The sequence below is a fragment of the Lates calcarifer genome, linkage group LG8 (genome assembly GCF_001640805.2).
Source record: "Lates calcarifer isolate ASB-BC8 linkage group LG8, TLL_Latcal_v3, whole genome shotgun sequence".
Lineage (NCBI taxonomy): Eukaryota > Metazoa > Chordata > Actinopteri > Centropomidae > Lates > Lates calcarifer.
Window position 1 is genome coordinate 7,460,166 of NC_066840.1, and position 144,179 is coordinate 7,604,344.

General features: G+C 39.1%; 2 protein-coding genes across 2 annotated transcripts; one reads left to right on the forward strand and one right to left on the reverse strand.

Moving 5' to 3' along the window:
• Positions 1–41,472: 41,472 nt before the first annotated feature.
• ctnna1 (catenin (cadherin-associated protein), alpha 1) lies at positions 41,473–120,001 on the reverse strand. Its single transcript, XM_051072205.1, is given in 20 exon segments — positions 41,473–43,457; positions 44,630–44,764; positions 55,558–55,663; positions 61,015–61,196; positions 63,692–63,802; positions 67,477–67,628; positions 69,950–70,150; positions 70,921–71,077; positions 72,336–72,428; positions 79,692–79,844; positions 80,140–80,205; positions 80,207–80,221; positions 103,851–104,054; positions 108,963–109,232; positions 110,714–110,833; positions 111,563–111,729; positions 117,087–117,282; positions 117,569–117,686; positions 119,691–119,828; positions 119,908–120,001. Coding segments are annotated over 18 exon segments (2,724 nt in total). The 5' UTR covers positions 117,674–117,686; positions 119,691–119,828; positions 119,908–120,001; the 3' UTR covers positions 41,473–43,166.
• On the forward strand, positions 81,950–89,832 carry lrrtm2 (leucine rich repeat transmembrane neuronal 2). Its single transcript, XM_018675557.2, has 2 exons — positions 81,950–84,602; positions 85,260–89,832. The coding sequence occupies exons 1-2, from the start codon at positions 84,599–84,601 to the stop codon at positions 86,900–86,902; spliced, it is 1,647 nt and encodes a 548-aa protein (XP_018531073.1). The 5' UTR covers positions 81,950–84,598; the 3' UTR covers positions 86,903–89,832.
• Positions 120,002–144,179: the final 24,178 nt, after the last annotated feature.

The following is a 144,179-nucleotide window of genomic DNA, read 5'->3' on the forward strand; positions in this document are numbered from 1 at the left end:
TGTCTCACTTTTCCTGTGAGTAGGAGCATGTTAATAAATGAGACAAGAGGCATGTGGTTTTATCTTTCAAAGAATGCTTCCTGAGGTCAACTCACAGTATACGTTGCTAAAACATTACTGTGGGAAAAAAGCATCTATAAGGTCTGTACAAAGACCACGGTTGCCCAAAAGGATACATTACTCAGGAGAATTTAAAATCCACAATGCTTTAAATGCTGTTTGACAGACTCAATGTGGTTTGTCTTATGCCTTTTACTCAAAGCAGCCTGTAGCTACACTGTAAAGGCCTGACTGATGAAGTGCTGCTGAGATGATGGTTTGCCTGGCAGGATCTCCCATCTCTGCAGAGGACTTCTGAAGCTTTGTCAGAGTTATGTTTGGGTTCTTGGTCACCTCCCTGACCAAAGCCCTTGCCCAGTTACTCAGTTTGGCCTCCAGGAAGGTTCCAAACTTCTCCCATTTCATAGGCCACTGTGCTTCTGATAACACTCAAAGCTTTGGAAACTGTTTTTATACTTTTGCCCTGATCTATGCTTCACTACAATTTTATTGCAGAGGTCTATACAGAGACCCTTGGATGTCATGGCTTCCTTTTTGTCCATTCATGCAGTGTGCTGCAAAAAAGATTGTCTGGTCTGAGACAACAATTGAACTCTTTGGGCAGAACTCCAAACACTATGTCTGGCGAACACCAGGCACTGCTCATCACCTGGTTTTGGGGCAAGTCTCTGACTGCCCTTGAGGGGCCCAGCCAAAACCCAGACTTAAACCCCGTTGAACATCTGTGGAAAGACTTGATGACAGTGGTTCACAGATGCTTCCCAACGAATCTGACAGAGCTTGAGAGGATCTACTTGGAAGAATGGCAGATCCAGGTGTGCAGAGCTTGTAGAGACTTTTTTACTGTGCAGTTTCATTAATTTCAACAAAAATGCAATAAGTGAAGGGGTCTGAATATGGTTCAAAGCCTGAAGCTACCGTGTAATGTAATGATTAAAAGCCAGTCTGATATAATCCAATTCAGTATTCAATAGGATTTTACATTTTTACTAGTTCATAAATTTAGTCATTAGTTTTAAGTGACCAAATAAGATATTTCAGCAGTTTATACAACAAGTATTGAAACAGAAATACTACATAAAAATTTCCACACCAGCAATAGTAAACACAAGCAGCAGTATTGCACACTGGGTAACTTTTTAGCGAGGTAAGGAGGAAAGTTTTGAAATGCTGACTGAGTATTGTTTACTTTGGTTACAGGGTCAGTGCCATCCATCTAAATGTGGTATTTTCAACAATATTAAATGGGTGCATATTATAAATAAAAACGGCCCATGGCCTCAGTTATTGCCTTCGACTGGGGAGGGCGACTGGGGGGGGGGGGGGGCAGTCATGCTAACATTACTCACTTGGGTTGACTGCTCCTGCTGGTGACTTTGCCACACATGCACACATAGGTAGTATTCTTAAATCAGCAAAATGGCGTAAGATACCACCAACATTTTTTATGATACTACTGTGCATTTTCCAGACTGCGGAGCTGATGCAAGTAATGCAGGCATGAGTTTGGTGTTTTGCCTAAGCTAATTCAAGATCCTATTAGCACAAGTCTCATTCATCCAGTGTGGTTCTCCTGGTTAAATTCAAACAAATTCTACACAATGACTTTTGACGTCCAGCTAAAGTAATGGGAAATTAAAAATGCTTGTCTACTGTTGATTAAATGAACAAATAGATATCATGATTCCAGTTAACATCATTAGTATTCTTCTGTCTAATCCTAATGTAAAACAAGCTTTCAGCACACCCAAAATGTTTTGGCTGTGGACGAGGTTGCTATTTAATCGCAGCTTTAATGTAATTAAATCAACACACTTTCAGTTGCTTTCTTTTCAGAGTTGAAGCTTGGTGATACATCATTACTCCCACAGAGGCCCATAAAAATTCCTATGAACTATCGTGCTGGATAAATGTCCTGACGTGCACCTTTTTCAGCATTCCCAATTCTGGAAGCCGGCCCGTGTTTGTCACGAGAGATGAAATTAATGCTGTTGTGAAAATGGTTTACAGTTAATAAATAGCGCCCCGTTTCATACGTCTCTGTGATAACCTGTGCCTATGTGCAGTGACCTACCTGCATGCTATGTATGTGAAAGTAAATCCTCATAATGACTGCATATCATGGCATGCTCATAAACATGGCATGAAGCGAAGGAGAAAAATATGAGTGATGGATGTTGTTCAAGGACATATCCATGATCATCTAACCATAATGCCCCCAGTACTCCAAATAATCTTTTCTATTAGTGTGGTCATATGGCTGGAGCGTGTACAGTCATGGATGTTTAACTCAGCTATTGTAGGTTTATACCCCCCCCCCAAATACTATATGAGGCCATTGCCTTGAGCTTAGCATTCTCTGCTCTCTGTCTATTATGTCTCTTGGTATCAGCAGTCAACGCCAACAGCAAACAGAGGTTAAACAGGTCACCGATCCAACCAGCAGGGATGCAGACCCCAAGGTCCTTTGTGTTATGCAACGCTGTTTTTCAAGAAACCAAACAGATGTTTTATGTATAGGGAAAAGGGGAATTAATTGATCCAAGCCAACAGAAGTTTCCCAAACGCTGGCCTGATAATAGGGGACCCGTCATCATTAGGATTGATGGCACCAATTTATTATTAATGATTCGTAAAATGAGATCCAGTAGACCCCATTTTAAATACATTTTCCATTATGGAGGAGCTGACAAGCAACACTGCTGATTTCACCACCAAAGCCTTTCACTGTCTCCCTCTGAAATACAGTATCCCTACTTCACCCGGCACAATGTCTCACTTTGGTGATGCTTGGATTGCCCCAAATTGAAAGCATTTGTTTTAAAGCTGAGAGGTGAACTTCAAGCCCTGTCACAGTACCGTGATATTGAGGTGTTTTATTTTGTTTTAAGTCACTGAATACAGTATATCCTAACAAATATTCTCTTTCCCCAAAATGTCCCCCATTGGCATCAGACTCTGCAGCCATCTGTTATGATATGATTTTCTGTCAATCAAACTGCCATCATTATACCTGATCACATAGTGGGAATTCAAATGCTGCATGTTGAGTCATTTACATAACCTATGATATAGAGTATCCCAATTTCCCTTTGGTAATAAACAAAATATGACCAAACTACTGATGAAATCGATGTGTAACACAGTAGATGGTGCAGATTAGTGTCTGCATAGCTGCGTTACTGTAACATCTGTCTGAAATGGTTGACTGATAACACTGAAAAGAACTTGCTTGCCAGCTAAAAAGTAACTGCAGTCTGAATGGATACAAAATTAGGGTCAGACAAAACCATCTAAACTTGCTGAGACATTACAGTTGATTTAAATACAGACAGCATTTAAACTGCCTGTGGGCCCACAATAAATTATTTCACAGACTCCCAAACTAGACATCTACCTTCTTACAGTAGATAAAGCTTCCTCTCCAAAAATACCATTAGCAATGCCTAGAGTATGCTTAATAATTGATGACTAGAGCATCCATGATAATTAAGAGTTAAGTGAGCGCGTGTGTAGGTGTGTGTGCATGCACTTTAAGGGTCTGTGAATGTGTGTGGTGATATCTTTACTTCTGTATGCACAGTTGGAGTCCATGTTTGCGTGTGGTTGCACCCCCGTCAAATAGGTGGTGAATCCTGTTGAGCTGTGAAAACAGCACTGTAACATCCTGGTGGCTTGCCACTCATCCTCCTTTACACTCATGCTGATGTAAGGGGAGTTCTAGGAAGCCATTACTCCAAATGAGTCTCATTTTCTTGGCAATATTCGAGTGCAGCAAAGAGGCTGTCTTTCTAAGCTTTAAGCTGAGATGTATAACTTTTTGAATGCTGTCATTCTCTGCAGCTGCAAGAAGTTTACAGCTGAGATAGTGGAATTCTTTCTATATGCAAATTAAATCAGGGCAACCATGTAAGTAATGCAAACAAGCTGAAGACATCACCCAAACACACATCTATGTCGCTATAAGAAGACAGTGGCTGATTAGCGCTGGTCCACAGCCATACATTGCAAGTTTATATTTAAATCTGAACACCTCTGCATAACATGTCACCAAATGGTTAGTTTGTATATTTAATTGTGCATATGCGGTAAAAAAATAAAAAATAAATAAAATAATCACTTTGCTGTTACAAGACGCTTGGAACTTGACATGAGGCTTTGGCATCTACAAAGAAAATATTTCTCTGGTTTACTGAAGCGATCACCATTTCCTCAAGTCTAACCATCTAATTAATGAACTTGTCAATCATGCTTTGCAGGCCATTGTTAATGATTTCCTATGAGTTAATGGTGAGGCCACCAACACAACTAACACCTACATAAATGTCAAGTGAAAATAAATTTTAAATAATTGGTGACTAGAACATTTCCCCACAGCTACAGTTGCTGGCTGAGAGTGGATCATGGTGAAAATAACATTAGATAAATAATAAATAAATTACAATAGAAATATTTAGACAATAGGAGGTAATTTTAACATGTCACAGTCCTGCTATTGTGCCTGCTGGTTCACTGTCACACTGTCATGGCTTTCTGGGACACTTCCAATAAAAAAGATCCATAGTTAATGTTATTAGTAACACCTGTGCTTTTCTAAAGCACAGAATGTCTGATCTGCTCCTACTTTTTAAAATTTGCTTCTGGAGGCATTATTCAGTTGTGAATCAAGTATTAAAAGAATGGAAAAGCTGACTGATAAACATGTATAGGATTCTACCTTCCTGACGTCATGTCTCTGTCATGCCATCACCTCACAGTGTAGGAAGCTGGTTAACAGTGGCATGCGGAGGTAACACTGGTATGTGCTCTGTCTCACACTTTTTCCTCCCTAATTCCTGTGAATGCCTGTTTTGTCTCAGCTGAATCTCAGGGTCTTCGTCTGAGCACAGAGCAGCTATAACCCAACTCCCACTCTGGCAAGGCGGAGATAAAAAACAAATGCTCTGTGCAGCAAAAAGCACCCACCGGTGCTGATTCTGTGAACCAGACAGATCTGACATTCAGCTATTTAAAAACATAATGAACCAATAATAATTTGATGAATAATACACCACAAAAGTAGAAAGCTATCTGCTCTTGTGGGCAGCTTAAGATTTCCTTAGTTAGACCTTTTTGTAGTAGGCTTATCTTACTGCACAGAATTAGATTGTTAGTTTAAAATCTAGAAAACACATTTGATAGTGTTGCATCTTCAAAACATTTGAAAGCATCCCTTATTGAAAATGTGTTCTGTGCACATGATTACATGATTATATTACATATTCACAGTAAAATAAGTGAGGTAGTTTACATAAAGCTAACAAAAACTGCAAAGTGAGTTCTGACAAGTCTTCCCACCTGACTCTAGCTGCTGCTGCACTAGCCAACTAAATATCCTCATGCAAGTAAACACTCCTGGTAAGTTACTTTGTAACGAGTGGCGTAATTTTATGGTTTACCTTTCAATTGTTTTAACTGAGGGTAAAATTACTGTTGCTATAAGAACTTTTCAAAGTTGTTTTTGTGTTGTGACATCCAATAAGCCTTCAAGATCAATCTAATAGTTAAACCAGCTTTCCTGGTATGTATTTCATCATCTCACTGAAACCACAGCCCCATGCAGTCCCATGTGCTTTTCTAATCCAGGGCTGTTTTCAGTCTAAATGCACATTAAGTAATAACTGATTCATTGATTTTGAGCAGTACCCCCATCAAACTCACATCACTTGCAGGTATATTATGGTCATTCTGTGCAGTATGACAGTAAACATTTTATTCACTGCACCATTAACTGTAGCTATTTCAGCATGATAGAGATGTTGCCCCCACCACGCACGCACACATGCACACACACACACACACAAAAGATGCCTGAAATGTAACACTTACTGCTTATTTTAACCTGCTTAGCATGCCAAATGAACACAGATTACCATATCAAGGCAATTAAGATCATAGTTCACTGAAAGGTAGATCATTGAAAATCAAGTACCTCCTTCAATGCCCTATAGACAAGCAATGTCCATCAGGTTTGTGTTTGTGTTTAAAGGAGTGCTCAGAATTAATTTGCAAATGCTACTTGACCACAGTCTCACATACAAACAGAGGCTTTCCCTAGTGTATACACTACACAGATACAGGCTGACAAACAGGAAGAAGCTGAGGTGTATATGCATGCACATATGCTCAAATATTTACGTCCACATACAAATGTGTATTTTCCCCTCACTCTCTACGTAGAAAACGAGAGTACTGAGAACTGTTTTACATCTGTACAATAGCCACCTTCCATTATTCATTTTATGTGATTCATTCTGTGTTAGTCTGTCTGAAAAATGAAATGCATGAATTCAAAACACACTCAGTACTGTACCATGTAATTAGAGCGTATTATGCACTTAACTGCAATTTGAATAATACAATGCAAATCACTTTCCGCTGAGACTTTTAAGGGAGGATACTTTACTTTTTATTTACACCCACCAAGACAGGAGGATGAAATCAAAAAAAAAAAAAAAAAAAAAGTCATCCTCTGAAAATTCCATTAGGAGGGTCTGGCCCTCTACTTTTGACTCAGCTGTTAGCCTGGTAGCACTTTGTACACACCACATGATGTGTCAAGCTAATCGCTACAGAACAGCTGCAACTGTTCTGCAATTGCGTGGCAGATGAAAATATGTACCCCATGATGCTGACCTCAATTGGCTTTTGAGTCTTTAAAGTAAACCATCATCTCCCCAAAATGCTCATCTCCCCTAATAGATCTCTTAACCACAGTTTATTTATAAAAGTGACTTATATTAACTGTCTGTTTTGATAAAAACGCTTCTCTCAGTTTCAGTTCTCATACAGTCATGGCAGAAGGCAGACAGTAATCGTCTTTCATAATTCAAGCCTCATAAGTCCTAAATTGAATCTCTGAGATGCATTTCTCTTAATGTAATCCAGATTTATTGAATTACATATCTGCTTTAGATTTATTATTTGCACCGAGCATATAAATCTATCAAGACTTTTTTTATTTTTTACTTTAAATAGTATTTCAAAGTGTGGAGGGCTCTTGGTGGACTGGCCATTAAATTACAATGGCAAACTAACATGGGCTACATAAAATACTGTACTATTAAGTACTCAACAAGTAACAAGTGAAAGTAAATTATGTGCCAGGGCTTGCGTAGAACAGTTTCTTAATAAGAAGGCTGTTCAAACTTCAGAGAGATGGAATATTGGCTGCACATAACTAAGACTGTGCAGCAGTCTTTTTACTGAGCCATGGAAAAACTGATTGCAATATAAACACATTTTAATGAGTCTGATGATCACTGGAATTCAAAGCTAATTTGATTGAGTATCACAACAAAACGTAGCTTTGGGAAATATGGAGCAGACAAGCCAATGCCAAGTATTCCACGTTAATCGGTGTATGAAATTAAATTATGCACTGGATTTTCTTTCTGACTCCGACCATACAGCAAACATGATAGGTCTGCCTACACCACATGTCATGCATGCACTTGATTAGTTGTCACATAATCGCATCACAAAGCAGTTAATCTACTTTCTGCTCCTCCTGAACTACCAAGAATCTACCACAAATGTAAGTAACAAAAGGCCTCGTATTCACATTCTGCCAAGTCATCTGTATGATCCACTTGGAAATGTTTGCACAATCAAGGTCTAGGCCAAAGCATGATCAATTTGTCTCTCAGCTATTTCCACACTACATCTATCAAATTGCGGATTTTAGGGAATGGGTTGTGCCTGCCTAGAATTTATGATGACTATTAGAGACACTGGCATGCGTACAAAACCAAGACAGTGGGAGAGAGAAATATTTTTGTAGGGACTTTACTTCAATAAAAAGATTAAATTCAGCTTGAGCCAAAAATATTTCATTCTTATGAACCACAGAGTGCTGTATTTATGCCAACCTATAATCAGAGACCTAAAGACTGAAGTCCCAGAGGGGAATTGGATGCTATAGTAATGGTGACATATTGAAAAGCATAGCACTTTCCTTCTTACAAGACAAACTGAACTGATATAGCATGATGGATCTTCTACTTCATGTAGAGGACTATTCCTCGAACACCACTATGCCCACACCCACACTCAGCTGTAGGATGCATGTGTTTACAAACCCTTATTGACACATATACACAAAGACACTAAATTACTCTTTTGAAACTGGCTTTATTACTGTTGTCACCATTAAAAATTTCCTTTTATTTTAGAAAATGTGCTTGAAGTGCTTTGTAAATAACCCATCTGTATTCATCTTGATATAAAGGTACATGGATCAATTTTTTATAGCATCTTTCAACTCATTGTTTCATGACTTATTTTACTTTTCTGTTTCAGTCTCACTGCTCTTTTTTTCCAGATGCAGCTGTATTCAAGGAAAATATATATTACCATTGTCTGCTACCTGCCCAGTACCAAATGACAGATGAAATTAGCAACTAGCTGATGAACATACTAAAGTGGAGAATTTAGCTGCTTAACAGCGAGATATTTCCCTCAGGAGCTGGTGGAGTCCAAAGGCTAAAAGGAGAGTCAGAATTTAACTTCCATGTATTGGAAGCTAATGTTGCGCCATGTCTGTTGCATGTGTAAACAGGCAATTGTTTGCTTGTACATTTATCGCAATGTTGTGTGTACAGCTTGTTCTGCTGCCCCCAAGTGGCCAAACAATATCATTTAGGGCGGCTTTAAAATTACATAACGTGCATTAGATAATATAAAATAGCAGTGCGATAAAAAATAAATAAATAAAAAGTATGTGAAAAGAGTTAAAACATGAAGAGCATGAATGTAACTGCAAGATTAAAAAGTAGCCAGTTAATTTATTTCTAGAAATGAAGTGGCAGAATATTCTACATCCAATAAGCCTTCAAGCTCAATCTAATAGTCAAACCAGCTTTCCTGGTATGTATTTCATCATCTCACTGACTGTGGAAGACTGTGCACAGTTTGTAATCAGATTTTCCTGATTTAGGTGAATATGTGGTTGGTTTAAAACAATTTTCACAGAGTTTACTGAGGAAGATTAGAAATAGGTCTTTAAGTGCTACTATTTCGCAGGCAGAGGTTTTACCACAGCAGTTTTGAAAGCTTTGGGGAAGAGGTCTGAACTGAGAGAACACTTTATTATAGTGGCTGTTTCCTGGGAGAGGCACTGGAAGCTGGCTTTAAACAGCTCAGCTGGAATAGGGTCAAGTAGATGACTTCATCCTGCTAATTGCAACACTGATTGCATCTTCTGTCATCATATTATAGGATGACATTCTGGGTGGAGGTTCATGGACAGGGAGATCTCAGGGAGCTGTTACATCCACATTAGCATTACTGCCTCTTATGGTGATAACTTTTTCATTTAAGAAATTCAAACACTCCTTAACATTTAACATTAAATGTTTCATCACCTAGCTTGAAAGCAAGGGATGGGTTTAGAGGACTGTCTATTGAAGAACAAAGGCTTAAGAAGTATTTTTGTTTTGAGGAAGATAAGAGCATTGTTGTCATCTGACAAAACTATTAAATGTTAAAATTGAACATTCCCTCCTTTGACTCTTGGCTTTGCAGAAATTTGAAAGAACTGGCAAATAGCATTTTCTGAGGTATTCTTCAGTTTAACTGCTTTTTTTTTTTTTTTTGGTAATTGTGTGGACCAACTGTATGCGGTGCTGGGAACTGTAGTTTATTATCAAAATCTACAAGGTCATCAGTTGAATCAGAGTTTCGTGGAGGAGTATTCACCACACGTGAAAATGTAGTTTTAACTTAATAGTTACTTTCAACTGATGTAGAAAGACATAGTGTTAAAACACACACACACACCACAAAAGAAATACTGTCACACTGAGCACAAGCTGTTCTAATGACAACAATTTCAAAGGGTAAAAAGTCACAAAAAGAACATTTGAAGCAGGCCAAATTATAAGAGAAAACAGTAGCAAGTCTGCCTCTTTTTTATCTGGTCTACTGGAGAATAAAAGGCTAGAGTTTGAGGAAGACTCTGACAATATGACTGAGGCAGTGAAAGAAAGCCAATACTGAGTTTGAAATATAAATAAAGGCCATGTAGGGAGATAGAATCATTAATGAAAATCTCTTACCAAAGAGTAATCTAATATTCAAGACTGCTAACTTTATGAGTTCAGGTTCTGGCCTTGGCTGTGTAGAGACTGATTGAGTCAAGTAAGGATACTAGATTATATAACACTGTAACAGGGGGCATTCTGTCACCTAAGGAGTCTTTCACTTTTGACATACATAGAACATTCTGCTGCTTTTGTACCTCTGTGTGAGTAAAATTATAAATACAGGGCTTAAACTAGAGCTCCATCGCAAAATATAGATTAGTGCCCAAACCACAGTTTTTAGGAGGACTGTCAATCTGGTTGTACCCTGAACAATTTAGGGAGCTGCATGTCTGTCTTGTGTCCCTCAAAGACCCAACTGTTGTCAGTTTGATGATAGTTTGATTGAACATAATCCATGTGAAATTGATAGAAATAGGATTTGAAATGTAATTTGAGCTTTGAATTTTAAAAAGAAAACAAGCAAAATGTTACTGTTAATTTTGTTTTCTTTATCAGGACTGGCAGTTGTGCAATCTTTAAAAAGATGGATCTTTGGAGATTTGTTTTTTTTCACAGCAAACATTTGACTTGTCAATATAAAACGAGCACAGGTATTATTAACAACATAAATAATGTCTTATTCAAGTGTCTCAATAAGTCATGACAGCATGACAACAAGCACAATACATGGACACAGACAGTGAAACAGCTGAATGCAATTCAGTCATCATTCATAAATAAATCCATTATATTATTTATACCTGTGCTTTTGCTACTACATGACAAAAAGCCTTTTGTAGAGAGCTGTGCACAGGGAACCGATATCTACTATAGTTTGTATTTTTGAATGAATTTAAATATAATGTGTTCAAGTCTTGCTACATTATCAGGAGGTCAGGTCATAAATGTTTTTAGGCCCTTAGTTTAGAGAAAACATCATTCGTGTCAAGTTATATTTAAAAGCTAAAAATTGCAATGATTAATTTATGCTTCATCTGGCAGTCCTGGTTTATGTGAAAGAAGTGGAAACAAGTGACCTGGTTTCATGTCCCACCTTTACATTATGCCCCTGTATGTTATTCTTTATGCATGAGCTGATGAGGCAAATCGCATTTAGATTTCTATGACACACACTTGAATAAATTAAAGGTAAATGAAAAATGCGGAGATGTATATTCTAAATGTAATAAGGGGGGCCATTAAAAACATGGCTTTGCTGCTAAGCAGTTCCCTGTTGGGCCACTAGTTAGTTGATTACTTTCTCAGACGTGAGACCACTGTTTGATTTCTGGTTGTGACCTATAAGAACACTCAACCACGAGGACATGTCTGAAAACAGCTGAGTTATTTAATCATATCCCTCAACCCTCTGCAACTTGTGACCCATCTAAATTACTTTTCTATGCAAAGTATGTGTCATTAGATATGTAATTTAAAGCCACATTACAGTTTACAGGACCCCAGTGTGCTTTAAAACCGACTCACCAACATCCTACTGCGCATAAAGTAATAATACATAATTAAACTCTTTGATGTCCCATTTTGGTAATTATTTCAAGGCAGTAACCGAGTCCCTGCACCTGTAGCATTTGAATTAGGGTGCGCAATAAGAGCAAAATAGTTTGCATTAAATCTGCGACTGTAAACTGAGAAGGAATATTTAGGATGAAATGAACAGTCTAGTTAACAGGTTTTTTTTTTTTTTGTGTGTGTGCAAGTGTATTAGCTCTTATGATTCTGTATCATTTTATATTCTATGGGAAGGACCTCAGTTGATAATATGCAAACTGTACAATTAAAATTGGGCCATGGGTAATGTAAAATGTAGGTCAGACAAAGAGGGAAATGACGACAAGAAAGCAGCTGACACTCTCTTTTCTGCTTAAAGGGTTGATAGATAATACAATCTCCAATACTCCAAAGAAAGGTTTGAATCTAAAGCCTCCATCACTGGCTCCTTAAGCAAGTACTGCTACTTGGACCCTGTTTGACCAAAGTGGTTTAAACAGTTCCAGTTAAATTACCAGCCAATATTCACATCATTAGAGTCCCACAATTTCACCACCAGGGTTTAAAAAGTCATTATGCAAAAAACAAAGCATGCATATGAGACCACAATGATGTGATGAGTCTCCCCACAGTGGAGGGACAATATCCAACCCCACAGATATAAATTTAAGTGCAAACTGGCAGCAGCCAAGATGAAAATTCACTGGCCAGTCCCAGGAGCTGAGGCTCAGGTGGAGATGGGACTTTGAAGGAAGAATTCCACCCAGACTTCCAGGCTCTGCTCAAGAAGCTTACACACCTACAGTCCTGTAGATCATCATACATCAAGGAGGTAAAGCACTTCTGGGACAAACCCTGCAGGCACCAGGTGTCCATCAAAGTGCTGGAGTCTATTATCTTTCATATCCTTCCCAATTTTGTTTAAATATAGTGTGATTCAAATTAAGGAATACTTTGGTGTATAAAGTCAGTTTCTACCCAACGCAGTGAATAATCTTTTAAAATGTAAAATTATCATTTACTATGTACCTCTATGTACAACCCCTAATGTTAATGTTTTAAAATTAGTCAAAATTAGACATATTGTTTAAAGAGTTAGTAATTCTTCTGTTTTTTTTCTGATTTTATTCAATTGTTATTGGTTTTTCAAATATATTATTAATCAAAAATGGACATTAAATCAAGGTTAACTTAACAATATATCTGAATATGTATCTCATATTACACTTTCAAATCCAGGATAAGCTTATTTTTCAAAAGCAATGCCACTGAAAAAGTAGAGGGAAGATACATTAGCCTATTTCTGAAAGAGGCACAATGTCTCTCATTCTCCTGATTGTGCCACATTGTCCTAATCCTGAAGGTCTGAAAGAATTCCTGCTAATGCTCTTCATAATAGGCACAAAGGGAAAGCTCTTGTGTAGGTGATAGCTGATGGAGATGCTGGGAAGACTGCATGTACTGAATTTGTCCTGCACACCTCTCACTACTCACTGCATCTAAAAATGTGTGGTCGGGCGCAATACGGAGATTTCCTGTGGTCAGACAACAACACTGGGTCAAACAGGTACACTCACAGAATGTGCTCTGAGAGTGGATAATGATTACAGGGTCGAAGGACAGCATGTTACGATGCAAGCCAATCGAACAGATGGACGTCGGTGATTGAAGATGTTGCTTCAGCGGCAGGCAGACTTACTGTCTGACAGGGAGCTTGAAGACTTCTTGATCCGATCGTGTATTTGTCTAATAGAGCTAGTTTCAGATGCAGTGGCCTCCAAATGAAACCAAGATTAAAGCTATGATAGAATCATTTTTTACAGCTGGATAGCACAGACCTCTTACCCACTCCTGTGACATGACTGCAGATGCTTCTGAAGGTAAAGAGGGTGCAGGGGTCATTTTATGTGTAGACCTCTCATGTTTTCCTGACATGACAGGCAAGATGAGAGGCTCAAAGCGGGAGTGAGCATGGGAGGTTTTGCGGGTATGTTACTGGTGGCACTATCTGAATTTCTCCTAGGAGTTTTATTCAGCTGAGGGGTAAAGCACTGTCAGGTTAAAAGATAAAGAAAACTTAATTTCCGCTACAAAATTGTCATATCTAAATTAAAAGGTAACACTTTTAGAATCAAATGAAAAAGAAAAGTCTAAAGTGAAAATTAAACATCCAAGTTTCCAAATTACATGTCTGGTGATACAATGGGCAGTTAATGACATGTTCACAATTACTAGACTGCATTCCGATTCATAATAGACTCCAATTTTTTGTTAGTCTGAGAACAGGCCCGCTCCTGACCTGAGATGTTCAAAGAGATATTTAGAGATAGTGGAGTAACGGTGCATGAGAGAACATAATAATTACCAGCTCAAATGTCACCGTCACCAAGGAGCAACCAATTTAGCATGCAGACATCATGTCTCCGCCTCATCCTATTGAGGACAGAGGCAGAAAAAGACAGATGAGATATCCAAGTATCATCCCTCAGCAAAGTGGAAAGTACTAAAATAGAAAAAATCATGGGCAAAAACAATGTATGTAGGGGATGTGACCACCTGTACATCCCTCCCCTAGGAGTTTCCCAGCTTCTCTGCCTCCCACAGGGCTCCAGTTTGTAGGCATGGCCAGACTCTGCCTGTCCTCCGGGGATATAAGACCCCTCCTGCTGCTGTACGAAAACACATCCACTGTAGAATCTCTGCTCTGTGAGGCAGCAATCAGCCTGCAGCTCATTTACAGTCAGAGCCACAAGAGCAGTGATTCTATTACAAAAAGTTTGACAATACGATGCTATCTGTGTGTGTCTGCAGCAGTGTGCTGAGTTCTCCGTTTGACGTATGTCATCGGTTTGAAGTGAGGACTTAATGTCGGCATGTGTGGCATGTGGCCTGTGTGTAGACAAGTGTTGTGGAGAGCTATCTAGGAGTACGGCTAGACAGAATAAACTGCACTCAGGTTTCCACACAGAGCTCTCATGATTAGATTCTCTAAGGGCTTCAGTAAAGATAACACTTGTGAGGATAAGCCTTTGCATGGCAGGGTATGTACAGTGTGGGTATGTGCGTGTGGTTTTGTGGGACGACGAGGAGGTAGGGGTGGGGGTGGGGGGTCATACACCTCGCCTGGTGAGCATGTAATGCTGTTGTCAAGGCTACAGACACCTCCACAGAGCACACAGAATATGAAGGCTGACGCGTCTCTACCACCATTTCTAAGCAGATTATTTCACCTCTGTATTGAACTCTTCCTGAGAACGTGTTGAACCCCCACCAATACACAAACACAGGACAGAAAGTAATGTTAATCTGGAAAATTCATCACAAAGGTTACAATGTCACAGTCAATATTAAATGGAAACCTATTCAGAGTCTGCCGCTGAATCCTGCAGAGACACTTTGTGACATCGAGTCTGGGGCTCAGGCAGACCCGAGCATTACTGGAGCCACAGGTTTAAATGACTGCCGTAACCATCTTTATCACATTAATCGGCTGTGGCCATGAAGAGCAGCACCTGCTATTCATGTCATATATTACGTAGCAGCAACAGGAGATGAATGAAGATAACAGAGAAGGAGACGCTGTCTGACTTTTTTTTTTTTTTTTTTTTTAAATCATAAGGACAAGATATTTTAGTTTACCACTACTTTTTATTCTGAAATAAGGCAAACTTACTTAAAGTAAAATCTATCACTGAGTGACTGAAACACTTTTGAGTTACATTTACAGTCACTTTGTTTCACTATCTATTGATCCTGGTCCCGTTCTCTGGTGTTCATTACAACAGAAGTTATTTTCCTTTTCCTTCCAGATATAATCCAGTAATTCTGGCTGCTTGATGCCAGACACACCCATGGCACACTATGAAGCATTGTCATGTTCACCCCTCCACCCCTCAACATAAATAATCAGCAGTGTGGACAGCATTGAGTATGTCACAGATCAAATCCTTTTTTTTAGTTTGTAAAGCTGTACAGTATCTTCCTGCCAGAAACCATTTTACAGTACTTTGTACAATTATACAAATAATAGCCTTTGCACACTGGGTTATCGTACTTCAGCCAGGGATCTTTTTGCTGGTTTACAGGGCAAACAGAGAACAAAACAATTCTAAAGGGCATAGATTTTTCAGTAAGAGGCCCCAGTGCAAAAACATCCTGATGTTGTCAATTTAACTTAACAAGGTGAAAGTAAAATGCTCCTACAAAATACAATCCATTTGCTCTGTGAATAACATTTTGGGGGAATGGTATCCATCAACTGCACAATCAAAAAGAAAAGCAAATTTATAACAAACACTGACATCTTAAAGTATACTGCATTTTGTCAATTTTAGTGTGAAGACACTGCATACTCTATCAAAGTCTGCTGAAATAAAAATGCTAGAAATAGAGGAAATGTCTGCATCAAAAGAGAAAAAGTTTTCTCTTTGTCAAAACAAATTTTGATTGTCCTGCAGTTTCAGCTGAGATCATAAACACAAAAGCCAATTTGTGTTTTTAACATACGTCTAGAGTAGGCTGATGATCATAATTCTGTACTGTATGGATACAATCTGTGGCTTCTCTGGTTACAATTTGTATTTTACCTAGCAACAGATTCAGTATCACCAACACTGTAGTACAATATATACAAAGTAAAGGTCCAAGTGTGCCTTGAGACTCAACTGATTCAGCAAAGAGCAGCCTGGCAGCTGCTAAACACAGTGTTCTCACCATTGTCACACTCTGTCAGCTACATGTCCCTGAGTGACCACAGTTGGAAAATGTTCGGCTACAGTGGCATCATTCATCACTGTGGCAAAAAGAGGACCCTCTCTGGTTGGAGATTCAAGTAGTTTAAGTTTTATATACACTTCACTTTGAGAAACACAATATTTCCAGGCACACACACACACACACACACACACACACAATTATTAATTAAGAGCCTGCTCAGCTAAGAAACGCACTGAATCGTCTTTTATTTCCACGCCTGACCTTGTGAACTAACTGTATAGTGTAAGAGATGTGAAGTGGACCCTTGCATGCTCCAGCGGTTGAAGCAACCAGGGCTGGTACATCTACACACCACGTCTCCATGCTGAGGCCCCAAGGCAGCAGTGTTAGCACTAAATTGACAAAGCAACTAGATGTGACAGGAGGAGTCATAAAATTGCATTTTGTAGGATCAGTGTTTTTCCCTCCTCTCTTGTCCCTCAGCACTTCAAAAATTAGATCATTGCTCAATTTAAACCGATATGATTTATCTTTGGCTGGATCCACGTTACACACTCGTTGAGTTAAGATGGAAGAGGATGATCTCTGGAGCCTCTGGGGACAGAACATGTAGATTTGATGTGGTCGTAGTCACTGCACAACACTGCAATTTCTGTGTCGTCTTTGATGAATACACATCATCTTTATGACTCTGTGACTGTAAGGTGTTTCATCAGCGCTGATATTTTTATCAGTGTCATTTCAGGCAATTTTGTTGCTTTCAGGTACAATAGTTTCCTTTTTCCTCAGATATTACAAAGGCAAGGTGATGACTGCAGCAGAACCATACTAACAGCAGAGCGTACATCCATTTTTAAAGAGATGTAATGTTTGCCATCAACATCAGATGTGTTCATAATCTGGAAGATGGTCATTTGGTACGCCACACCGCAGTTGTGCTTGCATTCATTACAATGGAATAATTATTACTTCCCAGGGAATAACCTATAAAACCCAAAAGAGTTTGCAAGGATTCATAGCATCGCAGAGCACTCTGGCTGCTGGGCCCCTGCTCTTTGATTGCACGACAGAGAGACAGGCCTCTGAGCAAAGATGAAATGTATCAATGCTACTGTAGCTCCCTCCCATCCCTAATTTCACGGGTGCTACAGTGAACTAGATTGCAGAGAGGCTCGGTGAAGCATGAAGCCCTGTCTGAATACTAGGTCATCTAACAATCTCAGACCACACAGATACAGTGGCCTGAGTTTCATATTGGCCCTCACCTATTGTCCAACAGACTGAGAGGAGATATAATTGAAAACACTGGACTGAAGCTTTCTGTGACTCAAAACTGCTCCTGAAAACTGACCCCAGACTTGTCTTCTCATTGGCTTAAATATGTGTTAAGGTCAGATTTCCTTTTGCAATTATCTTTAACAGGAAGCTCCACTGCCACTTAAAAAGCTTTTGTCATGCATGTCTTTGCATTGCTTAAACAGCTCATGATGTAAAAGGCCCAGAACCTCCTGCCTTCAATGATGAATTGTGGTATAGTCTGATCATGTAAATTATCTGCTCTTTATGCAAATCCACCTCCAGTTAATAGCTGCTGATTGCTGTGCTATTACTGATTCTTGGTGTTTAACATGATCACAGTAAAATACAGCAGCACACCATTTATTGTCTACCATAACCTACCACCTCTGTACAATCACACATCAGGGCAAGTGCATTTTGAAACATAAATATCACAGGCCCTAATAAAAAAGAATAATGTGATGAATACGATGTCCACACATTCGCCAGGCTCTGAGACAAAGGACAAAGCCATTTCCATTTGCAGTAGGATTCTCCGTAGCTGCAAGCATGCATGAGACGGATGAAGTAACATTTGGCTGCTCAATTAATTTTAAAGGTTTTTACACTATTAAGCACAATTTATCCAGCGGCTATTACATCCCTCCTTCTCTCTTTCTTGTTTCTCTTTGATATTTTTGTTGCACTAGCAAAATTCCTGTATTTTAATTTTGTGTATTAATACCGTGGGTGAGAGTGTCAGACTGTTTGTCATCCCGGTCCGTTTGCAGCGGGAGAACAAAACTACATTTTCTTGTAATTTCTATATTGTGGCTGGAAGCACAGCCACCGCTGCTGCTAACACTACAGCTCCTCATCATCATGATAATCATCATAATGAGAGTGATCATAAACATATTTCAGTGATGAGACTGAACAACTTTCCCGGGTGTTTGTGGATATAAACATTTTGATATCCTTAAAAACGATAAAATGTTTGTTTTATAGGCTTTATCTTCCTTTCTATTATGAAGTGTGACATTTTAAAGGCATTTTTACAGAATGGTGGCCAAAGGGATGAACATCGATTTTGAACACAGCCACTCAAGAGGATCGTTTTCTTACATTATCAAATATTTAGAATATGCTGTGGAGATTTTCAAATGTCTCAAATTCTATACATTTTTCACAGCTTTTGGCAACACCAATGACATTTCAAATCCAGTGTAGTGGGGCGGCCACACAATCCCGACATTTTATTCAACAAAAACTCATGTAGTGTTAAAAAAGAAACTTATTTCTTCCAATCATCAACTTTTCTCACCGATAGAATTTAGAGCTGATATAAGCGATCTTGTATCTGAATCCCCTCATACTTCTACTACTACTTCTACTTACCTCACATAATATATGACTAAATATAAAAATCACCAAATGCCACAGTAATATTTGCTAAAGATATTATTTATCCCGGTCAGATTAACCATATCAACCATATCTTTTTTTAGTAAATCAACTTTTTCATTTATTTGCTGGTTTACATCCTTTTGTCAAAAGGACAAACAAACTATAAAACTAACTATAACCAACTATAAAAATTATTGGCAAAAAAAATCTCTTTTAGTCCACACAAAGACATATGCAGTAAGGTTATCATTGTGACTTTTTAAGCTGACCTGGGGATGTAGTTTAGATTTTCTACATATCAAACAAAGAAATTTAGTTTTATTTCAAAAGCCATAATAAATTGTGAATAGCCATAGCACAAGACTTGCTCAATTTCCTTTGTGCACACTTAAATGAAATTACCCTTAGTGGTGTTGAACAAAACGTTGGCCAGTAACAGACTGTCCACTGCCGTTAACCAAAATATATCTGAAATCTTTTCATATAATTATCATATTGTGTATTTTTAGATTGTTTTTGTGTATGTAAATGAATTGTTTTGGCTTGTAAACCTGCTTGCCTCAAACTGCAGCTCAAGGGACGAAAAAGTATTTTGAATTGAACTGAACTTTCAGAGGAAAATATATAATATATAATATAAAAAAGAAAAAAGAAAAAAAAATCACAAAACTTCAGCTCATAAAACTAACTACCTGCAAGGCCAGATACCACCAGGGGTGAAGTGATCCTTTGATTAAACCATTTAAGAGGCAAAATGCTGCAAATGAGCCAATTTCAAGGTTTAGGTGGTGTGTGTCAACAGCCATTAGTGTTGCCTATGAGTTTTAATGCTACAAACCTCACAGCAGAGGGAAATGTGTAACAGGCTTAAAAGTCTTAAAAGAAAATGTGATCTGTCACCAGCGCACATAGGCATGTCAAAATAGGACATATATTATTTATCACATCTCATGCTTTCAGTCCGTGTGTCTCATGCATCTCAGTGAAGAAAATAAAAACCAACATAAGGCCACTTGTAAGTCCAAAATGTTTTAACAGCAGACATCACATTTCATCCACAGATTTGGTTGTTGTTCCAGCATTTACAGTTGTTTCTTCTTGCTAGTTTTCCTATTCAGCTCTGTGGGGAAGCAAATGCTACATTGATTCGTACCTGTCCTCAAGAACTGTGACAGCAGCAGGATGATTGCGAGGGTGATTTGGTTCCACAGAGTCTTGTTTATTGGCAGCCATTTAGCCAAGCGTGTCTTCAAAACCTTGACAGAATAATTTATCAGTTGGTAGTAAGCAGCAATATTCTCACAAAGATATGCTCTTGAGCAAAGAAACTGTGGTACTGGCAGAAGAAATGTCAGGAGATTAGAGATATCTACTCTGGTCATACTGCTGTAACACTGGGAATTCAGAGACATCCAGTTTTTGTGGGAAAATATTAAAATTTCTTTCCTGGCAATAACGTGTAAGCTGGCAGTGAGTTAAATAGCAACTGAATCAGTCCATGCTGGCTGATGCAAACACGTAACTTCAACCTATTCTTTTTATTGCTTCATTCATTATTTCTCTTTTTTCTTTCTTACTTAAGATATCACAGTTCATTAGAAAGGACCTTGCCCCTAATCCTAACAACAAAGCCATATAATGGGAAATGGTCCATGTCAAGTGGTACTGCAATGAAGGGAAAGATTAAAAGATAAAGACTGCTTTTTGATGTGATATTCACACAGTTCTTTGGCTTGTGAATAGTCTAGGAACCTGATTTAACTGGAATACAAACGTTGGCCCACTGACGGAATAAAACGAACTTTGGTATTTCATATCGGGAGGTGCTTTGGAAAGCCTCACCACAGGTTATATGACAGAAAAGCTGCAACATCTCTGAGCAGCCATGTGAGCTCTGCAACTCTTGCATTATTTGCATACTTTAATGTAAAGTGCTGCCAGTGTAAAAAGAAAAAAAAATAATAAAAAAAAAATTCAATCGCACATCACCATTATATAACATCTCATTTCTCAAGAAACCTTCACAACACATTGCATGTGAACACATATCATCAGTGACAGGCTTTCTATTTACAATGTGTCTTAAGATGGCAAATCAAACACCCATCCTGCCCCATGGCACACAAACAACCGTATGGATTTTATCTAGTTGAAAAAAAATAAGTGAAGAAATCTGAATTTCCATCTTGGACTTAATCTGTTCACACTGCCTGGGGCTTGGTGTCCAACCTCAGGGGAGCCCCGGCAATCCCCCGGCTTTCTCTGGAGACCAGCAGAGAGAAATGTGCAACAGAATGGAAATCTCAACACTCTCAGCCCTCCCAGATTGCTATTGAAAGCATTTACAGTACACTGGGTAAGACGCGCAACCAAGCATTGATAATGAGGGAGAGAGTGAGGGAGAGAGAAAAGTGTTACTTGGGCAATATTTGCGGGCAAATACGCAGCAAGAGAGTCAACTCTCGTTTTTATCTACCCCTCTAGAGCTGGCTATCAGTAACTGCCTTTGTGCTTCAGCACTTTGATGCAGTGTTAGTGATCTTATGAATGACCATCATGGGGTAGAGGTGTGAGGGGATTTCAGATGCAGGAAAACTGGAAGAAAAAACCCTGAACAGTAGGTCTACCTGAATCATGCAATCATCTGCCACAGAGAGAGACTCCGCGTCAAACGCTGAGAGAGTAAAGAGAAAGAGAGAGTGGCATCCATAAAACAATTATCATAGACAGGAGTGACATGCCTTATAGGGCTGATTGCCTCCCCTGTGCTGGTAGCAGGGGGGTTTCCAGAGGGAGTACACTCTGCAGATGACTACATTATTTATAGATGAAAGAGGATCCAAAACAGAGCGATCAATGCGCAGATGAGACCAGCTACCAAACAACTCCAACCTGGGCGTTTGAGTGCACAGCAGAGTGAGATGTGAGTACTGCAGAACGGGCAGGTGCAGAGCTATTTTCATGGCTCCCTGCCCCCTCTTTCTCCTAAAACAACCAGCCATTAAACGGCCACTTCTATCATTCTGACTGTGGGGGAAAAAAACTCTAGTCTTGTCCTCATTTGGGAGAACCAGTAAATGAGCCAGCATGACCACTGAGAGTTACAGCTATTTGGGCAGATCCATCAGAGCAGTTTGAGGCCATGTTTCTGCATTTGAACACATTCCTGCACACAAGCACCCTCACAAATCTTTTGTTATCACCAAAGTGGCCACTGTGAAACCACTACACCATGTGTGATATGGACAGCTCGTGGTAGCCAGGGAGGTGCAAAGGCATAGGAAGTAGGACCTCAGAGAGTACATTAACCTGCACCGATCTGCCAAATACAGCAGCAATTTCACACCTCAGTGGATAAAAACATGACCATTCATTTTTGCCCGTGACAGGGAAAACCTCACGGCTTAAATTCAACCATCATGTACGAGACATATGTTCCCCATCATTCAAGAGAGCGTTTGCAGCAGCTGGAGAAGACATTACATTTATTTCATTATAATTATCTATTCACTTATTTTCTCAAATTACTTGTCTTCTTACAAACCTCCTCTGTGGTTTGATGTCATTTCACAGTTCAGTGTAATCATATGACATCGTTTTTAGGATGACTATCTCTAATTGGCCATGTCTGATATGTGGGATGGTGGAAAACAAAACAACAGCTTTCAGAGAAATCATTCATTCATGATTGATCCTGAATTCAACAGCAATTGTAAACAAAATATACACTATGTATTAAGTGTGGTGCTCTCTTCTCTTTTCCATGTTGATGGAATGAATTAAAATAAGAAAATAGTTATATAAATGTGGAATAGTGCTTTTCAGGGACCGTGGCAATGCTTACACACATGAACACAGCCCGCTGCACCATGCAACATTTGCCTTAAGTGGTACAGGAAAATCTTGTTTCTTCAAGATTAAAGGGCATGTGTCAAGTCACATTGGAATAATAATAAGTGATCCACTGTTTTGTTACACACTCTTTGTTTACACAGAGGCTCTGAACCACTCTGAACATGTCCAAGCTCTATTTTAAACTTGTCATTTCTTAATTTATAAAAATGTGTATACTAATGACATGAAACTATTTGTTTTTATGCAACCATTTCCCATAGCAATTGCACACAAGTTTGTCATCCTGATTAACCATGCTCTAATTCTATCCAGGATATCTGTTCATTGCCTCTCCTGCTCTTCCTCAGGTTTCCTATGTTTTTCTCTCCCCATTAAAGGGGTCTCTTGGGTATATTTTCCTTATCCAATTCAAGGGTCTAAGGACAGAGGGTGGTGTATGCTGCACGGATTGTAAAGCCCCTTGAGGCGAATTTCTGATTTGTGATGTTGGACTATAGCAATAAAACTTGACTTGACTTACAGTTATTTGATTTTTTTTAACAATAAGACAGTAAGTGTGTTTAATGTCACAAGATTGTAGAGATGATCTCAAAGGAGCGATTGAATGAATGCTGTGTACACCAGATGTGTGCTGCAGAAATAATGCTGGCCAGCTTCTATGTATTGTTTCTTCTTTTCCCCTTCCTCAAAATTTTTGATGTGCGGCTCCTATCAGGACCTCAGTGGTATGAACTTTAAGTTGACACTGCAGGAGAGGAGTTTTTAGATCGTTTGATGTGTGATTTCTAGTGAACAAGGGCGAATGTGATGTACACGCGAGAAAAGACACCAATTAAGGAAGGCGCCACACTCCCAGCGAAGTCACACCATTATTTCTTTGAGACCCACTCAAACTCTGACAAAGGGCATGAATCAAACCAAACCCTTAGGCGAGGGCAGGAAAGGAAAAGTGTGTGTGTGTGTGTGTGTGTGTATGTGCATGCTGTTATGTGGCTGTCTCTGAGTCTGGGTCTACATGTGTGTTTGTGTTTGTGTGTGTGCGTGCATAGAATGTATCTGGTGCAGTCGAGCTTTGAGACTGGGCAGTAACAAACAAGATAAGACAGTCAGTGAAGGAAAAGAGAAAAAGAGGAAATTTTCAGGGGATCTTCAACAAGAGGAAGCTCTTGAGACAAACAAGGTGATGCTGTGAGCCATAAGGCATAGGGCATGTTCACACCAAGCATTTTTGTGGGTGAATTTATTCCTTTTAATTGTTTGGTTTTGGTTGTTTAAGCAGGTGACAACAATGTCATTATCTGGTATGCACTTGGTTTGCCTGAAAATCTGTCTTCTGTGTAGCCAGTCAGAATGTAGTCGGAGTCAAACTGCCTCCTCAAAAACAACTACAAACTATTGACATCTTGGCACCCAGTTTTTAAACCTGGGAAAGCTGAATGCAACAAAATCAACAAAGTCTAGACTGATGTTCACTCAATTTCAGCAGTTTCTTAATGTTTTTAATTTTAGTTTTCAACTGATGTGATAGAGGTAAACAAGGTAAACTGCAGCTCAACAAGCAGTCCATCAGTTTTAGCTGCAATGATTACAACAGCCTTGTAACCTCTACTGTGAATGTTTAGTTTACTCTCCACCACAAATATCCCTAATGTTGTGGTGTAACAGTGCACCGAAAGTCAGTCTGATGGAAGAAGCAAAAGTAAGTTGCACTGACTTCCCTCTGATTTATGTTTGCCCTGTTCTGCTTGTATGGCATGCACAGAAGCGCGCAAGGAGTGATAAAAAAAAAGTTCTGAGACTGTCCCTGTAGCAAATACACAGTAAAGCACAAGCTACAGGTGCAAGCAATAACTTTAGTGAGTCACTATTCCATGTTACATGTAACGTTCTTGCAATTGCCATTTCACCATGGAGCAGAAGCAGCACCATCTCAAAGTCTGCAGGGTTCTCCATCAATAGATCCAAAACAAACTAACCTTCATGTCGAGGATCATCACGGGTGATGACAGTTGGGTCTACAGCTTATGACTCACAGACCCAGGAGCAGTGGAAGAGCTCACAGCCAAAGGAGGCCGAAAGCAAAGACCAAGATCATTTTCTTCGACATTCGTGGGGTTGTGCTCTATTAATTCACCCCCAAGGGGAGTTAAGTTGCAGATGGTGCCTGATGTGCTTACAGAACAGGACTTTCAGAGAGTGCTCCAAGCATGGCAGCACTGCGAGCGGTATTGTTGCACAAGGTGACTACTTTGAGGGGGATAGCAGCCAACTTTAAATCCAGTATTGTTTTTGCTTGTTATGGGCCCAGTCTCTGACCTCTGTGATAGCAGCTTGAACATCCACTCTCCACGCTGCACTCTGTACACTGTTCTTTCACCCTTCCACTATGATTTGTTCTAAACAAATCGTTGTGATTAATGTTAACAGGTCAGCACAGGTTATCTGATCTACAGAAGGTCTACAAACGTACATACACCTAACTACCATTTTAATCAAGATCACAGGATAGTTCTTGAAAAAACCTTGGCACTATGAGAGTCAACAAAAAAAAAGGCTTTTTCAAAGAGCTGTGTCCAGGTTAGCAATGATTGGCTTGTGCAGTGGAAGAGACAGCCCATCAATAACCTCAGCTATGGCAGCTGGGCTGCTGTTATCTCTGTGAGCCCAATACTTCAGCACTACTGAGTGGGTGTTTTCCTTGTGCTTATTCTGCTTTAGTAACTGCAATAAAACAGGAAATAGAACCACATCTGTATGGTGTCTGGTTGGGTTGCAGATATATACCAATTGTGTAAACATTAATAATATTAAAACCAATTCCTATCTCTAGTCTAGATATATATCTGTGGCAACCTCTGTCTGCCTCAGCCAGAGATTTCATTCTACTCAGCTGTGAAGCTACTTAAGCATACTGCTACTGACATTCAAATATGACAGCCCAACACAACACTGTAACAACCATGTGGTATGGCAATAAAATATATGAACAGTTACAAAAAAGGATTTTGTATGAATGGCAACTCTTTTGTATTTACCTCTTCCCATAATTTTGGTATGAATGGTCATACTAAATGAGTGTCTAATACCCTGTGCGATTCACAGTTTTGTGTGTCAAAGTGGTATAAGACACCTCAGCTGAGAGAGAGTGTCACTAGTTGTCAGAGAGCCCAGAATTCATAGTGGCTCTCCTCCAGACAGTGCCGCATGGCTATGCAGAAAGGACATCAGATATAAGTCACTTACAAGATTTTAATAGCCTACACCTTAATGAAACAATGTACTCTCTGTTTTTTACATGAAGTTGCAAGTCATTTACAAGTAAGTCAAGTCAATTTTAATGACTTAACTTCATCTCTAACAGCTTTCAACAGAATATCACAAAAGGGATTTGGTGGGTTATGGTTTATGAAGAGATGGCTAGATAGAAAATCATTAACAATGTAACCACTGCTGGTTTTGCTTCATACTTTCCTGAGTTTGAAAGGATAAATACAAAAAAATAATGACATTTTTCTAAACCTCTCAAATGGAAGAGGTTTAGCAATTGCTAAGTTACGGTTGCTATGGTACAGAATAATTAGAGTGTGTGCACATGAGGGTGTGACTCAGCACTATCAGTGTACGAATGGGAGCCAGTGAATAAACATTAAGAGGATGTGAAATAAAGCATTGTTTATGCAGCTGCTGCCTCCGTCGAGTAAGTAGCCTATGCCAGCATCTGAATTCTATTCCTGTTCTTCAAGACTGTCCAAGGAAGAGGGAAGCAAAAAGACCAGAAACCAGCTTTTATGGTTGCTTATATAAATGCAGATGAGGAGTCCAGAGTCCTTAAATCTGTGAAAAAGTGAGTACACCCTCCAGATAAGATGGAGGGTGTACTTTGTGCTTTGAGCTGTGAGAATGCAGTGATCTGTTCACAGCGTTGGTATATTTAGCAGAGATTAAAGAACCATGTGATGCAACAGCAACACAAATGGTTGAAAGATGCACTTTCTGTTTTGTGATTTTGTAAGGTTCAGTGTGTAATTCATTTCAAAAGAGGACAAGTCGATTCTACACAGTGGCAGGTAACATTAAAAGATGACTCATTCAGCACTTCTCTACGACAAGGTCCTCTCTTACCTTTTCCCTCTCCCTTTCTATTCTACAGTTCAGGATGAGTGTTACAGTCTCATAATACATGTCATGTATATGAAGCCAGACCTTAATTTCCTAAGCTACATCCTCTGCAATTTTCCCCTTTTCGTTTTCGGATGAATATCCTCTCTAATATTACATTTCACTTAATGGTATGTGAGAATTTATGTCCCTAAGGACTTTTCACGCTAGAGCTATGTAATAACCACACAGTGAAAAAGCAGCTCCAAACATCCATCATTCCCCTGCTCTGCTATGATCCAGTTTAAACACTACTGGGCTTTGGCAGCAAAGCTGCAAGAAAAGCAACCTGACATTGTACATTGTCACATGATTCCCTGCCTACAATAGTCTCACTGTGAGATATCAGCACAAGAGGGATAAATCTGAATAAGCATGGTAAATAAATAAAAATGTTTCTATGAAAGAATCTGCAGGAGGTGATATTTAAAAATCTTGTTGCATCTTCCTCTTTGTTCCTATCATGTAAAGTATATAAGCTCTGTTAGCTCTGAAGTCTGAGGTTGTTTTGTTCATATCTGTAAATCCTCAGGGTCATCCACAAGAAAAGCACCATGTACTTTAGTAGAAGCAAATGGAGATCTATTGGTGCATGACCAGATCAATAAGTGAGACACAGACTCTAGGGTTGGGGTGTTACTGATTTCTTTGCATTTATCTATCTAATTCTGCCAGCAGCAACAAATGCGTCACTGTCAGCCTGCAACTGGAAGCCTACAAAAGAGTAAGACTCAGCCAGTTTCAGGTCACATGGGGTGATACGCTGGACTTCACAAAACTCTCTGAGCAGGACGAGAGAGAAATGCCATAGGCAGTGTTGTGCAAAGCCTCAGATTACACCCTGGTGGAGAAGCTAATTGGCCAGTAGTGTGTTTTAAGTCGAGTCTGTTCATGATTTAACTCTCTCATTAATTGGCGCTTGCTTGTGTGCATCCTCTGCAGATGCAAGAAACTAAAATTAAAGTGTCTATGGAAATGATGCACTTACCAACAATGATACCCAGTGAGGAGATTGTTGTTGCACTGTGTTGTGTGCTGCAGCAGGACACAAACTGAAACTGCTGTTGTCCGTGCAAACACTTCATGTTTGTGTTGGTACAAACACACAAGCTCAGATTAAACTCTGTGTGACCAGTGGGAAATATGAATGATCAGATTCCTCAGATGTACAGGTTTAGTTGCAGAGATGGAACAATCATGCGGCTCAGGTGCTATTATTGACCGAACAGATGTGTTATTATTTCAGGGTCCGGTTGTCATGTCAACCAACAGAACTCAAAGGAACTCATCCATTTCCCTTTTCCACTTATTGAGGGACAAACTAATAAGCTATTGGGATGTACTGCATTACTGTTCTCCAGTAGAGGCCCATTTTAAGGCATTTTTGCCTTAATAGAAGAAGTGTGAACAAAAGAAAAAGAAGATCAAGACAATGCATGTGTGTCTATTTATAAAAGGATACAATGGCAGTCCTTCAGAGCATATTTGGACTTGTCTGTCCACGCAGGGAGGCAAAGATGGGCCGCTGACCAGAGTTACTGCAGGTCAATTAAACAGTGATTTTTGCAGTCATGGGCACCAAGTTCAGCACAACATCAGTTATGATGTGCAGTGACGGCTGCCAGTGCAGCTGTCACACTGAACACCAGCGTAGTTCAGGTGGCCACTGGCTGGCCATGACTGACTGCTACAAAACATTACATTTCACAAACAACACTATCACACCTCACTAAGAGGTAATTCAAAATAGATAAAACCAGATGGCATAAAAGTAAATGCATTCAAAGATGGAACCAGCCGTTTGCTGTTATCCACATCCTGTCACAAGGGTGTAACTTTATGTCTAAAATAAAGTACACATTTATGCAAATGGTTGCTTCGTGTAACGTTTAATTCGAATTGGTGACTGTATCCTTATCACATATTCATAGGACCACTCAGCATGCTATGAAGTATTTACATTAAGACCCTTTGTAAAGGATTCTACATACTGGAGCACTTAAAACTTAGTTGCACTGCCTGAGGCAAGAGCAGAAGCAGGAGGCCTTTGCAGATGCCACCGACTCACTGATTACCAAAGTCCAAAAATCACTGCTGCCACTAGAAACAGTGTGTGCTCTTCATTTTGTTGCACACCTATTACTTTGCACTCTGTCTGTCTGGGCAGAATCTATAGGGCAACAAAAATTACCCGCACGCAGATGTTTGAGTGTTTCTCCGAAGCGTTTAAGGCTTGATGTATGCCATTATAAAAGCAGTGTGACGGCGACTGCATTGTCAGCACTTTGCTGTTCTACTGGCTGATGGGGGCTGGGGGCTGTTTGAGAACGGGCTGACTGAGGATATGACAAGATAAAGAATATTAAATTACACACTTCCAACAATAATTACATTTTAAATTAAGCATGTACGTATTAAGGGATACTGGTTAATTTTTAATGATTCTATTGAACCAACTTATAATTCTGTTTTCTTATTTTTTTATTTGACATGGTAATTAGAACATAACACAATAACAGAATTAATTTTCAAAATTATTTTTTCCAGCTGATGGCTAAAATAAAAACAATCCATATTTCCAACAGGAGCAAGTTGCTATGAGGGAAGCCCTGCACATATTTACTCATTCTCTTGCATGACAGACAGGCATGATATCATGTCTGTCATATTATGCTTTAAAAAACCCTATTGGTTGCTTTTAAATTGAAGATATGTCTGCGTCATCATCCTCCACGAACCTGTGTGAAGTAGTTCTAATGAGGGTGAATCATGTTGTAATATATGACTTCATCCTAAATCTATTTCTGTGCGACAGAATCAATCTGCAGGAAAAACAGGATAGGACTGTTGGTGTGTTGGTGTGTGTGTGTGTGTGTGTGTGATGCCATGACAAATTCACTCAATCCTTAGACAAATTTAATAGTACTCCCTCCCTCTACTTTCATATTGAACGGTCGTCCACATTACAGAGCCTTCGAGGAACACAGAGCATTCAAGGCAGGAAAGTAGACACTCCTGAGGCATTGTTCCAAAGCAGAGACTCATTTTTGTGTTGTTCTGCATCCCACTTCATCAGACACAAAGATGCACAATCACCCTGATTCACTCACCCTGCAAAGGGTTACTGTTAACGGAAGGGGTGGGGGTACAAATCCAAATTTAATGTTAGGGGTGGGTTTCTTAGGTGAGATAAACACTCCCTCTCTGATAAACAGAGCTTCTCAAGTGTGCATGATGACTGAAATCAGGCGTGGAGAAGAGTACCAGGTTGTACTGTGAGGCTGAGCCGGGTTCATCGCACGATCACCACAGAGAAATTATTTAACATCACTTTTAATTAAGTCAACCTACACAGCAGCTCATTACAATGGAAGGTTGATTTACTCATGTATTTCGAGCTCAGTTCAGTTCAGTGGCGTTTAAGCCTGTGTCTGTGTCCATTCAGGCTCACTCCCATGCTCACTGGTGTTACTGCAGGCCTATAAACATTACAACTTACTTGACAGCAGTAATATGGGAACTGACAGCAGAATAAGAATAGCATTGGTCTTTGCGATGCATTAGTCTGAATGACCTCCAAAGAGATACCAAGTAAAGGCAGCATAGGCATATCCTGGTGCATGCATTTTTTTTCTGAAGGTTAAACCTACCCTTCATGGAATTAATTCATTCTTAATGCACCATCCCATACCTCTGAAATGTTGCTGAATAAGGACGATGTGTGCTCCATGCACAACAAGTGAGAAACTTTTCTCAGCAGAGAAGTGCAAAACAAGGGTGGTGTGGTTGGAGATATGATTGACTGTATGCCTTCATCTTCAGCTTCGACACTTAGCCTCAACTTTCTTTATTTACTTATTTAACTGCGACTTAAATCCAACCTTTATCTTAGTCAAACTGTTGATAATGGATCATTCTGAATATTGTTAACCTAGGCCTAATTTTGCCAATATCCTTAATGTAATAAAGTCTGTCTGGTGATATTTTATAAAAAACAAAAACAGTAATGAACTGATCATATTAACAAGTACTGCCTTGTAGCCAAAGCCTAAGGAGACCACCCTCCTCTGTGCCATAGAGCTCCAACACACCAATGAGCCATAATGTCGCACTGTTCCTGACATGTTCCTTCCTTGTGATGAAAAAGCACCCACAAATGAAGTGTTTACTTCTGTTTGTTTAGCCAGAAACTACATGTTTGTGACATGTTTTTAAAGATTTACATCTTCAGTAGGAACAAATGGGCTTGGGACTAGGATCCACAGATAGTCATAAAGCAGTGAGTCAGACTAGGACATTGTTGATTTTGGGATTATAAAGAGATTTGTTAATGATGAGACAAATAATAGCTATTCTTACCCTCTAAATAAAATGGAAAAAAAGAAAGTGAGTTAAAAATAAAGTTAATTATTCTTTGATCAAAGTTTAGTGGCACAAACCAAATAGTCACCATAACCACATTTGTTCTGGTTGCCTGTACTTGACCACTAAGCTAACGCTTCCACATGTCGCACAGATGGAAATAGCTTGTCCAATCTGTGTTGTTGCCACAATCCAATTTGTGGTGGAGGAACATTATCTTGACAGAATTCCTGTTCACGAGAACCAATTTGCATCGCAGAGTTTGTGTTCATTTCAAAGAATTTTATGAGACTCTTTTGGAAGCATTGGCATTTAGCTCATTAAATATTGAAATACACATAATGTGTTAACTCCCCACCTGAGGGCTGTATTAGCCACATGCATTTGGATGCAGATAATTTAGGCCAACACAGCAAAATATCAGCTTCTATAGTTGGCAGAGAAAGCGCTCTTAGTGGAGAAAAATACAGAATAAACAATTCCACTGGTGTGGAGGGACAGGTTTCACAGCAGATAAAGTTGAGAAGTGGGGAAGGATTAATAAGTGGAAAATAAGCTAGGTGTTTTGCTGCTGGAGTTACTGTTGCTGGTCTCACTCATAATAATTAACATGTGACACCAGCAGTATGAAGCATCACAGGAAGAGCAACACGACCAGTTAATGATTTGTATCTTCACTATTCCACTCTATCACTTCTAATTCTCAATCTACCAAGAATAATTCTGGACTAATGAATTGGTTATCATGCATGTTCCTGACTGAATGTCACAACTTTCAGAGGTAACCATGGTGACAGAGGCAACTTGCCGATTGGTAAATCACCTCTTTCTGAGAGATGCCACAATGCTGCTCTACCCTCTGGTATAGTAATAACTACACTACATGCTGGTCTTTTCATCTGCACTCTGTTCTGTATCAGATAGCCTTCGCTCCCTGTCTACAAAGGAGATTTGGTCCCACTGTGCATTGTGGCCTTTGTTTCACCACCAACCAACTCACTGCCCCCGAGCAAACACACGTTTTTGTGGTCTAACTAACTCTCGCCCTAATTAGCCACAAATCACTGAGTGCATTTGAAAATCATCACTAACCTTACCTATAAAGAACACCAATAAAAATGAGCAGGTCTTCGATTAAAGCATTTAAAGCCCATATGTAGAGTGGGGCAGTAGAGTACATTAAGTGATTGTAGTGGATTTCTATTGACATTATGCTATGAAGAGAGAGGAATGCACACACACCCACACAATATTGCAACCATGACCTATGAGGTCCATGGTTTCTCTGCTAAATTACTCCATTATGTAGTGCTGGGCTCTACCTCTGAAAAACAACTCTCCATCAAAGTATTCTTTTGCCTTCCTTTTTTACTTTTCCAGAAGTCCAGAAACTCATTTCTACTTTAAGGACAAGATATTATTCATAACTCTGACTGCTTACAAAAATAATATTTTTACAATGTGTTTTTGAATAATGTCATGACATCATTTTTATGCTTTTCAGTATTATCCAAACACAGAAAAAAAATACCAAACCAAGATAAATGAGAGTAATATTGATGTAATCAATAGGTCACAAAAAGTTTCCCAGCACCATATATCTAAATAACCTTCACTGTGGCTCACATTCAGAGCTCACTGAAATCCTCTTGCCCCATCAGATCTGTGTACAGTATGTGTGAGACGCTTGCTAAAAAAAAATAACTGCTGCTTCACAGCCTGTTACTACAGAGGAAGACATGTAGGACACATTCCCTCAATCTCCAAATGCGGAGAATATGTCTGGCTATTTGATTAATGCTGCAGCTGGGAGCGAGATCTAATTGTAAAAGCAGGATAAACACTTACTCAGAGAAAGGAAACGGTGCAAATCAGACCACTCCCCAGAGTATTGAGGAAGGAAATTGGTTTAAGGATGAGACACATGCTTGCGTACCAATGCAGAGCCCTGTCACCCCTCTCTTACTCTCTCTATCTACCCCTCTCCACCCCTACTGCAGCACCTTTGATTCAAATTTTCACTTAAAAATGGGAATGTGACAGTTCTTTTTCTTTTTCCTCTCCTCTGTATTAGCTATGCTTGTCCAGTGAGCACAAAGTCGGATCCTTGGATCCGATTGTAACTGATGACTTGAGAAGATATAAATCACACTTGAATTGCAGCCCTGAGATGTCAGCCATTAAAATACAGTGCTGGCTAAAGTGGGTACCCGGAATACATATGAGATGATTGGTAGTCAGCAATGCTATATGACACTACTGGATTACCTTATGCAAAGGTGCTCAACTGAACGTTTAATATCTAGGACTGTTTAAATAGCTGTCAGGATGCATTTCAAGTAAAGTACCTGAGCGTATCACAGGGGAATCTGAACAACCAGGGTAAGGAATATATATATATTTAAGACAGTTCTTCCTTAGGGTTATAGAAATCACTTCCACACAAGAGAGAGCTGAAGAGCTGATCGAACAAGTCCGGCTCAAGAAACTGGATTTAGGTGTTTGCAAATAATCCACTGGCCTTGACTGAAGACAACACCGTGCCACGAGGGAAAACCTGATAGCCACAAATCACTCCAGCCAAAAGTCAATTAAAGAGCCAGCTAAAAAGCATTTTACATCTAATTACATCACACAAATCGTCCTAGACAGCACACACATGTTCACCGCAGCCATTTATTTGCAATACAATGACAGCAGCCCTCACTGCGCGGCTTACTGTATTAAGCTTTTTCTTCCAAGCTTGCGTTGTGAAAGGAGTTTTTAACATAATTACCTATGTCTGTGCCACTGCTGATTCTATTACTTTTTACTGCCTTTTTTGTGATTCCTTGGGAGCTGATTATAAAAGTGACTTTAAATGAAAAGATAGTGCTCTTTTTAATGCTGGCACCATTTCACTGGATTACATAGCATCCAACTCTACAATGTTCTCAGACTCACAACCACAGGGATAAGTATCCTGGGCCTGCACTCCCATTAGAAGAAGGTGATTTTAGGATATAGATTTTATGTAACTGGTCTCAGAAGCCATGCCATGAAAAGGTGAAGGTATGAAATTGTGCTCAGTGAAACAACTACATAAGTGAGGGGTGGGGGGGTATAAGTGGAAAGGTAATGGATTTTACAGCTAGATGAGGCATTTCCACCTGCATTTACTACCTGAAATTTACTGTTGAACTATGGTGTTCAACCTCGAGTCAATATTTCATTTTCATAATCATCACAAATATCAAAAGGCTCATTTTCATTTCATACTGCAGAGTTCAGTCAAAGGTTTGCCACCATAACCACTGCTGACAGGCTGAGTAACAGTGTTGCAAGTAATGCTGAAGTCCTTCTCATCTTTGGCTAACATGGCTCACCATTGGCAGACTCATGCCTATTAAAAGACTGGCCATAAGACTCAGCAGTCACAGTAAAAATCTCTGACCAGCCAACAGGGGAGGAATTTTAAACTTTATGAGATGAAGGCTAAGGAGATTGAAAGCCCCATACCACATCACTAATTACACTTCTACGAAGAAAAGCAAAATGAAATCCCCCAAAGGACAATACTTCCATTAAACATGATAAGTGGGTTACTGTGCTACTATAAACCTGACACAGGCAGGCCAATATACAATTCAGTGCCTTACAACAGTTACCATTTCTCCTGCTGGCCCTCAGGTAATTAATGTTCTCCCAAGGTCCCAGCCCTCAGCCTGTAGCTGTGGCTTTAGGGGACTTATGGAACCTTTTTCCTCCAGACAGCTCCTGGCAAAAAATTGTTATTAATGTGAAGATGTCATTATTAATGGCGATCAGGTCAGAGAAACTGACAGAAGACCTACAAACTGGAATAAATACATTACATTTACTCCTAAGTTTTCAACTTTGCTCAGTTAACTCTAGTGTTTGTTAAACACAGAAGAGACATTTCATTGTCTGTGCTGTGACTGTTAAGTAACTCATCTGAATAAACAGACTGTGATCCAATATCTTGTTTGTTTGATATTGTACATCTGAAACCTTCTCCAGTCAAATGAATCCATAACAAAGCAGCCGGCACGACAAAAGAGTCGTTCTGGAGTGTTTGTGGGCACTGGAGAGCATTAAAACTGCTGGACTCACTGGATTGTTGGATCCTGTGTGAAGCTATTGGCATTTTTGTAAGGACTACCTTATTTGGCAAGATTGCACCCTGGCATCTGTATGGTGTGGTTTACTGGCCCTTTCAACCAGTCATATTTAACATTTATACTCCAACGGAGCCAAGTCTATCTATCTGAGACGTCCACCTCAGCACTGACAGACTGTCAGTCCAGCAGCCTGTGTTTATTGCCAATTCTCTCCCACTTGGTTCAGGGCTAATACTTCAGAACCTTCTTTTTTCCAGCATTTATGTACAGCACAGCTTGACAGCTATAAGCACACCACACCCCTCCCCCAACGACCTGCTCCTCCCCCCTGCTCCCCCACCTCCCAAACCCAGATCCTCTAATTTTTAAATAATGAAAATCTCTGAGAAAACTTACTCGATTGATTAAACTGTCACACTTGGCCACTGTGATTGATAAAACTTCATTCAAAACATGTCATGCGATGACATCAGTTTGAGTGACACAGCAAAACACAAATAGGAGGAAACTAGCAGAGGGGGGTTTTGACATGAGGGGCTGTTCTGTGCTGTCACCTTTGCATCATGTCTGCATTCAAATGCCTCATACAACCACACTGTATTGTTTTACTCTGAAAGGCCTCGGTAGATTTCGGTCTCCTGTTTCACATCAGAGGGGAATCTGTCCTCTTATTATCTGTCAAGACTCCAGCAGTCTCGAGGGACCAGCCATATTTACAGAGATGTATCATCAGAGGATAACTGCAGTGGGTTCTATATTAAACATGAGGTGGGGTGACAGCAATGAAACACTAAACCTGGCCTCATAAATACAGTATGCAAATAGTTTTAATATGCCTCAGACAACTTTAACACTAATCCTGTTTTGTATGACTGTTTTGCTAACACCACATGAAATCTTAACTAATAGAGCATGAATTTAACAGAGTAGCTGTGATCAGAGAAACTAAACCTTTTGAGGAATGCCCTGAAAACGTGTCCTGTTGTTAAAAACTCCTTCAAATAACAGACAGCACCAGGTCTTGTCTTGGATATAACATCCCATTAAGTTTCGCATGTCTTGCTTCCTGTTTTATTTTGATATACTTACCTGTCCTGTCATCTCAGTTCCTGGCTGGTGTGTGTCACGCCCTTTGATCATACACACCCTATCCTATGTTACCTCTCAACTTACACTTACACTGTTTGGACATTACAATATATGGTTTTGCAGTTGCTTGATAGCATCAGTAAAGTTAGAGATGTTTTTTGTGTCTCTGTTCATAAACATTCATGACAGTTTACATAGTAACATCTGTTTCCTGCACCTGTATAAAGGTATTCAAGATGCTTCCATGTAAGTCCAACAGTATTTACCATGACATGGTAAATTGTATGGAAAATCTAATAAGAAACAGGATATCACAAGACTGTCTGTTCTTGGCTAATCCAATCAAATCTCAATCAATCAATCACATTATAAGAGATATTAAAGGCATAACTACTACACAGTATGGCAAAATGTCTGTTGGTCACCAAATGTACATTGTTTGACAGTATATACTGTCATATTGCCAAAACTTAAGTCCAGCTACAGTGAATGTAATTTATTTTCAGCCCAAACAGTAATCAGCACCACCACAGACAGGACAGCTCCACCTCAGGTTAAATAAGGTTCACTATCAGCTGTGATTACATATAAACAACAGCACAGAGTTCTACTAATCTGGGATTGAAGGCAGCATGTTTAAATCTGAAATTACCAACAGAATGTAATCAGATATGAGGCTATATTGTAAATATGGCAGTTATGATTGGACTGTGGGGATTTGTACTGATAAGGAATTGCACAATGATAGCAGCATCAGACAGCTCGAGAGAAAATGTTTTGCAGTAGAATGCAAAGTTTTATGAGTGAAAGCAAAAAAATAAATAAAAATATTAAGAGGGAGTGCAAAAGTTATTCTCACAATTTCCTGGGCCTTGAGGGACTCCATAAAACACATTCAACATTGGAAAGTGTTGAAGGTATATGTAAACAGTAATGCAAAGTCAAAAGATACTGCAAAAAAATGCAACATGATATTCTGAAAATCCCACTGTGGCATCTTGGGGACTCCAAGGGTTGAAAACTTAACTTTCTGGAGAGATTCACTGTGGGTAAGACAGACACTGATGGAGCAGACCCCAACAGCAAGGAGTGTTTTCAAGTGTGACAGAAATCGATCACATTTCTCGGTAAGTTTGCTTCACAACCATTTAGTCTGCGTTGTTGTCTGTACGCTGTGTACAATTTTCAGTCACCGCAATTTTCATTGTTCCATGAAGTTTGTTACCTAGGGTCTACCCCTGTATAGTCGAGTGAAAGTAAATTCAACTTTTGACAGACCAGGTTACTTGTTTTTCTGGGTTTTTTTTTTTTTTTCTTCTTCTTCCTTCTTCTTGCTCTACAGCCCTGTCAACCCATGCCAGTGGACTCCCTGAAATACATATTAGCATTAGCTGAAGTGTGAAGCCTTTACATTTTTCAACATCTACCCCTTCTCTCTACAGGTTGACTAATTCAAACTGTCCTGGATATACTAACATGGAAGGGAGCAGATATACTCTTAACATGGCCACTCGTGATAGTCAGTGAGGGCCCTCTTTACACAGACATGAAGAGGAAGATTTCTATTTTAAAATTCAGAACAATGAATACACGTAATATTGAATGGGTTATTATGGAACAATGAATTTTAGGGTCAAGTCTAAATGCTACTGAGAAATGTGCAGCTCATGACTAGGTCTGCCATGGCAGTTTCTCTCTCTCTCTCTCTCTCTCTCTCTCTCTCTCTCTCTCTCTTCCTTTTGTTTCTTTTTTCAGTCAACAGTGTGTGCATGGTACCACATACAGATTCACTTTATAAAGTAGAGTTCCCCTGAAGATGTCAGGGCCTGGTGTCAGTGATATTTCTGGAGTGAGTAGGATAGCTTCATCTTTGTGAGGTGGTGCAAGTACTTTTCAGATCCTTTACTTGAGTAAAAGTAGCAATACAACAATCTAAAAGTTGTGGATTACAAGTCTTGCATTCAAACTTTTACTTGAAGGTGCATTTCCACAATTCTTGACTACTAAGAAGCAGACAGATTCAGACACACAAACATGATCTTCATTGAGATGGATAAAAACTGCAACACGTGCACCAGACACAGAGCGACATGAGCATCCCACTGTTTGACGCAACAGCACAAGAAACAAGATTTATGGACAAGCAGCTTCAAGGTTACTGAACAACGAGACTCCAAGGTAATCAGATCCAGTGGTCCAAAATTCATTCTAACAATAACCCATACACACAGCCAGAGCCATAAAGAGCAATCTTCAGAAACAAGTACAAAATACAGTTTTTGAAAGCATCATCACTTTACTTTCAGTGCCTCAAACCTTCTCACAGTGCTGAATATTACCACATCAAGTACCAACAGACCAAACAAAGTGAGGCCTGCGTTTAGCCAAAGCATTGTTGACTTAAATCCATCAACAACAGGCAGAAACCTCGGTATTGATACAAAAGCAGAAGTAGCAGAAGTGGGCAACATTCAAAATAATCTACAACACAACAGAAGCGCAATAATACACAATAAAGTAAGGTTCACTTACCATTTAAACTGCAGCGTGTGTAGGTGTTGAGGCCATCTCCAGTTAACATCCAGTCATTAGTGCAGATAATGTTTCTTTCAAAGATCCATTCTCCGGTTAGGCAGCTAGCGTCACTGGTCCTTCAGTGCATGAAGCATGACTTGTAGAGGTTACGTCCATGTTTTTAAATGTTGAAACCGAAATGTCGCATCATTGTTACAATGTTCAGTCTGTTGTTGTTAAGTCTGCGTACATTTAAGGATTCCCGCTATGACACAGAGTTACCCCTGTCCAGTTTCTGGCCTTAGCCAACACACCTAAGAAAACGCCCTGGGTGTCACCACTCGTGGTGAACAGATCGCACCTGAGCAAGCTGGGCCGCGGAGGTGTTAGCTTCAGGTGTTAGCTTCAGGTGTTCACTGACACTGGAGCTCTGTTTCCCTTTGTGGTTGTTCTCGCCTTTACCCCGAATGTGTCCTCTGGTGTTACAGCAGCCCCCTTTTCTGCTTGTTTACACTTTTGGGTCAAGAAGGGACGAAAAAAAAAGTTTGTTTTTATGGTAACCAGCTGATTTAATTTTGAGGTGGCAGCCATTTTGACTTGATAAACGTGGAGACGCACAGGTGTGAAAATAAGTATCCTTAATGATGATGGCTGCATTCCATTTAGACGACCCAGCTCCAGGGCTCTGGTGTTGTGCATACTCACTCATTGACATTGCTTACTGGCACACTTAATGGAATGAAGCCATTGTTAATTCTAAATATTTTTATATTATTATATATATGCTAAATATTTATATATTTATATAAATATTTATATTTTTATTGTCGTGTATTTATATACAGGACACATTTGCCCAAACTGAAGTTCCAACTCTGCAAGAGTAAAAATATCATGGAAAAAATGGATAACTGATAAAATTCAAATTTATTACATTGCTGACAGTCTGCTCTATATGTCTTAGTCAAGTCAATGTAGTTACAAAAGGATATAAAGCTTCGCCTTTTTAAATTTGAATTTGAGTATTAAGTATCACACAGTAGCCAGATATTCAGTATCCTTCCATGATTTGTTCTTTGTCAGAAAGCAGAAAGCACCCTCTATCTCAAAATAGATGCTGTTTAATGGGACATTCTGCATCCTTCCAATTCACTGCTCACTTTTATGTTTTTCTGCAGCTATATACCCAGTTGTTATTGTTTTATGAAGTTAGACAGAATACGTAATTGTAGCAACAACATAACACTGGGTCACAAGGGATGTTATGACCGATGGATTTTGCAACATTCTCCCAGAAGACCTTTATTATTGTGTAATCGCAAGCCATGTGAAAAAAAGTTACATCAAAGTTCAAGTCAGCACTACATCTTATACAATCTGAGTGGAGCAACATGTATTCTAGTTATAGTTATGAACCTCTCAAGAATGATTCCAGTTTTCATTTTCAGTTGAGTCTATGATCAAAAATTGTTTCCATATATTTTCCAGCGATCTCAAATTGCACCTCAGTATACTGTGTGAGTCAATGTTTATTGTTACTGTCCACCTCTGGCTTTGTAATACTTAATAAATGTCAGTGTATTTACATCTGATCTGACAGAGCAATCTGTAAAACACATCCTGGAGTATGCAGCTTTCGAGACGAGCTCTCTCCTGTTCCACATAAATTTACTGTGGGAAATGTATGAAATAGGAATCTTAAGTCAGTGTAGATAAGCTGAGGGGGTCAATCTAATCAACACAGTAAATAAAAATCATCATCCAACATAGTAATAGATAGATACTGACTTGTGTTAGAATATGAAATGGTGGATTTGTCTGACTCAGATGGACTCTGATGTGCGACTACAACAGCACTTTGGGGAAAAATAAAACAATTAATTCCAAATACTTTGTTGCTTCAGATATATTTATTTTCCCATAGTGCACTTGGATCCACCACTGCATTTTCTTTGCAGGCTATTGTTTAAGAAACATAATCAAAGACTGAAGAATGTGTTAAAATCTGCACTTAAAAACAAGAAAGGAAATAACCTACAACAGAGCAGCCCAATTACAGGAATTACAAGGGCATAAAGGATATAGCCCTCCAGGCAGTAATGCAGACTATATGGGAGGTAAGTATACATGATATAATGCCTTAATTTTGCACAGCAGAATATGTGTGGGTGTTAAAAGTAATTTTACATTTTAGACAAGTCTTCAGGGCTTTCACTTTCAAAGCACTAGCCCTTGTTACTACAACACATATCTGATGTAATAAAAAAACATGGGTTCAAGTGAGGGGAGAAAACATTCTGCATCATCTGCTCTACAGATAAAGAAATGCCACACAGTGGTTTCATTACAATTGTTTATTAAGATATAAAGCAGGCACATGAATATAAGAAACGTGTGCACTAATAAGTCAGCTCTCAATAACAAAAATTCCACAGCAAAGTAGTTTGATATCACTCCAGATTCAAATCCAAACTCTAATACAGCAAAAGACGAACTGTGAGGAAAAACATACTGAAAAACACTCTCCAAATTCTCAGTTCTACAGTAAAAAATATCCACCTGTCAAATAACCACGCTTGCCCATCCTGCTTTAGTTCACTGATGTCAAACGAGCAAAACAAAGATTCAGCCCCGAGACCAAAGCAGCAGGATTTCAAAGCCTCGCTGTACACCAATGCACCACTATGCAGCAGAATGCTATGTACGACTGGTGAACAAGCTGCAGAGTGCGTCCATCCCGCTGTTGTTACCTGAAGTAAAAAGAAAAACACTTTCTCCTGTTTCATTTTAAAGCTCCAACACCTGTCAACTTGTTTCTAGTTTTTTTTAATAAAGATTGTGCATGACATAAATTCCTGACTAGTGTTTAAGCCTAAGGACAAGGAATAATAACAATGAGGAGAGTTTAAAGTCAGTGAAATCCCCTCCTTCCCTCACCTACCTCTAAGCTGTGGAGAAAAAACATATTGATCCCTCGATTTGGACACATTCTTAGATTGTGGAGGTGTTTGGTCTCATTGACGTTTAATGAAGCTTGTCGGCTTTGGAGAGGACCAACACATGGTCTACTCATTGTTTAGCCCACTGGGTTCTCCCACACTCGGAGGCGTCGAGGCCTCTTTACAAAGTTTGACTGGGTAGATCTGTGTGCCTTAAAGTGTAGGATCAAGCACGTGTACCAGTCATGTAGCAAAACAGAAGGCTGAGAAGAAGACTCTGTCACCTTTGGTTTGCTGCATCATGTGAACATGAAAAAAAAAAAAAAAACATCATGAAAAAATAATGCAAGATGTTTAAATTATAAAGAAATGACATTTACTACACCAAATGTTAAAGGGGACACAAATCATTAGTTACACAGCACCGAAAATAGTGTTTAATGTCAGTTTAAATGTATTTGACTGTTTATAGTGGCATTACAATGTATAAAGTTAGAAAAATGCAGGCACATGGAAATATAGTGACTTTGGTTCTTTAAGGCTGAACCAGACCATATTTAAATCTTACCAGTTAGCCCAGCACATCCAGATTAACTACAATTATTGCTTGAGTTAAAATAAGGCAGTTGAGATTTTGCATAGTTGATATTTGCAGTACAGAAGGTATTTTGCCATAATCAAACATGACTGTGTAAAACACCAGACCCCATGGTATTTCTAAAAAAACTGGTTAGAATACAAAATAATCAAAAGCCTCTTGGAATTAATTCTTGTATCTATAATCTCCTCTCCCTTTCCTCGCATAAACACGAAAAAATCGGAAATCTGGAAAAAAATGCCTTTGTCCAGTTGATTTCCCTCTAACTGTATTTTCCAGATAAGAGACAGTTATTGCTACAGACTAGAGCACATCTGAACTTATGGAATAGAAATGAGGCAGTGTAGGAATATAATGGGTCGAACAAACAAGCTGTCTATGCAAAGATAGAACAAATATGTTAAAACCTTTTCTTTCTGATAGAATGACAAGCTCAATCTATATATAAACTCATTGGTCAATATTCTGTGTTCTCTTAAATCAAAAATCTGCGAGTCTAGATGCTATCCATGGCTTTAAACTCGCTCAGCGCCTGCACAGGGTTGATGTGCTTCTTGTGAGAGGATCTCTTGACTCTGTTGGTTTGGCCATCATCCTGCTTCTCTCTCTTCACCAGAGGTTTCTTCTCAGGAGCTTTCATCCTCCAGGAGATAGCAGGCATGTTGAGGGACTCCATGCCTTTGCTCTTCTGGTACTTAGTAGATGCGACGTAGGAGGCCTTGACGGTGGACACCACTGTGTTCATCAGGTTCTTTGCAGCCTGGATGAGGGACATGGCGCTGTCCAACTGATTTCATGGAGGAGACAAAGGGAAAAGAGCAAAGAAACAATTAACCTCGTAGAATTGTGAAAGCAAAGCCCGTTTTTAATTTACATTCTTTTGAATTCATGTCAAGTGAAAGTAAACTTCCCCTGTCCTTGTAACGTCGTCCAGCTCTGCACTGCAAGTTTTCCAGGGGAAAACCAAAATTCAAGTGTTTGTACTGAAGAATTAACGACCTTTCCGAGTTTGTCTGGCATACAGACAGATGTGAGAAATTGGAGAATATGGAAAAAGGTCACACTAATTTAATCTCCACTGTTTAATAACCTCAGAGACACCAGTGACACTTGACTGGAAGTTCTGGAAGCACGCTCAGCTCTACAGAAAGGAGGGAGGAATTCATTACTTCCTGCACAGAGAGTCTATTTATTTTAATTAATCTGACTGGCGAGTAAGTGGTTAATTAATGCTTAAAAGGGTTTGTAAACATTGGCCGTGTACAGTGTTATCTTAAGTAATAAAAAGGTTAGGAAACATTTGGGAAACAATAGTCCTTTCCAGTAGAGAAACCCATAATTTCTGTTATCTGTTTATTCAATGTAAAATATAAGCTGCAAATTACAGTGCAGAGAATGATTAATTTATCACAACCAACAACCAATGCCAATAAGTCTTAGTATTTTTTATTATTCTTAATTTATTTGGGCAACACCAGATAATAAAACGTTAGAACGTGGCCAATGTACTTCTATTGATTTAATCATCTTTCTAGCAAGGAATTAAAACTACCCTGTAGCGATTACACTAAAAACAAATGCAGTTCTGTTTAGATTCATTGTTTATTACCAAAATGCAACATCCTTGAAGCTTCAGAAGACTGCACTGACTGCCTTGCTAACATTTCTACCTTTTTTGTGAACGTTTAGAAACCTACATTGTTTGCAGCAGTTTTCAGGGTTCTCTGCTCTTTTATTGACACATTGCTACCTCTGAATCGGTTATACTGCCACAAACTCCTACAGCCCTCTGCACTCATCAAAACAAGTTGTGAATAGTTAAGCTTATTTTAAGTTTGATTTAATACCCTCATTTTTACTGCTCAACTACTCTTTAGTTTCTGTGGGGCCTTAGCATACTGTAATGAAGACTGTGAATTTTAGACAATGTGTCCATGGTTAAAGTGAAGTTGAACTTACCCCAGAGACAACCAGCTCTCCTCCCAGATTCTGAACCTCAGCTTTGACTTTGCTGCAGATGTTGAGCTGGTGGCAATACAAGGCAATACGCTGCAGGTAGGCAAGCAGGTCCTGCTTACAGGCAGAGTCGGGGCACTGTGAGAGAGAGAGAGAGACAACATGTGTCAACTAATGTGTGATTCAATTAATAAACAAATTCCAACAGGTTTCTTTATTAAAATACTACCCGCTTGAAGGTGGTACAATGAATCAATTTTTGTCACTTATTCATTTTGCTGGCACTACTCAATCTGAATATTTATGTGATTCTTCAGATGCAATGATCTTGCACTCCATCAAGATGAGTTAGTACCGGTGTGACAGGTAAGGTAGACACCCACATTAGGGACGTGCTCAGAGCCAAAATGACAAACGCACGCCCACAACCTGCTAGATTGATAACTCATCTTCACAGGGTTAAGCACGATCAAGTCACACAGAATGCAAATTCTATTAGGAGGCAAACACTACTGTCAATCACACAATTACTTTAAGGTGGTGGTGGTAGTCTTGCATGGGGTCTTTCTGGAAACAAAACCACTTGTTTTAAAGGAGCAGTCCTGTTTATATGTAAGAAAGGTTTTCAGAATTAAACTAATGATTAAAATGATGACTTAAGGTGTGAGGGTGCAAATAAACTCCTCAGGGTTATAAAAGCACTCCAGCAGGCTTCAATAAGTATGATTAATTCTCTGAGGAAACATGCAATATATGTTGAGATGAAGCTTAAAATATTTAGCAAAACATTTTTTTAGGCCACAGGTTCAGTATCAAGTTGAGAAAGTCTTATTATTCTTGTTTCCAACAAGGCTTAACAATACTGTCAAAAGTCAGCTAGGAACACAAAACAAAATACATTGGAGCCATAAAAAATCCATCAACTTCAAGAAATCCAATAAATTATCATAAAGCCCACTTGAAAGTGGCAGCATGTGAAGAGCCCCACAAATGCATCTCATTTAGAATTGGCAATCTTTCTGAATTATTTCATCTCATTATAATTAGACTTGGGCTCTACCTTGGAACACCATTTCCAATCCCTTCCCTAGTTTGCTAAACAAGTCCCCTGCCAGCATAGTAATTAGGCCACAGTACTCTCCTTAGCTGCTCTTCAAGTGAGGGACATAAACACCCTGATGGGGCCCTGACACTTTACATCAGCTCATCGGAGTGACCGAGATACACACAAAAGATATGTCGGCAATGATCATGACAGGGCTAGACTGACTTTGTTACAGATAATCAGAGGCTGGCAGCTTTTCACATCTCTATACTTACTATACCAGTGAAAAACTCCAGGGTGACCATGTGAGCAAGCCAAAAGGAAATACTGGCGAAAACACCAGCATTTGCAGGTACTTGGCCGTCTGAAGGAGGAGTCCTTTGGTAGCTGTTAATTCTGAGTGCAGGGAGAAGGTGAAAGGGAGGTAATAGCAGCCAATATTTTAATTGATGGAACCTCTACAGGAAGTAGCTGGCGAGGTCAGTGCTGTAGAACTTAAGTATGCAGTGTGTTTGCATGTGTCTAGATGAAATGAAGAGGCATTTTGACTGGCTGTAAGTGAGCAAATGACAGAGAGAGTGGATGTCATAGTTTTTTCCATTTATCAATAATGGCCATTCTCACCATTAAAGCGCACTATTCCACAGGCGGTGAGGAAAGCCCTGTTTTCTTTTCTCTTTGCAAATGGAGGAGGAGGAGGATACATCTTTGGGATTGTAATTTTTGGACACTTCAAACAGACTAAGACTTATGATGTGTCTAATCCTGCTGAGCGCGTCGGTATCCCTGGTGGGAGTGAAGAGCGCTCCACTGAATATACTGCACTCACTCCCAGACACACAGCCATGCACGCATTTACACACCACCCCAACCAGCACAACTATGCTTAATCATACACAGTGTACATCAGAAGGATGGGAGAGGCACACAAAGACATTTACACATACACACAAAATAAAAGGTCACACAAACAAACAACTAAACCCATTACAACTATGTCTTTCCTTACTGAGAGCTCTATAGATGTACTGTGACAACATTAATAAAATGTTCGTGGCTATCACTACCATCACCTACTGATTAATGGTAATAAAGGGTGAGCTAAAGAGAGAGGTGGGAAATGTAAGAGATGGCATGCTATTAAAGAAAGGTATGTAAGAGGTGATGAGGGGAAAGAGAGCTGGAGGGGATGATGATCATACAGGAGAGGACTAATTCATGGCTGAGAGACTAGAGCAAATGGGAGAGGGAGGGGGTAAGAAAAAAAAAAGAAAAAAAGAGAGAACCAGAGAAAAATAAGTAGTTGGAGAAAAGACTAGGATGAAGAGTGAGCCAGAGGGGGAACAGTATGGAGGAGTAAATAAGGGGAAGAAATCCAACTGGGGAAAAGGGACGCAGACAGGAGGATTCAACTGTAGGTGGGAGGGGGGTATAAGTAAGTAAGTAACTCTGTATGTGTGTATGTGTGTGTATGTATGTGTGTGGACACACACATGCAATAGCAAAGGCCTGGGATGAGGCTGAATGCAGCAGCCATGCTAATGAGGGCTCGGGGAAGTATTCAGACGGCTGAGAGCAGGGCACTGTGAAAGCATCACTTGTGCTCATACTCAGCTCAGCTGCTGGCTTCACTCAGCACTCAGGAAACTCTGTAAGGCTGCTCTGACTGTGACATGTGAATACATAAGTTGCACAGAGAAGAGATAAGAACACCTTGGATTGTTTTGATAATGCAAACAGAAGCCCTGTGTGTGATTAACTCGAGGGGTATTAACAATGTGATGACTGTTTCACAGGCTAAAGTACCTCACTGACTACCTCCACTGTGCTATATTAATGCTTCAAGAAACTGCATGTATCAGTAGGTAACTCACATTTCACCAAGAAACCTTTTAGCTCCCTGCTTTTATACTTGATGAATAATTAATAGTGAAAATAACAATTAATAAACGGGGAATGTAATGTAGGTATTTGTTCAACTTATATGTTAATGTATGTGCAGGTTGTGCAAACACCATAACCCGGCAGTTACGCTGAAAATCACATCCAGCCTCACTAAACAATTCATTTCAATTCACAGGACAAAATTTGCTCGTGTGAAAAACAAAGGGACCATCAATCTCCCACTGAGTGATTCTCTCCTCTAATAGTGACTTCTACCATTAGAGTCCATCACTGTAATTTTTTTTCAGTCTTGTCTGAGTGCTGCTGTAAAATGTCCCTCAAGCCTGATGATAAAGCCTTTTTCCACATGCTGTGTGGCCAGTTATGGACTGGGACAGTTAACCTTGCTTGGTCAGCTACTATTTAGAGATGGCGAAGCAGGAACTGGAGCACTGGAGACTTCATCACACAACTCTGGATACCTTTTCAAGGCAAACTAATAGAAAAGGTGAGTCACCATCTTTCAAAAGGAGCCAGGAGTACAGGTAGAAATGTCAGTGGTTCTTGTGTAGTTGTTCTTGTCCCTCCGCTGCTGGCTGTAAGTGCTTTCACAGAAAAATAAAGGTGAAATATCAAAGTTGTGTCAAAGGGTAGCAGATGATTATTTTAATTCGAAAAATTCTCTTAATCTCTTAAGTAACAATGTCGTACACGACTTTTAGGATATTCCATATTCATGAGGGTTTCACTTCATAAGTGTGTGGGCAGCTCTTCCTTTATTTTGCATTCCCTAGCATTTAAGCTGTTGCTCTAGTGAGAGTTCAGAGCACAGAACAAACAAAAGCAAAAATCCACAAAATGAGAAAAGGAAATGAGGCTACAAGAATGACAGAGCAGGATGTTGAACAAAAGGATCTGACTGCACTACGTGTTGGGTAATGTCCATGATATAAATGATGATCAGGAAGGTCAGGTCCCATCATTGGAAATGCCATGCATTTTCACTGAATTCCATTATACAGACCAGAGACAGGCAGAGCCACTGTGCTGCGGCCGCCCAGCATTGACCTTTCAGGACGTATCACCCAGAGGAAATGCCAATTTCCAATATTTACTGACACGGCAGCATCCTAATGTGCCGCTGCCAGCAACCTGTTGGGGAGTGCCATAGGGTGCTGAACAGAGAGGGTGTTTTCTGTTATGTTTTTGATGAAGTTGATACTGATGCTGTTCTCAGATCTGAATGAGGAGATTTTGAGTGTTTTTGCTGAGTGTCTTCAACAGGTGTGTTTACATATGCAAGAGTACTGGATCTTTGGAGTATCCTGGTTATGTTTTTCATCCTAGTTTTAAGAGCCATATGATCATAAACTTTGATACTGTTATGATCATGTGTACAGGCATATGAATAACCAGTTTTCTCATGTTCCATGTAAAAGTCATATCTTCAATAAAATCAAAACCAGGATAAGACACTAATGCACATGCAAACACAGACAGTTGAACGACTTTATCCACTTGATCCTGATTATCAGAGTGCCAGAAAAAAAACTTACATTTTATAATTTTTCAGCTATTTCACCAGCTCCATTTGTTTTTAATTGAGCTGAGAAACTACATTGAAAAAGGAAAAGAGACGGTGTCATTTCTAAAGGTGTACTGATAACTATGGCTCAGCCCTATAAATCACCCTATATCATAACGTACCAACAGCCCAATTTGTTCTCCTGTCACAGTTAAAAGACAAACTCAAACAAACACAAAACCTTAATTCAGGCAAGCTAGAGTATGTGGTGTTGTGGCAGGATTTTCATAGCTCAAAGGGAAGAAAACAAATCCAAAACCTGAGACTAGCCACAATGTTTCACTATGCAGCTTTACTGTTCTGACACATAAAACATATACCGGGGGAGGGGGGGGAAATCTGACATCTGTGTGCCTTTGTGCATGGTAGAGGGCTGTAGATAATTAACTGTGACTAACCTGAGAAAGGACCTTCAGGACAACAATCCACAGGGCATCTTTATCTGCCATTACACCTCACAACTGCCACAGGGGTTGCAGGGAAGCAGATATATATATATATATATAAATATATATATGTATGTATGTGTGTGTGTGTGTGTGTGTGTGTGTGTGTGTTACTGTGCACCATTGGGAAAAATTGTGTGACTCAGATCCATGGCAAAGTTTAAGAAGATACAGGGAACAAATGCACTATAAAGACCATTCTGTTACTTTAGGCAGGAACTGAAGAAGATAGGGTTGTGCAGGGATAAGAAATGATCTATTCCAAGTTGTAGTCCATAGACACTTCAAGATGAACATACTGTAAAATAAAAAATGTTTAATATATTAAATGGGATTTAAAACTTGTGAACACAGTGGCGGTGGAAAAAATGGTGAAAATGACTGAAAAGTATAAGTGAAGATAGAGGCGAGGACTTCAAAAGCACTAAGGAAAGTGAGTTTCAAAAAATCCTGCAGTAAGAACTTTAACAGAGTTTCACTGCTGGATAAAACCTTGAGCAGAGCAGACTTTCTATTCACAAGACCTCTGATGAAGCCGAGTGCGTTAGTGTTTTCTGTGTGTGACCTAGTTACTAGGGCTTTACAGTTAATGTGCTGTACATTAGATTTCGACCGTCTGGTCCTGATTATATTACCGTTGATGGCTAAATATGAATCTGCCATGGGCTACCAATATCAATCAAGATCCATTTCGAACAGAATGATGATAGCCAGATCTCCTCTGCTCACTGCATCTGCTAAAAAGATGCTCCATATTTGCGTGAGGCCAATTCAATCACACAGGCACTTGGGAATGTTAATGTGACATTGAAGCAGACAGAGAGCCTGGGTATGACAGGAGAAAATCAAGCTGGGGGCAAGCCAAAAAAGACCAACTTTAGAGGTAACCACAGGGACCAATTAAATGGCCCTCATCAATTTTTAATGCTCATGCTGCACCTGTCAGTCAGGCATTTCACTTTAGTACTTGTAAGCAGAACTGATAACTTAACTTGGCTGCTACAGAATAGGTAAGTACAAACAGCCATGTTAAAACATTTATGCTTTCAACTTTATGACATTCAGACATTGACTTTTATTTGGCCTGACCTGAGCTTTTTTGTCTCACTTGACACCTGAACTCCAAAACCTCAGATTTGCAACTGCAGGTTGAAATACAAAGACGAAGGCCTTCAAAGCTTTCAAAAAATGTATTCAGTACCCATACACTATTTAGTCAGCCCAAATCATAGTCATCCATTCCTCTCCTGAAGTATCAAATGTCTGTCCACAGGAATGGAACCAATGACTTTACACAGCTATCGCAGTGTGGTGTACAGCCCTATTTTTTCTATGCTCCTTCTGTTTAAATCTCCATCTCTATGAGCGCTTTGGTTACAAAAGGTGTTTCTTTAAAGGCAAAACTTTAGGATAGAAAAAAAAACATGAAAATATTGCATTATCACGGTTTTCAAAAAAATCCACTGGGAGTTTATAAATTTTCTCAACCAGCAAAAAAGGTGGGCTTCACTTGGTCAGACTGAACTGCAGTTGGCTGAGGGCTGACCCTTGAACTGCTGAGCTGAGAATTTGTGGGCTCTCTGGGTGATTTTGCTTCTCCACTGCAGTAGGTAATTTACAACCCTGTCTGCTGTAAAGCGTCTAGGGCCAGAGCTAGGATTAGACTGTGACCAGCAACAGAGCCCATGGATCACCATAAATCTCCACTGATTGAATGCAAATTGGAAAAGTACACTATGTATGTCAGTATACATCATGAGAATAAAGCTCGCACAACAAACACACACACACACAGCAAGTGCATGCCCATTCTCTAAATATGCAAGCCTTATTTTATGTGCATGTGTATGTATGTGTACATGCAAGTGTTTATGTGGTGAGCAGGCAAGCAGCAGAAATTTATGGGCTACATAGTGGCTAACACATTTGCATTATAAATCTCAATTACATAGCATTATTTGTTTACCAGCCCGCTCAGATGGAATTCTCATAAGGTGCCCTGCAGAGGAGGGTCATAAATTCTTAATAAACTGCAGTGCAGACCTTTGTATGGCACTGACCTAAATCCTGCAGCTCATCTCTGCACTACACTCATTTCTTTAAACTTTAATAAGGCTCTATTACACATATTAAACTGTTTTTCAGAAACCCCAAACTAGACCATGTCCACCTGCATGTGTCTGTTGAGCACAATATGCATGTACCCAAACCTGCCTTGATACAGTCTTGTGAAGGAAAGTGCGGGGTAAGATGCTGTGCTATCAGTCTGGGACCATCTGCCAATGTGTTTTATATGAGGAATAAACCCTCATAGGCCCTCCAGGCCAGAGGCACAGAGCGCAAGTGATTAATATGCCTAGGTTAATGAGCAGTCCCAGCATTGCCTTTGCTCCTCTCACTCTGTCAGTATGTGTGCATCTTAGTGGTGACTCACTGCAACAACTGCTGCTGCTGCTGCTGGAGTATGTAGACTATCCGAACATGCCATGCCTTTGCTGAAAGTGGGCCTGTGGCATCTCCTGCTTTATTAGAGATATGGCTCTAAATATAAACTGCCTGTGTAAATAAATAAATTTGAAAAAACTGCCACCTGGCAATTATACTGCTAATTAAAAGGCAAAGCACTCTTAATGGATCATCTCTCAGGAGGAATGTTCCTCTCTCCACACAAATGCACAGCCCCCTCTTTCTACCTCTCCCATCTTTCCATCATTCTCCTCCCCTCTACCCCATGTCCATCCCTGGGAGCTCCGGCTGATGTGTTGCGGGTGAAGTGTCGCCTGGTCTGCTAGTGTTTTGGTCTCTGCTGAGAGAGAAAGGCTAAGAGGGACAGCTGGATGGATTCAGAGGCTGGAGGGGTCCTCACTCTTGGCAAAGACTTCTGTTCCAACAGCCAAAGCTCTTCATTTATTCATACTTTGAGTGCTTCAAACCCCAAAATCCCCTAATAGTATACACACACAAACATACACAAGGACAGAAAAAAAGATAAAGAAACAAGTACCTACAAATAGTTGAGGATGGCAGAATAAAACAGTCACCCATATCTAACACATCCATACACATGTGCCTGCAGAGAGGCAGGCCAGTCAACAGACGTGTTAGTATGTAGGCATACACAGACACGAACACATACGCACGCTCACACACCTACAGAGTTGCCCATCTGTTTTCTTTGGGGGATTACACTGTTTTCATTAAAGTGAATAAGCATCTTCAAAAGCAGCAGTGAGGCATAAAAAAGTCACTTTCCAGAACAGCTTATTCCCTGTTCAGATGATTCGGATGCAATTAGGTCAGTACAGGTAAGAGTTTTACTTTGTGATAGACGTAGGCCTGTAATATTAAGGATCTGAGGGCACCTTAAATAAAATATCAGACGTGCAGGGCTCTTAGAGGCCAGCAGCTCATTATGTCAGACTATGAGAGAAAGATCTCTGCTGAAAGCTAAATGCAGATGTTTCCAGCATATGTTGGCATGATTGAAACCCCTGGTTGTTCAGGTAATTGGACAAAGATAACTGATGTACCTCTTCCGCCCCCTTTGAATCTGAGCAAAATTTAAGTGGTTTATAAGTTGGTTTTTTTTGGGAGAGGAAGGAATCAGTACATGTAGAAAATACTTCACATGTGCCCCAGAAGCACTAGGGCTGGGTACTGAACTTTGGTTGTTTTTTTATGGCACCGGCCAAAATGCTTCGATACTACCCGGTATTGAAAGATGGTTTCGGTACCAAGGAATTAATCACATGATCAAGATCTGATAATGCTGCCGGTGATTGACTGTAACATTACACGTGGTAGGGGCATGAAGAAAAAATTGCGTGGTTACATGCACAGACGGGATTCACATGTATCTGCATTGTGAACTACAGTGTGTGTGTTGAAGCGGTTAATAAAATGCGACCAAGGTCAAAAGTGTGTCTCCATTTTAGCAAGATTGATGCCAATAATACACGATGCAATATTTGCAAAAAGGACATTGTTGCTAAAGCAACACGACCAATTTGATGAAGCATTTGAACATGCACAGAATCAATTTAAGAGCAGAAAGTTGCTCCGTGTTCAACTGCACAAAGATTTAAAAGTCCTTAATATGCAGCAGTGAGCATTAGACACTGACTCGCCACTTGTTCTTTTGCACTCACAGTTCTTTTCATTGAAAATTATTTGTTGTATATTTTTTATGTTAGAAAACTGCTTTGAGTGGAAAAATGCCAAAGTGAAAAAGAAACCTGAAGACTTGTACCATAATATGTAATGTAATTTTCTTTTTGTTAGAATTGATTTGATAAAATTGGTATCGAAAAAAGTATTGTTCAGGATCTGGTATCGAAGTCAAGGTATCGGTATCGAAAATTTTTGAACGATACCCGGTTCTACCTAATGCATCCATAATTATGCAAACGCCCAGTAGGAAAAAAGCTATGACACAAAACTACATGATCCTTAAATCAGTTCATTCTCTTAAGTCAACCTCTTCCTTGTGTATCCCTTGACTGTTCAGAGACAATTACTGTGCAATGTAATGACTGACATTTAAAAAAATGTTTTGTAGGCTGCCCTGAAACATTCAATTTGAATGAACATATGATTTGACAAACAGACTTTATGCTGTTACAATGTTTTGTCAACATATCAGCAAAGATGTCAACGAAACCAGAGTAAAAGAGAGACTGACAACACATCCAATGTTATCGAAATTGAAATCTTACAGTAAACATCTAAAGTCAGGGTGTGCCTTCCTGAGTCACTGTGTTCATGGACAGAACTGGAGGAAACCCACAGCTGGAACATCTCAACCACAGAAACAATCCCATGTCTTGTTGCAAACATTACAACTAAACTCTTCCATGATTTAAAAACAAAATGTATACATATTGCAGACACAGAGGCGGTAAGTCTCTGCCTAAGAGATGGCACATGAATAAGTTGGGGGATAAATCATGTACAGTGTCTCCCTGAGGAGTGGTACAGTGCAAGTATTTAAGTGAAATATGAGGCCATGGATAATTGAATGTGTGTTTCCCTATGTCAAGGACCATAGTCTCTGGGGTAAGGGATAGATGTGGAGAGATGATGGAATCGGGAATTGGGGAGTGGGAGATGGAAGGACGAGAGAGAGGGGGGGAGTGTTTGATCCTGAGAGAAATTGGTAAAGACGGGTAAGGGGTGTCTCATGAATAACACAAATCACTGCAGTTAACATCTGGGCTTTCCAGTGTGAGCCTTTTACTTGGATTTGATCCTAAATGCACAAATGAGAAAAAATAAAATAATAAAATTAAAAGGATTTGTGAAAAAAAGAAATTTTAGATACTGCATGCTGTTTCGCTATTAATGTTTTGTAGACATGGCCTTAAATAACAAGCACACAGGCTATTCCAAAAGAAAAGTCTGCCTCCTATCCGGAGTCTTTAAATCCATCTTACGTGCACTGGTGTTAAGGACAACTTTTAAAAACAAAAGGAGGGGCTGTCAAGATGCAATCAGTATGAAAGGTTTTTGCTTTTCCATACTCCGTGTAAGCACTACAGCACACAGCGATGTCAGTTCCTTCAGCAGCACAGGAGCTGAGAACAAGTTGTGCATTTGGGTAATGAAAAACTTTACTGAACTCCAACTCAGTGGTGTCAACTTGTGAGCTACAGTCAGAACATCCATGACTTAGTAGATTATAAATTTAACTTCTGAGGTAAATTAATGACCATGACAACAATGAAATGCACCCCTTATTGATAGATAACTGAACTGACTTATGTCGAAAAGTTTGTGCACCAATTTCTCTATATGAGAAAGTGAGTAACTTCCCATTATTTGTCCTTTGTATTTTTGCACTTATTACCAATTTATCCGTCCCTGACAGTGTCGATGTGGCGGGTTACTACAATTCTAATCATATGTTGTGGTCGCAGGCACAAAGGTGTAGACTACATCAAACCCTGGGGATAGAGGTTCATTAACGACTTACATTGTCAGCGATGGTGCGGCCCAGCTTGTCCATTCTTGATCCTGCCTCTGCAATTTTCTTAGCGGCGCTGATGACATCAGACGTATTCTTCAGCGGCCCTTTCCCCCTGGAGATAAAAAGTGAAAGGATCAGTCACTGTTTCTGATCTGCTGCGGCCTCATTCAATATGCAGCAGCAGCATCTCAGTCATGGAGCGGCTGTTTTTCGGTTAGAAGCGAATATGGATAGAGTGGTATGACTTGTGGGAACAGTTTAGGGAGACATCAGCAGAAATACATGTGTATGATGATGCACAGGTGATTCCTGACACACAAAATACTAACACACTCCGTCCACACCATATTGTTCAGTCAGAGCTGAGAACATTTTATAACCTCATAAATGCAGACGGGCAGCCTTCTCTCTCAGGGCTGCGACCAGACCGCGATCATGGTGCTGTACTATCACAGTTTTTGTAGTACCATCACCCCTCTTACAAAACAGGGTAGTGTAGCATATGATAGACAAAACATACTGATAATGTTCTTTTAAAAAACTGACAACACAACTGATTCATGAGGCCATCATATTATACCAGTCACGACTGCCATATGCTTTCCATCACAACAGAAATTCTCACTTCAATCTATTTGGCCCCTTTCATACTTTGGAGAGTGTATTAGAAGAATATGAAGCAAAACGGACTGCTTTCATGTCTGTCAGCAGAGAAATATTGGTTGCCCCCAAACAAACACACAGACACACACACACACAGACACACACACACAGACACACTTCATTTGCATGGCCATTTTCATCCAGGTATGAGATTAAGAAGGAGAGCCAAAGAAAACAGAGAGAAGTGAAAGCAGAGAGAGAATTTTTTTTAAGTTACTGGTCATTGTCCTAACACAGTGTATCCATCCTTGACCATTCTTGAGCCAAACAAAAGTCAATCCCAGCACAGGTCAATCCAGCTCTGACCCGACCCACTGTAAAGCTCGTCGGCCATTTTCTATTTTTTTTATGCCCCCACAAGGGACTCTGGGACACAGTTGGCAAGAGGCACAAATTGGATTCAAAGCTGCTCTCTCCAGGCTAAAAAATGAGCCATCCAACCCAGAACAGATGGAATTTTGTGTTCTGTTCTCTTCCTCTTCCCTCCCCTCCCCTCCCATCTCTAACCCTTTCCTTCTCTTGCTCTCCCCCTCTACTGCTCTGCTGTAAAGCGAGTCTGGGTCCTAGTGGAAGAGGCCACACGTCAGAGCGTATACTGGGAACTCTCAGGGGACAAGTCAACCCCTGGGGACAGAGCTGGAGGCACTGTGATGAGTACTGGGGGGGGGGAAGCCAGCATGGAGTGTTTTTAATAGCATGTTGTTAGTATAATGATGTAGTTTGCCCCAATAAAAAAACATCACATCGCAATACTTAAAATACAGCCACCACTGATTTCTCCCCTAAAAATAATCCTTGCATTATCCCTGGGAAGTAAAGGGCTAGATGTTGTATTTCCACAACATTTCCACGTCTGTCTACATGGCCAAGTGACGATTGGGAAAAGCACAAAGAGGCCATGGAGATAGACAAGAGAACTCCTGACAAGAGGACACTCTTGTAGGATTTTCATTGTGGATTTATACATGAAGAAGGGGCTGGGGACTTCAGGCCTTGTGACAGCTGCAGGCCTCCAGATGGGTGTAAGCCACATCGGACCCAGCACTCCACAGCACAGAATGCTCTAAGACAGGTGGCTCCCAAATATGTTGCACATTTCCAAGCCACACATGCCTTATTCATGAGAGCCACCATACAGCCATAAGCAATGCAGGAGTCAACAAGAATCTCTCTCACTCTCTGCAGATTTGTCAGGAGAGAGGTCCAGATCAATTACCTCATACAGCATTAACCTTGGCAAGGCTTTGTGCCAGCTCAAGGTTGAGAGGGCAATAATTTGGGCGCAGGCTGAATTAGCCAGCTAGTGACCTTCCATGTGCTACTGCCGCATGCGAGAGTGAGGACATATTATGAAGATATATATTCAGCCCAACAAACATCCTTGTGTGTTCCCTCAGACACACACTACAGGATATATACAGTACAATGCAAAGCCTGAGTTTGCCACATAAGAAATATCACAATACAAAGTTGTGGTAAGAGTAAACACAGGCACAAAAGCTATTCCCACAGCTTTCTTTTATAAACTCCATTTCAAATTACAATCAAGCAAAGAGAATATAATGTAGTTATTAAAGCTGAATTCTGGTCATATTGACAACCCAGGGTAAATATTATTATTAACATTTTAGTTATTCAATTCCTTCTATTAGCTATTCAAATCCTAAAATATATTCATACACTGTATTGAATCAAGCTAAAATTTAAAGAACAATTAAATGTTACGAATTGCTATCTTACTTAGGTTTAAAATGTAAATCCAGATGTATCCAGACCGCTGAGGATGTTGCATGGTTACCATTGCTAAGTGACAGTGGTTAGCCATGATGAATAACTTCCGACTGATACGCACTTAATTTGGTAAATCTTGGCTGCTGGTGAGATCCAACTATGGAACTGCATTTCAAATTTAAAACATCTTGTTTTTCAAGCCGATTTAGAGTTGGTTATTAAATCCTAGATGAAATATGCAGGGGATAAGAGGCTTGGAATTTTTTATGGCTCAAAATCCAGCCACTGCCTATAAAAATGTCCCTTGAGGCATCCAATATAACACAGCATTTATCTTCTTTCATCACTCACATGTAAGCTACTGTAAAGTGGTCCACAGGTTATCACTCTTCAGCCTAACTGGCTAATGAATGAACTCATAATGCTCATGACTTTTGGTTAGAGGGTGAGAGGTGAACAGCTACATTTCACGATACCAAATGTGCAATACCACCCCAATACATTTTTTGACACCTTGGTCTAAAAATTCTGACAAACCATTCACATGTTGCATTCAGCGATTGAAAATCTGTGTTGAAGCCCTATGTTGTAATTCTCAAAAATGTACTCACAATTCAGCCCATATTTGTTTTTTCTTTGTTTGCTTTTTGCTGCCTGTCTGGCTTTGTTGTTTTTGATTGGAAATGTCCATCAAAAGAAAATGTAAACTACATTTGGAATTATACAAAATGAATGCATTTTCTTGATAAGGAGTAATACTCAGCCAGAGATGGTAAGCCTGTAATGGTTGTAAATGGAGAAAATGTCTTCCAGTAAATGCAGTCTTGAAATAGCCTCAATAAGCTGTTTACCTTACTGAAGATATTTTTTTATGTGAATTCCTTGGATCTGCTTTATCTTGTAAAACTGTGACAGAAGCAGTCTTTATGTTGATATAAAGATGTCACTGCAATCAATAACCTCTTTAAACATATATATGTATACAGCACTCGCAGATGGAAGCAGCATAATTTACATTTCTTTTGCATCTGTGTCTACAGCAGATGTAATGTAAAAGCCAGCAATTTCTTAGTCCTTTGGATGAAAAAGAAGCAAATAAAAAATAAGTTGTGTGAAACGTCAGTCAAATCCTGTCTGTGCTAATGTCTTGAACTCTGCAACAGCTTTCCACTATTGTACTTATTTGGCCGAGGAGACGGGATCTTTGACCCATTCAGAGGATGAAGGCAGAGTGGCAGCATTTCATCGTCATTACGGATGTGACTCACAGTTAGGCACAAATGTCCTCTGAGTAATTCACTTGAAAATTTAAGAAGACACAGTCATACAAATACAGTCAGGCGCAAATATAGTCAGTCGGTTAAAATGTCTCCTCACATCCTGCACACACACAAACACATTAACACTGTGTGAGCCTGACAGTCACACAGAGATAGAAATGCTGTCCAACCCTAATCGCAAAGTGTCAATATTACCCCACCCAGCGAAATTCCAACGTCATGTACACACACAAAACCACACCATCATTAACACAAAATATGGCAGGGGTTTTTAGATGATCTGCCAATGAAGTTACAGCAGCTTCTGTCAGATTTAAATCGAAAAAGGTTTCTGGATTCCTTTACCAAAAACAATCTTAATTACTATAATTAGAAGATAACATTATCAGTTTATCAATGTCACATCCCTTCAAGGGAAACAAAAGCATTAATGAATGTATGGCTGCTAAGTTAGGCAGCACAACTACAGTGACTAAAACTAAAACAACTTCAAGTGTTGTGGTATCTAAACATACAGTGCATCATTGTGTCACCAGAGTCTGAGAGCACTGTGCATTAATAAAAGCACCGGAGGTTCGTAACACGTCTATCAATACAAAGGGGATTTCAGCACTGGTATATTAAAAATTTAAATTTATTAAATCTTCCAGTTGTAATGTCTGTGCTTCTTAAGAGTTTACATTTCACAATATCAGAAATCAATGTATGAGTGTTGTCTGGGCAAGAGAACCAATTAATGTGGGAGTGACAAGCCTTTGTTTTTATTTCGTGGTAGTGATACCCTTTTGTTTACATTTGGCTGACACATCCTGCTTTTAATCTTATAAAACCAATGTGATGTTGATTAAATTCAATACATTTTTCATCTCTCTCAAGTAGTTACACTGGCAATGTTTGCCAAACAACAGCTTTTCTGCAGAAATCAATACTTGTGAAGTACGAACAAAGTTTGTACGTTTTCAGCTAGTACCCACAGCACATCACCACAGAATCTTTCAGACACGCATTGTTGTTATTAGAGGCAGATTTTAAAGCTGTACTTATTGGAAAGATGTTTCATACTATTCCAAGACGCATTGTGATTCTGCTGAATTCTTTTGTTTCGACCATTTCTCTACCATCTTTATTGTCTTAGCAAACCACTGGCAAGGGTGAATAGGGCCACCCTGTAGCAGCTCTGCATTTAAGACTTACAGTGCACACCCAGCTTTATTCAGGAACCAGAGAGAGGGAGATTTGACGTACTGCTTATGGTTGTGCATATTCAGATTAGGGAAGGATGGAAAAATAATCAAGAAGAAAATCCTACCTACAGTGCTGCTTAAGGAAAATGAAGAGCATTGATGCATGAATAGTAGTGTTAAACTGGGTGCATAGCATTGTGCAGATAGGGGCAAATGCTAGGAAACAAATGTAGGCTTATTGGGTGATGTTGGGTGTATTTGACACAGGCTTAACTTAAACACGCACTTTGTCTTGGAGGCATTTTGCTTGAATTGCACAACTACTGGAATATTAATGTGAGGAGAGGTTAAGATGGCATATGCATATTGGGCCTGGGAATAAAGAAAGCACTACATAGACACAAAGACAAATATACAGAGTACAAACTTTGAATGACATCAGTTATCAATCAAAGGGATTATTTAAAATGTGCATCCATACAACAAACCATTCATTCAGATGTGTCCTGAGGCAAGAAAAATATCTACAATTACAAAATGGGCCATCATTTTCCAGGGAAGAAAAATGGCTCCGGGTGTGAGCCAAGCTGTTAGTCCAAACTCACCTGGTGAAGTCTGTCATCTCCATCATGATCATGCACATCTGCTTAGCCAACACAATGATGTCATTGCCGCTGTCATCCCACTTGGATACCTCAGCATCCAGCTTGCTCTTCTCTTCCTGGAAGCTAGCCACCTGTTCTGCAATCTTCGCCTTCTGCTCCTGGGGCAACTGGGCCATGATAGCCTGAAGGAGGAATTATGGAAAGCGTAAAGGGTTAGCACACCAGACCTCAACATACTGTTACTGAGGCCATTTCAGTGTCTCCAGGGCATTTTGTTTTACATCATCCCCTATGGTTTCCATGGATGCACAAGAGTTTTCTTGGCAGGCATGAGCATGAACCACTGTGGTACTACAGTACTATACTGGTGTGTTCCTAGTTTGACTCCTTTCATGTATTCTTGAGATTGTCACACATGCTTAAATGATAACCCTACTCTATGGCCTTATAGGTCCTACCATCGGATGCAATCAAGCACAACAGCTCTACCATATTACTCCCTTCTGAACCTTACAATGTTCAGTTTTTATTAATATATTTTTAAAGATGTTAATTTACCTACATATTTTTAGCTAATAGACACACCTCTAAATGTAATGTAGTCCCGTTTCTCTGAACATATAGTTAAATAAATACCTCTCTGACAGTGCCAATCAAAATGAACATTATTTTCTTATAAAGGCAGAATTAATGGCTGTGCTGTTGTTCTGGATTTAAAGACTTTAGACTTTAAAGATGCACCTGATAAAGGGTCCACTGTGTGCATATTTATTAGGACAGTCAGTTGTTTTTGAATTATTATTCATAGTGCTGGATTAGTCATCAAAATGCAGAAAAAGGAGGTTGGAGATTTTGTCTTAAAACTGAAAAATGCCCACATGAACTGCAATGTCTTCTATATGTCTCTATGAATAACGTATGACATGTATATCGAGGTTAATTGGAGACTTTCATTCTTAAAAAAAATAAATAAATAAATAAAACACGGGTTGAAAATGGTGGTCACAGCTTCTAAGTAATATTATTTGACCTTTCCTGAAAAAATATACATTCATTGAACTCTGTGCTTCTGGCCACTGAAGAAGATCAATATAAGGGCATTTGTTTAGTGGTACTTAATATAATGTGCAAACGTGTTTAGCACCATTTCTATCCATCCTCTTAGGCTGAATGGTTAAAGGGCAGTTTCCAAACAGGCAATCAGACATTCAATGAATGAGCTCGTGAGACCGAAGTGGGCAGACACTTAAGAGCAGGAAATCGAATATCATCGCAAGAGCGTTCATCCCATTACTGGTAAATAGGACTCCCTCTCTAGAGTCACCTAAGCTTCAGTAAAGCTGTGGAGCAAAGTGCAAAGATGGAAAACCCTATCTAACAAAACAGTCTGATAATCTTCAGCGAAACAAAACAAAGAGGAATGGATCACTCCACCATTAGAGATTTTAAGATTAAACCATTACTCTGTATTCTTTAATTCATAAATGCAGTTAGCCTCTAAAGTTCCAGTTAAGTGTGAGCTTAAAATGGACAACAGTTGTCTGTCAAGGGGAGAGATGCAATCACAGACACAATGACAATGCTGGTCTATCAAGCTGACTACTGGGAAAGTATAACCACTCAAGACAAAAAGACAGACAGAGCAGCACTCCAAGCACACAGTGTTTTGAATCACACTTTATTTCACCTCTTCTATGAAGAGAGCAAACAACAGCAAACTTATTATCTGCTGAGAGTCAGGTAGCCTTCTGTGTGCTTGAAACGTCTGACCTGAGCATCCAACATATCATCCACCATCACTAACTCACTGGTTCAGACTAGAACTTGATATCTGAAAAACAGAAGCTGTGGATAATTTAAATAATTCTAAAATACTGGAAAATGTGATATGCAAAAGAAGAATTCATTGCATTCACCCTCTTATGCTACACATGATTCATACAGCCTGAACCCTGTTACAGCATGGATTAGACAGAGGGAAAGAAGACCATCAGTCTGTTACAGCACCAGAGACTGAAGTACACTTCTGCCTAAAGACTTCTTCAGTCTTGAGCTCACTCGACATGCAGGTCTTTGAATTGTGGTTTTTCCAACACAACAAATAAGACCCTATTGTATAAGTTGAAAAAAGAATAACTCCTTATTAATACTGGGGTCACATTTCCTATGTTGTTGCCATGCCTACTGTGCATACTCCATTAACAGTAAGTATGAGGATGTGGTGACATTAATATGAACTGTTACAAAGGACCATAAATAAATCTGCATTGTAACAAATAAAACAATTAGATAAGAGTATGCACTGTTATTTTCTACAACAGTCTTGTATATAAGGCATCAGACTGCTCTTCTGATTATGCAGTATTCTAAAATGTATTTCACTGCACCAAGTGATTACATCTTTCCTCTAATGCATTGTCAAACATGCCGCGTTAAATTAATCAAGTTGGATGGCAATATTCAGTTCAATAACTGAAGCAAATGGCATAAGCTTGTCAATATTTAACCATCCTCAAGTATGCCTCTCTTCTGTGGGGCACTAAAGAATGTGATCTCCTCTATGGGAAATAAGAATCCATGATATATATTTTGCACATATCTCCCATCTCACAAGGTATATGAGGAGATCAGACTCAGGAATGTGTGTAAATACAGCAAGAAGCAATGTACAACTTACCCGTGCACTCTGGCCAGCAATAAGCTGGTCATCCTCGGTTTGCACGCTGGTCCTGCTGCGAACATCAAAGTCCTCAGTCTCAAAGTCAGAGTCGTCTAACTCCTCTGGAGTCTATAACAGGACAACAGAGAAGGAAAAGGGAGCAAAGGAAGGGCAAAGAGGGTGAGACAGATCAAAAGAGACAAAGGTACAGGGCAGGAAGAGGCAACAAGAGAAAGGGCAGAAAAGGAGAATGGGTAAATAAAAAGCAGTTAGTTGTGAGTGGAAACAAAATAATATTGCATACTTCAACCTTTTGAGCACTATTCAATAACAAACCTGCTTACTATCTATGAGAAATGCCTTGGCGCTGCCAGCCAGGGCAGTGTCAGATAAATGTCTTCTTCCCCATAGCTTGGTACAAGAAAGTGTAAACTCTAAATGAATTTGTAAATCAAGTGTAATGTGCTGCCTGTGCATTTTGAGAGGGAAAATGAAGGTACGAGCTGGTATGAAACATATTGGGAGCAAAACGCTTCAGAGTTCCATCTGTCGCTGCTATCTGTTGAAAGGCGGGAGAGGCATGAGTTGTGTTCTTTCAGAGTGTTGCTACTTCATCTCTGATTCTTTACCTCTTTGCTTGCATTGAATGCAAAACAAGCCACGAGCAACTATTTTTTCCATAAATATTAATATTCAAAAGAATTTCTATCTCAACAGGTCATGCTTATGGCAAAATACAATACTGACTGACAGGAAAATGTATTTGTTGGTGATACGGGCACAGGGAAGATGATGTGGACAGATAAAGGTGCATTATCACGCCTGTGCCGCAACTTGTGCTTATCCAGCTGTCTCAATACCTCCCTTCTGTAATGGATTTGGAGCCCTCACATCTAAAAATAGCTGAAGGTCTCTGAACAACCTTACACTGCTTTATGGAATGTAGAGATGCTCTTGTTCTCCAGGGAATAGGAGTATGGTTTCAGATACAAAGCTGTAGTGACTCACAGGCATCTCTTTCAACCCAGACAATGCTGTTCAGTGGGGCAGAGATATCACCTGCTGTGGCCTGTGCAACAGATAACCTGTGAATGTGGGAGGCTCAGAGATGATAGCCCATGCTGAGCACCCCATTGGAAATTACTGTAGAGAAGCAACAACAATACCTGGAATTTAATAAAACAATGGTTTTGACAAGGTAGTCCTGCTGTCACAGTAAATGAAATGTTAATATCATTTTTCATGCTGTGTCAAAATATATGAATCAATATTTAATTTTGTAACGTCCAGTATCTTCAATGTGTGCCTGAGAGCTGAAATGCTCAGTTTCACCTGAGTCACCTCTATAAGGCATATATGACCAGATGGTATCTGAAGGGCGATAGTTAAGAGAAGACAGGGACAGAGTTAAAATTACAGTATCATGACAATGCTAGAAAGTAGGTCTTAGTCTTATCTAGTATTTTTGTCTGCTGCTGTAGATATGGACAGGGCAGCCCAACAGTAAAATCCCCCATTGTTATTCTTTTTGTGACATTCTGCTCATTGCCAGAGTAAAGCAGTTTTTTTTTTCTTTCTCTTTTTTTTTTAAGACAGAGTCGGCAAAATCACCTTGGGCTGTGACGCACTGCACAAATCATAACGTAACGACAGCTGCCCCCTGTATCTCGCTGTCAGCAGCTCCCTGACTTTGAGACGGTTTGATGTCTTGGAGGCATATTCCCTGATGTGGCTGTAGGTGAGGAGAGGGTTCTGTCCACCTGTCAAATATCTGTGGGACATTCAACATACAGTGCCTGTGCACCACTTACAGAGGTTAAAGATGTGTCTATCTTAAGTAGCCCCAACCACACACTTGTCTGTTCTGATTTAAGAGTAGGCCACTGTGCAGCGCATAGATGTGAGGGTTTATAGAAAGATGGCTAGAGAGCCTGTGTTTTTGCGTGTGTGTGGACGTGCCCTCTGGAAACGTTGTGTCATAGCCCTTTCAAGCTGATTTGCAATATTTCATAATTCTTGAGACTTGGGAGGAGAACATTCCTAGTCTCATATGGAAACTGTGCCAGGGAACAACAGTTGAGCCAAGCAACGGGTTCTTCTAGATAGAAAATAATTTTTTTGATACATTTGTCTTATCTCTTTACAAACAACAGCAATTAAGAGTAAGCTTAAGGAAACGGCTGCTGGATGCTGCTGGAAATTCAATAACTATTTCCAGCTGAATAATCACCACAAAACCTGTGATGATTACCTCTTACACCTGATCAAGCAAACCCAGAGGAACTGGATAATTTTTCTTTTTAGATAATGGATGAAGTCTGAGTTGAGTCTCATCACTCTCTCCTGCTCTCAGTTAATGGCAGACTGAATCTGACGGATTAATTATAAATAAGCAAGATTTTTCATAAATCCTTATTTGTGTGTGTTATTTTTAACACACATGCACAACTACACTTATCCACCCACCAGGTAGTGTTCAGCCCGCCCCACAGGCCTAGTGTTAACAGCTTAATCAATCCTGATAACAAGAGTGGAGCTAGGGCAGATAGAAATTGAATGTAGTTCTCAGGCTCGCAGTCCAACTAAAGAATGCTAATTAAAACCTCCATCCTAAATCAATTGCTTATTATAATGCAAATACTGCATAATAGTCCCGCTCTCATTTGGTTTTTGTCTATGTCGGTGCAGCATTATTAATGAGAGCCCAGGCACAGTTTTGGAGCACCACTGTCAACACAAAATGTGCTGTCAAGACTAATGATTCCAATTCAAAAGATTAAAGTGTTGAAAATAATGGAAGATGGCATAATACAACCAACCAGCACATTGTAACTCAATGTAGTAAATACATAATTAGGTACTGTTACATGAGGAGCAGTTTAAACAAATCAACTTACTTCTGAATATAAGAGGAATCAAATTTGGCAGTTTGAAGTAGTTAACTAGTTATGTTGTAAAGTCTTAAGAACTATATCCATTTCTCTTTACAGCTGGAGTGGGTTTTGTTGTCAGCTCATTGTCACTCAATTAGGTAACGCTTCAATGGTACCCAACTACCATCTGTCTCAGTTATAGTTCTACTCAAGCAAAGGCCATTAACCCACAGACAACTAAGGCTGTTGTTACACTAGATTGCAAGTCTGGTCAATTAGGTCGGCTCTTGCCTGAGACAAGTTAATCATTGGCTTCTAGGACCGCACGCATATACAGTTTCTCACATACCATTAAAAACAGCATCTGGTGCACAGACCAATGGCAATATACATATAATTACATTAAAATACAATAACCAAGGACTGTCACACTGCTGTGGATGAGATGACTTCTCTTGAAATGTTTTTAAATTGAACCACATTAAATAAATGCTGCCCAAGGTTAATAAATTTTAATCTTTAAACAGGGTTTGTGTGGCGTTCAGAGGATTGTAGCTTCTTAATATGATCAAAGGCAAACCTTTCTATACATGTGAAAACATCCAGAAACGAAAAAGAGCATTATTTACTACTGACATTTTGAACTTGCTCCATGCAAGACGAAGCAACTTGCGCTGTGTAGATTTAATACAGAATGGGGAAGAGTGTGAGTGTGTGTGTGTGTGTGTGTGTGTGTGTGTGTGTGTATGGTATAGGTATAGAGTATAGGTATAGAGATAGAGATAGAGATAGAGATAGAGAGATAGAGAGAGAGAGAGAGAGAGAGAGAGAGAGAGATATAGCTGTATATGAATACTGATTTTCACACTGCAGTGAGCTTAGTATCAAGTCTTATGTTGCAAAAGTAGGGAAAAAAACATTGCGACTTACTCTGATCATGAGGACAGCCTTGCGAATGTCGCGAATGCCATCATATACCAGACGGGATGCGTCAATAAACTCATTCTCATCCACAGGTTGTGAGGGGTTTGCACTCAAGGCCTCCACTGCAGACTCCACTTGCTCTGTGAACCGTGGCATGACTGAAGCAAGGTGAGATGAAGGGTGGAGAGGATGGAAAAAGAAAAAAAAACATAAATGAAAATCCACTCAAAAAGCTCAGTGAGGGAAGGTACATAAGTAAAGAAAACAGTGTCGAAGACAAACAGTATTCACATATCTTGAGTGAGGCATGGCATGTCTGATATAAGATGAGTATTTGAAAAAAAAATTAATACAGATAAAAAGACATGTTGCATAATACCAACTGACAGCCACCACCTTTGACATAAAACCAAAACAGAGCCAATGGGTTTGTGAAAGCACTAGTACTAAGGTGAAACATGACATTCCTCCAGACACTGCAGGTTATCACAACCTACTTGACATAAACCATCGACACTGTCAGTCTACTGAGGAAATTGCGATTTGCAATTATTATGAATGATCCCCTCAAAGATATGCGTATGGCCCATTTCTGTTCTGTTGGAAAAATTCTTCCTGTGACATTGAAAACAGTTGCCTCTGAATAATTAATTCAAAAATGCAGAGATTACATTTAACTTTGACAGATGGAATTCTGTACTATTGATCTACTTACTCACTGCCTTATATGGTTGCAGGAAAAATATGCAACAAAATGCTGAGGGGAATAGATCCCCAATTTGGCATAACAGAATTTTCCAATAGAGAGTTTCACAAAGCTGTCCCAGCGGCCATGTATTTTGCCCCACTGATGATATAATAACAGCTCCAGGGGGCTCTTCAGCACATCTGCATTAATAGCATTTCAAATTCAGTACTTAGGATTCAGCTGGGTGTTCATGGGAGAGGCATGGATGTCAGGATGCAGATGTGGAGGCAGAGAGCAGCAGAAAAAAGAGGATTTGGTTTTGTGGTTACAGGCCGTTTATAACCTACAGGCCTCTGTATGAAAATGTGAAAATCTGGTCATATTGTGTGAGGGTTATAGTCACAGGGACCTCTTTCCTCCACTTAGTGCTGATGACTCTTTCAAATTATTCTAGAGAGACAAAATGCAGCAACAAATGTGCAGCCAATGAACTCAGGGCTAAAACCAACTTTTAGTAACATTATTTTTCTTAGCAGCAAAATCCTACCATCAAAACAAACACATTATACTGAGATCATGAACAAACATAACATTATGCAAATAAGTGCCGATGTAGAAACCTTGTGATACAATCACTGTGTTGAATATATTTTAATCAGTCATTTATCAAGACAATATTGCAGTTTTTATTCTGTTATTGTGCTGTGAAATATATTCATGCTTTGAATTTGTGTGTGTAATTAGTTTTTTGAAACTATGATTCTTAATGACTATATAATATATACCCACACAGGTTTATAATATTACCATTAAAACGGTAATAAATAAAAGAAAAAAAGAACTGATTTTAAGTAAGACAGACCTAATATATATTTTTATTTCTTTAACAGATGAGAGGGCATGTCTGAGCAGAAACTTTATAATTAAAGACACTCTGTTGAGTTTTAACCAGAATCGCGTTACTTAATTGTTGACTCACAGCAGTCCATGTTTCAAGAGCCTGTTACCTCTCTCAGCCAAGGTAGAAATCCTGCTTGAGCTACAACTACAACTGAACAGTGCCTGCTGTGCAGATTAGTAGTGTCAGTTGAGTTGGAGGTGGTTGGATCTCACAATGTAGCATTCATAATAAATAAGAGAATGGCTGAAAACAGTCCCTACTTCACTAACAAAAAACTGCACTTTCCACTCCAAGTCTGGGTATATCTGAAGGATGTTTGCAATTTAAATGCCACTGACACTCAAACTTGCAATAACACTCAAAATTAAGCTCAAATAGCCTGTTAAGAGTAGACTTCTGAGAAACAATTAAGTGCACATAACTGGGTGTGGCTTTGGCTGAGACAAAAAACACTGTATTGGGCAAAATCTGGACACCTATACCAAGATGTACTAAATAGATGAGTTCATAATTTCAAACATGTTGCATCCATGATGAGCAAACAAGTAGAAAAGCATTCAAGGAGAGCTGTTCACTGTGCCTGCTTCACTGACAAAGACCGAGTAATGAAATGGAAAGAGGGAGGAATGTTTGACCCTCTTTCTCATCACACTGGGCCAAAACATCACTGGAGGGCCTATTGCATCCTGGTTTTATGAGTGAAAGCTACCAATATGGACGCATCAGCTGTTAAACAGAAAGCATAGGTTCTCCCTTTTGAATGTATCCATTAACTGTAACTGTGTATGTGCAGAATCACACATACAATCTGCAATAATTCAATGACCTGAACAACATGTAAATGCAAAGTCTGTGTTTTGGTTCATTACATTATGATGTTTCTGTGGTACCTGTATCAGTGAGGAGCTTAGTAGCCTCCAAGACCTTCTCTGTGTAGACTCCAGGTTCATAATTGTCCATTTCAGAAGTGACCACATGGACAACTCTGGCAGCTCGGCCTCGGATAGCACCAGCGGTGCGATCCAAACCATCAACATCTTTCTCCTGCAGAGCGATGACACACTTATTCACATCCTCCAGGATGTGGTTCTCTGGGGACAAAAAACACAATGCAGTTAGTAGTATATACTTTTTATTAGTTAAACACTTCGCTCAGAACATGCCTCTGGAATGCTGATGTAATAGGTGTGTATTAAGTTTAACTTGGAATGGTATTTTCATTTTTCTCACCCATAACATGCAAGAATAGAACATGTTAAAATCAGTAATAATGACAAAATACACATAGTCAGGGAAGTCTCAGCCTTCATTTTGTATTTACATAAGACTGAAATTAAGAGGACCACTGGGACGCTCAAGTATAGGATGGGGAGGACTGAAGACAAATTCTCAGACTGCGTATTAATGGGGAGCCTGTAAAATGCAAATGTCCACAGTGTAAATTACAGTCTGTCCTTGGCTGGAGGTGAGAGAAGTCACTCTGGTTAATGCTTAATGAGAACTCTTTAAAGGGGATGCCTGACAAACCATTTGTGTGCTTTAACACGTGACAGGATGTCAATTTCAGTCGTAGTTCTGCTGATGCTTCAGTGCTTTCCTCTGTGGAACCCAATCAGCCTTGGTATGAATGGCTCTCATCAGAAAAGACTAATACTACAGGTCCTGTTTTACCTCCTCTTAAGAATGGTCTTAAATGCTTTGTGCAAATCTGTCTTGAATCTGACCAAAAGTGCTATCTACCAATTAAACCAGCACTGTCTGTTCTCACATTTTAAAACATCACAAATCCTGATCACTCCAACAGTATGAATCAGTTCTTTTGCCCTTGAATGGCAGTGACGTGCAAATGATTACCACTTACCAGACACACAAAGGAAGTCATCAATGGACGTTATGTCATCAACAGCATCAGTGAGGACGCGGACCTGCTTCTCCCACTGCTCCTTGAACAAATCCATATTGTCCTGGGCCACCTTACTGTTGGGCTTGGCAGCAAGGGCTAACGCTGCATTAATCACCTGTAATCACCCAATTACAGCCATTAAAGCTCCATTACAGCATAGCCCTCAGCCACAACATTTGCATTGGTTGATTGCACGAAGCCCCCCACTCTTCCTCCTCAATGTTGGGACTGCAGCATGAAGCCAATTCATTCCTGGGAGTGATTATAGACACAGGGTGTTTTGAAGGATTGAATGAAATAAAACTAAGAGCTGCTTGTTTTGGGGGAAGAAACATCTGTGGGTATCAAAGCTCAGGATGAATAGGAGTCTTAGATGAGATTAAAAAGAGCAGCAGCAGCATAGTGGAGAGCGCTGGCACAGCTCAGATGTACAGATGAGGAACTGGTACTTAGCATGTTAAGATGTAAAAAAAAGATGGGCTCAGTGGTGGACACAAGGACATCAAGTTTCCCCCTTACTCTACCGGACTTCTTCACTATATCCACTATAGTACAGAATTAAAAAGGGAGAGCTGGGTAAACCATTTCTAGTTTTGATAGGAAAATCACCAATTCTTAAAACTGTAACTGCAGGTACATGGATGGATTTTGTCTACAAAACATCTCAGTCTTACCTCTGGCATGGTTATATGGTCCAACAAACAAACAAACATCAGTGTTTATAGGAGGGAAGATGTAGAGGATCTTGTCCTTGTTAATTCCCCTGCCACTCCAACTAGCTGTTTGTTTGCTGTTCCTCCTATCATTACCACTAGCTATGCAACTTTGTGTGGCATGTTGTGTAACTATTTCCCTTGTTTTATTCAATTTCACAATTGCTAAAATGAATACACTGTGTGAAGAAAAACAATGCCCACACAATGTTTTGTGTCCAGTTCACTCTACCACCTCTCTGGCACAAATGCAGAATTACCACACTGTATCTTTCCCACACAAATTCAAAAGACAGGCAACTAATCCAGGTCTCTTATGTTATTATGGTAACTCTGACTTTGACCTTAATTTGATAACCCAATTAAGGTGTGTACATGGCAATTGGAAAATTGGATTATTGTCCTAATCGGGTTATAAAATACTTAACTGCATGTAAGTAGGCTAGAACAATTGAAGTCTTAACATCAAAATCATGATTTGGGGGGAGGAAAAGTGAGAGCTGTGATCTTAATTGTAGTCTGCGATAACTGATGCCACCATGTCTATACTGCATTTTTACATTGGCAACTCTAGTGCTAGTATTAAAGACATTGTGGCAGACTCTCAAAGATGCACAATTAATGAATTGGTTAGAAGTTGGGGGCAAAACTGACAGGTACCTGTGGGCAAAGAGTCTCCAGTTGAGATGCTGCCATGCGAACCAACTTCACTCCCTCTTCATTGTTTGAGATGGAGCATGCCAGGTTGGCCACCTAAAAAAAGACCACACACACACAAATCTACTTTTTAGACGTAGTCAGGAACTCTCACACAGACTTATTTTGAGCAAAACAAAGAGAGCAATACATAGATACATAATTAAACTTAGATAAGTTCATTACGGTAGCCTGGTTTGGAAATTCTTCTCTATCAGAAATGGAGCAGCTCTGCAACACAACTAATCCCTGTGGAATACAAACCCACTGCTGAGGATTAATTTATAAAGCTGCTAAAATGATACAATATGATGCCACAGAGGGGGAAAAGGAGAAGTAGGAGGGAAAACAAAAGCTAAGCTGCTGAATGAATAGATAAAATAAAAGTTTTGTATTTGTCTCCCCCCAAAAAATACTACATTTCTCAAAATGCAAATATAAATTGTAGCTGGTAACTCAAGGACAGGGTTATTCTCAGTGACTAAATCACAAGGCTGCCAGATTGCCATTACACTCCTGGAATCAGAGAGGCAAATATTCCTGACACTTTCAAAAACCAAGCAGCCGAGTGGAGTGAGTGCTGAGGTAAGCAAGTCTTGCTTTGCGGCTGCCAACATTTATGGTTTGTGAGTATATTTTCATGTATTGACCAACAAATCAAGCTCTCCCACAATTATTTCTAAATATTCCTGTATATTCCAGAATACGATCATGCCTCTACTCATATTCACAAAAATTTAGGTCAGGGACTTTGAAGATTCCCATTGGTTGGTTGGGATGTGCTGGCAATAATGCTGAAACAGAATGCCTGGGATGTGAGGGACTGTGCCAAAATAGGATTATCCAATAGACAGAATATGTGCTGAAACATAATCAATTACAAAGGAAAAAACGAACTGCTGATTGCACTCAAGCAGGAACAAGGACTAAAAGATTTTTTTCAACAACTTGGGTCTTATTTTTGGTTGCAGCCATCAATCTGTTATATTTTATTCACAGATTTAATGTGAAAATCTCACATATAGTGGCTTCACAAAGTATTCAGATTCCTTCACTTTTAGTACATTTTATTGTGTAATTAATTGTAAATGGATGAAACTGACATTTTTTTAACATCAAAATACATTCAGAACCCCATGATGACAAAATGAGAACATGTTTTTAGAAATGTTTACAAATCTATTAAAAATCAAAAACTGAAATCTCTCATTAACAAACATATTCAATGAATTACAGTTTTGAGTCATCTTGGGTAAATCTCTACAAGCTTAACAAACCTAGATTTGGACAGTTTATTCAATTATTCCTGGCAGATTCTGTCCAGCTCTGTCAGATTGGATGGAAAGAGTCTGAACTGCCATCGGGTCTCTCCAAAGATGTTTCAGTTGATATTTAATACATTTGCAAAAGATTTTTGCATGTTTTCCCCTTGTCATTGTATATTATTGAGTGTAGGTTAACAGGCACTGTTTTGCATTTCAAATTAAATCTACAACACAATAAAGTATGCAAGAAATGAAGGGGTCTGAATACTTTCTGAGTCCACTGTACATTGTAAATAAAACTCTGGTTTTAGCATTCAAGCAAAAAATTGAGTGTAACTGCACTGTCAATTATGATCATACACTGCATTTGAATAGTACTTGCATTCACAACTGTTTAAGTCAACTTCAACAAAGCCAAAGCAGAACATTGCATTTGAAACTCAAGTATAGGTTTTTGTATCTTGGGTATTAATTTTAATATTTTTAATTTAAATTATATTTATTACTCAATTTCTTTTCAAAATAAAGTTACCAATACAATTTTCTTTATTCGACCTGTGTGATCTTCATATTGCTCAAGTTTGCTGTACTGAATGCTGCTATGAAGAAGTAAACATGTGGGGCAAATCTATGAAAGTAAGACTCCAGTTGTTAAAAAAAAAATTCCATTAAAGGACTGGTGGTGGGATGCCTCAGTGGCTTCAAGAGCGGCAGAGTGAATGAGAGTGTGAAAGATCCTCTCCTCCTCCTCAGCCTCCTCAATTCTACAAGATGCCCAACCCCCACCTCAAAATTCCCAAGCAATTTTGCTGATGAGAAGCATTTATTTCAGTGTGATGGTGAAGCACCGAAACATTGATATAAACATATTCTACATCACTATGCAAACACATGCATGTACCACAGAGAGAACATTCAGTAACCCCAGAGGACGGGTAAGAGAGTAGTTACATAAAGAAAAACTGGCACTTTACTGAGAGACCTGTGTTTTCACTTTCATGATCATTCATGTAAGCTTTCTCTCACTCTCACCATGATACCACTGGGACAGCAGCCTTTTCAGCATTAAAAGGACTGTGGAGGAAGCCAAATAAAAGAAATTCTGCCCTCAAGTCCTTCCACATCACATGCTGTGCCATACCATGTGTGTGGTATCAGGGAAGTCAGAGTTTACGTATGCAACAATAACAATTTTATTAAGCAACAAAGTTATACTAACCTACACCTGTCCAACAATATGTAATGTCAAATTACAGATAAATGAAGGAGGGACAGTCCTATACATTTCACCTTTGTGGCCTTATCTCAGTGTACAGTTTCTTGTTATACCATCTCTTTAGCTACAATTCAGTGCACACTGGCTTAGTATAAAAATGCTGTGTATAATGTGATTATATTATATAGTATAAAAGGATAAGATGACAAACTCTGGGCAACATTATGCACTAAAGCCAGGTTCAACCACACTGTGTCTCACATATCATGCAAAATAATTTGTATTCTCCTTAATAAAAAGACCTTAAATGCTTAGAAAATGCAGTCAGAAAGCTCAAGGAAGTAAGGCCAGACAGGGGTAGATACCAGATCATAAATATTTCCCCTTGGCTGCCAGGAGAGGAAAGAGGACAGGAGAAGAGGAGGGGAATGGAGGGGAATATGTTTTAGAAGCTAAATATGCTATGTCATCATTGTACGAAATAAAATCAGTGGTAAAGATGTGTAGCTGTATTTCTTTTTAGTAGCTCTCTTAGTGAAAAGGTTGTGGAAACTTGATAAAAGGTCAGTCATGCTTAAAAATGAACAAGAAATCAGATTATCCTAATTTCTTGTTTTGTTTTTAAACAGACAAACTCTCTCCCATTATTTTATTGAAGCAGGAAAGGTATTAGACTTGAACATCAAGTTGTTATTCATAAATTAAATAAAAGGAATGTAAAACCACAACCTCTTATTAGAGTAGATTTCTAAAATGCATGAAAAACGACTGTAGTGTAATTATACTGCAAGACAAAAAAAAAAAAAAAGTTACTGGCGATAAGATACTAGTGGCTTTCAACTGCTGATTTCATTACTCCATTGGATCACTGGTCACAACCTCAATGGAAGCATCTCTCCATCTTTACTTGTCATGCTGCAAATCTCTATGACATCTAATTAATTTTAACTCCAAACACCATAACTAAAACTGAATATTCATGCAAAACAAACATTAAAATAGCTAAATAACATAAACTAACCTTTCTAATGTCACTAACATCCCTTTGTCTGGTTTGAGTTTGGTGCATGACAAATTGAGTCCATTTCTTCATTCCCACCATCCATCAGCTGTCAATCTTTGCATTTCATTGTCTCATTAGGACAAACAGTAACTTATTTTTGTCTTAAGGAGAGAATTCACGTGGATTTGCAGTATCTGATGAGGACAGTACAGATTGCTTTATGTTCAACTGCTTTTCAACTTTACATTCTCCCTCTGCTAACTCAATGCTGAAACCTCCACAGCATCCCGATGAACCTGGAACCTTTAAGAAACTGGCCTTGAGGTAAAAACACTAAGCTCAGGCTATTTTTTCCTCAGCTTTTAAAATGATTAATTTCACTGCTTAAAAACGCCCACAAACATGCCTAAAAACCATTAAACCACAGCATTTGGCGACAAGTATCAATATCAACATTTTTTCACCATAGCTTCCTTTCCAATATGCCTTCATTTGAATGAAGCTTAATAACATTAGAAACAAAGTGATTAGATTATGAATGCAATGTGGAGTATTTTAGCCCGACTCCCAAGAGCAAAGGGCTCCAGTGGTGGCAATGCCTGTTGTCAGGTCAGATAATCTTGACTTAATTCATTCAGACACAAAAAGGACTTTGTCATCATGCAATTACAAGCTGCTGTTTCATAGTTTGTTCAAAGTCTCAGCAGGACTTTTACATTTCAAGTAAATGAAACCCATAAAGTAAAACATCTAATTTAGCTTTATTTAATGTAATGATATAAACACTAAGTTTCAACAGAATTATGTTATGACAAATAAGGGCAGAGAAGCTGCTTAAAGGGGCCTACAAAAGAATGTGGGTCAGTCATTATGCTGCTTTCAAACGAATGTGTGTGAACTAATGGACCATTTGCCTTTGGGCAGCCAACACTTGCACAACTCATAATGTCATACAAACAGAGTCTGGGATTGGCAGCACTTTGCTGCTCCTACCTCTGAATAGGGGACATATTACGTTAATGACATATTTACTGGCTTATTTGATAAGTAACTAAACATTTTGTTACTTCTCACTCTGGACATTGCAACACCATTCATTTACATCCGTAGTGTCTGGCAGAGGCTCTTTTCCTGAGAAACTTACAGTATCGCTCAATACCCACTTTGCACAATGCATTTACAGGGAAATGTCAACCATTTTCAGTCAGAGGTGAAAGCCAAGAGTCCTACTGTGACTCACCTATTGCTCAGCTGACTTCATTAATGTTGGCTTGCTCTACAGGAATCATTTTCATGAAAAATGATACAATGCTTGACTGTGTACTTTTTGCAATTACATTAGCCAGTGCTAAAAAAGTGTTAACCTAAAATGATAAAATGCAATATTGGCTGCTCCTAAATAGATTGCAATTCTTAGAAACAGTAAATGTAATATGGCATCGGACCTCTGCATATTTCATTACAAACTAAATATAATTTAGAAGTAATTAGTACTACTGTATCAGCTACTCAGCTGTGACTGACTGCAATGTGTAACTGAAACCTTGAAAGTGAGTGTTTGTCACTTTACTGATAACATCCTCACTACACTCAACTCACGGAGACGCCATCTCTGTCTTAATTGTATGACAGCAAGAATGAATCAGCTCTTGGATGCATCTGATTCTGCCTCTACACTGCCTTTGGGTGCAATTACACCTCCTTTAGAAATCATTTAGCATCTGAACATACCTTAAGATTAATTCAGTTGTCTATATTCATGTCCTTTCTTATGTGTGCGTCATTTGAATGCATTAATGAATTTCATATATTATGGGGGTGCCTTAATGTGATTTGACTGTGCCACTAAGAATTTCTATTTTAAGAGCAACATGTACTTTAAAATAAAAAAAACCCCTGCAGATTCTTGCAGTTTTTAAACCATCTGCAGTGCGCAGTTTTAGTACAATCCACTGCTTTGACTGCACTACTAGGGTAACTGCAGTGTGTAATAAAAGATAAGTAGGAGTTTCAACAATGTAGTTACAACTAAACTAAGCTATCAGGCAATTTTGGGTTTAACAAGGTCTGCCCAGTGCTCTCAACATAACTCTCAGAATTATGTGTATGACTTTTTATATTTATAATTTTTTAACCTAAACCTGTGTCGATACTGTTCTGATATCTTGATTTGACTGTTCAACATGAGACAAAATATTCTCTCATTCCTAGTTTTGGTTACAACTTTACTGAACTTATGTATCATATTCAGATATCAGAATTTGGAAGTTTGGCCAACACTAATGACTCAGCACAGTGCCTATATACTGTTGAGTTGTGCTACTTGGATTATTTAACTATGATTCTTAATTTATGTACGGCAAAGATATTTTTGGTGATGAATATCTTAGTAAGGATTAGATCTAGCAGTTAAGGTGGACATGTAATAGAATATTAAATCTAAAAGACATGATATCCTCGAAACCTACATTTCTTCTTAAGTTTCATTGTTGACATTTAACTGGCATTTAACAGTATGTTCTATTTGTCACTTACGCAGCTGGAAAACACTTTTCAGACTTTTCAGTCATCTTCTATGCCTAGATGGACAACATACAACACTGCTTCTTTCAATGCTAATGTCTTCGAGTTCACTGTGAGACAAACTCATCGTAAAATCCAACTACATTTAACAACTGGGAAAGTATTTTCATATAATGCCATTCATCCAAACATGAATAATTTTTAACCATAGCTGTGCTTCTTTGTGTAACTCATTGAAATGCTATAAGCAGGAGTGGTGCCCGAGCATTAGGGAAGTCCATCAATGTCATGGTCTAATGCCACTTCTGACACTCCAGCCTTCAGGAGCTACTTAAGGGTCGACTCCCCAGTGTGGTCCCCTTTTCCCTCTGATGCTTCAACGGTTTCCCCAGTGAGTGCTTATGCTGCCCTGCACTTGCCGGACTAACCGATACAGCTACACTCATGGTCATGTGCCCATGGGGGGAGAAGTCACTTTCAAATGTCAGCAAAAGGATGGTTTGACACAGACATTCTAGAAATTGAAGGAAACACCACTAATGAGGATAGCTGATATTTTCGTCACCACTTTGCCTTGCCCTTGCATTTGCATCTTTGTTGCTATGTACACAGCACTGGAGATATGAAAACTCCTATCAATCCAAAAAACATGCTCTGTTAAGACATGAGACCAGCCACAGTAAGGGATGCGAGTCAGGATGCAGGAGGTCCTTTTTAAGATATTTATCTGTATCACTACAGCACACATGTGGAGTTGGTCAGTAAAGAGTCATACATCAATCTGCTGTGGACAACAGGACAACATTTTCCCAGAGGTAGCATTTATCCTTGAGTTGTGGTTGTTTCCTTTGGTTCTGCTTAAAAATTTGATTTGTTGCTATAACCACAAATAGCAATGGCCTGTTTGTCTGCCCACTATAACATCACAACATCAGATTAGAGTCAGCATTGCCTTCCATTTACAAAATGCTGCTACAAATTGTTTTTTTGTGTGTGTTGATGTGTCTGTCTGTGAGAGAGACACTACACACAAGACAAAAACAATGACCACAGAAAATAATTTCAATGTTTATAGCTTTGTTTTCATTAGGGAAAAAAAGATCCCAGATTGCTGTTTTCAGAGGCCTTGTAATCCTAAAGTTGTATCACAAGGGAATCTCAGAGAACAGAGCCACAAAGAGGGAAAAGAGAAGCTGCATGAAGACTGATGTTTACTACAAGCTAAGTTAAAATGTCCATAACCAATGGGATGGAGAGGAAAAATAAGAAACGTTCTGTATTTGGGTCAAATCTGATTTTGACTGTGGATTTACCTCGATCAGCTTGTTGGCGTGCTCACGGAACACCTGTGCATATTCCTTGACTTCTTTCTCGTTGCCATTCTTGGCAGCTTCAATCAGGACCAAGAGGGGAACATTGGTCTCCAGGAAAGAGTCAGAGACATGGTCCATTACAGCTTTACGCAGCTGTGAAGAAAGAAATTTAGAAAAATCAAGAGGCACTGTTAATACATTCCCTTGCATATGCATTTCATTTTATTTAGCATACCATCCCTTCATATACAAGATAGAGACAACAGCCTCATAAGAAGACAGATCAACTATATTAGCCAAGCTACAGTTAAAAAAGTTGTTCTGGTGATGAAATGAGACATATTATTTACATTACAACCTCAGTGAGCACAAATACTGAAGTAATGTGCAAACTGAAGAGATAATGGTAAAAAATAAATAAATAGGTACAAACTGAAAAAAACCAAACCTGTCTGCGAAGGTCTCTGGTCTTCTTTGTCATTCTGTCAATGGCTGTATTCAGAGCATCACTCCTGGTCCTTCCTTCCCGCCTGAAAAATGAACATGGGAGAGAGGTTAGTGCTGAGTAGTATGATTCAGTGACAACTGTATGTTCTGGATGTTTATATATCCTTGTTAGCCTACTTGAATTTGCTGTTTTTTCCTCCTCGCTTTTTTAGACTAGTAGCAGAGTTGGACAACCATTTTTTTTTGTGTGTGTGTGTGTGTGTGTGTGTGTGTGTTTGCTGCCTAAAATGACAGAATTTGGAGTAGTTTTTCAGAAAGAGCTGCAATTTGTGGCTTGTTTTGTGTGATTGCAGTAAGATTAAAAACTTGTCAGTCAGCTGTAAACAAAAAAAAAAGGGTCAAAATTCAAGCAGCATGAGGTTAATATATTATGCTCTTAAATGCTGGTAAACAACATATCTTTATGTTTAGTTTGCTATTAATATGTCTGAATAATTCCATAATGGATGCATCATGTGGATGACCATAATATAAACAGAAAAACAGAACTAGTCATTTATCATGCATATGTAGTAAGTTTCAATTAGCGATAAAGTGAAATTTTAGTGCAGCTGCAGATACCCAGCCTGATCCTGTTATTCACTGTAAACCAGTGTGGTCTGTGTAGACCAGCTGTCCAATATAACAGGAATCATTTCTTAACTCTTACAACTGCAAGTGAACCGTGGAGCACACAAACAGTGGCCAGCAGGTTTAATTAATAATATACACACACTGACCGCATGAATCAGCAGAAGACACAGCTGCTTTGGTTCAAAAAACAGCTGATTTGCATCTGTATCTGTACTATATTTCATGGGCACCAAATCCTGTAAGTGTTAAAAGTGCTGCTGTTGTTTGCAAACTGCACATCTGGTATTGAATTCATGGAGAGATTAAGAGAGGATATCAAACTTGATTTGGGTATCCCTAATTTTGAATAGGTTTACCTTAGTGTCCTCCATTAATCTTTAATCCATTGTTGCCTTAATCATTTTGTACTGTAAGAAGCTCAGTATCACTCATTAAGCTAAATAGGCCAACATCAGCAATGGCTCCCAATTGAAGAGATCCTGGAAAAACTGTTCTCAACAAAGAATGGATTGGCTTGTGAAAAAGAGTTGACCATGTTTGAAAAAGGTTAACATGCTGACAATCAAGTCAGCATTTTCAAAAGGCTCTGCTCTCCCCAACAACACCTCAGCCTGAGACCACTGGTTTCACAGATCTCCATTTCTGGAAGCAAACACAGCAGTTTGGATACTGTCTATGAATAGAAATCCACAGATAAGATGAAGAAGTATGTAATTATAACCACATCAGTGTGGACACGGTCTATAAAAAGCAGCCGTAAAAGGTCAATTGCTGCAATAATAAGCAAAACTGAAATAATATTCTTATCTCTTCTCCACATTTGTTTTTTTTCTTGTCTTAATGATGATTAAAAAGTAACAATTCTCTCAATACTCAACATGTTTAAATGTTAAAATAATGCACAGTAAAACTGCAACACCATTGGCAGCAGCCAAACAGCTAAGCACTAGGCAGCAGTCAAAGCTCTAACCACTGCTCCCCACTGAGAGATGTTCAGTCACATTCTGCAAACTGCTGAAGCAAAAACTGAAAAACTACGAGGATGGAGAGATGACAAAGAAAGAGAGTGAAAGACAGACAGATAGATGGACAGATAGTGGCAAATAACAAAATTAGAGCAAAACTGGATGAACAGGAAAAGGCAACAAAGAGAAGGCAAAGAACCAGTAGAACTCTGGGCTGTACATCTCCTTTATAATGCTTAAATTAAGTGCGACATATCACCATGGATGGTGGTGGTATTGACCTAACCCATCCCCCCACTGCCCTTTGCCCATTGGGGGGCGGGGGGGTGTACATAGTTAGGGACTGGGGAGATCCAACGGCACTAATCCCCTGTGATTTTGAGCCGGCTGGATGCAGTGCTGTGGTAGGGCTTTAGCCTGCTCTGCCCCTACTCTCTCAATCCTATTTCATTCATGCCTAGCCTATATTTCATTTCCACGCCGGAGGGTTCTAAAGCACTTCTTCAGGTGCTTATTATGGAGGCAGTTTCTCTGCGGCATCTTTTATGATACTCAAGTGAGTCTCTATCCATCTCCTTCAGGACAGATTTAGGAACATCCCTTTTCTACAAAACCACTAGTCCGCTGGATTAAGGAAAAATTCAATGGAAATAAAGTATGCTCCAAGTGTCAAATGATCACTGAGCTCAGTGATATTGCTTTTTGATATTCCTGCATGTTCACTTAATTAGATGTCCATTTCTAATTTGACACATTTTTTTCTTCTAAAAGTGATTTTTATATAACTTGAATTTCGAACAGAAAGCAAGCACCTATCAAAGAGAAGGAATATCCATTATGCCCCCTGAGACATAAGCATTTTTTCCCCATGTTTTCCATTCTCACATTCTGCAGAAGAGTCCCAGTGGGAGATGTAGTCTGCCACAATAAATGTGGAGAACGACAGAAGCATGTTGGTCAGCTGACCTGGAAAGTCACAGCCGTATGAATACATTGTCTTAAGACCTGAGAAGTATGTGATAAAACTAATTAGGGAGAAAAAATTATAAAAGTATAAAAACAGAGCATTTGTTTCATTTGTTTCTTTTACCATCATCCACAGCCATAGCACACAATGGAAATTTAATTCTTTGCTTTCATTAAGTTAAATTTATTGTCTGTGACAGGGGAAACAAGGGTTAAAATTCATATCAAAGACCATCACAGTAAATGAAACAAAGTATAAAGCAGGAAAGGAGCAGCTATCTCCAGAAATCTGAGGTCAAGTTTAAGTAAAAGGTGCTTTAATAAAGCAGAGGTGTGACAGGGGGGCAGGTATCAACAGAATCTGTGCTTCATATATTCTTTGGTATCTAGTCTTTGGCTGTGTCGAATCTAGTTCATTGAAATAACCTTCACACCCATCTCCACCCACATTAAATAAAAGGAAAAGTCTGCATTTTCTTGCACTGAACCATACACATTACTTTTGGTTAAGCACTCTACAGTGCTGAAATACAGCCCTCTTTAAACAAAACCACAAATCAAAACCATTTGCTCAATGTCAAAAAAAAAAAATCTTGTTAACAGCATTTTAGTTACTTTGATCTCACCTTGTAGATCAAACCATCGAGCAAGTATTCAGCCTTGTCTATGGCATGTAAAAAGCTAGCCTAATTTAACTTTAGAGCAGCTGGCCATACATCACATGCCAGTGCTAAAAAATTAAAGCACTACACTCAGAATATGTAAATTATAACCCACAGACCCTGTGATAGCACAGCTATAGCATACTCCTATAGCAGTGCAGCACACCTTTGTTCATGCTTGCTCATGTTTATGTTGTCTAGAGCCACATGTTACAAACATTATACATTATACAATATTTTACTTTTTTATGCTATTTTATTTATGTCTCAGATACACATTCATACATAGCGTATGCAGAACTACAGCAAGGCGAGGCTGAGATTTACAGCTGTGGTTAATTTCAACAGCAAGCTGCCGCAACACGTTCAAGATATCAATATTCTGATGGTGACGAACCAGTGGGAGGGAAGGGGGGGTACCAGGGGGAGGTGGAGGAAGACTGAGGTGCACAAGCAGTGTGTATAAGGCAGAGAGCAAGTGACTGAGCAAGAGAGTGAGAGGGTGTTTGTGTGTGTGGGAGGGAAAAAGAGAGAGAGAGAAACAGTAGTGATGATCGACGCCAGGCTGCCACCACTCTGTAGCAGTGAGTGGCTGCAACAAAAAGCACAGAATAACATCCCTGACTCCCTGCTCTGCTTTTTTCTCTCTCCCTGCGTCTCAGCTAGCAGACGAGGGCTCCGCTCACAGCTCTGCAGAGGGTATGCTGAGACTAAGCCGGCGTCGGAAGCAGGATCTCTGGCTGCCATCAACAAGTTAGGGTTGGAAGACCACAGCCATGAAAGAGGAACGCTTGATCTTCAATTAACCATTTGAGCTGACATCATTGCGGTGGAAGGGAAACAAAAGGGTAAAAAAAAGAAAAAGAAGAAAAAGGAGAGGGGGGGGGGGTCTGTTCACCGGAGCTGCTCTGGATGCAACTGATCAACTTAAAAAAAATTATATAAATATTTATTTCAAGGATTCGTGGAATGAAGAAAAAGATTCAATCCTTTCTTTGAGCTTGGATTTTAAAGGACTCTGAGCAAAATAACAGGAATTAACATCATCTTGGGACATGGAATTTCATATTTTGTTTCATTTGGGTGGGCTCAGAATTGCTTTATTTCCAAAGAGGCTGTTTCCTTTTGTGCTTACTCAAAAGGGTTTTTATCCTTTGGATTTTTCTTCCATCTGGTTGCTCCAAGAGTCTGCGGAAAAGGACAGTTGAATGCAGCCTCCGATGTGCACAAAAGAATGGGTAAGTTAGTCCTTTTATATGGCAGGTCGGGACATGAATAGGGAATACAAGTAAGAGCGAGGGAGGCTGAGGACTAAAAGCTCTTCAGCCTAGTCCATTTACTGCAATTGTCCTTCATTTTTCCTTCTGCACTGACGCATGGGTTGTGAATATATACTTTTTAAATATCATCAGTATTTCATAGCAGACCTTTGGAGTGATGAAAAACTCAAGTAATTAAATAAAAAACTAACGATTCAAAGGATGGCAGCATCTTTGAGCTGCTCAAAAATAAAAATTAAGAGAAAAACAAATAGAAAAATTGATAAATGAATTCCATTAATGAGCAGAAAATTTGTATTCATGCCAAATTACAGAGCACTAAATATGAACAAAATAGCCTAAATATAAAAAACAAGCGAATAGAAATAAAGTCCAGCTCATGTATCTATTTTGTCATTGAATGTTTAAGTAAATAGTATGTTCATCAAACCTTAGCTCAAAGAAATCATGTATACATACATTGTAAAAGTTGTTAATGTAAGACTAGTGTATGTATGGGAAAGAACGAGAGCACACACAAAAAGCACAATCGCCACCATGAATAAGTAATAAGTGCTCTGCAGAGATTAGCTTTCCCGCCCCACAGTTCATTTTCTTATCTTTGAACCCACCCAGGTTTCCATTCAAGGTGGCCATTGGTGGGACCTGCACCAGCGGCTCTGTGTCTGTGTGTGATCAGCATGCTCCTAGTGTGCCTGCTGCCTCCTGCATCGTGCACAACCTGCCCTCAAAAATGCCGCTGTGAGGACCTGCAGTTCTACTGCGACACCCAGGGGCTTCAGGCACCCCCAGATGGTGTGGACAAGGGGGCCCTGGGGTTGTCACTACGCCACAACAGCATCACTGAGCTCAGCCCTGATCAATTCTATGGATTCAGCCAGCTCACCTGGCTACATCTAGACCATAACCAGATTACCACAGTACAAGAGGATGCCTTTCAAGGGCTTTACAAGCTGAAGGACCTCAATCTGAGCTCCAACCGTATCACCAAGTTGCCCAACACAACCTTCATCCACCTCATCAACCTCCAGATACTGGACCTGTCCTTCAATCAGATGACTGCATTGGAACCAGAACTGTTTCATGGACTGAGGAAGCTCCAGATACTCCACCTTCGCTCCAATTTACTTCGCACCACACCTGTTCGAGCATTCTGGGACTGTCGCAGCTTGGAATATCTGGGCCTGAGCAGCAACCGTCTTCGGAGTCTGGCCCGAAATGGATTTGCTGGGCTCATTAAGCTTAAAGAGCTCCACTTGGAGCACAATCAACTTACCAAGATCAACTTGGCCCACTTCCCTCGCCTTGTTGCCCTGCAGTTTCTATATCTGCAATGGAATAAGATCAGCAACCTAACGTGTGGCATGGAGTGGACCTGGACCACTTTAGAGAAGCTGGACCTCACAGGAAATGAAATTCGTGTCCTGACACCTGATGTGTTTCAAACGCTGCCAAATTTAAAGATTTTGCTGCTGGATAACAATAAACTAAGCAGTCTGGACCCCCAAGTCATGGATATGTGGCAGTCTCTGGGCACCATTGGGCTGTCTAGCAACCTTTGGGAATGTACCAAAAGGATTTGCTCTCTGGCCACATGGCTAAGCACCTTTAAGGGAAGGTGGGAACATTCCATTCTCTGCCATAGTCCTGAATATGCCCAAGGTGAGGAGATACTTGATGCCGTTTATGGATTCCAGCTTTGCCAGAATTTTTCAGCGCCAGTTGTTCAGACCATTAGTACAACCACAGACGCTACTACAGCTGCAGAGATCACAAGCTCCTTGTTTGGAATTATGCAGCCAACCCCCACGCAGGACTATGCAGAGGATTTTGGGAGCTTTACCACAGTCACTACCACAACAACCACAACACAAACACCACGCACTGCTCAAGCAACTACCGCTACATTGGAAGAGGCAGCTGTGACGGATGACTTCTCGGCAATGGACAACACTGTTATGACTCATAGGGTTATCATTGGAACTATGGCCCTTCTATTTTCATTCTTTTTCATCATTTTTGTTGTGTATATCTCACGGAAGTGCTGCCCTCCCACCCTGCGCCGGATACGCCACTGTTCGGCTATACAGAACCGCAGACAGATGAGGACCCAGCAGCGACAGCCTATGGCAGATCTAGCTACACAGGTACCCTATAATGAGTATGAGCCCAGCCATGAGGAGGGGGCACTCGTGATCATCAACGGCTATGGGCAGTGCAAGTGTCAGCAACTGCCTTACAAAGAGTGTGAAGTATGAACTCTTATTTATTCCTAGAGCATATGGTTTGCCATTTGACCATTTCAGATGATACAGGGTTTGCTTTTTTGATTTTTTTCCAGTTTGTGTAAAAAGCATAATTTCTACAAGTGAGATTTGAGAACATGTGAGAAATGTTGAATGCCACAATGACAGAGGTTGGACGTGACAGTTTAGGGATGAGGTAGAGATAGTCACAAATTTATTTTTCTATGAATGCAAGGTTGTTCATATCAGGCAGGGGGCAATCATTTTAAACAAGAAAATTGTAAACTGTGAGATTTGTCTCCACATTGTCTCTATATTCTGCAGCACAGAGAAAATACTTAGCCAAATGGCCCTCTGCTAACGGAATACATTAAGTGGAGAAATGTGATTTATGTCTTATTTCTTTTACAAAGTAAATATTGGAAATCATGTTTCTAAATGCATCACAGGCACTGTAAGCCAATCACTCAATCACTGGAGCAAATGAATCAGAGAAGTTCAGAGTGTTTTTGTTTTACAGTTTCATTGTTTTGGGAGAACCATGGTACATTAAAGGCTACTAAGACCAAACTCAAATTCTGAATTACAACTGAAAAATAAATGTCATTATTGTTATGTTACAAATAAAAATAAATCCTCTCTTGAGGAGAGAAGAGCCCTGAAATTCTATTCAGTACACACTAATGATTTTACTTTTGCCAAATCAGACATGAGTCAATTAGGCAAGTCTATAACCTTCCATGAGATCAAAAGGCTCTCAGTGTTTCCTGTTTACAGAATTTATTTGGGCAGCCCACCCCCAAAAACAGCTGTCCTTAGCCAAAAAGGGATTATTTTTTGTTTTTGGAAATTTGGGTTTCTTCCAAAAATTTCTTCTGTGAGCAAATGCAACTAAAAGTGTGTACTGATTGAAAAGACTGCCAGAATGGTAAATTTATGTTCAATTATATAAATTGGAAAAATGACCTCTTTAATCAGACGTTAGCTCGTAAATGCAATGCTGTTTTGCAGCTGACTCTCAAGTTGTTGGATGTTGGAGCTCCCGCCCACGGGGGCCAACTGCCACAAATAAATTCTCAACCTGTGGGAAACACTAAGCATTGTTCGTCTGTGGTTAATCTCCAATATGCTACACTGCTTAGCAGAACACATGGATGTCTTTCTCACCTTGGACATCAAGAACAAATTCATTAGACTTTAAACGTACCATGACGTGTACATGGATTCTCTAGCACCCAAATGCCATACACACTGTGATCATAATATTTCCAACAGCTTCACCTAGCAAGTACAGTTTGCTGATTTGTTATTATATATCAGGATCAATATACAGACAAGCTAGTGTGAGATGTGATGGTAGCAAGTGAAAGAGTAATGAACAGTGCAAATGCCAGATAGGAGAGCATTTCACTCTGAAAATAAAACCTTTCCCAGTAGCCCAGGCTCTTTACTGCTTACACTCTAATCAGGACTGACAGGCTCAAGATTGAACCAATTAAGGCAAGGCAAAAAGAATCTAATATTCTGTCACCCACACCAGTGATCCAGCAACATTTAGCTTGTTCAGCCACTCAAAAATAGTTCTTGTAGAATCATCCTACACACCACACAAAAACATCATTGAACCTTTTATTTTAAGACATTGTTCTTGTTAGGGATGCTGAGTTGTCATTTAGAGTCTTAAAAATGGGGTTAGGGAGAATAATAAATATTAAAGTAGTTCCTCAGTTAGCAGTCACAAGTGTCAAGTTAAACTGTGGTCAATACCCTGAAAGCAAATGGAGATCCAATGATAAGCAAACAGCAAGCCTGGGTCAGGACACATTTGTATGCAGCAGGGAGAGGATGTGCATTAGCATCAGACTAAAGCTGCTGCCGCAGCTCCGCACTTCTTTGTGTTCGGTTTGGTGGTGGGGGCAGGGTGAAAGAGAGAGGAATTGAGAGGAATTGATGGGACGATGGAGAGGGGCAACTATGGGGTAATGTCGTAGTTTATCAAAACCAATGAGCATCTTTCTGGCCAAGTAAAGGTAGTTGAGAATGGGATGATGAATACTGACTGACAGCACCTTGGGCTTGAAACACATAGGCCTACTGACCACAGAAGCAGTGCCAGTTTCAGGACTAGTCAACTGATGAGCTGTCTAATGTTTGAATAGTGAAAAATTTAAATAAAATTCTTCTCTCTGGAAATCAGAATATGGCTTTTTCTCGCAGGCTCAAGTTTCAGCTGTGCCATTAAGTCAGCAAGTTATTTCTGATAGCATTGCTTCTTAAAGTGAGATATCTGGTTTTGAGCAATTAGGATGTAATTCGTTGGCTGGCGCCCCCTAAAGGTAGCCAGGGGGTGCCATTTGTAAACCAAATTTGGCAGGCTCTCTAGTGAGCCTGCCAAATTTGGCTTCAAACTTCTAAATGAATGTTTGTGTCAATGTTTCCCTGCACAAGCTCATAAAACGCCTACAACAACTGCTAAGAAAGTGTGTAAACCAAAAATTGTTACACTTCACATTTGAATTAACTGAAAAGCATTACACTGATCATGATTTCCAAAGCCAAGCACCTCCACTTTGTATCTAATTTTTATTTTCTTTCAGCTTCGCACTGCTTTTACTATTGCCCTTCTAATCTGTCTTGCATGTTCAAAAGTCAAAATTGAGTTCAATATTTCTTAATGTCATTCAGCAAACATGGAGAGTCCTCATTTTTTACAACACCAAGAATAGGGATGTATGTGGAATTCCTATAAAGTTCTGTCAATCATTTGACATTTCACTGTTTAAGATTACGGTTGTACTAAGTGACTGAAAATCCACAAAATTTGTAGAGATATGCATCCCTTTGCACTCTGGCTCTTTGTAAACTGTTTTTGTTTCCTCTTGTCATCCTCTAGCCCTGGTCCCCACCCTGCCTAAAAATAAAAAAAAGAAAAAACAAGTGAACCAATCCCCCTCTTACCCAAACCTCTTTGTGCTAAATGAATGCTTTTCTCTTCCCATTTTCCTTTTGTATTGTAATATGTACAATTTCATATCTGTATAGTGGATAAGATGTGCCAAACTGAAAAAAAAAAAACATTTTCCCCTCAAAACATATATTTTTTAAATAAAATGGTTATAATTTACAGAGTGTTTGCTAAATGATGGATATTTACAACATGGTTTGGTCTTTCGACATATTTTGGATCAGTCTATAAATCTTTAGCTCATGAAAAACCCTCCCAATTCAAAACAACCCTCGATGAAATTATTATGCAGCAGTATATTGTGAAAATTAATAAGGTGTAAATTACAACATTATCTTCATTTTCTAATCTATTTTTTTCTAGTAAGAGTTTAACTCACTAAAGTTCAAGAGTCAATTCAATTTCAGTTCTCTTCCACTAATGCATGTCAACATGATTAGATCATCTAGTTTACATTGTTACAAAGTCATGTTTCATTGAGAAGTGGAAAAACTCCTCTATATATCTGAATGTGGACAATTAGAATAGTGAGGGGTGCAGAGAAATCTATGCCATTCACTGTTACAACTGCTAATATATTTTGTAGTGAATGGCAGGGAGGGATTTTCAACAGAAGGCAGCAACTACTGATTATTTTAATCATCAGTTCATTTCTCAATCATATTTTTCAATCAGTTGGTTAATTGTTTAATCTACTACGTGTCAGAAAATAGTGACAAATGGCCATCCAAGCTTCTTGGGTTATGTCTTCAAATTGCTAGTTTTGTCCAACAGTCCCAAACTGAAAGACATTTTCTTTAACTTGATATTCACTATACTGTATAATTGATTGATTGACACTCCATTATGCCACTACTACAAGAGGCAAGTTTGTCATACAATAAAACAACAACATTCTGAGAAAGGCCAAGGACACATAAACCTTCAGGTAAAATTAGAGATTACAAATTTGGTTCCTATTGGTCACTGTGCTGACAGTTAGTGCTTTACCATGTCTTAAAATATGGCAACAGGTTGTTTTTTGTATAAATCTGGGAAAAATCAATACAAGATTAACAATCATAACAAAACTTGAAATCCCCACCCCACCCCACCCCACCCCCTGTATAGGATTTGGAATACATGTCAAAGTGTTGAAGAATATCATTTGTAGCTTCTTTGACAAACTGACTGTCTGACATTGACACTGGTCAATTCAGATTTTTTCAGCTGTTAAACTGACTAGAGGTTTTTGCAAATGTAAACTTTAAGTAATGCAAGCCGAGTAGCACCTACAGATTAGCAAACAATCTCAACAATCAATTAAGATAAATGCCTAGTTTTTTTGGAATGAGATTTAAAAAGGATTTTTTTTAAGTTGGCATTTGAGTTTCTGCAAAATGCACATGGCAGAAACTAAATGCACAGACACAACTTTGGGTTTTCAAGGTCAGCAGGTTGTATGCATGTTGATAAAGACAAGTCCATGAATTCTACCATGCAGCAATTTTTGGGTAATATTCACCAGGAAAGTCATAGAAACCCAGCATTTTGCAACATATGCCTAGATATATTCATTACCACAGCATAAACTTTACCTTACCTACACACAATGTAAAGTAGCTGAAGGTCAAAGTCATCTCTTCATATGTCATTGAAGGAGACCAAGAAAAAATTCTGTCACCCATTTGGGGGAGAAATGACATCTGTGATGATATCTTACGACTGTTATATTCACACAGACAGATTGCAAGAAGAGAAACAACAGCTACATGTTAAATGGTAAGTCAAAGTAGCTCTTCAAGCTAATAATTTTTGCCAGCAGACATATGTTATTGGAATGAGACAACTTTTAGATATGACATCTAATGGAGACCTAGAGCAGCTTGTGCACCACTCCATTAAGTCTGACCTATGATGCTCACTGGACAATCCATCAATAAATTATGCAAGGAACTGAATGAAACCCTTTTGAAACAGTTTAAAATTTGAGTTCACTATATATCAGAGGAAAGATTGTTAATATCTGTTTTTGTTATGACTTGTTTTTTTATATAATTAGTCTCTCCATTCTACAAAAACAAAGCTCAAGTGTAATGAAGAACTTAGCAGTAAAGAATAAAGTATCCACACAACTTTTTCTTGCTGCAGAGCCATTCTTCTGTTAAATGTTTTTAGACTAAACTGACTTTACTAATTTCAGTGTGTACTGTGTAGCTGTATTATGTAGGAATCAGATCAGATTAGAGCTTGATATGGGTGGGTAGTCAATATTTTATGACTGATCAGTCTGGGGACCAAAACATAAATTAATCACAAAACATTTCTTTGATGGCTAATTTCAAGTAGAAAAGTTACTGAAATGTATACTTTGATCTAAAGGCAACTTACTTTATATCAAGCAGTTTTTGAAAGATGCAAACATTGTGAGGAATACAGGCTTACATGGTTATCCAACTGTAAGAACCACTTCCATTTTACCTGCTCTTTTTTGATGAGGCCTACAGAAAGCAAGCTTCAGTAATTAACCTGCAGAGTGTACCCAGGCGGGGGTAGCACTAAACTGATGAGTCTGACTGCATGGCCTCAGTAGTCTGCAGGGTTCAAGGACTCAGAGCCCATGTATGCTTCAGGTATTCATTATGAGGCCTCCAATAAATCTAGAAAATGCTTACTAGGAAGGACATATTGATCTGGACTCTCATCAGCAAATACCCCACTAATGTATTTATTGCTTAACACATTTAAAGCCATTCCTCAACCACATCATTGGAGGGATTCAAGAGCAAACAATAGAGATGAGCAAAACAGAAGTCTCTTTCATAGCCTGTGAACATGAACACTGCAAAGCACAAAACTTTCCTGTTTATCTTTTGGGAGAGGATGGCAACTTTACTTCACACACAAAAAAGACAGATTGGCCATTGACAGCTTCAGTACTTTCCTGAGATTCAAAATAAATTCCTTTCTTCATACCAAGGATAAGCGTCAGAGAATGGATGGATGGATATCAAGGATAGGAGCAAAGTCAGTTGCAGACTCAAACAAAAACAAACAAGTCTTGAACACCACTATACAGAATTTAAATCAAATATAAAATGTAGAGGCAAATGCAGCTGCAATTATCCTAGGAGAAAATTCAAAAGGTCTTGATGCAAGCACTGTTAAGCCCAGGATCAACAGGAGTGACATTTGCCAATTCCACAGTCCTTCAAGAAACCGTACACTGACAACTTTGAAGATTAATGTTTCAAATTGCAGAAGCGGAGATGTTAAGCTAACACACATCTGAGCAGAAATATTTGAAAGCAAAAACTAATGAGCCCATTGTAGAGCAGTACTGCTATCACCTATCAAGACTAGGTGTCCATACTGACAGCGTCCATGACTAATGACATCAGCCAATGGCTCACTCACTCAAGTCAGTTGTCAGAGTCAGACCCCATTTATTTAGCGGTGTTTTGTTCTTAGTGATGCATTGGTTCAGTTAAAAAGCAGCCAAATTAGAAAAATGCACTCCATATGGCAAGTCCACAATTGCTACCTTCCACCCAGAAGGCAATGTTCTTAAGTTATGGGCAAATGTTTCAAACTGTGATAAATCATTAAATAAAATACACTGCTGAAAGCACTTGCTTTAAGTAACAGTGCTGACAGCTCCACCTCAAGTCTAGACAAACCTTGTTTTCTGTGCACAGTAAATGGACAACAACAAATATCAACAGATTACTCTGAATACCTCCCAAAACTGCCATATTACAAATGCAAGTGGTTAGCATTGTTTTCTCACAGCTATAATCTCCTTTCTTAAAATCCAGGCTAGGACTTTTCCGTGTGGAGATTGCATGATCCCCCCATGTCTGCTGGGGTCTCCTCCAGGTGCTTCAGTCTTATTATAGTTCAAAGATTTGCAGGTCAGGTGAACGGGAAACACCTACTCCTGCAGGTGTGAAAATGAGTGCCAAACTGTTTGTGTATATCTGTGTTAACCCTGTGATGGAGTGGTAACCTGCCTATGGTGTAAATTGTATCTCAATGAATGTGTGCTTGAGCCAGGCTCCAGTCCCCTGGGTATTGAACAGGATATAAGGTGTAGATAATGGCTGAATAGATAATGTCAAATGATATAACAAATACATATTTAAGATCTTGCATATGTGTTCAACACACCCATGTTAGAGAAGCAGGTATGGAAATGTTCATAAGTTTCCAAAGGAGTATATACATAATAAAGTAAAGCAATCCCCATTCTCCTTTGTCATTTAATATCAGAGTTGAGAACACAATAATTTCCTGTTGCCAAGGTCAATGGCCTGTCTGATGAAAACAGAGGGACTTGCTACAGCCGAGTATCTGAGTGAATGTGTTAGAGTGTTAAAACATGCATAGATGTAGTTTGCCTTCCAGTGAGACACATTCATCACAGCTCAATTCACTTCAATTCAGTCTATCTCACCTTCAAACAAATGTAATTCTCTGGCTCAACACACCTGCAAACAGCAGATTCTAATTCTCCTTTTCTTCACATTTTCAACAATGGTTCAGCCATTGGCTGGGGGACAGTTGCTTATCAGATTTACCAGGGCAAGAAACAGACTGAAAGGGTATAATAATTTGTGCATCTGATAAACATATTACAGTGTTCCAAGGAAAGTGGACTAAAATGCACAATTCATATTTCTGTCTATATTTTAAGCAGCTTGCATCAATATTTTTATGTCAACAATGAATAATACGACTACTTGTAAGTGACTGAACCAATGGCCACAGCTCTATGGTGCTTTATTGAATCTTACAGTGTTTAAAAAAAAAAAAAAGCTCTAAAACCCACTACATGCTATGTGAACAAAGGCAACTGTTTGTCATAACAACTTAAAAGATGATAACCAGTGAGTATTGTGTTTACGCCTTACCTCTGCTTCTCCCAAGTGGTCCAAAAATACATTAACTCTTACAGATTTAACCTTGAGCATGCTGTGGCCTTTATGTTAATGTAACATTATTCAATTCAGAGTTCAGTTGTGTGGTAATTGCTAAGGAAATGTGCATATGAAGGAGTTAACATTTTTGCTGTAATTTATTAACATTTATACTGGTCACAGAAGATAAGACATGAAAATCTGAAATATACTGCATTAAAACTAAAAGACTAACAGTAGCCCAGGACATTGGCACCAATCTCCCAATTTGATTTTGGTTCACAAAGTCCAGAATCAGTTAATTTCAATTAACTTTGCTTTTATTAGATTCTTCACTTCATAGACTTTATCCTGTGAACTTAAAATACTTCTACATTCAACAAGTGAGCAACACTGTTTCGTTGAAAATTGTGTAAAATGCACATTATATGGTAAATTCTAAACACAATACCCAGTCATGAAACTGTGTGCCAAGGATTTATTTTCCTTGGCAAATGCAAAACAACTAAAACATGAGCCATTTGTATTTTTTGCCCTACATGTGCAAAACAGTTGAGCAACAATAATAAAAGATGTGCACTACTGACATTGTCATTATGTATAATTTAAAAAAATAAATGCTATCTCATGTAGCCATGCATGGACTGTCAGTAGCAGATGCTTCAACTAAGCACAGCACATCCTCGTTAATGATCACTTTGAGCACAGACAGGGCAGAAACTGTAAGTCTGCTCACTAATTCATCTGCACTGTTTGTGTTGACAAGACATCAGCCTGATATCTGCAGACAGCTGTTAGCTAGTGTTAGCTCTGGCAGGGACAGACTGAATAAAGTAAAATGCACACACTGTTCAATCACCTTTCATGGCCACACATCTTGTAGCCAGAGAGAGTATCTCTTCAGCAAGCACAAACAGCTCAGATCACTCTGTAGTCTTTTTTCAGTCCATCCACCTTGTAGATGCGATCTCTAGACCTGTTTGACATAGTCGGAGTCAGCATCCTGACCTTTACAGGACTGTCATGATTCAAAGTGGTTGATTTAGCCAGCTATCACTTATGTTATTTTTAAATTAAAATAGCCTTTCAGTGCTCATTGTTATTACTCAGTTTTCACGAAAGTAAACATTTTTCACATCATGCAGCCTAAACTGAACCTCTTACAACAAGTAACCACTTCATACACATAACATTTAGCACAGATGTTTAGTGAGAAAAGGCATAAATGCAAAGATCAATCTTGGGGTTTATGAATCAATATTTGATCATTCAAAAAAATCACAATGATTGGAAAATCTATTTTATCCACCCCTAATTAATGGTAATCAAAGGGATTTCTCAAAGACATCCCTTTCAATTTGTTCAACTACTTCTCTTCACTCCTTCAGGAGTAACCAAACTCCAACTCAAAACAAGAAAGCAAAAAGAACTGGACTGCTCTGAAGCATCACATCTGCCATGTGTCCACAAATGGGATATTTGGAGGAATTAAGTAACCCCAAGGGACAAAACAGAGAACTTTTTAGGATGGTAGGCAAATTGCCTATTTAAACTAGGAGTGCAGCTTTACATGGTGACAACATATTGTACTTCTGAATTTACAACAGGAAAAAAATGAGGCAGAAAAATAATAGTAAGTAATATTAATTGTAATATACTATTAATTGGATGGAATATATACATGCATTAATCTGTGGAGAAAATGTTCATCTGCCACATTTGCCAACAAAATCACCTACTACCAAAAGCCGAGCTAGCTAAAATAAAAAATAAAAATAAAAAAGCACACAAGCCTGTAGTTGGGTCATTCACCCACAAGACTGAAAATGGGAAAGTTAAACTTAAGTGATAGTACCACAAAATGTCAATTTCACCCTGTTGAGCTATTGTGAAAAAAAAGGGGTGCATCCCATCTACCTGCCAGCAAAGCCAATCAAAAAGCCTCGAATTCACCAGCAAGAGATCAAGGGCCAGGTCTGAGAAACGTTGCCTGACGGGCTGTTACTGACAGACTAGTGTTTTATGGAGGCTGTAAATATACGAAAAGCCTTGGGGACACTAAATCTTTTCCCTGTTACATTGTGTGGAGTGTAATTTGTTTTAATTATGCATTTAGATGAGATTACAACTAGATAAATTGAACTCCTTTCACACTGGTCTTCCATTAGGTCTAGTCCCTTTGAACCTTCTTACGCTGTTTTAAAAAGCATGTGGGGTGTAAAAATAAAAAGGAAAAGAACACTTAGAGCCATTATACTACATTGTCTGTTAGTTTCCTAACCATAGATGTACACAGTATTCTCACATGCGGGCATCACATCATATCTACTGTATCATAAGCCCATCATGTCCACTGCTGGCCCCATTAGAGGTAACTTGGTAGGCAGGTGTTTTTAACTTGAAATCAATAATCATTTTCTTAAGTTACACGTAGCTCATAATAATATTGGGTAGTCAGGGTATGTGGTCCAAGATCCATTCAACCTAAAATGAGTTTAAAATGAGAGGCAGCGATGTAGGCACAGAGAAATAGGGATAAAATGAAATTCTGCCACTCACTGTAGATGCCAGAGGCAAAAAGACAGCAAGAGCTGGGGGAAAAAGTGAGCTGTCGAGAGAGAAAGGGGCACAAACGGGAAGAAAAAGATTGCAAGGATGGAGAAAATGGGAAAGAGGATTCAGCAAGGAGAAAGCAAAGTGTAAGAGAAATACTGAAGAGCACAGAGCACAAGACTATATTAAGATACAAAAAGGCAAGTGAAGGGAGAGGGAGGGGTCCCACTGCAGTGGACAGCCACGTCCTTTTCATGCAGGTCCAAATGATAATGTATCACTTCAAGTTGAAGAAATTTAAATGTCAGTAGCGTAGTATGTCAAAGCAACCTAGCATCACTCTCCTATGTGAAATAAAACCCTGACAGAGGCTGGGAACAAGAGATGCATTATTAATAAAAAGTGACAGAAACACTTATATTCAACACATACCATGCCAAACTGTCATGACAATATGGAATAATTGAGGTCATACTATGTGGCAGTGCTGGGGCAACATTACCCCCATCCGCTTTCCCCTTCATCGGCTGACTGAACAAGCTCTAGTCTCGTTAAATGATCATCACAACATAACGTAATCATAACAGTGTACACAATTTCCACTCCAGGAGGAAAATACTGTCTCATCCCTGCAATCCAACAACATAATGTATTCTATACATTTAGATATTTGCCACATTTCTGTCTCAGAGTCCATCTTCCTTTCCCTGATAACAGTTTAACCCAAGGACATCGCTGCTTTTCCAATCAATGTGCTCAAAGGTTTTAGCAGTTCTCATGAAAAAATGAAAACAAAAATAAATGGAAGCTTGTCTAAAAAAAGTTATGCTAAATAAAAACCACATGATATCTTAGCTGTGGGGGAAAAAAAGGAAAATGGTTCCACGGTCTGTTTGACTGAAATTGAGCTTTTTAGCCATTACACTAATTGCTTTTATTAGTCTAATCCCTGTTTTATGTAAAATCATGGAGACATTAATTTCAGAGAAGATTCAAAAGTACTTTTTTTAATAATCAATTTAATGTTCTGTTTCAAGCTGACCTCAGACCTGTTTAATCCAAGAAGGATCACTTGCACACTGTTACAGTGACATGTGATGCATGTCAAAAAGTTCTGAACAACTTAATTTGTCTGAGCTCATTTGAGAAAATGTATTCAAAACACAAACACAGTAACCATACAAACAGAGGAAAGCTTCTGACATGCTATCAGCACATTGTCCTTTCATGTGAATAATGCATGTGCAGGAGTCTGATCTTTCCCATTCAGCCAAGGATTCAAACACTTTTTCTAGTTTTTGATTTTATCCCTGTTCTTCTTCAAGAGGTTGTAGCTGTGTGAGCAAGAGAACATGCGTGTGTGTTTCTTTCTGTTTAGAACTGTGGTCTGATCAGATCATGGTCTTGATGTAGCCTTAATTCTGCCATGGCAACAAATTTAATTTTACCTTTCCAGGAAGCTAAAAACTTTCATTCAGCTTCCTAATTAACAGAGATGTTGGGAATACCATCACAAATACTTTCAAAGTGGCACATCTGGTTACCTTGTTTCACAATTACATTTTTCTGTGTCATCTAAAACTAAAGCCTGCATCAGTCTGGTGGGGTCTACTGTGAGCTCAGGTAAACATACAGTTGGTATCCTTAGTGTCGTGTCATGCAAAGGCTGGTCCCATAATTGTTTACTCTGCCACACTGTAGGATACTTTAAGACCACTACATAGACTAATATTATCTGTATAAAAATGGAATTTATGGCAGACATGCTGAACAGAACTATACAATAGTTAGTGTATGATTTTGAAAGTCAACTGGATCTCTTTTTTCAAAGAATCTGGGGGACAGGAAGAAAAATAGAGAATGGGGGTAGGGGCAACTTGTAGCTAGAGGGAAATGAAGAAGCAGAAGGGATGAAAGAGCGAGAGAACAAGTTAAGAGTCTATCCAACAGCCTCAGCTGTGAGTGTAAACCCATATGCTGTTTAATGACTTGCACGGTCTTTTCTACAATCAGAGTGATATGAGGACAAAATCATGGCCATCAAACCACATACAACACATTCCCCAGGTAAAATCAGTGTTAAGTATGGGCCTGTGGTGGATCTACTCAAAGATGGTATTTTCTTTCCTTTATCAATTACATATTTTATACCTGTGTGGCTTTAGAGTGACAGCACAAACATCCTCATCAAGCCTGTGTGGCGTTTGTTTAGTCTGTCAAGCTACAGATGCAGTCAGGTTATCTGCCACACTGTCTACCATTGGTTCAGGTACCAGGTCACAACACCAGGCATCTCACTATGCTAACTACCAATCACCCACAGTCTTCTAGGGCTACACTAGGCTATTAAATGCATAAGGTGGACAATGACATGTTATGCCCCTCATCGGCTTCCTTCATCTTGTAAAATCCTTGTCATGTCCACTCATCATCACTGCAATGATGAGATGTATTCTTCTGTAAATCTTAAGTTCTCAAGTCATACAGGGATACATTGAGTGGCATGGAGGAGTCCAGTGAAGGAGAAAACTTTGAAGCAAACCAGAGATGCTGCATGAATTGCCTGAACCTTAAAATAAACTGGCAGTGTTCTGGATGAGCAATGCGAGCAAACTACAGATGTAATGCCTGAGCATGGACAGGCAGTACTGAGAGAGAATTATATGTAAACTGAGTTGACATCTGACTGTTTATCATTTTGTTTGTAAATGTCCAGTGAAAACAAATCTAAAACAAAAACTGTTTTAGATCTGAGCTTTTCTGTCAACAGTCACTGACTATGTTACAATTATCGGATAACCAATGTAATAGCCACCAGAGTGAAAAATTGTTTAAAAGTATTTAAGTTGGTTTATGTCATAAATCATCACAACCCTTTTTGGAACATGTTTCTGAAGACTAATCAAATAAAAGGAAGCAAAAACAAAAAATGGGGATTTTGCTATCAGTGCTTCCTGATAATGTTGTATACTTGCTCCCGAGGACCACTTAAGTGAACCAAACTACTATTTTACTACTACCATGTACTACTTTGTCATACTTAACTAAAACTATTTTCTCCAAACTGCAAAATTACTGCAACTCATCATAAATACTCAAGTACCACCTTCATATGCAGCTATTATCTCTGCCAAGGAGTTACTCTGCAGAACCCCTTAAAACCCGCTTAACAGATTTCAGTGACATTGCATGGAGTATTAGGCTAAGGGCCAAGAAGACACAAAGTACATTTAGGTGCAGATTGAACACCAATTTGCTCCCCTTATTAAGCAGGCAGGCTTAGGCCATTGCACAGTTCTCTGCTATAGTAAATACCCTGGCTGAGCAGCCATGCAGCGGATCTTCGAGTCCTAAATTGGCCAATTTATAAAGTAACCTATAGCCCACAAAACGCTATATTTAGATGATGTTAGGGGTTAACTCTTGGCTTAAGATGGTCATTACTATTAGTAGTAAGCTAGTTAGCCAGGAATGCTAAAATTAAAATCCAACTTTTCATGCTATAGCAGGGGAGCATTTGATACAAAAAGATAAATGCTTAATTGGAAATCAATTTGTAGCATTTGCATTGTTAAGCTATTTGTGCTCTGGCAGAACTACTGCTGTGTGTGGACAAGTTAGAAACTGTGCTATCATCACACCCTGCCTGACCTGACATCCATTACAGCCACAGGACCGCTGTAACATTTCACAAATGAAATGGGCAAGCTGTGCGGGTTCTGATTTTACCTCTAAAAGCCAACAAGAACAGCAGAAAACAGATAAAGTTCAAGCTCATGGATAGTAATAAATAAGGCATTACCACAGCAATGAAATTTATCTGGATGGCTGGCTCACACTGAAGTTCTGCTGTTACAGGGAGGATGTTCAGGGGTGGTTACACAGAGTCGTTTACAAAAAGAAAAAAGAAAAATGTGAATAAGAAATGGACTGAGGGGGAAACATGACAAAGGAAAATTAGAACAGTTGAAGGTTTTTCAGAGTTTTTCAGTTTCATTGCTCCTCCCTTAATACAAGCCACAGACATCACAGTGTTTACTGCTCAAACAATCTCTTGCCAACAGAGACACGGTCCACATAATCATTATAATATTAATGACTATGTATTGAAATATACTGAAAATCAAAAATGATGCACTGCCAGTCACAGACCCTGAATGTAGAAATAATTCATTTCTAATAACAATAAATTATAATTTCTTTTCTTTTCTATTTGAGCAACTGTATGTGTAGGAAACAAAAAATCTGATACTTAACTAAAAGAAACAACCCAATGCATGACACATTCTCAATTAAACACAGTGACAACAAAACATCAGATTTTCTGTTGCTGAAACCACATTGTTAAGTAATACTGAATGTATTTTTGAAGAGATATGACAATAACATATTCAGATACTTTAATTATCCTTTGATTACACAATAAACATAGACTCTGCAGTTCTACCATTTCAAGAAAAGACTCAACTTATGCACTGTCTCCACAGCCAGTAACAGCTGATAACAAATCTAGATGGAATCTAAGTGGATTTAGCTATATGGTATGGATTCAGACTCTGCAACATTTGTGAATTTTGGACCAATGGTCTATTTACTAAAACAACCAGACGTAATTGCACTTGTTCAAGTGTAATTATATATGCATATGTAAAAATAAGTAAAATAACATGTAGAATAGCAACTGACTCTCACGCCGTTGCATAATTTGTTGTACTACAAGGAGTATACAGTGTTTTTGGTTTTGTTTACTGTACTAGGCAAACTATGATGCCTGTGATTTCTACTGTCAGCTTCAAACCGAACTGTAAAGCTACAAACTGTACCAGAACATTTGGGGGAGTGGGGATGGGGTTGGCTTAATAGTTAGAAAATGAATCCCCTGATAGGTAAGACTGTAGCCAAGGTGATATTGTTGTGCTAAAAAGAAAGCATTTTATGTTGTTGGACACTTGCCCAATTACTTATCTCACCCTAGACCGGTGATGTAGATTTAAAATGACATACTAGCTAATTATTGTTCTACAATAAGTAATAAAATAGACTATCCGTGCTTCCCAAAATCACACTGACCCCTCATACACTTCCTCAATTCATGCATCTTGGGTATATCAAATAGCAATACGATCTCTGAAAGGTGTAAATGCATCCAAGAAGCATTTGAGACAGATTGAAATCCACAGATTGAAACCACCTGCATTAAGTGGTTTGAGACACATTCAAGCCAGAAAAGGTGTAAATGGATCCACCTCTCCGCAAATGTCATCTGTTCTCTCAGACTTTAACAAAGTCGGTAAGCTGTCTGTGGAAATATCCACTCACTGTCTGTTGTCTGCTCTGTCCTTCTTGCTAAAGCATAAGGTACACTGAACTACTGCGGTATTTATCTGATCTCTGACTTAATGATTTGTGTTGGTGACAGAGCATTGATCTATATGGGTGAGTAAGCAACTTCAGTAAAAGCCTGTGAAGATGATTTTTTTTGTCTCACTTGTAGCTCATAAATACTATTCATTCATTCATCACTATTCACCTGTTTTTCTATGGTTAAGTGTAAACAAGAGCATCTTGAATCTCATCAGGTATTTATCTGGATAACTAACCCACTGACTTGCCATTGAAACTGTCTACAACAATGATAGCAGCAGGCATCCAATTTAAGAAGTACCACCACATAGCATCCTAAAATCCAACATCAAACAATCTAAGTAACTGTAAGCTGAAGCAAGAATATTACAAAAGGCTCGGTATGCACTACAATCAAGAAATCACTGTAACTTTAATATTAACACATTATTTAAGAGTAACACTTTATGTTTATATTTAAGCCACATCCCAACCTATATCCACAGTATGCACCAAATGGACCAACAGCCATTTTCCTGAACCAAAATATTGTTTGTAATGGGCTGCCCTATAGAACCCACTACACTGTGGCTGGGGCAAACTTATGCTCCGGCATGTGGTAATTATCTGTTCTCCATATTTAGCTCCAAATCTTACACCTGTGGCAGTTTTTTTTTTTTTTTTGACTCATTACTTTTTGAGCACTGTACAACATGACAATGACAAAGGTAAAATTTCACTATGTCAATTCATATGTTAAGTACAAAGCATTAATTTTCATAGATTAATAACATAATAGGCAGGATGCTATTATCAAGACAATAGTCTGACAGAGGAACAAGTAAATTGAAGTTATGGTAGGTAAGTAGTTGTATTGTTGTTCACCTTACAACTAAATATTAGGTATGAACAGAATTTGAATTTAATGACAAGATGACCCTTGATATTTATATAGCATAAATCAAGGTAAATGACTAGGTAGCTATAATCTTTATGATTTTTCCCTCTGGGTTTAGTGAACTATCCTGGAAGTAAAATCCTATTAATTGACTTTTTTGACTTTTAAGTGTCTTTTGAGCTTACAAAATTTACTGTCCAGCTGTTCATTAAAGGTCAAATGCAAAACTAAAAAGAGCTGTTGCAGACAGAGTAGGGGGTGTTGGCATACAAGAGAAAGGAAATGGAAAGGTAAGACACTTACATTGCCCATGTACTCAGACAGAAGGTCCTGAAGAGCCTGGCGCACAGAATTGCATTCGGCTACGATGCGCTCCCTGCGGTCATCACGTGTGCAAGAAGAGTCGGCCATGAGGGCAGCACCACTGATAATGCTCTCAAGGCGTTCCTCCAGGGAGGGACGGAAACGCTCCTCACTAAACGCCAGGGGGTCCACAATGATTTGTTTCTGTAAGGAAAGGGGCAGAGGGGAAATTACACAGGGAGAAAAAATGCAAAAGTCATCATGGTACACTGATCTCTCCCTCTACAAGCCTGAAGAGAGAAATCTGGCAGGCAAGGGAAGGGGAGATTTGACAGACTGACAGGCCAGCTGGAAAACCTGAAGGGAAGAATGTGCTAAGCTGTATTTTATGTGTCTGTAGGCCAATAACTTTGGATACAGTTTCAGAAACAGGAAGAAACACAGTTGCCACATCTTTAACACAATTAAAAGGTAGGGATTAGGGTACGGTCACTTTTGTCTTCAATTCAATGAAACTGTCCCACACTCCGCACGCAAAAAGTGATGTCACCAGTCTGGTGTGGATAATGAATATTATGAAATTAACTGTAAGAGTGAATGGCTGTCATGACATACTCAAACCTGGTTAACAAAAAAAGATCTATTCTTTTCAAAACAATAATAACCAAGATAACTTTAACTTATTTAACCTAAGTTTCTAACCCAGATGAACAAAAGCATGAAAACAAGAAATATAAACATTTCTGAATCTAAACTCTGTTGTAAGAAAAATGTGACTAATACAGTTCTGTTTAATGCAATGCAAATTCGATTTCTGATTTTTTTTTTCTTCTCTCTATTGGACTCTAACTGTCCTCGTTTGTTTTTCACACAGAAAATGTCTCATCCAAAAATTTTCAGAGACAGTGCACTTTACAAAGTAAAGTCAGCATTGGTGAGTACATTGTATTGTATTGTCTTAACACTAGACCTGATCCTCTGTTCTACTGATAAATAGTTTTTAACTGGTACAGCTTCTACATTTGTGGGACCCTGGTGAGACAAAATGAGACACAAAGTGTAACCAAATCACCTTAATCAGCAATGGTGAGAGGTTCTTCAAGGACCTTGTGAAAGAATCCATTAGGAGTCAAAAAAGAAAGCTATGGTACCATGCCTGCAATGTTGACTACGAGATCCATTTCAGACAACAGACAAGCCAATGAATATGTAATTATATATATAAATATAGAATCCCTTTTGTGAAAGGATTTGATTTGCTACCTTCCATTTGAGTCACAGAAGTGCTATAGTAACCCACTCTCCTCTCTTTTATATCAGCAGGATGAGAGAGAACACTTAAATGTCTGATTTCACAGGGGCAAGCCTGCTGAGAGAGGCAACTAGTTGACATGCTGGAGAGGCGCTGCAGAGGGTTAAGGTATCACCATGACGCTTGTGGCAGCGAAAGCGAAAGACAACTTAATAACAAACAAAGTCCATGCTTCCACAGATGCCACACTGCTACAAAATATTCAACAATTCAGCTGTTAAGAGTTGTGGTTTATTAGACAGCCCGCCCTCTATCACAGCCACCTCCAGCCCCCTCCATTCCGTCTCATCTGACCTCCTCTGCTTGCGTGTCATATCGCCATGGCAACAGGCATACGAGAGAGACACGGAGGAGGAAACAGAGAAAGAGAGAAATGGGGGGGTGACTCATGTGCTAATTTTGCCTTGCACTTGAAATTGGGCATCAGAGAGGAGCTAGTCTTTGTCCAAGTTTTTTGGGGAGTGACTTTCTGCATCGCTACCTGCAAAATAATCAGTGATGCAACAGATCTGGGAGATTACATTTTTGCTACTTGTTTTATGCACGTTATTTTTTGGAATACCATCTATCATTAGAGAGAAATGCTTTTATAGCTTAAAACTATTGAACATATATTTCCATTAATATAATTCAGCTGTATAGCTGCAGCTCGTCAGTCCCCTCCTGAGCACAAAAAAAAAAAAAAATCAACACTAGAAAAGAGAAGCTACCAATGACATCAAGTACAGAGAGTTTTTCTTACTTTTGCCATCAGACTACCATTAGCCTAAAATACAGATTTGTTGAAAGTAGAAATGGCCTGGTTTTATATACTCAGTACAGAGACTTCTTTGGAAAGCAATGCTCACTTGATGAAGGATGCTTTAAGAGTAATGCTTAAAGTACCACATTTGCTACTTAAAAAGCTTAGCTTAAGTAAATTTTTCATTAGTCTGGCTAAGAACTTAGTCAGATGGAGAATCTACAGATGGGCCTAAGCATCTTTGCAAACAGAAACAGGGTAAAGCATCTTGCCTTTTGACTTATGCATGTAACAATGTGATACCCATCTTATACTGCCATTTTGACCAGGTCGCACTTGAAAGAGAGAGAAGAAACATAAAACTATGTATTTTCCAAATCATATAGGCCACAACACTTTAAAATCGGAGGCAAGAAGAAAATATAAAAAGTGAATACGTTTTTAAATCTACGTAGGCAAATCAATTTAAGTAGAGTCAGTGGGACCAGATTATGGTTGAAATGGTGCTTTTGCCAATATAATTAATTAACTGCAAGACAACGCTGTTGACTAGTGCCAAAAGCCCTCTGACAACTTACTGTACATCAGATTTTAACATATTTTATACTTTACATATTTTCCCCCATTCAACAATTGACAAACACATAACACATCTGAAAGAGTCTCCTGAACATACAAATAAGCTTCTACAGGCCAGATAAACCAGCACCTCCAGCAGTAATCTTAAAAATCATGAGTCATTGGTGCTAATAAATAACCCTAGGAAGAAACCTCCACAACATAGTCAGACAAAGCAACAAGGAGATTTTAGGACCAAACAGCTCAATATTCTTGACTGGCCAAGTCAGTCACCTGACTTCAATCCAAGTGAGCATGTGTTTTACAAAAACCCCCAAAACAACCAAGAGTTGAATTTGGCTGCAGTACAAGCCTGGCAGAAGATCATCACAGAAGCTACTGTGTCTGGTGATGTCAATGGGTCACACACTCCAGACAGTCATTGACTACAAAGGATTTGCAGCAAACTATTAAATTTTACGACTTTTAAAGTTCACTGTATATTGTCCACTACATTTTGTTATCGGTTATGTGTTCCGATTCAGGAGCAGCATCGTCTGGGAAGGGACAGTCACATACATCCTATGTCGTGTTGTCAATGTCCACAGAAATATTGCAGGCAAGTGCAATTTACATGTGTGAAACTGAAATTATTGTAATTATTACAAACAGTTGTCACACTTCTCTATATCATACAGACTTGCATCCCATACTCAGAAAAAAACAAGTCTGCAATAACCCTTAAGATGCCTGCAAAAGGCCATGAGTAATTAAACAACATATCATATGGCCACAGGCACATAAAACATGAGCACACAGATTGCATTAATCACTTGGGTAAACAATGTCACTGCAGGAGCAACACATCAAGTTAGGTTGCATACAGACAGACTTTAGCCCTGCATGAAAAAAAACACAGCCCCTTCATGGAGCCAGACCATCAACACAGTGGGAGGGCCATATTGAGTTGCCCCAGCTAAACAACACAGGGTTGTCCAGCAAAGGTGAATCAGGCTCTTTTGCTGTAACGCAACACAAAGTCATCCAGAAAGGCACTGCACTGGCCTATCCAATACATGCAAGCACATATTCCTGATGAATTACTTTGTAACATCTGTGTCTTTTTTTGCTGCTTACCTTGCAATCATTGCAAAGAAAGAGAATAGTTGACCCTACGATAACTTTCCAGAATTGTAAAATGCTGTTTTGGAGTAATTTAAACCAGCGTGGGGCCTTTTGTTGTCTGCTAAACCTTTAGGCACATTAATCCTTTACTCAGGCTGGACTTCCTGGATTGCACTGCAATCTCCCACCAGTAAAACAACACACCCCTACCAACACAGTCCCTTGCACTGTTTAACTCAGGGCTGTTTTTGGTCTGATCCACCCTTAGACACTGCTGCTTCCTGAATGACTATAAAACTAATGAACACAAGATGAGTGCTGTGTCTACCGAAAGGGAGGACACAAAGTAAACCCATATTTGTCAATTTGTCACTATGGATCTGTTCAGTGTCTTAAGACGCAGTCTTAATATCTCCTGTTAATAAAAAAGGTGCTCTGGAAAGTCTGACGGAAGGCAGTGCGGGGGAAAAAAAAAAATCAGGTTAATCATCCTTGCATTTCTTCACCACAGGCAGCATTAAGATGATTACCTCAATGTTTTATCCAGCTGTTATCCTGATGGTGTTTCATGTCAATATTATGATAACTAGTGTATCATATACACACACACATATATATATATATATATATAATATATATATATATTAGGAAGACGTTTGAGTAAACACGAGATTACACTAACTGACTAGACAGTAACATGCAAAGAGCCTTTGTAGATTATGCTTCCTGCCTGTGCTAACTGCCAAAATTAAGTTCACTTTTGGTTTCAATGTAAGGACCATGTAACATTATAGTAATATTTCAGTTTGTCATGATTTTCTAATAACTATGACTCTAAACTATACCTCAACTGAATAAGTAACCTAGCAACAGTAGAGTTCAGTAGCAACCAGCAGGAAAAGGGTTAACCTTTAGTCACGTGAACTTCAGTTATTTACAAGTTGCATTTATAAGTGCAGCCTAATGCATGTCTCCTTCTAAAAGCTACAGTTGTGCAAACCTCCTTCATTTGACATAAAGATATAAGCAAATCAAGGAATGAAGTAGTGACTCAAGAACACATTCAACGTACCCTAAAGCCATGTCCCAATTTGTTCACATATCTCATCCTAATTTCCACCTCGACCCCAAGCCCTTCGAGGGTTTTGGTCATTTTATGATTCAGATGGGTTAGCTCTATAAACTACAAATCTGACCTCACTATACCCTTTCTGAACAGACCCTCGTGTATCACTGTTAAATAAAGTATTTATAATATACTTTTGGTACTGAGCCTTACTGTGGTTGAGAAAATATGATCTTAAAGTTCATGTTTTTAACTGATCTCACAGATACCTGGATGTGCTGTCTCTTATAAACCACAAATTTAACTTACATCAAAATTGTTGAGGGCATAGGCGAGCTCTCCACCCCCTGCTGGCTGACTGAGAGCGGAGTCTTCAGTGGTAGTGGCCTGGGCAGCGTTGGAGATGCCAGAGACTGCATGCTGCAGCTGCTTGTAGATCAGGTCACGGTTAGCCTTGTAGGCTGCCACGTCAGGGTGCTGCAGGCAGGCACGGGATGCTGTGTACAGCATGGGGATGTTCCTCTGTAGAACCCCGCGAGCAGCAGCCATTTGGTCCTTGTGGTGGACGTCCTTTAGCTCCTAGCAGAATGAGAATGAAAGTAAAGTAGAAAAGAATCAAAAATAAAGGGTTAAACTGGAAGATGGAATACCTACAGGGGGCGGGGTGGTAATGTACTTTAGATTCAAAATGGGCCTGTGATGCCCTTATGGAGACACTAAGTGTGACAGAGTTTGTTCTGGATGACCCAGATTTATTTCTGTCCCCTGCAGTAACACAACACAGTCATAATCAGGCCATTATAATATGTCTTTGCAATTTAATGCATTGCTATTCAGACCTCAGCATTATATTGCAATTACATCTTCATAGGAGGGAGGAGAGGAGATTGTGATCGCTGGCATAGATTTATGGCGTTAAAAAAAAAAAAAAAAAAACAGCTTGCATACACAAAATGAAAGCCTGTCCTCCAAATGGAACACTCCCAGGGCTTTTTTCCGCTACAGCTTCAGACATGCTCTGAGAAAAAAAAAAAAAAAAACTATCTTTAAGCCCCATTACTTTCTGCTTTCACTTTGGTTAAACACATTTTGCTATCCATAAAAAAGTGCAATTACAAGTAAAAGTAATTTCTTCACAAAATCATCAGTGAGCACTTTGGCAAGTTTTCCATTTAAAGAGGGGTAATATGGAGAACAAGAATTGTCTAGTCTTCGGGTGGATTTTGCAGTTAGAAATGTTATTTAAGTGCATTTGAAGCATGAAGCTGGTACTCATCGCTGCTTCAGTGTTTTTGACTTGATGCAATTACATCATTCAAATAGTTTTCCAGTGTGATGTGACAGCTGCAAAAACCCTGATTATGTTCATCATCTAACTCTAAATCAGTGTCATCAGAATCATTTTGTATATTGGTCGGGAAAACGAAGAAATCCATACATGATGTTTATCACAGAAGAACATGAACTACATGGACTACATAAAGTTACTAAAATGTACACTTCTTCCTTTGTATGTTAGTTTGATGATAAACGGTACAAAGGGTACAGAATCTCAAAATAAAAACACTATTCACTAAGCTTGCCTCATTTCCAGTAATTAGTTGGCATGTGTATATCCTGGATCTGTACCAAGAACCATATGAAGTTGTTTCACCTGGAAAATGCATCATGAAATGCACTGTTAACTGCCATTTACACCGTGGTGGAGAAAAACAATGTAGGTGCCATTTCTCACAAAGAAATGGGTTTTGTCACATTTTTTGTCAAGCCATTATGCTCTTGCACTCCTAGCCCACTTCACTGCAGCTGGTAATTGATTGTTCATGCTTACTGCATCTTATTGTCCAGCTAAAGGCTGAGGCACTCTTCTTTTTGTTTACCTCCTACCATTGTTTTTTTTTTTTTTGTTTACAATTTGCTGTCATTTGGCTAGCATGTTTTGTTATGAGAGGCAACACCACTAACACCCATTCAAGGATCTGATAACCTTCAAACCCAATTAAATCCATTAGACTCCCACAATCCGATCTCGTCTCTCTTTTTTGCTAAGTATATATTACCTGCTGTCTCTTGGCAGCCATGATGTTCAGCTTGTCCACCTCAGGTTTCAAGGCCTTATATTGGATTCCCAGGTCCTGCTCTGTTCCTGCATTACGCACTTTCATCAGATTGTCCTCCACCTAAGCAAGGTAGATAGAAAATATTAGACACTACTTAAAAAAGGTACAGTGTTTTAAAGCAAATTCATTTCAAACATTTTAAATCAATTTGGTGTGAATCCAAAAGTGCATTAGAGCCACTGAAGACCACCCCATACGTAGGGTTTCACCAGAGAAGTTCAAAATTTGAGTTTATAAATTCATTTATTAAAAAGTAGATACTGACAAGGAAACATTAATTCAAGCTGATACCATGCTGCTTCCACAACAAGCATGGACATTTGGGCTAATTGCTGTTACATTATGACACGGTAGACTTATTCCAAAAATCTGGTCCATTTAAGTTTACTTTATTATTTACACTTGCGTGGGGCCCGGCCTCCCCTGGCCTAGTGGTGTCCCTGAGCGTGTGACTGAGTGAAAGATAGCAAGCAGTTCCAGATCACACCATGGTATGTCTACAGCTTACAAATCAAGTCTTGTCCCAGAAATATATTACTGCACATCTTCTGAACAAATCATGTGAACTCTCACTGCTGGATCAATTTGATTATAAATAAATACCTTAATGTGGTTATCAATACTATTGAGTTGTGCTATAAGCAAACAGATGCTATGCAATTTCAGTGCTCAAAATAAGTGATTAGTTGTTCAGACTGATCTTGATTTTTATTGAGTGGAATAGCCTCTAAAATTAATAGCTTATAAATAAGCCTGTTTGTAATATGCAGAAAAATCCAACTATCTCACCAGTTTAAGCTGCACCAGAAGTTTGTAGACATCAGACATGTCTGCCAGAACCAACAGATGTGTGACTGCTGACAGGAGGGCTCTAGCAGCACGAACCATATTGCCCCTCTTCACAGACGAGCAGGGGTCTTCTGCAAATTCTCCAGAAGCCAGGCGCATTGACTCACCTGAGAATGAGTGACAAAGCAAAACAAATGTTGTAACTCCAAGGTTTAAATAAAAACTTCAAATAAAACTGATTCAAAAACAGACTTCTGAACCACAAACTGTTCAAAAACACCAACTGTTTTGAACCTCTATGAACCAGCTTTCATAATCCTAAAATGTGTACTTAATCCATGGTTGTTTGACCAGGAAACAGGTTTCCTAGCTTTTGCAATGAGAAAAGAAAAAAATATTTTACCAACAAGCTGTTAACATTTTCATTACTTACACACATGCCTCAGAAACAGGTTGTGATATGAAAGGATGAGACAAAACTATATGTTAATGCCTCTCAAAATCACATAAGAAATTGGTTTTCGAATGCAATTAACTGCCTTTCTCTGTTATACATTAAATAAGACAAAATTCTACCTGTGCAAAATCTGGTTTTATTATTATAGCGGTAGTAGTAATATTAGTCCTATAGTGGCAGCAGGAGTAACAGCAGTAGTAGTAATAGTAGTGAGAGCAGTCATGGACTGTTCCTGGCTACAAGTTTATAGTGTCAGTAAGTCTTCATTTGAGATGTGTGGAGGAGAGAGGCAACAGTCCGATGCATTTTTCCTGCCTCGCTAAGGTCAGCATGTGTCACGCAGAGTGACAGAGACACACACAGACACCCACACCTCTTCAGTGTCCGGTAATAATTTCTGCTTGCAAAAAGACATGCACACACAACCCTCTTAAAAAAATAAAAATAAAAATAAGAGGTCAAAGTCACGACAAAAGGCTCACTGTCTGGTTTGTCCAGCACCATGCTTTGTCCTACATTGGCTGGGCCTGCACAGTTGACAGGGAACACAAATAGACTTTGTAGGCTCACATTATGAACAAGACAGTAAATCCGTGAATAGTTTATTTCAGTGGAGGCACAGCCAAGTGCAAATTCTAAAAAAAAATGACTGCTACAGCTGCATTAGAGTACCAAAGCCAACAAGAAGACAAGTACTTATCTTGTCCACTTTCTTATGATGTGGTACGGCTCCATAGAGACTAAAGAAAAGAAAATGATAAAGAATGACAAGCAGCAACACGAATAATTTCCTTACACCGACGAAGTATGCTCTGGAAAAAGACATGTTAAAATTAATTTAGCAGTAGTTTATTCTCAGTCAGTTGTTACCATCTTGCTATTTTTTTTTCTATGCCAATCATGTATTTAGAGAGCAGCTCTGTTTTTTGGCACTGCTACTTAGAAAGAAGTGCTCTCACAGAGGGTATACTTCTTTTGCCCAATGCATGCTGGGACTGACTCCAGCCACCTTGACCCTTAATAGGGTAAGGAGTTTAGATAATCATGGATGGTTTCAACAAAAGGTTGCCAGTAGTGATGTAACAAAATGTTGTGTTGTGGTATTTTATGAAACAAAAAGGCATCATTGGAAAATGGATCCCAGTATCAACTAAAACTTAACTGGCTATGAGTACAGTGTGGAGTGTTTTTTTGTTTTCTACAAAGTCAAATCATCAGAGTACTCTCTCCAAGATAACGAGCAAGCTGTATTTAGACACAAAGTGAAGTGACTTCTTGGCTTAGACCTCTGGAATGTTTTCAAAGACTGTGTTCTGGCCACAAGCAGTAACTGAGTTCCCAAACTGACTGAACGAGAAGCAACTGTATATGTGACAACTCAGACAGACTGATTTCCAAACTCATCAGGAACTTCACTTTCTCTTATTTTCCTTCAGACCATCTCCTTTCTGCCTCTATCATTTTACATCCAATGACTCATGCAATTCAGAATAACTACATGTTTTCACTCAAGTTGAAAAATGTTCAACTCAAGCAAAGATGTTGTTGCCTTAATTCACAGCATTTAGAACGTCCATCTGTCTGTGTTCAAATCTATCTACAGACTGTGTGCCTATCACCTCTAAATGTGGTTTAGCATTTTAAAATCCAGCTGAATGTCAGCAGTTACCACATTTGCTTAGGAAATAAGGGTTTCTGTCCAGTTCATGAATCCAATCAAGTTCATACATTTGTTCTTAAAAAGTACCTTGACAACAGACTGAAAGTCAGTGCTTCACTGCCCTCTGAGGTCTATTTCACCTCTGACTACACCCAGCATCAGTGATGGGCAGTGCTGGATTTCCAGCTTCACAAGAACATCCTGCTCTAGGTAATCACATACTGTTTGCTTATTTATGTAGCTATATAACAATTTTTCCCTGCCGTATGCTGGTAATGTTTTATTTTAAGTCATTTGTCGACCTGTGATTTGAAATGCTCAGGAACAAGAACAAAAACAGCGATAACACATAAGCAAAGGTACTGAATGTGCCTGTCCTAACCCACACAACTGCTTGATGTTGTCGATTAAATCAATTTTCTGTTCACTGACTTATCATTTTAGTTGTAAAGCAAACCAATAGTGGAAGTAGCCAAAGACAAGTGACTTGGGGTGATACAAAATAGATGACACCACAAAATCCTAAGAGGAATCAACTCAGATGTTAATGTTGCTATGGTACTTTTACTGGGAAATTTCTTGGAGCAATAATATAAATAAAATAGTTTAAGGGGAATTTTTGTTATCAACAAATAAGCCATCTGTTTCATCACCATTCCAGTAAAGAAATGGTTTTTGTCAATGCAGATTTGGAGATTAACTTCAAATTCAATGGAGCGCTGTTTGGTTAAAAAAAAAAAAAAAAGAAAGAAAAGGAAAAAAGAGAGAGAGAGACGGGGAGAGAGGCAAATCATGCACTATCATATCTGTAGAACAAAGATCTCACACAGATTCTGACCATTTTACCCTGACAGAGAGCTAAAGCAGTTTGTGCAAATGATCAACAACACAGACCTCAAACACAGTCCGCACCTTCGGGCTGTTATTCCCCCCCGTGAACAAAATCAATAAGGCCATTTTCAGGGGGCAGATAGTGATCAGTGCTCCTTTAATAAACTTCCATTCATCTAATGCTCACCTGCGGCCAACCAAGTGCATGATGAAATGATTAAAATGTATATCACACAATAAGCCTCCCAAACAGCAGGACGACAAAGACACAGGACAGGGAAGAAAGGTCAAGCCGGAGAGAACAAGGACAAGAGCAGACAGGAATGGCTCAGTAAAGAAAGACTTTAACAGGCTAAGAAATGTCTACTGTAGTGATGTCTCTGGTAAATAAAATAGGATTTCAAATATTCAGAAAATGTGAATTGCAGCAAAACATCTACCACATTTTTATATAATTTGAGGAAAAAAAATTGATCAACCAGCCACTTAAACATGCATTGTATGCACAGTCACTTATGGCGATCATGTTAGATTTTTTTTCCCTCCCATTTTAAACAGCTGTTAAGCCACAGCTGGTTCGAAAATGTTTTCTGAATCCAGTGGGGGGTGGGGGGTGTTACGCTACTCAAAGGCCACATTATCAGTCGAGGCACGCTCCACTGAGCAGCATGGCATAGCTGACAGCCAGGCCCGGGCACCAGCTAACAACAGTCACTGAATTCCAGCCCAGTGACAGCTTACCACAACTACAGTAACATTCCTGGGCACTGAGCACTGCGCAGGCTATCTAGCGACATGTCATCTACCTCCCAACTACTCAGAGCAGAACTCGAGCAGGGGACATCTAACTCGCTGGGCATCTGGGGAGATGAGACACAGTGACACAGATGTCTCTTCACAATGTGATAACAGCCACCCTGAAGTCATAGCTCCCTGGTCTCAATAGTCTGCTAATGTGTCAAAAGAGAGTCAGACATCCAGAACTGAAAGGAATGAATGAAACTTGTAAGCGTGGTTGTTAGATGATGGAACCTGCTATTGCAGGACAAATGGTAATTTCATTGGCTGGTGATTTGATGGTGGATTCCTGTCTCAAGACTTGTGGGAGGCATGAAATTGAATTGGAAATGGACTGTGTGTGGGTTGAGTCCCACCAGGCAGGTGGATATAGCCATTTAAATACATCTGACATCAACAATGACACCTGCACACTTTCCGCAGAACACTCCCTTGTTCTGATCTCCGTGGCAACAACTAAAGAGGGAGGCATTTTGGTTATAAAACAGAAGCAAAAATATATGCACACTTTGTTGAATACCTTGTGTGTCACTTCTGCCACACAATGACCTGGTTATCCACTAAGCAACCCAGGAGATTACCTTTTATACAGAATACCAAACAAAAATCTCCAGTACCACCATGTCCTCTGAGTCATCTACCTAGACAAGACAAACCTCCTTGTCTTTCATGATTCACATTTTATTTTGTCAACATTATTATGGACAGCTTCTGCTGCAGAAGCTACAAACTAATGTACCACAGACTGGCACAAAGATCCACAAGGGGCCCATTTTTGCCACTGGTCTGAGCAGGACAACACAGGCAAATCAAGCTGACATATGTTCCTGCTGCTGACAAGGGTCTAATCAAAGGGCTGACATTGCTCAAACAAAAGGGTGAGGGAAGGTTTCAATAATACTGGGACCTTAGTGGAATTATATTGCAGGGCAGAGTGACACATGGTCAACTTGAGCAATATGTTTGAAATTATTATCACAATAAGAATATGTTCCTCTTCTAGATGTAAATTACAAAATTTTCTCTTTGATGTCAACTGTAATATACGTCAGAAAGAAACTCATTAATGATGTAAATCAAAACTAATAGTACTGAATTACTGCCCAGCCCTAATTTGTGGGATATTTTTCTTTTCTGTCCAACACTATAATTTAAACTATGAATTTGTTTTATATACAACATACTCCAGTCCCCCCCCAAGATACTAGACTCTGTTCTACAAGTCATGGCAAACGCCAACACATATGATAAATCAATATTCACCATAATGGTCCTCTTTCTCTCTAATGGTTTAAAACTAGTTATTTTATTAATAGGTTCTAACTTTTCATCATACAAAACACAACAGACAAGAAACAAAGAGATGAAATACTACACAATAGTTAAGACTAAAAAAGTGAGATTTAGGATGCTCAAGTCCAAATAACTCCTGAGCAAATTTTTACTGGACTACATGAACACACACACTTCTGAGGGGAAACATACTTAAATTGGATCCTAGCAGAAGGTAAGGCAATGACAGTGTACACACTGAAACGAATGTGAACCTGCTGAACCTGATACATGTTTAAATTAGGTCTCTATTATAATGGGATCCCTGAAAAACCCATAGCAAAGGCAAATCTATCAGACTCAAAGAATAGTCTTATTTCAAGGTCGTCCACTGGGGCAGATGATATGTACATAGCTTATGATTTATTTATCATCCCTCCTATCTTAAGAAGCACTCTCTACAAGCTAGAAACCACACACTGTTGCAATATGTATTTTCAATATACCTTGCTTGCGGACATCTTCCACAGCAGCAGTCAGCTCATCCTTAAGGAACTGACTTTCCTTTGCAATCTTCTCTCCTTTCTCCAGAAAGTTCTGGGTAGCAGTCTCCACAGACGCAGCCAAAACATGAGCCTTCTTGGAGCGTCCCTTCTTCTTGTTAGATGGGCCTTTGTTGCTGGAGTTTACCAGAGTAGTGACCTATGCATGGCAGGAATACAAAATGGCTCAACATAACTGCTCATGTGAGACTGAGCTGCTTCAGGATCTTAATTTTAGTTAGCAAATTATGGTTAAACAGCTTTTTTTTCCCCACATATGACATTACTGTATTAGCTTTTAGTTATTTCTGATGATAGGATTGGCCTGTTATGTAGAATGCTGTATATTCACAAAAGATACAATGAGTAGGCGATGGATTTCACCTATGAGCTATTTGATTCTGTCCCATTATGTTAAATTAGACTGCACACTGTGTGTACATTACCTGGGTGACCAAGGGTTCCAGCAGCCTCTCCACTGCCAGAGTACGGATCTCTAGACTCTTTGGGTCCCATTTAAAGTTAATGTTAGGTGTGTTGATGCTTGTCATTGTGTCTGGGATTCTGGGGGGTAAAGACATGGTTAAAGTCAAGGAATTTAAAAAAAAAAAAAAAGTTAAAATGGATGATCAGGTCTAAATCAGTTTAATTGTTCAAATGCATTAATGAAACACAATTTAGACCACATCAAACAAAACATCTTTGCCCTCCAAAACACTGAATATCTGTAGTGAAATGAGTCAACTGTGGTTCTATGTTATAAAGGATAGCTTTTTACTTTGCCAAGGAAGAAAAACTACTATAAAATATGCAGGGAGTAAAAAAAACTTTAAAGTTAGCTTCCTAAATCATACTTCCTTTATGATTTTCAGGCTAGTCTTGAAAAGTTTGTGAAACAGTCAAAATATTAAGGTCCTTGTTAGAGTCAGCAATGCCTCATCTCTCACAGAATGACTGCCAAAGGCAGAGGCACAGTAACACTGTGGCCCAATTTCGATCAGTGACTGCAGCTCCATTGATTAGCTATCAAACATTGGGGGGACGGGGAGAGATAATCAGCAAACCCTGAGGACTGAGGGGCTTCAACTAAAAAGCTGGTCAGCTGTACTATGAGGACAATGCCATGTCTGGTCATTATCCTACAATGTCAACAAAGGGATTAAAATACTAAAAACACCACAAGAACATTTGACTAATGATAACCTAATGTTAAATTGAACTGTTATTTATTGGGTGGGAGTGCTTTCAATTATGCTTGAAAGAATTCTAATTGTTGCCTTTGGGTGGACTAAATTTGTTAGGATCTATAACACCTTTTAACTTTTAATCAAACAAAGAAAAAAATGCTATCCCAATGTGGATGGATGCAGATTGTTTGGCACAGTTCTAACTCATTTTATCAAGAACCACAATCTTAAGACACTTCCACACTACTCACTGAGGCTTTAGTCTACAATTACATATCAACCACTGCAAAATTTAACAAACAGTATAATATTAAAGGGCCATGTCCACAAACCACCAGATAAAGTTTATAATAATGCTATCTATCCATGGAGATAGTTTTGCTTTGATCTGCAGGTTTTGATTGAGGTTTCCACGGCTGAAACATCTGTGATACAATGCCAATTGTTGCGTGTGTGTAAATGAACTGAGAAACAACATTTGATAAACTCAGCATAAAAGGCTCTTGGCTGAGACAATATCAATCCACACAATTCACTTGGAATAATTTCCACTGAAACTACGTCTATTTACGAAATAACTGCATTAAAACTGGTCTGTTGATTATTCCAGGTAACTGCGACATCGGTGGCGAAATTCCGTTTACCCCCCCAGTTTGGGTGTGGCGAGAAGTTTCAGAGGCAGATATCTCAAAATCTGGACGAATGAAACCAAAACTATCCGCACGACTAGATACTACTGGGGGTACTTGCGTGTGATTTCTAACCCATTAAACTCTAAGCAAACTAATACATTCGGCCCAAGAGAGACGAGCAAGACCGAGTAGGTTACGATTATCCAAACGACAAAGATATATATATACATATATATATTTTAAAAAACACGTTTAACACTTATTTACTAGTGGAGGAGGGACAGGGCGGGTCTAATACCTGGTCGGCTAGGTGCTAACACGTAACGTTAGGTGAAGTTACACCTGTTGCAGCTAACTTTACCTAAATTAATATTGGTTTAACGTCAATTGAGACTGTAACAACTGAAACTGTAACAAATAAATGATGCGACATACTTTAAACCAAGTGTCGGCAAAGTTAACCGTGTTCAGCAATTATTCTTCTGTTTAAAGGTCTCCGTTAACATTTGAGCTAACTTAGCTTAACGTACCTTATGTTACCTGCTAATATTCAGTATCCCAAACACGGCACCTTGCTAACGCTAATGCTAGCCGATACAACAAACACTAACGTTAGCTCCGCTGGCCTGTTTTAATACTGCGAAAAACGTTAGTCTTCGCGTTAAAGGGCTGTCAAAGTAACTGTATCACCTTATAATGGATTAAGTTTGTATTTACTATAGAGCCGCAAGGAAACGTAATCAACTTACCGACAACGGTCCACTAGAAAACTGGAGTTTAAAAGTTCAAAATGGAGGAATGAGAATTACGGAATTCCTTGCCTCAAAAGTTTTCCTCCCTATTCCTCTTCCTCACTGACTCGGTTTTTTGTTCTCCTAGCTGCCGACCTAAAAAAGTATTTCCTCTTGAAATAATACGAAAAGTAAATGCAAGAGTGACTTAAAATGATCTCCAGCAGTTAGTTACCTGAAAAGTTTCGGTTAAGATTGTTCCGATGTCGCAGACTATTGCCCAACAATAGATGAAGCGGAGGGGGGGCTGGGGCGGTGACCGAGTTCCTGAACTTCCTGGCAGCGGGGCAGGGCGACCACAGGACACAGCAAGCCCACAAAATGAGGAGGTGTTTTGGGCGTGGCACTCACTGTGTGTGTCCATATATGGATTAATTATTGCTTCCATGAAACTAGTATAAGATCAGGCCAACAGCTTTTTACCTTCTTAACATTCAGCCTGAAAAGGAAACTACTGAACCAGGAATGACAAAGCCTGGAGAGTGATAGTCATGTCTGTCAGCCTGTACTTATGTCAGTTTAACATTTAAGTTTTATTCTAAAAGCTTTTTTTTTCCTTCACACATTTGGTCTCCTTAGTACAGACAAAAGTGAATATCTCATTTAATCCTGAAAGCAGCAATTCACTTGGTCTCTAGTCATGGAGTTACACCAGAGGAAACTGACCAAAACAAATCTTGGTGTTTGATCCAGAACTCACCTTAGGTTATCTTACTATAACAAAGCAACATACAAAGCACCACATTGCCTCCTCATAAATCATTCCATGGTTAGGATTTTAATTCTTTACTCCTGTGGTGTAATTTAATTGTGCTTTTATCTCTTCTCTTTAGTTTCCTAATGCTGTCCAGCTGTACCACGTCAAACCTCAAAGCCTAAATTAATCAGAAAATGATCCCATGGCTCCAGCTTTTCAGCACATAACAAAGCACACCACAATAATATACTGATTCAGGTTGAGGGTCTCAATGTGTATCCACGTGGGAAAAATCTTACCTTTTATCTATTATTAAATCTTTTCAAATCATATGTGACTGTAATCTTCAAAGGATTTTTCCCTCACATACAGTTATATGTCATATTTTGTAAATGGTAGATGTATCATTTTGGAGGTTTTTTAATTTTCTTGTTTGTTGTCTGTTTAAACAGCTTTCTCACAATGTGAGATTGTCAGGTGTTGTCTCAGCTGTCAAGATTTTAAAACTACTTATTTAGTAGTTCACAGACTAGCTTTGCTGCAGACAGCCCATTATTCTCCCTCTGTGTCTCTCCTTTTATTAATAAAATTCAGGGCAGCTTGGTTTCAAACATTCTCAGAAATTCTAACCACTGCATTCATCATATCATGTACTTAAACTAAGGGTATGTGTTAAAAATGTCAACAAGTCCAAATAGAAGACTCCAGGGAAAGACAGTGCTCCAAAAGTCAGCTGATGCAGCATCAGGTGCACACACAGTGAGCAGGTTGTAGCTTCAGTCTCTCATTTTTTATTAATACATAATAAACATCTTTCTACAGCAGCGCTGACATTTTCTTCAGACAGCTAGAGAGGGTTTGCAGATGTCACAAATTTTACAATTTCAAGGTCAAAGGGAACTATACAAGCTATGATCAGTATGCAGTGGTCACACTTTTACGGTTTGTTGCAGCTTTGACTGATAACACTGAGACATTTGATAAACATATTCAAGAGGTAAGTATTTTGGCTTGGGCCTAATGAAGTGTGAACGCCATAAATAGATTATCTGAAGAGGCCAGGTGCCACCCCTCCCTCCTCTCTTTTTCACCTCAGACACACACATAAACACACTAAGGATACACTGTTTCTTTAAACTGTGGTATCATGTGAACAGATTTACTTCATGATCATATAAACAAACTAGAAAGGTAGTGACAGGTGGTAATTCGGTAATGATTTTTTTTACAGCCTGCATCCTTTCCTGCACCTTCCTAGTTGTGTGTGTGTGTCCTCACTGGCTGAGGACAGGTCTGTTTACAAAAGAGAATACAACAAAGCAGTGCAATTGGATCAGTCATAATTCCAATTAAATATATAGAGAAAAATGCTAAAAAGCCAAACAAAAAGAGGAGACAGTTGTCAACAATTCAAGGTTGTGACCATAGAAAACATTACAAGCAACAATAGTGTTTTGTTCTGCAGGCAAGTACAACTAACACACTTCTATTTGTTGGCTGGAGTAGGTGTTAATTAAGAAGCTCCGCTAGTGCAGCATGAATTACAGTCCTGGAGAGAATGAGCTTACAAATGTACCTATGAAGCTCTTTAATGAAGGCCTCAGAATATAATTATCTTCTGGAAAGACACTACTGAATATTTTTTTCATGTGATAAAAATTTGCAAAGTAATTGTTTTCCCCATTGAGTTTTGACCATGCCGAAACTGAAGGGTCATGCATTAAATAGGCATATTAAATTCCTGCAAACGGAGATATATCAGTGAACTATCTTGTGTGTATTATTAATTTCAAGTCAAGAACAGAGGGGCCTGCCACATGCATAGTGTAGCAGAGATTTGTTTATCCAATTAATACTGTGGTGGTGGAGAGGGATTAGATGTGGTGCAATTGTGTGCTTGAATGATGAATGTTTGTCCAAGTAACAGCTTGCTGGAAGGACAAGTTTGGGTGTCCTTGAACTTCCTCTTTTTGTACCTGTTGGGCCCGACAAATGATAAGAGCACAGCATGCTATAAATAATTCCTTCTCATTATGAGGGAGTGCACATGTTTGTCACACACTGAATGTATAATTGAGCAAATGCAAATCTGTAGTGTGTGGCACTCAGATAAATAAAAATGATGGTGAATATATATTATAATATATTTTTCAATAAGTATTCACAATTTTAGGTGTTCCTTATCCACATGTAAAATATACATGGAATATAATGTTACATGAAATGTTTTGTTTTGTTTTTTTTTTCTGGTCAGGTATAGATTAGTTTTATATTTCTACTCAGGGGACACAATGCACTGCTCCATGCTGATGAGAAACACACTCATGATCGCAGCCACAGGTGAGCTTCTTGCGCAATTGTGTTATGATCTTTTGTTTTGCAGACATGGATGTTAGTGTATATTATAGCTTCCTGTCAGAGTAGTTACTCATAGTTTGACGTTGACTGGACTGGAAGCTCCCTCACTGCAGGAGGATTTTGTTCCCTGACATAAGGAACACAGCGACTTTCAGTCTGCCCACATTCACCTGACTCATCCTGACAGCTGTCCATGGAGCTGCATGATGTCATCAGCAGGCTCTCCCCTCCTGAGTAAGACCTTGTACCTTCAAGATTAGAAATGAGCATGGTGCAATGGAGGCGTCACTCCTCCTTAGCAACACCCAAGGGGTGGAGAGGAGAGTCAACAGGCTACTAATACTAATGATTATTCTGGATAGCAGTCATCACTGTGACTTTCTTTCAGAGGTGAAAAGAAACATACATTATCATGGTGAATTAACAAAAAGTCCCTTGGGAGGACATATAAGACATGTTTACAGTGAGGTGTTGGGACAGTGATGTAATGGTTTCAGAAGGCAGTCTTGCCCTCTGATTGGACCATCGAGAAGGTTGCAGTTCCCATGACTCAGCTGCTGCTAACTCATTGTTGGCAGTCTGTTGAGCTCCACCTGCTGGTTCAGATTATAGCATCAGACTGATGACCGTCTGTTCTGGTGTAGTACTTCTCCTTGGCTTTAGAAGAGGTAGGAAGTAACTGAATTATATGTTTCTGCCTGCTGTGCGACCACTGAGTAACCTTTGATGGTGTATTGTTTGTACAAGATGGTCTGTCTAAGTCTCATAAGTGTGGGTTATGAAACTTAGATTTGTAAGTGCCCATCTCAAGCTTTGTATTTAGTCTGAGAGGAGTCTTCAAAGTCAAACAAGTGTTTGTTGCAGAGCAGGAGTTCAACTCAAGGAGGTGATGTTGACATTTCGGGGGAACAGTGCTGCTGACAATATTACAGTGAGCGCATATTATTAGCTGTTTCTGCTCTCACCAGCAGTTCTCTTTGTGATCATATTACCTCTGGATGTGTTTCACAGATGGGTAGACAATAGTGTGTTCATAATCATTTTTATACAATCAATGACTACTGACTGAAATACAATTACCAGCCGACCACCGACTGCAAACACACTTGTCATTCACAGTACACGCACTATTTCAGAAACCTTGTTTTATACCAAAATTCTCCTGGGAGCTACTGCCCTAATTTCTAGCTCACCATGTGGGATTCAGGCTAAAAGGAAGGTGAGGAATGTGGAGGAAGCCAGAAAATGAAACATAATGTATTTCAGAGCTGTAATGAGTCACAGGTTCAGACAGCATTTTGAACCAAACACATCACACATTTACTGTATCTATGTGCCTCATAGCTTGACGTAAGCAGTAACATGTACAAGGCCACAATTTCACCAGCACTGAAATCACTGAAGACAGCTTATATAACAGAGTGTACATTACTGGGTGGCTTTAATTTTTCAGAAAGGAGCTCTGAGGACATCTGAGTGCTACTGTCCTTTTGTTCTCCAAAAATCTGTGACTTTCGGTGGTTAAATAAATAAAGTCAAATTAAAGTGTCATATAACTAGGGCACATTTTAAAGTGAAACCAGTATGGAAAAAGAATAAAATAGAGTGCACAGAAGGATGTGGGCAGGTAGAAAGTAAGACCTCTTTGAGGTTTCAAAAATAATTATGCATATAAAAGTAAAAGTACAACTGTGGCCTAAGGGTCCTAATTAGAAGACTGCAAGGCAGCCTAAAGAAAAGAACAATAACTCTGGAGTTCTGGATTTGCTGTTGTTGCTTGTGACATCTAATGTGCCAAAAGAATGGAAGAAGACAGTGTCACCTATATTGGAAATAAAGCATCACTATATGTCTACACATTGAATCAAAGCTGGATTTGAATATTAAATGCAGAAAACATAAATACACATTTCATCAGTGCCAGTATCAAAATTGCATTCAGTTAGGTTTACACAAAAGCTATTCACTGAAAATGTGATGAGGCTATAGTAGGCGGACAGCAGATGATACATTATGTTGCCCCTCCAAGTCAAGGGCTCTATAGGAAACAAGAAGTAGTCAGCTAATTTCCAGAGGAATTTTACAACACTGTTAGGTAATCTTTTCCTAGATAAATAGTAGGAATGACCCAGGCAGTCTTGTGGCAAATTGGAAATTGAACCCAGCGTGTGATAGACATGAGTTCCAAGCAGGGGAAATGACCTTTCAATATTAATGATGCAGAGAGCCATGACATCATCAGGACCTGATTGGGTCCGTGTGATCCATGGGAAATGAACAGATGTGACTGTATGAGAATACCAGCTCACCCACAGCCCCCATTTACGCCATATTTACTTTCATAAAAATTTATCAAACCAACTGCCGCACTCTAAGCTTGAGTCACTCTTTATCGAATGCAGCAGCAGAAGTGTAGTAATTCAATGAGCACATCCTCCCACTCTCCACACAGCTGATGATAAGTCAGATGATGTCTTATTGAAATGCAGTTAGTGTTTTTTCTTGTCTCCAGCTCAAGCAGAACTGATACCCCCCAAACATGTGTTTGTTTACTGGCCTGCTTAGAGAATACCTCACACATTGTACTGTAAAATCAAATTTTCTTCAGACATTACAAATGCAATCACCTTCACAGAACCACCTAAGTTTTCTTCAGGCAGCGAAACAGCAGAAAGAGGGGAAGTAATGTTGTTCTTTCTGTGTACTGGGCTGTGCCTTGTTTTTGATATAGTGCAAAGCATGGGTCATTGAAAGCATAAAAGTCTTGCACATCACAGAAAATGTAGCACGGGAAAGCGATGCTCCATCGGTATGACATTAATTCTTTCCGATGTAAGGAGTCCTGGTGGGGAGGATGTCACCAGCATCATCCTTTATTTGTGGTTTCTGTCTCGAGCTGTTGTCAGTCACTTTCACCTGATGTTGCTGCTGCGATTTGAATGGATAATGAGGTGCAGAAGTGAGTGAAAAGTTTTTAGCGGCACCTGATAGAAGCAAGAGGCATCTCCCCCCTCCTTTAAGGGCTTTAAAATTCAAGACGCATTTGCTGCAAAAATAGCTGTGTTTTGAATAATGAATACGAGATTGAAGGAAAGCTGATCCACTGATATGCAAAAATCTTGTACAAAATAAAAAATACACAAACTACAAATGCGACTGAAGTGAATGTTTTACTTGCTTACCATTTCCCAATACCAACATGGTAAACAGCAGTTTTTATTCCTCTAAGAGTGCTTACAAACCTGAAGGGAATTCAGTGAAAATGTTGATCGTCAAAGTGTGATGGATAATTACCCATAAATTAACCAGACTGAGGTTCCTTATTCTGGCTGTAAACGCAATATACCTGCAAGTGAAAACATCAGTTTGAAGAGGTGACAGCTGAGGCAAACACAGAAGAGCCATGCTTGCAGTTTAGTCACAAACCGACAGTGTTTACTTGGTAGTGTGTGGTTGCTGTGAACCTGCTTGCTGATGTCTCCAAGGAGTGAGATACAATGTTGAAATACGGCTGGACCAGACAGCAATAAACGCCCAGTCGTTGCCAGGGTCCACCACAGTAAACAATCGCTGGATATCTGTCAGCTGGATGTCCAATCAATCATGAGGATGTGTCCACTTTAATGCACTGTCAAGAGAGGTTTATGGATTTCTATTCTGGCCTGTCAATGCTGCCAATAACAGGGAATCCCATGCGTCTATTATCAAAGTTTCATGACACAGATGGGTGAAAAATTAAAGGAAACTGCAATATAAAATGTCTTGGGCCAAAACAAGCCTCCAGAACAGCCTAAGTGCCAAAGAGTCTACAAGAGTCTTGCTTTCTACTAGATGGTTGAACATCAGACTTCTAAACGATTCACCCTGTTCAGTGATGGATGCTGGAGTAATGGATGTTGGAGAATACCATTAACACACAGGTCCAAAATCTCCCTTTAGGTGTTCAGCTGAGTTGAGATGTGGCGACTGCAATGGCCATAACATATGATTCATGTCATGGTCATACTCAAACCATTTACCACCCCTCGTGCTATGTCTGAAAGCATCTGCATCCATCAGGTTTCTCCACACTGTTTACTCAGGTTTTAACTACTTTAATTTGTCACCTGTCTGTATTTCATAAGAGGAGATAAACTCTGACGTAACATAAAACCAATGGACACATTTCAAAACAAATGGGAGACACTTTAAATGATGAAACTAACAATGTTTTCATTATTGATTCATCCGCTTATTTTCTTGACAAATTGTTTGGTCTATAGAAATGTCTATTCTGCCTAAAAAATAGCTGCCAATTTTCTGTCACTCAACTATTGCTTGAACTCCACTGCCTACTGTCAACAGTCACAACTACACAGCCATGGAGTAACAATAGGGTTGGTTACTGAGTTACTGAGAAACATGAGAGGAGTTGGAGACTTTTAACAAATAGGCACAGAAATATCGACCATATTTGTTAGTTAGTTATCTGTTATCTATTGGTTAATTATCTGTTAGTTTTCAAATTTTAACACAATTTAGATGTTTGGCATAGGTTAAGCTGCCAAGGCCAAGACAGTGATAAACTGTAAAAATGTGTCCATTGATGAGGGGTGTTGCAAAGCAACATTTCATTGAGTGACCTTTCATTGAAAAGTCATCTAATTACACTTGGATGTGTACAAACAAACCAAACTGAAAGACAAGGATTTATGAAAAAAAAACTGATCACACCCTGTCAGTTTACATTTTGTGTGACAGAACTGACATCCATTCTGTAGCAGCACATCCGTAGTAGGATAAAGTACGTGGCAGCGGAAACTAATCCCAGGGTTAAACTACAGTTGACTGTAGTGCTGACATGTCTTTGAAGACAGACAAAGACAAGACAAAGTGATAATAAAAGACACTGTCACATTGCAGTTTCATCTGGGAGAGAACTATTGTTGCCCCATTTAACAAACCAAGGTTATCTAGTGACAGGAGACAAGCCTGGAAAAAATACAACTAGCCTGTGAAAAATATAATGCTGCTTATCCAAAAAAAAAAGTGTCTTCTCTTAAGTATAATGAAACCATTAAGCGTGAAGCATGAAAAGATGAGAATAACAAATGGAATGAGTAGAATGACCCAGCTGTGTTTTACAAAATTGGAGAGGGGGGTGGGATGGGTTTAGAGGGGCAGAATAAAAGAAAACACAGAAGCGAGGAATGGACCTAGTTAAGAAGAGGCAGTGATCAAAGCACAGGGATATGTAAGAATATCTGCAGCCAGCCTGGGTGTTGCAGCAGCCGTTCCCCTGTTGCAAGTACAGTATGTCAAAGTGCTTTGGTTGGCCCTTTTCTCACATGCAGGACCACAAGTCTGCACCTTCAACTCATTTCTTGCTGATTGCTAAGCTTCATTTCACTGATTGTAGTAAATGTTTCATGCACTATTGGAGGGGGTATGCCCACAAGGAGGGCTTCCTTATGAAAAATTTATCCCGACAGATGTCTAGGTCTGCCTCTCCTGCCACGTAAGACTCATCTAAGCCAGCAGAGAATTGATTAGAAAGCTATCTATACTCACTGTGAAGACATATTCTTCAAATGCTGCCTGCATTGGCTCAAATTTAAAGAGTATAACACAGACTCACACAAAGTGATTGCTTGTATAATTTGCAAGTTATGGAGCCCCTTTGTTGAAAATCACAAACTGGCATAATGCATATATGCTATTTTAAATACTGTAGAATTAAAATATATTTTTTAACTTCCTAAATCTGAATAAATCAATATCTCTGATACTTACATTCAGTAAAATATATGTGATATTAGAGGTGCTCTTCATGAAGCTAAAATCATGGAGCATTATTGCTTCAGTCTTCAGTCTCCACAGATCTTTTCAGACTGTTTTAGCTCATTGCTTTAGTTTCACATCCCACACATTTACTGGTTATTGAAGAAAACCAAATATTTTTTCTCAGGAGCTGATGGAGCCCAAAACAGAACTAAAAGGAGAGTGACTATTTGACATAAACATATCAGTTATTGCATAAAATTTTCCAAATTAATGCTGCTGTGTCTGCCTGATGTGTATGTAGGCACTTGCATGCTAATGCGTCATAACCATAACAACTTTATAAAGCTAGAATTTTAGTTGTGATTGTGTGTCTGACAACTTGTCTTGATTATTTTCTGCCCTCTACTGGCCAAACGTCAGCATTAATACAGCTTAAATTTACTTACATATCTTTAGCCTGACTCCTTTTAATTTAATCTGTAGGTTGCACAGTATCACATTCCATGAAGTACGTGTACAAAATACTGACATTTCCTCACATATTGCTTGGAAAAAGATTATGAGCCTCAGTGATGACAGTATGCGTAAGTGTGTGTGGGTGTCTTATGAGCTGGTAGATCAAGACAACACATTTTTCATAATAAGTGCCCTTCACTCATCAGCAGATGCCGTTCTATACAGAAAGATGAGCCACTTCCTAATCTCTTAATGAAAAAAGTAGGAGGACAGTTAATACTCTTGACAGATTCCAGTATTATTAAATTATTTCAACATTTTTGTCCTTCCACAACATCTAAACTTTTTAATGTAACATAAAACACTGGAATTATTCCAGGAACAGTTTGTTGAGTGGATACTAAAGCTAATCTCACCTATTGCCAATTGAAGTTTTACTGTTGACAAGCCACTGTACCATATTACAAATAATTAGTGCTTTATTTAATTTCAGTGAACCTGTAACCACTTGACTGTCACCTTCTGGTCAGGAGCATTACACCAAACTAATCACAACTGTGAGTGTGACATTACCCTCTGCACACTGTATGTATCAGGGGCCATCAGAGACTCAGAATTACCATGAAACCAAACACATTCACATACTGTACTAAAAACCTCACACACATACAGCTAAAAAACTTTTCCACACACAACTGAAACACTCTCAAACAATTGAAAAGTGATATTCTCACATACATAACTGAAAAACTCTCATAAAACTAGTGAAAGCTTTTACATACACTCCTGAAAAGCTTTCACACATACTAGTAAAATGTGCTCATATAAACAACTGAAAAATGTCCTCTCACACACATATGAAACTAAACTCATTCACACAAATACAAGTGAACAGCTTTTACATACACTGAAATACTCCTAAAAACTAGTCAAACCTTTTACATACACTACTGAAAAGCTTTCACAGATACTAGTAAAATGTACTGGTGACACAAGGTAGAGACTGGTAACATAATCAAGATGAACTCCTCTAAACTGATGACAAAATGTAAACATTTACCATCAACTCCTGGTAACGTCTTCAACACTTGCTCCTCTGTTACAACTATTTTTTTTACTTTGCATACTAAAACAAGTGGGCCACTATTAACACTGTTATCAGGGTCAAATCACCATAGTGCATTCATATTCTGACCACGACCCTTCTGCTTTTAGTGCATGACTGACAAGTTTTTCTGAAAGGCTCCACACCACAATGTTATGGTGTTGCACAAGTCTGTCACACCAGAAACAGAGGTTTGTGTCTGAACTCACTGTGGACCTTTTCTGTGTTAAATCAGACCTCAGTTAACAACAATGTCATCATTGTGCTGATAGAAAATACAATCAGGTTGCAATTATGTTTCCTACAAGACATATTTGCTGTTGTGAATTATCTAAACATAATTCGTAGGAGACATGGTTGTTCTATGCCTTACTTTGAGAAATCCTTCGTAAATTAAATTAAAAAAAATATATACTATGCTGATGACACTCAACTTAAACATTAAAAAGATAACTTCTTTGCAACCTGTAGTCTAATGAAAAAAGTAAATGAATATAAACTACAGATATCTGTAAATATGCTGCTATGCAACAAACTACACGCATTTTGGACAGCAAAACATTCTATAACCTGCCAGTTATTAGCATCAGGATCTCTTGGCGAGAAGGTCTCAGAGAGGTTTTAAGCTCAGCCCTGATCCTTTCTGTGCAGAGTTGTTATGTTCTTGCAAGGTTTGTGTTGGTTTTCTCATAATATTTTGATTGCCTTTCACAGTCCAAAGACCTACCCAGGGTCCTTCTGTTCAATCCTTGCTGGGAGGTGACCTCAAGGTACAGCTATTATAGGATAAGACCTAATACTTGGACCGATGTCATCCAATATTGTGAATGTAGTCGAACCTTATACGCTGCGTTGCACCAGGTAGCAGAACTTACCCTTACGATACTCTTTTTCATTACGATGACTTTCCTGTTGAGACTGGGAGTGGGCAAACTCTATATACCTCCTTAAAGCCAAGCTGAAAACAACATTTATTTTTACCATAATGTGGTCAGCTCAGCTTTACAAAGTTACTGCAAGTGCCTCAGTACCTCATCGTTAGCATTAAGTCAGGTTCCTGCTGATAGGAATTGATTTTGCCTTTTCTGTTTTCCAGTGTTTCTGTGTGTTTCTGGTGATTAAAATGTATACATGTCTTTTTAGTGTGAATGAAAGCGAAGCATAAGGCTAAATCGACCCGCTGTGTGTGTGGCTGTCTACAAACTCATCATGTATTAATTATTGTGCAGTGCTATTAACTTGGCCGGTGTTGTTGGAAACAAGGCATAATTAAAAATACATGTTGTAATGATTGAGTAAACTGGGGTAATAAGCAATCAGCCTTGTAATAAGACTTGGAACATTATATTTACAGTGCAAAATATAACTCCTCCTAAAAATAGGCTTGTTGTTTGGAGTTGTGAACTTGGTACTGTACCTTTGGCATCTCATATTAGTTCTTCACATTTTGAACACTAGGCATTTGTTTGCAAAAATTGAACCAAATCAATTAGAGCTATAAGACAGATGAGTATGAGGAGCTGACACTGGTTTGCTCATTGACAGGCTTACAGTACAGTATCCTCTCTGCACTGCTCTGAAAAAGTTGTTTATGGCAGAGTGGACAGGAATGTTGAGCAGCAGAGGACCAGAGTTCAAATACAGATACAATAGCCAGAGGTATGAGTGGGAGAAAGCAATACTATTGTCAGTGCTTGTTAGTTAATGGCGTTAAAACAACACGTGTTTTCTGCTGGTGGATTCAAGTAATCTTTAAAATTCAAGAGTGCAGGGAAAAGAGGGACAGCCAGATCATGAGGTGAATGTAAGTGACTGGCACATTTTCTGTTGTAGAGAAAAATTAATGAGGTGGAGTATTTTTAAAATGAAATCCATCATGTTCTGCAAGTCTTATATAAATGTGAAAATGTACGACTGGGTTTTCAGTCAACAGTCAATGATGTGTTGTGAAATCTGTCTGGAGCCTGGTATGAATGTGCTATATTAAAACTATGAATATGGCAAGAAAGTGCTAAGTGCTGCTGTTTCTGTTTCTGTGTGTGTGTGCATCTTGAAGAAAGGAGGATATCTGGGCATTCATGACTTGAAGCAGTTTTTTATACCTCCACATGCGCACCTGCACACCTGATGAAACTGCAGTTCTAACAAAGCAAATTGTACTATATCTGCAGTGGCTGTGCGAATTTCATTATCCAATCTGAAAATAATTATAGACTATTGAAACTTTTCACAGCTGAAAATGAAATTCCACATCAGCATATACAGGATACTGCCTTTGAGCAGCAGTGTGTCAGTGGCAGATCGAACATTGCCTGAAATATGAATCTAAATTCTGTTAACTGAGACGTGACTGCTCATAGTGCAGTGCAGATGCTTACTTGTTTTTTTTTTTTTTTATTATTATTTTATTTTGTCTGCCTCTCAACACTGTCAAACCTACAGCACAGAAACTGTTAGAGCAAATCTGTCATCAGAAAGAGTTTTGATGGCGTATCATCCATCATACTCCAATGCAAGGCTATTGTGCTGCAATCATGAATGTGTTTACCGTGGTCCATTTACAGTGGTGGTGAGTTAATGTCACTTGTATACCATGCTCTCTACCTAGAAATTGTAAATGCATGCAGGCAATGGACTGTGATTATTCTGCAAGTGGTAGAGGACATCATAGCTGGTTTCAGCCATGTCATTTACTGTAATATGCTGGGTTATTGTAAATAAATGACTGGCCTTAGGTGTGTGAAGCCATTTGGACACAAGGGCACAGCACACAGGTAGCAAGCCACAAAAGCAATGACACAAATAAGTGTTACATAGAAAGTATTTTCTTCCATTTTTCGTCCTTTGCTCCCTAACAAACAACTGAGATTGGGATTTGTTTTCTTTTCCATTATCTGCTTCTTGATAACAACAAGGTAAATTATTTGGTGATTATGGTGGATGGGGAAGCTCTGAGTCAATTAGTTTCCAAATGGAAACTGGATGGAACAAATACAAATTGAATATGGAGGATCTGTCTCCAGGGACACAGTGGATAGATAGACGCTTGGTCAGATTCTCAGCCAGCTGAACAACTTTTGGATGAGTCTAATTCTCACAGCCCGCCCAACGGATGGCGCTGGGCAATTCAGCTGACAGTATAAACAGCAAAGGTTAGAGCTATATTGAGACCCTGTGAACCAAAATAGCTGGGGAGAATTTTCATTAAAAAACAAGAGAAAACTAACGACTTTGCATGGACCCTGGCTATAGTCATGGTTGAAATTCCCTCACAAAGCTTTCATCACAATGCTCCACTGACTTTGATAAATTTCATTCCGCATAACTTCAACCAATTGATGCCCCGACACACTCACCCTATGCACACACAAGCACACAGAAGAGCATCGCACGCACGATCACGTAAACACAAAGAGAGGGCAGAGAGAAAGAGAAGGAGATGCATGAATTCAGTGCCTTGAGGAAGGTGAAGAAGAATGAATCCAGGTCTTCTTGCTCGCCATTTCATTGCCACGAGAAAACACACTCTCCTGCGGCCTTTTTTCCCCTGTCACCCTCAGGGACCAATGCTCCCCTGTGCATGATCTTGTCTGTCCTATATTATAGCTTTTTCATATCTGTTAAGTATCTGGGAAGACTTCTCTTGCTCTGCACAGTGATGTGATAAGTTTTCACTATTAGCGTGTTCTTGGGTGAAACCCTCTCTTTCACCCATTCTCCTAAACCCTGCTGAAGAGCTGGCATGCCATAACTCACACAGCCACCCATGCTTTGCAGCCAAGCCCAGGAGCTTCCTTGGAGGAGATTAAAGAAGAAAATTCTGAACGCATGGAGAAACATTCACCACTCTGAACACTTGTCTTCACTGTCAAAGGCAAACGCATGCACAGTAACATAAGTAGGTATAGAAAGAATTGCTCACATGCAAACTAAGCAAAGAAAGCCATGTTCTCGATTGTAATGTTTGCTGCTGTAGAGATCATTGAGTTTGAAAACTGATTTTTATGAGAAAAATAAAGAACTTGCAATTTTGTATAAAACTATGATCTGCCCACTCCCACGTTATGAATACACTTCTTCCCATCAGCTATCACTGCGGAGACACAGGCCTGCTAAATTAAATCCAGCCTGTTGAGAATAAAGCTATTTTTACCAGCATCATGAGACTGAGAGTCAATCCAAGCTGGAGCTGCCTATAAAGAGGAGAGGCAATCTTGGTTCTGAATGGGTCTGAACGCTCAATCAGCAATACACTGCACTCCAAAGGAAATAAGGCAACCACTTCAATCCTGACATTGATTTCTTTCTCTTTCCTCTCAAACATTGTCTTCATGATCACAGACGGCCACATAACTCTACATTATACTCGCGGAGACGAGTGTCTATGATATTTTAGCTCAGATGAGACACTGGTGCTATCCACGCACTCATTTTTGCTCATGAATTGCAGATTCTGATGCACAGGCTCTGGCTCAGTTTCAGCCTCGCTATATGGTCTATCAAAAGCTCTAATGACTGGGCACAGTTAAGAGCGACAAATGCAAGCCAATGTAATATTGCATCAAACCACAAGAGGGGGAGGCACCACCTATTTTTATTCCCAACCGCTAAACATCAGAGCAGGTTTAGATGACGGGCTTAAAAAACGCACCAGCAAGAATGACTTGTGTGCTGTGTCGTCCTGTTTGAGAGAAAATTTGCAGCGTGGATCAAGAGAGGGACGTGCTGGACAAATTACATGCAGGAGCACCTTAGAACAGAGACACAAATCAACACAAGGCCTAAACCAGCTTGTTTTTTATAACAGCTATAAACCTCAGAGGCCGGCTGTGATATGCTCAGCTGACTGCAATCTATTATATAAATATGCTAAAATTTTACATACATGTCAACTATCAGCCCAAATCTCTATTTTGCAGCAGTAATTTAGATTTGTATCATACGGTGAAAAATGAAAGGGGGTGAGGATGATGTGCAGTGTTATCACTTGACCAGTAGGTGGAAATACATGCATATTAAGTGGCTGAGTCAGTGCCAAAGAGCTTTTACTGCAGTGGCAGCACCAGGCTCAGGAACCTTTACAATCTAAAGGGAAACATAGAACAATTGTTATTACAAACAGTTTTAATTATGAAAAACTGGTATCGCCTTAATGATTGTCTGATATACAATTACTACTACTACAAAGAAAATGACAAGTATTGTTTCTGTTTATGTCTCCAGGTCTCATTAATCATTTGTCATGGAGCTTTTGACCACACCACTTGGTTCTCATCAATAGATTGTGTTTTCTCAGTTGCCACAGAAATGTAGCTGTAAAAAATCTTTCATGATTCTGAGCATCTCTAAGACTTTTCTTCTACATTGACTTAAAAGTTGAGCTTGACCTTAGAAAAAGCAAAACAGTTTCAGTTAAAGGTCCCCTTACTGCCTTCTTCTGACCATATCAAACAGTCCTTATAACAAGGATTTTAAACAATTTGCTCATGTTATTTTTGTTGTGTAGCTCTGGCCTGCATTTATTATTTCCTGTGATCTGTGTGTTTGTATGTGAGCAGGTGTCTGCGTTTTTCATGTTTTCATGGCATAAAGAGTATACTTGTATTTTAAATCACATCAGAAAAAAAACTACATTGGAATAAATATACTGAATATGCCTGATGTATACATCCGTATAAAGCACTTTGTTCCATCTTGTTACAGAGAACAACACAAGCATACTTGTGTAAATGGTAAGCCTGAACACAAGACCGTTGTTCAAAATGACAAAACACAACTTAATCTAATGGATTTTTGATCCATAGGACCATGCTGTAATCACGTTACATTCTGTGGACTTGATACCAGAGAAGAGCTCCTTTGTTTTTGTCTGCTCGTACATCTGCTTTGCCTAGAATGACTGTAATTTGTCCCTGAGTCACATTTGAGATGGATAAATGTCTAACAGAACAAAGATTGCCACTTGTCAGGTATAAACCAATCCCCTCTCAGGTGTAACAATCTATTATCGATTCTCTCTGATCTATAGGCTTAGTGCTTGTCCATATCTCTGTGGTGAAATCACTGAAGTCCTGAGAGGATTATGTTTAAGGTTGGGTTGCGGGTCGATTTGCTTGTGACCATTTGCACTGATGCAGTTTCTACTTCTGTAGAGAAAGGCTGTGAGATGTTATCTCTGACATGTTCATTTTCAATCGTAAGAACTCACAGGTGAGTTGGGCGGCTGCAGATGAACATGATTTTATCCTGTGCTTGCAGGATTCGGGTGTGTTATCTGTTACCATGTAGCCTGAGCACAGTATATTTAAAAACTAATCTGATAAACTGACTTGACCACCAGCTCCATCTGAATCAGCACCTAGTCAAATTATTCATAAAATTTTATGGCTGGTGTGGAAAAATTTGCACCCCCTGGTTGATTGGAATGACTGCGTTGGAGCCTGTGTATTACTCATAAATTTAGCAATAAAATATAGATCAACAAAGGGGTGGGTGGGTGGCTGTGGGGGGGCATGCCACAGAGTTATTTGCAGACCTGCAGGCATGTGTGCTGCATACTGATGTGATGAAACCCCACAGACACTGTATGAAACCTCAGATGCTACAGAGAGGTGAGAGCTCGCGCTGTGGAGATGCTGAGCACTAATTCATAAAGCCCACTGGGCCCAGCAGGATCAATACAGCATACAGATGTTTTTTTTTTTTTTTTTTTTTTTTACATCTTGGAGGTGAAAGTAAGCCTTCTGACTTTTGCTTATTTCTGGAAAGTTGACTGATGTACACTTACAACCATCAAAAGACCTGCCCACGATAAAAACTGTCAGGAAAAATAGAAAACCTGAGGCCTGAAGAATGGAGTAATTATACCATTAATACTCAAAATGACATAATAAGAATAGCGCTGGAATTTTGTCAGTTCAACAGTGCAGCGTTTGGCACTCCACGTGGTGAGACAGCAACGAGCATGGCAGGAAGACAAATTGTGATTCTGTACTCCGATTGTACTTGCAAGAAAAATCTATTTAAAAAATGTGTAATCAAATAGTGTGCGCACCACTCTGCAGTATAACTGATGGATTTCCCACGTCCACCAAATCTGGTAAACATATTAATAGATATAGTTTTTGAAAATATGGGAAGACAATCAGTCACTGGCTTGTGCATCAATAGGTCCTGATGAGCCAGGATGATTGCAGGAGCCTGGACAGGTAGCAATGATCAGAAGATGTGATTAAAGAAGAAGCAATCAAAGTTCTTATTGATATAAATGTCATGGCAGAGTAGTGTCACAGAGTCAGGCAAGAGTTAAATCATTGTAGAGCTTATTTGTTACAATAATTCTATTTTTTTTTTACTCCAGTCTGGCTGTGGGGACATTTTTCTTCTCTTTAAGCACTTTTGGCATTTTCTTTTACTGGAATGACTCCACCCATAGAAGCGACTGTGGCATACACTGACAAATTGTTGTCCCACATAAACATATACACTTATTTAAATTAAATTATGGATAACATTGTTTACTGTGGCCTTTACTGGGCTGTGACCAGGCATAAATGGTTATAATGTGCTCAATTGGATAAACAATCCCAGGGGTTCTACAGTATGTATGTGTATGTAGCAAATCAACAACGATGCTTTCTTTCCTTTTCATGTGTGGTATTTTGTTGCTCCATGTGCTGAAGTGGGAGGAGAAAGGCACCAATGGAATTGGCTTCCTGCAACTTTGATGTTCGAGATTCACCTTATTTTGGGAAGGGGGAGAATTGCATCAAAATGATTTGCTAATGTGTGTGGAGTTAAGACTCTACATCTCAAACTCAATGTGTGTATTTATGTTTGTAAATGTGTAAAAGAGCACCAAATTATCCACAAGTTGAATCGAAGACAACTGGATTTGGTTCTGGTTACTTGAGGATGTGTCACCTTTCATCCAAAAAGCTTATTCAAGTATCTACAGCCAGGTCCAGTTGGCCTTGATTCTACATGTCTTAGATAACTGTGACCTGGATGACTGAGAGTCTTCACACTCCCCAAAAGAAGTCATGTAATGTTATTGAACCATAACACCTTGTACAGGGAGGAGGATGGGGTAGATGAATGGGTCAAAAAAGTGTTGCAACTCAAACCATCAATTCTTCCTGACGACTTTGTGCCTAAACCAAACCTTAACCATGGTGATGTCACATCATAAAACATATTTATTTCTCAACAACAATAATGATGAATGATGTTGTCCTGCCAATAAAGGCATTAAGTCAGAAATCAAATAATGTGTGCTTAGATTTTGGAATATAATCCTTTATATGTGATGTTTGCTACATTTGGTCTGCCTACTCAAACCAGGTCAACAGCGCATTGCACACCATTACTGTGTTATTTTCATCACTTTAGTCGGCAGAAACACACATACATCGACCTCCCTCACATCATTATATAATTATGCATATTCTGTTTGTTTATTTGCCTTTTACATTACATTTCTTCTATCCACAATGCTAGGAACACACCGCCTACACACAGTATGAAGGCCTTGTCTTCCGGTCGATCGGCTCTCTGTAGAACCAAATGAAGATGGAGAGTGTACTGTATGTTCACATGATTATGTGTGCCAGATCCACAGTGGCTCCCTGTTTAAATCTTGAGCATCCAGCATAAGACCACACAATTTTTCTTGCTTATCTGCACATCAGACTGGTTGGTTATGACTCAGTTTATTCTTCATGGTTTTCCAGTTTATGCAGTTCTCCCGTGACATTATTGTTACACGTAGACACAATCAGATATAACTGAATATATTCTTTGTTTTGGCGTTGCATTCATCTTTTTATTAACCAGTCTTTCCCTAACCAAGTCTTTTTGTCACCTAACCCTAACCAGCGTGGACATTAAGCCATAGGACCTGCTGTTCCACACCTGCCCAGCAGCTGTCACTCTACTCATCATCTGACCCAAATGGACCTCTCTGTCTGCGTTTGCCACATTATGTTTGTTTCTGTGCGACCTCACAGTATTTTTAGAGATGCGTTTACCACATTTGTCCAGCCTTTAAAACATGCTTTTGGGTACTACGTTTGTGATCTGGGGTTACACTAAGCTTTCATCAGAGTGTGTTATACAGCTATATAGTGCTACAGCTCATGCAGTATTCAATCATTACTTCATTAATTCGAAGAACCTGGTGTATTTTCCATGTTAGAGTCATAAGACGCATTATGGCACAAAATAGTTAGAGAGAGCTGTGTCTCAAGCATAAATCGAAAGCTTTCAAGCTTTTTTAGGATAATGGAATAAGTAAAAGGTCGATGGAAAAATCATTTCTAACTATCGTGTCTTTCTGTTCTTTTTGATGTTCAAAAGAAATAAAGACACAGTGACACCATGCAGAGGGAGAGGGAGAATAAGTAACATGTTATATTAATGGAGAAACACTAACATTAACCATTAGTGTGAGATACAGGGGGTATAGACAAAATAATGTAAACAGGAAGAAGAAGAACTTTAAGGTCACTTCGTGTTGTCATGATTTTCATAATTTTGTTTTTGACAGATGCAGCTACTGTTTGGACACAAAAACAAACAATCAAACAAAAGCCAGTGCTAATTAAAGTGTTGATGCTTTGTGGTGTGTTTACATTACTTTCTGTGCACTCTTTAGAGGATAGCAACCAACTTATAACAGTACATTTGTTTACAGTAATTAGACTAAAAACATCACAAATAAGTTGATGTTTGCTGCACAACACCCATCTAAATGAAATCTATTTCTCATGCTTGTACAGTGAGGCTCACTGTCAGTACAGACTATCAACACTAAAAGCCTTTGTCACAGGAAAACACAAACCCATCTGATAAGATTCTTAACACAAATACAAGAAAAATATAAATCATCTGACACGTCATTTATAAGAGTCAAAAACAGCTCAGCCTGGGGAGGTTTTGTTAGTGATTGTGTTACAGAGTTGTTTGTTTAAATGTGCCTCACAATGTAGCTCAAGCACTGTAATGTGAGAAGGGTCACAAAATGAACCTTGGATAATTTTTTCTTTGTCAATTGTTTGAAAAAAATGCAAAATAAAAGAAGACTGAATGCCATATAGGTTTTTGTTATTGTATAGACATTTACGTAGAAAGTCAGTTTCAACAAAGTGAACTTCTTAAAATGGCTGTTGACACAAGGGTGAATTTCTTTAGAATAACATTTTGCTGAGTACATTGTGCTCACTCCAAGGTCTCTTCCCCCACTGTAGCTTGAGTGATGCCCCTTGAATGTCACTTTTGATAAAAGCATCTGATAAATGAATAAATATAAATGTAAAATTAATCACTTTGCACCCAGGCATGACTCATAGTGTCCTTGCAGCAATGAAAACAATACTGGTTAAATTTTCACTGTCCCAAAAGAGTATTTATTTATTATTAATTTATTTATTATAAATTTATTTATTTTTACCCTTTCATGCATGAATTATGAAATCCTCAGTCAGGATTTTTTTCCTAACTGTTTTTATTATTCTTTAGGCATGAAAAAAAAACAATGAATAAAATTATATATCATGTTAGAATTATAAAATAAAGAAACATTGAACCTTGCTCCAGACACCTTAGATTCTCAGCATCCTCAGCTCCACTGTCACTACTGCTGGCATTTGTTAATACTTCTTGTTCTGGTAGCCATTCATCATCACTGTCATTAGCATCATCCTCATTTGACTCAGGTGGCATTTGCTCCACTATCCTGTAGGCCTTTCTATCATATGTTGTACATGAGCTGTACAAAATATAAAAGACACTAACTGTTGCTTTCATAATGGAACTAATCTACATATAATTTTGTTTTTGTTATAAAAAATACAAGTTACATTCTAACAACATGAAGTAGTTAATTCAGAGCCAAAACAGATACTGCAGATTAAGTATCTTCAAGAACAGCTATGTCTGTACTTTAATCCACTGATGAAACAGCTGCTTATCAGTCACTCGTTCTGTGCAATATTATTTCAAACTGTGCAATACATATAGTACAATAGTATACAGTTCAATCTGTTTCTGTGTATATAATCCTGTGTATATTGTTTCTTTGTTTATATTTTTATTACATTGTCCTGTGTATACTGTTGAAACATAGTTGAAACATAGCCAGTGATGCATGATGTCCAATCTAGTGGACGGATGATTAATCCTTTTCTCCTCCAAATATGAAATCAATATTTGGAAATTTTAACAATAGTATTACTCCTTAGATGTTACTTGATGTTACCATTTTTTTTTTTTATTTTTTTTTTTTTTACCTGCATGGGTCTCCATCTACAGAAGAATTGGCAAGATATTCCTGTGCAGCTCAACATTTCTGGCCATTTTGGTTTTGAGAAATTTGTGTTACATTGACTGGCCAGGTCAATGTAAGTAGACTTACATTGACTGGTTGACAGTGTATGGCTCTAGTGTCCAATGTGGTGGCTGATGTGCAATTCTATCATCAAAACCCATGCATATACAAAAAAAGATTTTCAATTGCTGTCCACTGTAGTGACCACTATGCGTGAAAGGGTTAAGTTTGTCATAATTGTAAGTTAGTCTTGAAGAATATGAAGCTGAGAGACATTTTCTTTGCAATTTCTTAACATACCCCACTATTACATCCTGTAGCTTTTAAGAAGACATCAGCAATACACATTTTGAGAACTGAGGGGCAGCCATTTTTCACAAATCATAACTTAGCAAACATAATTGATTCTTTTAAGCCTAGCAGAGAGAACTATGCTTTCATCTTCTTAAACCATTGTTTTAAAAAGCATTACACATCAAACATCGGTCTGCTGTCAAATCTGTGTACTTTGAAAGTAAGTAGAGACACTAATATCTATGTTCTTGACCATTTCCAATGTGTATTGTGAGTCTAAGCAGGTTAAAACAGACACCAGTTAGCTGTAATCTTGCAGTTGCTACCTCTGTGATGATGTAATGAAACAGAAAGCCATACAGTTTGTTAATAGCAGTTGAAAATAATATAATTCTTCAAGAACATGTTGCACATTATTTTCTGTTCTCAACCCAGAGGCTGTTTACATCAAAGAAAAAATATTAGCTAAATGCCAGTAAATCCTAACTTTGTGAAGTGTCTGTAAGAGACTATAAAGTTGTTTCAATGATTAATTCTTACAAACTGAGTCTCTAGTAAAGCAAGATATTTGTATATCAGAGTGGTTAATTCATTAAGGAATGGGTTCACCGCATTATGTTAGTTCGTCTTGCTCGATCCCCTGGAGGAGCTGCAGAAGGAGATCATATGATTGTCCAAAGATCCTCCACAAGATCTGTGTCATCCAGCAGCCATGTGGAGGACTAAACAAGCATGTCGGGACAAACGCTATGGTCAGACTTATTTGAGAGAATAGCCTGTCAAAGCTTGTTTGGTTTTTGATTCAAACAAACACAAAGTAGTCTAACTTGAAGTGAGCAAGAGTTGCATAACTCTACAATCCAATGATATGCATGACTGGATGACAAGTTTTTCCTGACATGTGTTGATCTATTGCCTGTTCACATTGACAGAACTGCCCCGCTGGGAGTGAGTCATAATCTGATCGAGTGTTTAATCAAAATAAATTGTACATTAACAACAACTTGCATGGGAAGGCACCTATGGGGGGGATGTTATTTCTATGTGTTATGGCAGAAGAAAACAACATCAAAAACATGGCATTGTTCAAGACTGTTCTGTCATAGATTCAGGATTACATTTTATTTTTTATTCCCATCTACTTTTTTCATGTGTGAAATTTTCATGATAATTTTATCAGGTTTAATCTGAGAGGAATCTAAACAAAAAGCTTTCTCGTAGCTAATAGAGCTATGCAGCTCATACAGTGCATGTACTGTACACGTGAAGGGCTAAACACTCTCTGGATAGAATGAGACAAATCAAAAGAAAGAAACACAACTCCATGCTAACATTCATAGCCTGGGGAGATGTATAAATAAGGACACCAGTGGGAAGCACCCAAAAACATAGAAACACTGTAAGAATGTATCATGACACAGAACCCAGCTCATCTCACTTTGACCTTTCCCACTCTGTTTATCACATGTCTTAAGCCTCTGAAGACAGTAATTCCTATTGTCTTTCCTAGCGTTAAATATAAACTAAACACTGACCAGAGCATGCAATTAACATTAGCAAAAGCCCCAAGCATATATTGAGATGTTTGTCTTATCTTGACAAAAAATCATATGACATCTGAGCCATGTGATACTATTAACTGTGAACCAGACAGGGCAGGCTACTGTTTCATTTTTGTTGCTTCGTGTTTTTTCGCTAGATTTGTGCTCAGCTGTGACAACAACAGGCACTTTTAGACCGGCTCTGCTGAGCGTACAGCAAAGGCAGATGTACAGGTGGTTGAAAATTTAAAGGAAAAAACAAACAACATAAAGACACAAAGACTCCAGAGCAGCTCCAGTGTTGTTGGAGGGATTCCTCCAAAGCATATCCCCTCATCATGTTCAACACATGTGATTCAAATTTTTTTCATACACATTAAACCATTCAGTAACCTAGAGGTGCAACAATTAGACAATTAATTAGTCAATTGACAGAAAATTAACTAATGCTTCTCTTTGTGATACATGACATGATAGAAACTCAACTTTGGTTTTGAGCTGTTGGTTGGACAAAACATCATCTGACAAAGATCATCTGAATACTTGAGAAAAAAAATGGTCAGATTAATTGGTGATGAAAATCATAATTTGTTGGAGCCCCACAGTGACCTCCTGAGCACACACACACACACACACACACATATAGTCCCACACACATATAGTCCCCACACACATATAGTGCCCACACTGCAGCCTTTCAGTTTGCATTCTCATAAAGCAATTATAAGCCTCAGGCATACCAGCATCTATTCAATTTAAGATGTTCTGACAAAAGTTAGTTAAGTGTTCCTCATTTTACTACTCAATGCAGATAGTGTGTGTCACTTACTGCTTTCATTCCCATGTCTGTAGAGTGTATTTATGGACACAAAGCACAGGATGGTCTCAGGCCAGTGTTTCTCAGTGT